The sequence below is a fragment of the Oncorhynchus nerka genome, linkage group LG11, assembly GCF_034236695.1.
Source record: "Oncorhynchus nerka isolate Pitt River linkage group LG11, Oner_Uvic_2.0, whole genome shotgun sequence".
Taxonomy (NCBI): Eukaryota; Metazoa; Chordata; class Actinopteri; order Salmoniformes; family Salmonidae; genus Oncorhynchus; species Oncorhynchus nerka.
In genome coordinates this window covers 41,722,784-41,824,729 of record NC_088406.1, presented here as the reverse complement: position 1 = coordinate 41,824,729, position 101,946 = coordinate 41,722,784, and the positions used below count along the sequence as shown (strand labels likewise).

Here is a 101,946-nt window from a genome sequence, read left to right as displayed (position 1 = left end):
CTCCGATGCACTGACATGTCACCAACAGAACAACTGGCCCTTGTCCACTCCACAGGGGGGAGGGGAGGGAGACAAATCTGTGACTGACATGACATTTCACCAGTTGAAGAGGGTCAGGGCCTGGCAGCTTACGTTTGGGATCATTTATTTAAGCCCTGTTTAGTGATTATTGTTGGCTGCAAAGGTCCATAGTGATACCATGATGTGGAATATTCCAATCTATAACTGATGGTCACAAATCTTGAACATAGTTTTCTCAGTGCATTGACATCCGGTATTCAAATAAACAGTGATAGTAATTTGGAAAGAGATTAATTACTTATTCACTAGAAAATAACATTAAGTCAGAGAAAGAGGGAGGAATTAACTTCTTCAACAAGCAGGTCTTTCTCTGACAGCACAGAAACCAAACACGCGAGACCTCTAGTGGTAGCCTTGAGCATGACGAAGGAAGAAGAGCTTGTCTGGATTCCAAATGGTGCCCTATACTCTAAAAAGGCAAACAAAAAAGCCAAGGGCACAGTTACTGTGAACAGTTAAGTGAGCCGCAGAGGGAGCCTTTCTGACTGCAGAAAACATGACACTCCGTGGTGTCACTGCTCTGTCTGAGCTGCCCTCAGAATTTGGACTGGTGTATGGCAGCTCACTTTAGTACGTCTTAGCTACTTAAGAGAGGAGCGGACTTTCTTTTTAGAGCAGAGCGAGTGAAAGAGCGTGAGAGAAAGAAAGAGAGCAGTCTGGTACAGTGCATCATCATTGGGCGCTGTTTTAAAAGCATCTGTAGCCTACACAACAAATATACTTGGATTCATCCGAGCACAGCATGTCTGGGTCCGCTGTCTGTGGTTGACCAGGACGAGTCAGATCTGAAAATAAACACAACCAGACGAGTTTAGTCAGAGAAATAAGAGACAGGAGACAGAGCAAACAATTCTAACAGCGCTTCCCGACAGGGTATTTTTGTTGAGGGAGACAGGCCTGTTGGTTACGCTTTGGGCAATATATGATAATGTCCCTGTCAGGATTTAATGCCCTGTACTATATCAGTGTTGTTTGAAGTCTCAAGATTATTAACTGTTTTGGGGCATTTATTTTGGCAAGGTCAGAGGGTTCTTTTCAGGTGAAACACACAAAAAAGATCTGGTGCAAAGGAATGAAAGAGATTAAAGATGAGGCCATACAATAACTTTTGCCTCTGGGGGCGCTCTTGAGCCAAAAGGGGTCGCCTAAGTGGACAAAATCATTTTTCTAGAAATACCTCATTGGACAGAAAGGAGCACACCTTCTTATGATATAAATATGATGTATGTGATAATGTGCTGTATATGAACCATACAGCCAACAGTCAAGTCAACATTTAACAAACAATTAGGGAAAAGGGATACCTAGTCAGTTGCACAACTGAATGCATTCAACCGAAATGTGTCTTCCGCATTTAACCCAACCTCCCTGTAAGCAGAGAGGAATTCAACTTCCATAGTGTCTTTAAGTCTTACAATATTTATGAAGTTTGACCTGCTGTTGATATACTGAAAGCATGACACATAGAAGTGTAAAGAGCCTCTTGCTAATGACCTTGTTGAAATAAACTTAGTAAAATCATGAACAGCACTATTTAAGTATACAATTACTTTCCCCCCAAAATCAATCTGTACACTTGATTAAAGTGGCACTTAAACGTGGATTAAAAACACAAAGACATTACTCTCTTTTGCTCTGCTTATCGTGTTGTTTTATATTTCATATTTCTATTCCATTGATTACTATACTTTGTACCTTCAAAACGTCCAGCTTGACAGGCTACTCTTCTGAGAAGCACACCTGCCTCTACTTAATCATAGAGCTGTCTGGGGAATTCTGTAGCCTGCATAAAAGTTGCAATGACCTCACTGATTGTTTCTCCCCCTCCGTCTCTTTCCCAGAAGTTCCCCTGAGAGTGTGGACAATGCCCTTCACTCAACAGTCATAAAACCCTATGAGCGTCAGTGGAGCTGTGGTCGTTCTGCATGACTGGAGGAAGGAGGGAGGATGAAAAGGCCAGGAGATTTTGGCCGGCCCCAGAATGTTTTGGGTGCAAAGAGGAGACGCGAGTCAAAAACCACAGTGAGAGTGGCCTGATTAAAGACTGATCCCAGTTCATCTCCAGGACATCCGTACTCTAAAGCCTCTACAGACACACCCTTCACCTCACTGTTTACATGTACTCCTTCCTGTCTCGCGCTGCCAAATACTGTAGGACTTACTCATAGCATTATGTGGTTAACCAAGGCCATGAGTTTGCCTTCACTTTGTTAAGGGCCTTTGAGGAGACTCTGTGCCACTGTGTGTGATCGATGGGAGATTTATTTATTTCTATCAAAAACATTTGTAAGTTGGAAGGACATTGACTAAAGACAGCAAAGTAAACTACAAATAATTCAATAAACATTTTAGAAAGCAGAGATCTTCAGTGTTGTTGCTTTTGTCTATCCATCCTCTCTGCGAAAGAAGAGGAAAACGAGGCTTTGCCACATTTCCAGTGAGTTTATTTCAGTAGAAGTGGTTTTAAAAACACTTCACACTGTACCTCAAACATCTCACGTCCTTGAGACCCCCATAAGCAAGCAAGATCAACATATTCAAATATGGCGGTGTCCAACATTATATTCTGTGCAAAAACTTTAAGCATACTATTTTACAGAAGAAAACAAACAAACAAAAAGTCTACATTGGGAGGGGGTAGGGATTGAAACAGTCACACAATAATCAAGAATGATATTTTGCACAATTGTCAAAAGTTGGGACTACATGAGATAAAATCCATCAGGGGGCTTTAGATATGTGCCTTGTTTAAACAGCCAATGCAGACAGGAGTAGTGACCTGTGTAGAACAACAACAAACGACTTCTACTGCTCTCTCTTCAGTACAGATCATTCTCTTTAGCATTGTGTAAGGGTATTGTGAGTGTGGGTGTGCACTTGTGTCATCATAAATACAGTACATACATACGAACGCAACGTGTTTTCTAATAAGGCATATGTGGCAAATCGAAGTCCACCGAAAAGAAACAGTATTAACACTATTTAAGGCCTGGAAAGCAGAAAAGGGGTGAGACAGAATCACAAGTACCTTACGGAGAAGAACGTCAAAACAATGGAGTGAAAGCAGCCCTACAGTGACCGGGAAGGAAGCTGCTGTGACGTCACCCCCACAGTGGGCCAGGGGAATGGAGGTGGGAACGTGGTCCTGGTGCCTGGGGGCACGATGTCTGCCCTGAACCAGTCTACAGTCAGACACTATCAAAAACCCATTTTCCGGTCTTTCTTCCAAGAGTATAGGAGTAAACCACAGTTTTTGGCTTTAAAAAGTGGAAGGACTGTGAATGTATCCATTTCACACGAGGGGGGGGGGGGGGGGGGAAGGGGGGGGAGGACTAGTAACGTGACCGGGTTCCACATCGCCTCAAAGCCATAAAATCACAGATATAAAATACATTCATGAACAAATGTACAAATAAACAAAAAAACAGGTCAATGATTACAAGCATCATACCTTACATCAACTTGAAATGGCTCTTTAGCAGAGACGAAAATACACGTTTCATGACTACACAATAGGATGGGAAAGGGAAAAATAAAATAACATATTCTTAAGCTTGTCACATCCTATTGACGTGAAGCATTTGGCTACACAGTGAGACAGAGCTGGACTCAGTCCCCCTCACTGTGACCTAAACATCATACTGCTATCCCAGCAAGCAAAAGTGGTGTCCATTACATCATTATGTCTTTAAATGACATTATCATCAGGTTGTAGATTAGAAGTATACATTTTTTGTTGAAGAATTACAGCAAACCACAACAACCAAAATGTGACGTCTTTCCCATGACATCTTGCTCTCGTCATGAAAAATACATCCTTTTCTTGTTGTAACAGAGACAAGTTCCTTGTAATCGGGTTTTGTAACTTCTTTCTCAACCAGAAAACCAGTTTACAACCATAAAATGACATCATTACAACATCATGCTCATCATTGCCCCTAGGGTTACTATAGTACCTCAGTGAGGGTTCCCGAGTGTTGGTCGAAAGACTCAGATGATGGTACCACGCGCCAGTGTCAGACCAGACAAAGACCCAGTTCCCTGAGAACATCAGAGACAAACGTTCCAAACACTACAAACTAACGGCAGCTAATTGGGCGTAATAATATTTACAACACGGTGGTCCTGATAAAACCAATTAAAATCAAACTATTTTCCTATAAATCCACCTACAGCATTATGGATGCAGCATTGCAAGTAGAGAAACAGCAGAATGATCGAGCTGACGTTTTGGAGTTAATAGCATGGTAAACGGGAATAACTTTTGGGTACTATTGTCACTGCTGAGTTGACTACAGCCACTCCTGTGCTGGTGATAGGAGGAACATGGATCTATAAGACACAACATGGTGCCATCGATTTGATCTAATCGCTACTCGTTGGATGGCTACTCGGACACCAATTGTTGTGTTTAGGCTAATGGACAGTTTCAAACCAAATATCAACAGATTAAAGTGATCTCATTCCAACAGAGAGCAACATATTCAGATCGATTTCAGTACGGACACTGAACAACGTACCATGAATAAATACCATGAAGAATAAGTTAATTTATGCTGTATCGAGAGCTTGAGTTCCTAACTCTTTTTATGAAGGATTTCTTTGTAAAAACATATATATATATTTTTTTACTTATACATTATTAGGTGTATATTTTCTTTCTATACGTGTGTTTATTCTGCATTGGATGTTTTTTGCTAGGTGCTTATTTTGGCTTCAAGCAATGAACAGTTCTTTATGGAGTGAGTTTGTAATTCAAAAGGGGATTTTCTCGAACACGCGACTCGCCTGACAAACTCACAATCCTTCACAGTTAGCATCAGTTCCCGCTCAACAAAGTCCTTTGACTGATATATATATATATATATATATTATGTATAAAAAAATAAGTTATTGCGCATCCAAAAAAAAGTGCATCGTATTTTTCTTTTTAAAAATATCTCTCATGCGCTTCACTTTTTCTTCCTTTGATCCTGAATCCAACAAGACTTTTTTTCTCGGAGTGGGTTGGTTGACGAAAGTGTTGGCGCACCTTCTTTCTTGACCTTTTGTCATACCACGTGGGCACCGGCATGTAGGTGACGGGTTGGGACAGGCAGGGCAGAGTGTGTAGTAGAGTGATAGGGAGGAAAAGAAGAAGACGACGTGAAGGGGTGGTCCCACTACGCTATCACCATGGGAACGTCGTCTGAGAAGCCGCTGATCATGGGGGCGTCTTCGTCATCGTCACCTTTAAGGAGGACGGGGGGAAAGGAGAGATGAACGGAGGAGGGAAGAAGGACATGATAGTTGCATCAGAACGGATCATGCAAAAATGTGGTTTGTGAGTGGGGCCAGGAGTTTCTCCGGACGATGGGACCTGACAAGGACAAAATACGGTCCCTAGTAGCACAGCCTTTAACTGGGGACCAGAGTTTTTATGGTCAGGTCACACGGTCAGGAGAAACTCCAGGCCCTAGAAATGTTTGATCAAAAGCCGTGCCAATCAGTTGGACATAGAGAGGGATGATCTATGGGTGTCAGATCAACAAATAAAGACAGCATGGTTCAAGTTCAACACAGTGTAGACTGATAACATCAACCTCCATTACAACAGTCACGGTCAACAGTAACAACAAGCGTCCTGCACAGGAGCACAAAACAAGGGAGCAACGCAACTACGGATGTGTGGGGATACTTTGATATAGAACTTAACCAAGGACTCTTACCCAGCTCGTCCCCAGAGGAGAAAATGGCCGACCCCAGGCGGGAGTTGTAGTGGCTGTTGGCGAAGGCAGTGAAGTTGTTCTGAAGGCGGCGGTGCCTCAGGTACAGGACCACCAGGCCCCCACACAGCCCCAGCAGCAGCAGGAACAGCACCGGCACCACCACTACTGCCATGTCCCCTGACTGACCCGAGCTCCGCACTGCCTCGCTGGGACCTGCAGGGAGAGGGGGGGAGGGGGTATACCTGGTGAGTGACATTCACTGACTGACATTGTGCATACAGTACATGAGGGAGCCATGATGAGAGATTCTTTATATACTTTTATCTCACAAAGTTGATTAATGAAGTAAGATTCACCCGGAAAACTATCACCATATTGATATTGATAACTCATATCCTTCTGTTGTATGAATGTCACCACACATTGTTACTGAAACCGACGTTTAGGATTGATGCATAATCTTAGTAAATGTGTCCCGTAACTTCCTATCCTCCCCCTCTCACCTTGTCCCAGCTGGTCATAGAGCAGCAGGGCGGACTCACCTTGTCCCAGCTGGTCGTAGAGCAGCAGGGCGGACTCACCTTGTCCCAGCTGGTCGTAGAGCAGCAGGGCGGACTCGCCACACAGCTGCCCGTTGAGCAGGCAGCGGGCCTGGACAGAGAAGGTGTAGTTGTGGCCCGCCAGCAGGCTGCTGATCCGGAAGAAGGTCTCCGTGGTGTTTCCCAGGAGCACGGAGGAGTTGGACAGGCTGTCGTACACGTGCACCTCGTAGCCCTGCGGAGAGACACCGAGCACGGATGTACAGACAGCCATTGATGGTGAATATCAGAGGAACTAAAAGACAGTGGGGTTGATCTGTCATCACAGGGAGAGATAGCTGTCCCTCACCCTGCTCTCATTGAAGCTCCTCTCCTTCACGGCCAAACTCTTCCAGAAGAGGAACACGTGGTCTTTCTCCGTCAGGATCTTCAGAGCCTCTGGAGCAGGCAGGGGCACTATGTCCACGCAGAGAAGAAGGAAACAACTTTGACATCATACATCCATACAATTATGTTCATGTTAAAACAATCCCCATTGGGTTTTGAATATGGTCTCCCCAGATCTGTTGACGCTCTACCTTTAACTCCTTTAATATTCAAGAAGCCCTGACTAGTCCCCAGCCACTATATAACCGATGGTGGGGGCGTTCCAGGTTGTCTATCTCTATTGCAGTCGGGCTGCACACCACAGAAGATCGCTACATCTCACTAACATGACCCCTGAGATGTTTTAACTCCTCTCCGGGCATTGTGGGAAAGCAAACTGATCGTCGACTGTGATAAAGAGGACCTGGCCGTACTTGTGTTGAGCGTGTAGCTGGCCTCCTTGCTCATGTTGCGCAGGCGGACGGAGACGCTGTAGTGTCCGCCGGGCTCCAGGCCCTTGAGGCAGTACTCCACCGTGTTGTTCTGGGTGGTCAGCTTGTAGCTGCTCTCGGTCTTACGCACCACGTCCTTCAGGTGCACCGCGTACGTCTGCACGGGACGGACACATCCAAATCAAACTTTATTGACAGTGCATTTAACAATCTCAACACAGTTTACAGTAAAATAACACAACAAAAGAACAATAAACGACAGCCGTGTTGGCATCCAAAATGGCACCCTAATGACCAGAGCCCTGGTCAAAGGTAGTGCACTTAAAAGGGAATAGGGTGTCATTTGAGATCCAGACATGGACACACAGGTTTATGGTTTGTGTGGGACAACTGTTCATGTTACTATATCAGGTGTACTGTATATTACCTGGTCAGTCAGGTTTTTAGAGGCTTTATTTAAGGGATAGTTCACTCAATTTTCAAACAGAGTTTCCTTACACTGAAAGAAGTCTATGGACAAGGAGAGACTGCAATCCACACTCTGGGTCTGTTTTGAAGTTTAAGCTTCAACTCACTTTAAAAAAAAGTTAACTATCACTTTAACCCAGGAACCAGACAAAATGCATCGGAAAGGGCTGACGCTCGAGGGTGTGTGAGGATGACCTTACCAGAGGGGCGCTTGGGGAGTCGTAGGGAGGCTGCCACTTCAACATCGCCTGGGTTTTCTCAACGCGCACCTTGTGCAGGTTACGAGGAGGAAGCCGCTCGTTGGGAATCATCTTAACCACCGCATACTCCGAGGGAGGGCCCAGGTAGGGAGAGATGGCCCGCACCTGTCACACACAAGTGAACACACGCACGCACACACACAGATATTGTTCTTTAGAAACCAAAAATGCACACATAGGTTAACTGTGAGCAGATTTTCTGAAGTCAATCATTTTACAGTTCAGTAGTTTAAAACGGAATCTTGGGTAAGATGTCAATAAAGTTATCTGATTCTGTATCTGAGGCACTGAGAGAGGAACCAGGATGAAGAGGAATAAGGGTGTGAACTCACGAGGAACAGGTACTGCTCATCACTGTCCACAGTGACGGTCCGGCTGCTATCGCTGGTGTTCACACTGTGAGGGCTGCGGTACAGGTCCAAGAAGGAGGTGGCAAAGAAGATGCCATACACCTGTACAGACAGACAACAACCATACAGTACATCACTGGCTGCACAGGGAGCTGTCCTACTCCAGCCGCGCGCCTCACAGTAGCAATGGAAAGAGCTTTGAGCATCTGGACAATCGCTTTAAACATCCCATCAATTATGACTCTATGAAATTCCTTCTTATATTTTGCTTGTGGGGACTCTCTTAATTGATCTTGCCTGGAACCAATGGAAGAGCGCAAACCCCGCCCATCAGGCACTCAAGACAGGCTCAATCAAATGCCTGAAGCATTTGAAAGTATACTACAGATACTACTTAAACCCAGGGTCATGCTCATTAGGCACCAAATAGAAGAAAACGGATAGGGACTACCTGACATTTTCTGTCCCAAAAAGTTGAATGATGTTTTCCGTTGTGTGCCCTAATGAACATGACCCATGTCTGTAATACAGTAGCTGTCATGCTGTGCCGGTGTTACCTGTGCAGGGGATCCGGTTACAGTCCAGCTGCAGTCCACAGAGCTCTGGTTAAGGGCCCGGGCCTTGAGGAGGGGAGGCTCCGGCTGGGTGCCTTTGGTCTGCTGGCGGGACAGGGCTGTGGGGCTGTCTCCTACACCGGTCTGGGCCCACACAGCCACCTCGTAGATGGTCCCCGTGGTCAGGTTGGCAGCTGCAAGTGTACAGGCAGATACAGAGACAGACAGACCGACAGAGTTGGATATTGTAAACACAGAAGTGTGTGTATGTGATGCATATGACGAAGTTATGTGTTTGAAAAACACTTGCTGTTTAATTGTCCGAAAATGTGTGGACACTAGAGGCAGACAGGGGCCTACCTTTCAGTATGCTGCCTCGCACAGTGTAGTTCCTGCTCTCCTTCACGTGAGCATCAAACACCCAGGACAGCACCACCACATACTGCCTCACCTGCACACACCCACGGAACAACGGCAGAATTATAGGGCAAGTTAGAACACATAAGCACCAACTCACACATACACACACACACCCAGACACGCCACCAACTGACCTCATATTGGGAGTTAAAGCTGAAAGATAGGCTCATCGAGTCTTCTGTGATGCTATCGGTGATAACTGAGGGGGGTGGTAGAGCTGAGAGAGAGAGAGACACAATAAGCATCAGCTCCAATACATAAGACAACTACATACTGGCGGCCAGCAGAGGGCGATAGAACACTGTAAATCTCCACAATGCAAACAGTAGAGGAAGCGCAATGAAGGATTAGGGAAAGGGGGATACCTAGTCAGTTGTACAACTGAATGCTTTCAAATGAAATGTGTCATCCGCATTTAACCCAACCCCTCTGATTCAGAAAGGTGCGGGGGGGGCTGCTTTCAATGACATCCACGTCTTCGGCGCCCGGGGAACAGTGGGTTAACTGCCTTGCTCAGGGGCAGAACAACAGATTTTTATCTTGTCAGCAGCTTGTCACCTTTCGGTTACTGGCCCAACACTCTAACCACTAAGCTTCCTGCCACAGCTCCAGACCAAAATAAGAAATCTACCATCCTCCGGTGACCCAAATCTCTACAACCCAAACGAAAAAGAAATAGCGTGTGATTATAGAAGCATTCTTATAACTTGCGACCCACCTCTCACATGCCCAGGGCCCACTTTTGGTCTTGACCCATAGTTTAAGAAACCCTGGATTAGAGAATTTGTCAAATGTATCAAAACTATCATCATGCCATATTATAAATTGTCAGGCAATGATCATGAGAGATTCTGTCATACCTTTCTTGGGGATGATGGATTTAACCTCAGTCCAGTTCCCCATACCTCGACCCGTCACTGCTGCCACCTGAAAACACACAGGTTTACAACCCATCAGACAGGCTCACGACTCAACAATTCTAAGATCTCACGTTACCTTCATGTCATGAAGTCAAATGTCACTATGAAGCTGCTCTGAAAGACAGGTCTCTTACTCTAAACTTGTACAGAGTGCTGGGCTGTAGGTTCTTGACCTCCACACCGTTGCCGGTGCTTCGCTGAGAGAACCACTCCACACCTTTTTCACTGTACTCCACCTGTCACACACACACACACACACAGACAGAGAGAGAGAGACAGAACAGGTTTGAAACATTGTTCATGTTAATAATAAACCCACATTGCAGTGTGTGGAGTCTTTCATATTTTGCTGATGAACATTAACTTTGATATCCAGCACCCGTTCAAAGCCATTGGATGGTCATATGTTTCCATCTCTTCTTACTGCTCAGGACATGACACTAAGAATGGAGAGGCGGTTATTAAGTTTACCAGAGGAAACAACAGTGTCTGGGCAGGCTAACTCACAATGTACTCCCGGATCAGTCCGTGGGCTTTGTCCGGAGCGCTCCACGAGGCCTCCACCATGCCGTCCTCTCCGTTGTCACATGACAGCTGCAGGTTTCTGGGGGGGTCGGGCACTGCAACAACCATTACGAACTGTCAATCCACCATAATATTCAATTCATAGCTTAAAACACTATTGCAGGCAGGCCACAAACTTCAAAAGTGATATAAAAGTGATAATGGGTATTTCCAAGACCCTCTCGATAGAGATCCTCCATGCCTTTCAGTCCAGGGGTAGGCTTAATCTGGGTACTGGATAATTATCCTAAATCTACATTCCTATTCCTTTTGTTACTCCTTTTGCCCGTCAGTTAGCCGAGCAACTAACAGGCAGTGCATTCAACTCGGGTGTGAAAAACAACCAACTAAAACACATGGCCAATGTGTGAAATCACGCCTTCGACAAATCCTCTGCTGTGAACAGACACAGTGAAACGATTGTGTGTCTTGCTCCCTCTTACCTTTCCCTCGCTCTCTCCCCAACACCCACCCCCCTCTCATCTCTCCCCCCCTCCTCCATTTAATGAACGGTGATCAGCGATAGCCAATGAGAGCTTGCCACAAGCAACGTTGTTCAATTCAAAATGTATCGAGTCGGTATTTCAACTCTGTGTGGCGAGCACGAATGTCTGACTGAAAATGGTACTTGAGGCTGCTTTGCGCCACAGCTTGTTCTAGCTACAGTAACAATCTAACCACATCCTTGTTTTCGCGAGACAGCGTGGTACCGAGAATCATCGCGACCAAGAGAAGAATCTCGTAGTGTGTGATCCTCCGTCTGTGTCAGCAAGACAAGAAACTACAGGACAAACGGCTGTTTGACGTGAGAGGCTCAGTGGTGTTAGGATTTGGAAAGTCGTGTGGTGTACACGGGCCAGTACTCACATCCCTCGGGCGTTCGCAGGGTCAACACATCGTTGGTCTTGTGCTGCTTGCTGAGACACTGGGTCAGAACCTTCACCTGGTACGTGGTGTCTGGCTTCAGCACCGACAGGGTGTAGCTGCTCTTGTTGCTGTGTGTGTCCATGGAGGTCCACTGTTGGGTGCCCACCAGCCTAGCACACAGAGACAGATAAACACACACACACACAGTCAGACACACAATTAGACACATAGGTGCATAAGCGACATAAGCGGTCGCTTAGGGGCCACGGGCCAAACTTGTAGTAATCATGGCCGAATATTGACAGGGCACGTGCCCAGGGCCCTGACCTCCAGGGGGCCCCCATTGATTTTGTTAGTCATTCTGACGCAGATATCATATTAATGTCAGAGTCATGGTGAAATGTGTAATATAGCAGGGAATTAGCTTTAAAACTGCATCTCCGCCTCATGGAAAACTTAGTAGAATTGCAATACAATTACAGAAAACTTGATTTAAAACTGCAACATTTTCTCTATGCCCCATGGCACTGCAGGAAATTAACTTTAAAACTTAAATTCTTCTCTGCCGTCAAGAGGGGGGGGCCACTAAAATGTTTTGCCGCAATGTTGGGGGGGGCAACCAAATCTTACTTAGGGCCCCCAAAGGCTAGAGCTGGCCCTGGACACACACACAAAACACACAGACTGACTGGCTGACCTGTAGTAGATGAGGAAGTAGCAGGAAGCCAGGGGCAGGTTCTTAGGTCTGGACCAGGTGAGGGTGATGGCGCCAGAGAAGTCTGCCGTCCACCGCAGGTTCTGGATCTTGTAGACCAGAGAGTCGGCTACAGAAAGACAGGTCAGAAACCCACCCCCAGTACAAACGTTAGAGAGGAGAGATACAAGTGAAAAGATGACTGAAGACTTTGCTTATGTAAATTGAATTGGGGGCGTGACATGATTTTCATTAAAAGTATATGACATCGTAATACACAGCAGAGCCACTTCCTGCTTACAGAAATAAAAAACAATAACATTATAATTGGCCAGGACTGCCACTATACTAGCTCTGTTTCAAGAGCCAATAGAAGCAGTCTTCCTTGGGCAGATTTGAAGTCTGTTTTTGTTGACGTCTGTAAAGCAGGATGATGTCATATTCCCGAGTCTCCCTTTAAGTGCGGAAGAAGCCTGGCTACTGAAGACTCACAGGTGCAGTTGTCCTCGTCACTGTGGTCGGAGCAGTCCATAAAGCCGTCACACTTCTCACCGTCCAGCAGACAGGCTTCCCCGTCAGCGCAGTGCGTGCCGTTAACACATGTCAGAGGCCCTCGTGTAGCTATCAGAGAGAGAGAGTGTGGGGGGGTGAGTTGGGAAGACGAGTAGGAAGGGAAAGAGAGAAAAGGGGAAGAGAAACAAGTGTGAGAACCACATCTCCTTTTCGAAGGTTTCCTTTGCACGCCGAGTGAAACGTCAACGTTCAAGTGTCTTAGTCTTGCTGTGGATCTTTGTTTCTTACAACATTTTGTGCATTTTATGAATAAACACCGTTACTGGGATGGCTACGTGTTTCACCCTTTTGGCCAGTTGGAAAGTCCCCACTCACGTCTGTGTATTGACTGACTGACATAGGCCCCATGAGGAGCATAGGTCATCCACACACTGTGTGTAACACTTACGACAGTGGGCTTCGTCCGAACCGTCCAGGCAGTGCTGGTGGCCGTCGCAGCGCTGCCAGTCGGGGATGCAGGTGGGGGCTTCCGGCAGAGGAACTGGCTCTTACTGCAGCGGCCAGGGGGCAGGGGAGGGGCGTGGGTGGGCCACGGGGCCTGTGTCGCCGTGCCGTTGGCTGTGCCGTTGGCTGTGCCTAGGAAACAAAACATAACCACAGGGCCAGTGCCAGAACAAATCAGTTGACGGGCATCTGATTTTTTGGATAAGGGGGCACGCTTTTTTTTTTTTTCATGGGACTTCCTACGTCTATTTTTTTTAATAGATTTTAAAGTAAAGACATGTAATTTAACTGCAAAAATGTATTACATTGTTATGTCGCACGAACACAACCAGTCAAGATATTTTCATCGGATTATCAAAAGAATTCCTTCACGTTCGTCCAAACTAATTCCAGCATCCGAACACCGTGCACCCGTCAACGTTCCTTCAGTGTCTGAAACTCTCTCACCGGAAAAAGCATCCGAGCGAGCCAATCAGCGCCCCTCTGTCTTACTAGTCTAATGACGAATTTCCACCATATTCTTTTCACCTGTCAAGTATTTTCCAATCACTGCAGATGAATGAAAGGAGACAAATAGCTCCAAATTGTTTTCTAGTCAAGTCACATGGTCAGTAATAACCACCCTGGCCCTACCTAGCTACATACAGCTGTATAACTAGTCCTGAGCTGTGTAGCCAAGGTGGCAAGCCCTTTGGTGTAGATGGAGACGGTGGTTCACCTGTGGGACAGCCCAGTTCATCACTGCCATCGGGACAGTCAGCGTAGCCGTCACACACCCAGGAGTTGACTATACAGGCTCCCGAGCCACAGTGGAAGCGGTTAGGGGCGCAGGACGATGGGCCTGGGGCAGGGGTGTGGGGCGTGACTCCTCCTAAGAAAACAAGAGAGAGGAAGAGGTTCAAATACACATAACACTTCAAATGGTTTGGTCATAGAGATCTGGCAGGAATAACAGAGTGAGTGAGTGAGTGAGTACCAGTGCACTGAGCCTCATCAGACCAGTCTCCGCAGTCATTCTCTCCGTCACACTTCCACCAGGAGGGCACACAGCGCCCGTTACGACACTCATACTGGAAGTCCCGTGTGCAGCCTGGCCCCTCAGTGGGGGAGCCTGAAACATACACACACTCAGGAATAATCTCATTTCTAGATACATTCATTTATAAAGTGCTGCAGTGTACATGGCTGACACGTGCACACACACATTGTGTGTACTCACCACAGTTGGCCTCATCAGAGTAGTCCCCGCAGTCGTTCATACCGTCACACTTCCACCCCAGGCTCACACACACTCCGTTGGCACACTGGAAGTTGTAGGCGTCACACGTCTTCTCAAACTCAGGGTGAGTGGCTAGAGAGACAGGTGGCAATCAGTACAACAAACGACAACAACTTACTTCGATGCCTTTCTAGTATCGATGCATTCATTTTGTTTTTCCTGAGCCGACCAAACATGTTCCTTGGTCATGGAGAAAACAGGGAGTGAAAGCAGATAAGGAATGCGTGTTCCTTTTCCGTTGCACAGTGTTTTGAAACGGATTTCATATGAACACGACCCAGGTCCGGTCACATGCACAGGAAGAAAAACCCTGGGCTTTGTAACAGTAAATGTATTTAGTGACTGTTGCAGCTGTAGTGTTTTCTGCGATAGTAGTGGTGGGGTTAGTGGAGAAGGACTCACAGCAGCCGGCGTAGGCCACGTCCTCATCGGATCCGTCCTCGCAGTGTTTGGTGCCGTCACACACCAGAGACTGGAACAGGCACTGGGCTCGGTTCTGACACACAAAATCCATGTAGCGCGTACACAGGGGATCTGCAAGGAGGACACACACACACACACATACATACACACACACACACACACACACTACTATATTACAATGGGATATACGGCTGAGATATTCTCAACCAACCTCGGGTGAATGTATTGATGACAAAAACCAGTCCATGACAAAAGCCCTCAAAACGTTTCCGTTTTTCGAAAGACCAAAGTACATCTGGGGGCGAAAAACAACATACAAAATGTTTGCAGCATAGAAAGAGATCCTATTCCCCCGGAGATACGATGTCTATAGTTTGCAGTCTAGTTTCGGAGTTAAGACTTTCCGTTGGTCACTCACCACAGTGTTGCTCGTCGGCGCCCCCTGGGCAGTCCTGTACTCCGTTGCAGTGTGCGCTGGCAGGCAGACAGGTGCCGTTGGAACACAGGAAGCCATTACAGCGATCCCCCACTGTCAACAACAACACAGCATCTGTTAGTGCCAAGCCATTCTATCGAAGACCGTGCAACAACGGAAATCTGGGTAACACTTTGCTTGAACCGTCCATAAAGGTCGACCGAACACTGTCATAGCGCTGTCGTAACAATGACATAGCATCATGGGTGTTGGCGTCAAGCAGAGAGAGCTGTGTCTATGCGCGCGCGTGTTGGGTGTGTGTGTCCTCACCGCAATGCGCTTGCTCCTCGTCAGAGCTGTCCTGACAGTCGTCATCACCGTCACACACCCAGCGCTTAGGGATACAGTGGCCCGTGAGACACTGGAACCTACTGGCCTCACAGGTGTGGTGACCCACTGAGACCGGGAGGGAGGGAGGGAGAGAGATGGAGAGACTAAGAGAGAGACGGAGGTTGTGCAACGTTCTCCTTTTGAACATGGCCCTGATCTCACCTGTACAGTTGGCTTCATCCGACCAGTCCCTGCAGTCGTTGTCTCCGTCACATCGCCAGGCCTCGCGTATACACACTCCCCGCGCACACGTGAACTCCCCTGGTCCACACTGGTGACTCTCTGGGATACACACATACACACACACACAGTCAGTAATCAGAGGCAGCATCACATAGGCTATATACAATCTCAAAAGTCATACAGGATAGAGCACACTTTGTCAGGAAAAAAACATGCTTGGAAGTGTGTGCACACACGCGACTGAATGGACGGATACAAAACATGCACACACGCACATAGACACACGCATGCGTGCACGCACACACACACACACTCTTCCTCGTACCACAGTGTTCCTCGTCACTGTTGTCCCCACAGTCGTCCTCGTGGTCACACTTGAAGGCCAGCGGGATGCAGGAGCCGGACACCACACAGCGGAACTGGATGGACGGGTCACAGGAGGTGGTGGCTGGAGGGGGAGGAACAGGGGGCAGAGGGACAGACAGAATGGCAGGGTGTTGACACTGAGCCCAGAAGGACAGAGAGAAAGAACAGCAGCAGAGACCCAAAGCAGAGTGTATTGTGACAGTAACAAACTCAAGTCTGGCTCTATTGAACATTATCTGTTGGATCCATTTTAGTCACTATTTACCTCCCCAACCAGGATTCCACACCCAACCATTTTATATTATAATAATAAAACAGAATAATCTGTGAGTGAGTGAGTTGTCCATTGTCTAGCTGTGCGTCTGAAATGGCCTGCCCAAAAGTAGTGCACTATATAGGGAATAGGGTGTAATTTCGCCTCCACTCACGGCACTCCTGCTCGTCGCTCATGTCGCCACAGTCGTTGTCGCTGTCGCACTTCCAGATGCTGCTGATACACTTGCCGTTGGAGCAGCGGTAGTGGATGGGCAGGCACGTGTGTTCTGGGGGAGTTGAATTTCATTCCATTTTGGGTTACAAATAAAACACACATCATCAAGAAGTGTATCTGAATCCTAAAGGATCTCCTCTAGTGGTCCTAGGAGAACAACAAACAGAGTCAGACGGACAGTCAGGGAGAGAGGGAGAGGAGGACAGTGGTTCTCTACATTCACCGAGGCAGGGATCTTCAATACCGATTCCTGGCGACGGGCCCAACGCAGGCTGTGCAGGGTTTTGTTTCAGCCTAGTACGAACACGCCTGATTCAACTCATCGCTTGGTGATTAGTTGAACTAGGTGACACGGGTGTTAGTGCTAGGATGGAACAAAAGCCTGCACCATTGTGGATCTGTTGTAGTGTGATAGGGTCGTCTGAAGGACGACGTTGAGAACCTCAACACATGATCATGCATCTGTTTATCATCTATGCATAGTCACTTTACATGTACATATTACCTCAATTACCTCGACTACCCCGTACCCCTGCACATTGACTCGGTACCGGTACCCCCTGTATATAGCCTCATTATTGCTATTTTATTGTGTTACTATTTTCCTTTAGTTTATTTAACACCTTCGTCATACTTTTTCAAACTCTGAATTGTTGGTTAAGTGCTTGTAAGTAAGCATTTCACTGTAAGGTCTACCTACGCCTGTTGTTTTCGGTGCATGTGACAAATAACATTTGATTTGATCAGTAGTATTTTGTACCCGGCGAGACCATTGGGTGTGTGTGTGTGTGTGTGTGTGTGTTTGTGTGCACGTGTGTCTGTCAGAGAGAGTGTGTGCACGTATGTGAGTGTGCCAGGTCTCACCTGTCTTGACGCAGGTGCTGTTGTGGAGCTGGTAGCCGGTGGGACACTGGCACTGGAGCTGTCCGTCGGGTCGGGTGGTGGTGGGCGTGCCGTCGGGGCATACACAGGTGTGGCGGTGCCCGGGCTGGGGCAGACACAGTAGGCTGCAGGGTTGGTCTGCACAGGCATTATGGCCTGGAGAAGAGTGGACACACACACACAAAGGTTTGTCATGAGCTCTGCTGACGTAGTGGGGGTGTCCAAAAAAAGCTTCCACTATTGTCGCTTCCAGAGTAACATTCTGACTACCCATAATAACTCTTTAACGGTGACCGTCAAAGTGGAAGGCTTACTTAGAATGGGCATTGATTCTTAGATATGGTTTCACTGCTTGTCTCTCACCTCTGGTCTTGCCCTTGTAGAAGATTTTGAGGTCCATGACCCCGGTCAGTCTACCCACTATCAGCTCATTGTCCTTGGAACCTGCCTTGGAAGCCTTGAAGATGCCCCTCCTTGACCAGTCATCCCAGTACAGGTCATTCTGAAAAGTGTGAATGTAAATGAAAAGCGGGATGCAGGAGCCGGACACCACCAAATGAAAAGCACACACAAGCCAATGAGGATTTGCCCAGTAACTGGGAGATTATATGAAAACAAACATAGATATACTTCTACAATGGGACTGTGCTCCCCAGTGTTGCACACTCAATAACCTTAAAAAGGTCGAATCTCTACGATATGACATCATCATACACAGAGGGCCGACTTTTTGCGTCCAGACATCAGTAACATTCTTATTGGACAAGACTGCCTCTATTGGATAACTCCAAAGACACATTTATACTGACTCTACACACACGCCCACTCACACTCGGTTTATCTTATATCCTGTTGCCTAGTCCCCTTACCCCTATACATATCTACCTCCATCACTCCAGTACCCCTGTAACCTTACCCCTATACATATCTACCTCCATCACTCCAGTACCCCTGTCACCTTACCCCTATGCATATCTACCTCCATCACTCCAGTACCCCTGTCACCTTACACCTATACATATCTACCTCCATCACTCCAGTACCCCTGTCACCTTACCCCTATACATATCTACCTCCATCACTCCAGTACCTCTGTCACCTTACACCTATACATATCTACCTCCATCACTCCAGTACCCCTGTCACCTTACACCTATACATATCTACCTCCATCACTCCAGTACCCCTGTCACCTTACACATATACATATCTACCTCCATCACTCAAATACCCGTCACCTTACACCTATACATATCTACCTCCATCACTCAAATACCCCTGTTACCTTACCCCTATACATATCTACCTCCATCACTCCAGTACCCCTGTCACCTTACACATATACATATCTACCTCCATCACTCAAATACCCGTCACCTTACACCTATACATATCTACCTCCATCACTCAAATACCCCTGTAACCTTACCCCTATACATATCTACCTCCATCACTCAAATACCCCTGTCACCTTACACCTATACATATCTACCTCCATCACTCAAATACCCCTATCACCTTACCCCTATACATATCTACCTCCATCACTCCAGTACCCGTCACCTTACCCCTATACATATCTACCTCCATCACTCAAATACCCCTATCACCTTACCCCTATACATATCTACCTCCATCACTCCAGTACCGTCACCTACCCCAATACATATCTACCTCCATCACTCAAATACCCCTGTCACCTTACACCTATACATATCTACCTCCATCACTCAAATACCCTGTCACCTTACCCCTATACATATCTACCTCCATCACTCAAATACCCCTATCAAATACATATCCCTCCATCACCAAATTCACCTTACACCTATACATATCTACCTCCATCACTCATAACCTTACCCCTATACATATCTACCTCCATCACTCCAGTACCCGTCACCTTACCCCTATACATATCTACCTCCATCACTCAAATACCCCTGTCACCTTACACCTATACATATCTACCTCCATCACTCCAGTACCCCTGTCACCTTACCCCTATACATATCTACCTCCATCACTCAAATACCCCTATCACCTTACCCCTATACATATCTACCTCCATCACTCCAGTACCCGTCACCTTACCCCTATACATATCTACCTCCATCACTCAAATACCCCTGTAACCTTACCCCTATACATATCTACCTCCATCACTCCAGTACCCCTGTAACCTTACCCCTATACATATCTACCTCCATCACTCAAATACCCCTGTAACCTTACCCCTATACATATCTACCTCCATCACTCCAGTACCCGTCACCTTACCCCTATACATATCTACCTCCATCACTCAAATACCCCTGTAACCTTACCCCTATACATATCTACCTCCATCACTCCAGTACCCGTCACCTTACCCCTATACATATCTACCTCCATCACTCCAGTACCCGTCACCTTACCCCTATACATATCTACCTCCATCACTCAAATACCCCTGTAACCTTACCCCTATACATATCTACCTCCATCACTCCAGTACCCGTCACCTTACACCTATACATATCTACCTCCATCACTCCAGTACCCCTGTAACCTTACCCCTATACATATCTACCTCCATCACTCCAGTACCCCTGTCACCTTACCCCTATACATATCTACCTCCATCACTCAAATACCCCTATCACCTTACCCCTATACATATCTACCTCCATCACTCCAGTACCCGTCACCTTACCCCTATACATATCTACCTCCATCACTCAAATACCCCTGTAACCTTACCCCTATACATATCTACCTCCATCACTCCAGTACCCGTCACCTTACACCTATACATATCTACCTCCATCACTCCAGTACCCCTGTAACCTTACCCCTATACATATCTACCTCCATCACTCCAGTACCCGTCACCTTACCCCTATACATATCTACCTCCATCACTCCAGTACCCCTGTAACCTTACCCCTATACATATCTACCTCCATCACTCCAGTACCCGTCACCTTACCCCTATACATATCTACCTCCATCACTCCAGTACCCCTGCACATTGTAAATATGATATTGAAACTGACCAAGTATAGGGTATGCTTACTTAATGTGCTATTCATATTTATTATTATTTCCCATGTGTTTGTTCTAGTATTACATTGTAATTAATAACTGCATTGTTGGGTTTTGAGTTTGAAAGAAAGGCATTTCATTGTACTTGTGCACGCGACATTAAATACTTTAACAATGTTGACATGCCGCAAGGGAGGAGACAAATTTGCAAGAGCCAATAGTGACAGTCCTAGGCCATTTTGAGTTCTGCTGTTGACGACATCTGCAAGCAGGAAGTTGACCGGCTGTGCATGAAGAGGTCATATTGCAGAGTCTACCTTTAAAGACGTTAGACAAACAAACTAAGCTTGTAGGCATTTACAAGTGATATTCTTCAAGAATCAATGGGTTTACATCTTTCATTTAAATGATCGAAAACAGATGTAAATATCACAAAGTGGGCCTTAATACTCCACAAGTGCATCAACCGTTCTAAAATAACCTTGAAAACAGCAATGGCATAGGGGTGAGGCAGGCCCTCCATGACCACGCTGCGCTGCCCGCCGGCGAAGTCGGCCCGCTCGATGCGGTCGCCGTAGGCCTCGGTCCAGTACAGCCATTGGTCGTCTGCCGTGATGCCGTTGGGCCAGCGGACGCCCTCGGACACGATGCATGACACGTTGGAGCCGTCCATGTAGCCGCGGTACACGCCGGCCGCGCGGTCGCCCCAGTCCGTCCAGAACATCAGGCTGGTAGGAGACGAGTCACAGATTAGGCAAGTATATCAGACATATATTAACACTGATGTTATTTATGTTAAAGGGCCAATCCGCAGTTCAGCTAAAGTCTAAAATGGCTGTAGCAATCACAGATCGCCCATTTAACAGTCGGTCATCTGGGAGCCCCTTTTTGTGATTTAAAAGCTTCATAAATGCATTTGGCAGATATTCAAGGTAATTAGACTGTGCTACCTCTCTCCTGGCATGAGGACCAGAGCTCTGGGATGCTCCAGCACTGAGGAGTTGAGCAGAGTGTGACGTAGGTCCCCATCAGGGTTAGACACCTACACAACACATACACAGAGTGGGTCTCCATCATCACACACTGTATTGCCTGATACTATACAGTAGCATGTGATCTACCAGGTGAGGATATAAATATAAATCAAACAAGGCTTCAATACGATGGAGAGAAAAGGATACAGTGCATTCCAAAAGTATTCAGAGCCCCTGACGTTTCCCACATTTTGTTAGGTTACAGCCTTATTCTAAAAAATGTATTAAAAATGGTGTTTGTTCCTCATCAAAGAAAACAAATCTACAGACAATAACCCATAATGACAAATAAATGAGGTTTTTCAATTTTGTATTAAAAATTAAAAAATTAAATATCACATTTACATACAGTGGGGCAAAAAAGGATTTAGTCAGCCACCAATTGTGCAAGTTCTCCCACTTAAAAAGATGAGAGAGGCCTGTAATTTTCATCATAGGTACACTTCAACTATGACAGACAACATGAGAAAAATCCAGAAAATCACATTGTAGGATTTTTAATGAATTTATTTGCAAGTCTGGGCTCTGGCTGGGCCACTCAAGGACATTCAGACTTGTCCCGAAGCCACTCCTGCGTTGTTTTGGCTGTGTGCTTAGGGTCGTTGTCCTTTTGGAAAGTGAACCTTCGCCCCCGCCTGAGGTCCTGAGCACTCTGGAGCAGGTTTTCAAGGATTTCTCTGTACTTTGTTCTGGTTCATTTTTCCCTCTATCCTGACCAGTCTCCAAGTCCCTGCCACTTAAAAAAACATACCCACAGCATGATGCTGCCACCACCATGCGTCACCATAGGCCTGATCGGTGGAGCGCTGCAGAAGTTCTCCCATCTCCACAGAGGAACTCTGGAGCTCTGTCAGAGTGACCATCGGGTTCTTGGTTACCTCCTGACTAAGGCCCTTCCCCGATTGCTCAGTTTGGCCGGGTGGCCAGCTCTAGGAAGACTCTTGGCTGGTTCCAAACTTCTTCCATTTAAGAATGATGGAGGCCACTGTGTTCTTGGGGACCTTCAATGCTGCAGAAATGCTGTGCCTCGACACAATCCTGTCGCGTAACTCTACGGATAATTCCTTCGACCTCATGGCTTGGTTTTTGTTCTGACATGCATTGTAAACTGTGGGACCTTATATAGACAGGTGTGTGTCTTTCCAAATCATGTCCAATCAATTGAATGTACCACAGGTGGACTCCAATCAAGTTATAGAAACATCTCAAGGATGATCAATGGGAACAGGAAGCACCTGAGCTCAATTTTGAGTCTCATAGCAAAAGGGTTTAAATACTTATGAAAAAATTATCTGTTTTTAATACATTTGCAAAAATGTCACAAAACCTATTTTAGCTTGTTATTATGGGGTATTGTGTGTAGATAGATTTTTTTTTTTTACATCAATTTTAGAATAAGTCTGTAATGTAAGCAAGTGTGGAAATGGGAAGGGGTCGGAATACTTTCCAAATGCATTGAACAAAAATATAAACGCAACATGTGAAGTGTTGGTCCCATTTTTCATGAACTGAAATACAATGGGGAGAACAAGTATTTGATACACTGCCAATTTTGAAGGTTTTCCTACCTACAAAGCATGTAGAGGTCTGTAATATTTATCATAGGTACACTTCAACTTTGAGAGACGGAATCTAAAACAAAAATCACATTGTATGATTTTTAAGTAATTAATTAGCTTTTTATTGCATGACATAAGTATTTGATTACCTACCAACCAGTAAGAATTCCGTCTCTCACAGACCTGTTTGTTTTTCTTTAAGAAGCCCTCTTGTTCTCCACTCATTACCTGTATTAACTGCACCTGTTTGAACTCGTTACCTGTATAAAAGACACCTGTCCACACACTCAATCAAACAGACTCCAACCTCTCCACAATGGCCAAGACCAGAGTGCTGTGTAAGGACATCAGGGATAAATTGTAGACCTGTACAAGGCTGGGATGGGCTACAGGACAATAGGCAAGCAGCTTGGTGAGAAGGCAACAACTGTTGATGCATTTATTCGAAAATGGAAGAAGTTCAAGATGACGGTCAATCACCCTCGGTCTGGGGCTCCATGCAAGATCTCACCTCGTGGGGCATTAATGATCATGAGGTTGGTGAGGGAACAGCCCAGAACTACACGGCAGGACCTGGTCAATGACCTGAAGAGAGCTGGGACCACAGTCTCAAAGAAACCCATTAGTAACACACAACGCCGTCATGGATTCAAATCCTGCAGCGCACGCAAGGTCCCCCTGCTCAAGCCAGCCCATGTCCAGGCCCGTCTGAAGTTTGCCAATGACCATCTGGATGATCCAGAGGAGGAATGGGAGAAGGTCATATGGTCTGATGAGACAAAAATAGAGCTTTTTGGTCTGAACTCCACTCGCCATTTTTGGAGGAAGAAGGATGAGTACAACCCCAAGAACACCATCCCAACCATGCTACTTCCGGGTTGGAGCGAGCGGTCGCATCTGCACTCGGTCCGCAGGTAGTATTACATTTCATTACATTTCATTATAGTACAACGGTTTGATTTGTCTAATCTTAGCAATTTCTTCTTAGCTAGCTACATAGCCGTCTTTGTATCATAGATAATTGCGTAATTATCGTATTTCGTCGTCCTAACGCAGTCTACACTGCCCTGCAGCTAGCCAGCTAGCTAACGTCCACCGTTAGCTAGTCCACCGTCTACCGATTAGCAGCACAACTATTACACTCAACTGAACGACTTGATTAGTGTAGTGTTAGCTAGCTACATAGTTGTCTTTGCTGTCTTCGTATCCAAGATAATTGTGTAGTTTAGAGTGTGTAGTTTTAGAGTGATTATCTTAATTTACCGAGGTTAGCTAGCCAGCTATTTGTCGTCCTTAACGTAGGAGACACTGCTAGCTAGCCAACAGCTAGCCAACGTCTACCGAACAGAACTTCCGCACTCAACAATCCGGTCGCATTTCGCTTCGCTCCACAGGTAGTATCACATTTTTCATTTCATTTCATTACAGTACAACGGCTTGATTTGTTTGATCGTAGCTAGCTACATAGCTAGCTACATAGCCGTCTTTGTATCAAAGATAATTGTGTAGTCCTGAGCGATTTCCTAGGTTAGCTAGCCAGCTATTGTCGTTCTTTTAACGCAACATAACGTAATCAACACTGCTAGCTAGCCAGCTAGCCCCGAATAGCAGCACAGTAGCACAGTAGAAACTATTACACTCAACGGAACGACTTGATTAGTGTAGTGTCAACAACGCAGACACTGCCAGCTAGCCTACATAGTCAACAACGCAGCCTCTGCCAGCTAGCCTACTTCAGCAGTACTGTATCATTTTAATCATTTTAGTCAATAAGATTCTTGCTACGTAAGCTTAACTTTCTGAACACTCGAGACGTGTAGTCCACTTGTCATTCCAATCTCCTTTGCATTAGCGTAGCCTCTTGTGTAGCCTGTCAACTATGTGTCTGTCTATCCCTGTTCTCTCCTCTCTGCACAGACCATACAAACGCTCCACACCGCGTGGCCGCGGCCACCCTAATCTGGTGGTCCCAGCGCGCACGACCCACGTGGAGTTCCAGGTCTCCGGTAGCCTCTGGAACTGCCGATCTGCGGCCAACAAGGCAGAGTTCATCTCAGCCTATGCCTCCCTCCAGTCCCTCGACTTCTTGGCACTGACGGAAACATGGATCACCACAGACAACACTGCTACTCCTACTGCTCTCTCTTCGTCTGCCCACGTGTTCTCGCACACCCGAGAGCTTCTGGTCAGCGGGGTGGTGGCACCGGGATCCTCATCTCTCCCAAGTGGTCATTCTCTCTTTCTCCCCTTACCCATCTGTCTATCGCCTCCTTTGAATTTCATGCTGTCACAGTTACCAGCCCTTTCAAGCTTAACATCCTTATCATTTATCGCCCTCCAGGTTCCTCGGAGAGTTCATCAATGAGCTTGATGCCTTGATAAGCTCCTTTCCTGAGGACGGCTCACCTCTCACAGTTCTGGGCGACTTTAACCTCCCCACGTCTACCTTTGACTCATTCCTCTCTGCCTCCTTCTTTCCACTCCTCTCCTCTTTTGACCTCACCCTCTCACCTTCCCCCTACTCACAAGGCAGGAAATACGCTCGACCTCATCTTTACTAGATGCTGTTCTTCCACTAACCTCATTGCAACTCCCCTCCAAGTCTCCGACCACTACCTTGTATCCTTTTCCCTCTCGCTCTCATCCAACACTTCCCACACTGCCCCTACTCGGATGGTATCGCGCCGTCCCAACCTTCGCTCTCTCTCCCCGCTACTCTCTCCTCTTCCATCCTATCATCTCTTCCCTCTGCTCAAACCTTCTCCAACCTATCTCCTGATTCTGCCTCCTCAACCCTCCTCTCCTCCCTTTCTGCATCCTTTGACTCTCTATGTCCCCTATCCTCCAGGCCGGCTCGGTCCTCCCCTCCCGCTCCGTGGCTCGACGACTCATTGCGAGCTCACAGAACAGGGCTCCGGGCAGCCGAGCGGAAATGGAGGAAAACTCGCCTCCCTGCGGACCTGACATCCTTTCACTCCCTCCTCTCTACATTTTCCTCTTCTCTCTCTGCTGCTAAAGCCACTTTCTACCACTCTAAATTCCAAGCATCTGCCTCTAACCCTAGGAAGCTCTTTGCAACCTTCTCCTCCCTCCTGAATCCTCCTCCCCCTCCCCCCTCTCTGCAGATGACTTCGTCAACCATTTTGAAAAGAAGGTCGACGACATCCGATCCTCGTTTGCTAAGTCAAACGACACCGCTGGTTCTGCTCACACTGCCCTACCCTGTGCTCTGACCTCTTTCTCCCCTCTCTCTCCAGATGAAATCTCGCGTCTTGTGACGGCCGGCCGCCCAACAACCTGCCCGCTTGACCCTATCCCCTCCTCTCTTCTCCAGACCATTTCCGGAGACCTCCCTTACCTCACCTCGCTCATCAACTCATCCCTGACCGCTGGCTACGTCCCTTCCGTCTTCAAGAGAGCGAGAGTTGCACCCCTTCTGAAAAAACCTACACTCGATCCCTCCGATGTCAACAACTACAGACCAGTATCCCTTCTTTCTTTTCTCTCAAACTCTTGAACGTGCCGTCCTTGGCCAGCTCTCCCGCTATCTCTCTCAGAATGACCTTCTTGATCCAAATCAGTCAGGTTTCAAGACTAGTCATTCAACTGAGACTGCTCTTCTCTGTATCACGGAGGCGCTCCGCACTGCTAAAGCTAACTCTCTCTCCTCTGCTCTCATCCTTCTAGACCTATCGGCTGCCTTCGATACTGTGAACCATCAGATCCTCCTCTCCACCCTCTCCGAGTTGGGCATCTCCGGCGCGGCCCACGCTTGATTGCGTCCTACCTGACAGGTCGCTCCTACCAGGTGGCGTGGCGAGAATCCGTCTCCACACCACGTGCTCTCACCACTGGTGTCCCCAGGGCTCTGTTCTAGGCCCTCTCCTATTCTCGCTTACACCAAGTCACTTGGCTCTGTCATAACCTCACATGGTCTCTCCTATCATTGCTATGCAGACGACACACAATTAATCTTCTCCTTTCCCCCTTCTGATGACCAGGTGGCGAATCGCATCTCTGCATGTCTGGCAGACATATCAGTGTGGATGACGGATCACCACCTCAAGCTGAACCTCGGCAAGACGGAGCTGCTCTTCCTCCCGGGGAAGGACTGCCCGTTCCATGATCTCGCCATCACGGTTGACAACTTCATTGTGTCCTCCTCCCAGAGCGCTAAGAACCTTGGCGTGATCCTGGACAACACCCTGTCGTTCTCAACTAACATCAAGGCGGTGGCCCGTTCCTGTAGGTTCATGCTCTACAACATCCGCAGAGTACGACCCTGCCTCACACAGGAAGCGGCGCAGGTCCTAATCCAGGCACTTGTCATCTCCCGTCTGGATTACTGCAACTCGCTGTTGGCTGGGCTCCCTGCCTGTGCCATTAAACCCCTACAACTCATCCAGAACGGCGCAGCCCGTCTGGTGTTCAACCTTCCCAAGTTCTCTCACGTCACCCCGCTCCTCCGCTCTCTCCACTGGCTTCCAGTTGAAGCTCGCATCCGCTACAAGACCATGGTGCTTGCCTACAGAGCTGTGAGGGGAACGGCACCTCAGTACCTCCAGGCTCTGATCAGGCCCTACACCCAAACAAGGGCACTGCGTTCATCCACCTCTGGCCTGCTCGCCTCCCTACCACTGAGGAAGTACAGTTCCCGCTCAGCCCAGTCAAAACTGTTCGCTGCTCTGGCCCCCCAATGGTGGAACAAACTCCCTCACGACGCCAGGACAGCAGAGTCAATCACCACCTTCCGGAGACACCTGAAACCCCACCTCTTTAAGGAATACCTAGGATAGGATAAAGTAATCCCTCTCACCCCCCTTAAAAGATTTAGATGCACTACTGTTCCACTGGATGTCATAAGGTGAATGCACCAATTTGTAAGTCGCTCTGGATAAGAGCGTCTGCTAAATGACTTAAATGTAAATGTAAATGTAAGCATGGAGGTGGAAACATCATTCTTTGGGGATGCTTTTCTGCAAAGGGGACAGGACGACTGCACTGTATTGAGGGGAGGATGGATGGGGCCATGTATCGCGATATATTGGCCAACAACCTCCTTCCCTCAGTAAGAGCATTGAAGATGGGTCGTGGCTGGGTCTTCCAGCATGACAACGACCCAAAACACACAGCCAGGGCAACTAAGGAGTGGCTCCGTAAGAAGCATCTCAAGGTCCTGGAGTGGCCTAGCCAGTCTCCAGACCTGAACCCAATAGAAAATCTTTGGAGGGAGCTGAAAGTCCGTATTGCCCAGCGACAGCCCCGAAACCTGAAGGATCTGGAGAAGGTCTGTATGGAGGAGTGGGCCAAAATCCCTGCTGCAGTGTGTGTAAACCTGGTCAAGAACTACAGGAAATGTATGATCTCTGTGATTGTAAACAAAGGTTTCTGTACCAAATATTAAGTTCTACTTTTCTGATGTATCAAATACTTATGTCATGCAATAAAATGCAAATTAACTACTTAAAAATCATACAATGTGATTTTCTGGATTTTTGTTTTAGATTCCGTCTCTCACAGTTGAAGTGTACCTATGATAAAAAATTACAGACCTCTACATGCTTTTTAAGTAGGAAAACCTGCAAAATCGGCAGTGTATCAAATACTTGTTCTCCCCACTGTAAAAGATCCCAGAAATGTTCCATACACACAAAAAGATTATTACTCTAACATTTTGTGCACAAATGTGTTTACATCCCTGTTAAATCAAATCAAATTGTATGTCACATGCACGGAATACAATGTGTAGACGTTACCGTGAAATGCTTACTTTATAAGCCCTTAACCAACCATGCAGTTCAAGAAATAGAGTTAAGAAAATATTGACTAAATACACTAAAGTAAAAAACAAAAACTATCACAAAATGACGTAACAATAACAAGGCTATATACAGGGAGTACCAGTACCAAGTCATTTGCGGGGACAATGGGTACTTTGTACATGTAGGGAAACCTAGTCAGTTGTCCAACAATGTATTCAACTGAAATGTGTCTTCCCGCATTTAACACAGCCACTCTGAATCAGAGAGGTGTGGGGGAGCTGCCTTAATCCACATCCACGTCTTCAGCGCCCGGGGAACAGTTGGTTAACGGTCTTGCTCAGGGGCAGAACGACATATTTTTACCTTGTCAGCTCAGGGATTTGATCCAGTTACCGGCCCAACGCTCTAACCACTAGGCTACGGGTAAAGTTACTAAAGTGACTACCGGTATGCATAGATAATAAACAGTGAGTAGCAGCAGTTTAAAGACTAAGAGTGGAGGTCAATGTAAATAGTTTGATTAATTGTTCAGCAGTCTTATGGCTTGGGGGCAGAAGCTGTTAAGGAGCCTTTTGGACCCAGACTTGACGCTCCGGTACAGCTTGCCGTGCAGTAGCTGAGAGAACAGTCTACGGACTTGGGTGACTGGAGTATTTGACAATACTTTGGGCCTTCCTTTGACACCGCCTTTTAAATAGGTCCTGGATGGCAGGAAGCTTTACCTGAGGGATCATCTTAGACCAGCCACCTGGACAGTTGATGAAACTGAGGTGTATTTCTGTCTGTAATAAAGCCCTTTTGTGGGGAACAACTCATTCTGATTGGCTGTGCCTGCCTTCCTAATGGGTGCAGCCTGGAAGGGCATAGGCCCACCCATTTGGGAGCCAGGCCCACCCATGGCTGCACCCTGCCCAGTCATGTGAAATCCATAGATTTGGGCCTAATGAATGTAGTAGCTGATGTCCTTATATGAACAGTAACTCAGTCAAATTGTTGCATGCTGCATTTATATTTTTGTTCAGTATCTATCAAATATTGGACAAATCCCTGTTCCTCATGTTTACCTCAATCCTCTGCGCTCCGGCATCCACCCAGTAAAGCAGCCTGCTGATGGGGTCAAAGGTGAGGGCCTCCACATTCTGCAGGTCTTTCCTCACGATCACTTCCTGTCCCGTACTGCCGTTCAGACAAAGCCTCTGGAGGGGGAGGACAGGGAGGGAGTGTGTACATACTTTTCACTAATCACGATACACAATGTACTTTTGGTCTCAGAAGTGTGTACAGGACAGATTTTGTCTTAAATGGTACTTTTTTCCCTGTATAGTACACAAGCAGTGTACTTATATAGGGAATAGGGTAAGTCATGGCTACATCGGAGTGCCTTCTGTGAAGGCCCTGACCTGTATGGTGTCCAGCGAGATGTCGGCCCAGTAGAGGCAGTTCCTTTCGTAGTCAAAGTCCAGGGCCACGGCCTCGCGGAGACCAGAGAGGGGCAGGGCCTGGTCGGTCCCTGTGGCCAGGTCATAGCGGTGGATGGAGTTCCTCACAGCGTACAGGATGAACTCATTACTCTCTGGAGAAGACCAGATGGGAAAAAAACACTTAATACAATTCATTCTAATCTATAGCCATGTGAAGAGTAACAACTGGTAAGAAAAACGCAACAAATTGCATTTGATTTTGTATCCAGCTGTGTATACGACAGTATTTATTTTGTATCCAGCTGTGTATACGACAGTATTTATTTTGTATCCAGCTGTGTATACGACAGTATTTATTTTGTATCCAGCTGTGTATACGACAGTATTTATTTTGTATCCAGCTGTGTATACGACAGTATTTATTTTGTATCCAGCTGTGTATACGACAGTATTTATTTTGTATCCAGCTGTGTATACGACAGAATTTATTTTGTATCCAGCTGTGTATACGACAGAATTTATTTTGTATCCAGCTGTGTATACGACAGTATTTATTTTGTATCCAGCTGTGTATACGACAGAATTTATTTTGTATCCAGCTGTGTATACGACAGTATTTATTTTGTATCCAGCAGAATTTATTTTGTATCCAGCTGTGTATACGACAGTATTTATTTTGTATCCAGCTGTGTATACGACAGTATTTATTTTGCATACAGCAGTAATGCATGTCTAAAACAATTTCCCCTCAGGGAAATTAAAGTTCACCCAACCATATGCTTTTATGTATAAAATGTGAGTAATTTCACTTTTCATGAATTCACAAATACTTATTTGTTTATTTGCTTTTTGGATCCCTTACAACCAGTCACAGCAGCTATTGTTCCCGAGGTCTAACTTACGTGTGTTGTTGCTATAGCCGATGATCTACTGCTGGGACTAACCTTTATATCTTTAACTAAATTCACCCCATAATATGTGACTAAAAGTATATTTTGCCTCAAATAAGGTCTAGCAAAAAAGTTACAACTGTGTGGCCCATACCAAATAAACCCGTCATGACCCACGACCCAAAGGTAACATATGGAATTGTTTTAAAATAGTAATTCAATGGATCATTTAGCTATTTGATTATGATTTTTAGGCCCTTTAGGTATCCCTCCCCAAAATCATTGGATAAAATACTGAATTTGGCCTTTACTACTAAAGCCCATAGAAATGCAGTGAATAACACATTCATAAAAAGGCAAAAAATTAATCCTAAGGAATAATACTGTTTTGAAGTGTCTGTCCTGTATCTAAGAGATAAGAAAGCTCAGGAAATATACATCTTTTTTGGACACATTTAACCCCTTGTTTCTGTTACCACAAAAGGACCTCCACATGGAGTAAACAATTAACAAGTCAATAACACAGTAGAAAAGAAAAAAAGGGGGGCATTTACAAGGTAAAGTATTTGTGAACCCAGTATATCAAGAATCTCAGAGTATCTCTCATTCATTCATTCATTCATTTAGGTGTCTCTTATTCATTCATTCATTCATTCAGGGGTCTCTTATTCATTCATTCAGGGGTCTCTCATTCATTCATTCATTCATTTAGGTGTCTCTTATTCATTCATTCATTTAGGTGTCTCTTATTCATTCATTCATTCATTCAGGGGTCTCTTATTCATTCATTCAGGGGTCTCTTATTCATTCATTCAGGGGTCTCTTATTCATTCATTCAGGGGTCTCTTATTCATTCATTCAGGGGTCTCTTATTCATTCATTCAGGGGTCTCTTATTCATTCATTCAGGGGTCTCTTATTCATTCATTCAGGGGTCGCTTATTCATTCATTCAGGGGTCTCTTATTCATTGTGATCTAAAAGGCTAAACGTTTCTAATAATGGTTTCTTAATTGAAGGAGAGGGGAGACTTACCTCCTACAGGACAGGGGAGCATCTCTCCATCCAGTCTGGCTTCTACATCGCCTCCACTACAGCTGTCCCCAGACACCTTCCTGTACCTGAGAGAGACACACGAACAACATGGACAGACAAACACACACCACCCAATATCACAACAAGAGTATGTGTACAACAAATGGTGTAATACAGTGCATCTTATGTGTAGTTGTGTAAACGAGAAGAACAACATGTTTACATGTTGCCCATTACATATACACTGAGTGTACAAAACATTAGGAACACCTGCTCTGACTGACCAGGTGAAAGCTATGATCCCTTATCGATGTCCCTTGTTAAATCCACTTCAATCAGAGTAGATGGAGGGGGGAGACGGGTTTGGTAGTAGAGGCCTTTGAAGGGGGTATGGTAGTAGAGGCCTTTGAAGGGGGTATGGTAGTAGGGGCTTTTGAAGGGGGTATGGTAGTAGGGGCTTTTGAAGGGGGTATGGTAGTAGGGGCTTTTGAAGGGGGTATGGTAGTAGGGGCTTTTGAAGTGGGTATGGTAGTAGGGGCTTTTGAAGTGGGTATGGTAGTAGGGGCTTTTGAAGTGGGTATGGTAGTAGAGGCCTTTGAAGGGGTATGGTAGTAGGGGCTTTTGAAGGGGTATGGTAGTAGGGGCTTTTGAAGGGGTATGGTAGTAGGGGCCTTTGAAGTGGGTATGGTAGTAGGGGCCTTTGAAGGGGGTATGGTAGTAGGGGCCTTTGAAGGGGTATGGTAGTAGGGGCCTTTGAAGGGGGTATGGTAGTAGGGCTTTTGAAGTTGGTATGGTAGTAGAGGCTTTTGAAGTGGGTATGGTAGTAGGGGCTTTTGAAGGGGTATGGTTGTAGGGGCTTTTGAAGGGGTATGGTAGTAGGGGCTTTTGAAGTGGGTATGGTAGTAGGGGAATTTGAAGGGGGTATGGTAGTAGGGGCCTTTGAAGGGGGTATGGTAGTAGGGGCTTTTGAAGGGGTATGGTAGTAGGGGCTTTTGAAGGGTATGGTAGTAGGGAATTTGAAGGGGTATGGTAGTAGGGGCTTTTGAAGTGGGTATGGTAGTAGGGGCCTTTGAAGGGGGTATGGTAGTAGGGGCTTTTGAAGGGGGTATGGTAGTAGGGGCTTTTGAAGTTGGTATGGTAGTAGGGGCTTTTGAAGTTGGTATGGTAGTAGGGGCTTTTGAAGTTGGTATGGTAGTAGGGGCTTTTGAAGGGGGTATGGTAGTAGGGGCTTTTGAAGGGGGTATGGTAGTAGGGGCGAAGCGCAGCGGTTTGTGTCAAGAACTGCAACGCTCCTGGGTTTTTCACGCTCAACAGTTTCCTGTGTGTATCAACAATGGTCCACCACCCAAAGGACATTCAGCCAACTTGACACAACAGGGAATAATTGGAGTCAACATGGGCCAACATCTCCGTGGGAAGCTTTTGACACCTTGTAGAGTCCCTGCCCCGACGAATTGAGGCTGTTCTGAGGGCAAAGGGGGGGTTGCAACTCAATATCAGGAAAGTGTTCTAAATGATTTGTACACGCAGTGTTTGTCAAGATTTTACTGGGACATTTCTCTCCTTATGACACTAGGTGGGGCTGTTCTCCATGATAAGTGAGGGCTATATAATAGAATGACGCCACTCCTTTCTCTTCCCAATAGCACAAAAGAAGAACAAAGACAGTTCCCCTCATGACCATAAAGGATGCCATTTGCATAGTGTGTATATCCTATTCATCATTAATCATGCTGATATTTAATGGTCGTCTCCTTGCGGCAGTAAAACAAATCATATAAGATTGAGGTGAAGACTGACAGACTAGGTAATGCCATTTGTTTTTATAAGCCATATGTGACTGTCAGTCAAGGACAAGTGTATCTCAACCTTTGTGATTATGTCCCAAATGGTACCCTATTCCCTTTAAAGTGCACTAATTTTGACCGGGGCCCATTTGGGACACTGTGAAGTCAGCTCGAAACCCCGAAACCCTTCAGCTCAGCTAGGTCATATAATCCTGACCCATCCACATTGCAAGGCCTTGACCCTCAATGTGTGGAGTCACCTTAACAAAAGGAAAAAGCCTATCATTATGAGAAGGGCAAAGCCTGGTTTCTGATGAAGTGACAATATGTTAATACCAAAGGGATATTGACTTACCCCGTACTGCGACGGTAGGTAGTTCCAACGGGGCAGGGCACGGGAGGGGCGTAGAGGTTCCCCGAGAACTCGGGGTCGGGCAGGCACACCTGGAGGGACAGGTCCTCGCTCAGCTTGAAGCCATAGTCACTGAGAGAGATAAAAGGAGAGAGAGGAGTGTGATAGAGAGCGAGAGAGATTAGATGGGGAGAGAGAGAGAGAGAGAGAGAGACACCCAATGTTAGCCTACCTGACTATCAAACTATGAACAGCTAGAGATGAGTGGAAAAAGACTGTTGCCTAATTCCAATCAACCCCTTGCCCCTACTCTGAAAGGATAGCAGAGGTGTAAGTAAGGGAGAAACATTCCACCTATTCCTAGCTTAACAGAAGGTGGAGCTGTTACCTTTCGAGATAGCAGCTATCCAATCCTTTCAGATCGATATGAGGTGCTTAGGGGTAGATGGTTTTAGGGGTAGAGGCAAAGGGCGGATATGGGATTGGACACGGGCTGGGAAAGGAGAGTCTCACCACTCGTAGTCCTGGCGTGTGCAGGAGCAGTTGGATACGGTGACGGGCCGGTCGAAGTCTTCCCCGTTGAAGCAGGTGGCGTGGGGCGTGCGGCGCTTGTACACCATCTCACTACCCAGAAGGCAGTCGTTTCCCCGCTCGTCTGACGGGGACCAGCGCTTGTAGTCTCCCTCGGCGCACGGCACGCCTGAAGAGACACACACACACTTGAAATACTTCATTTGGAATTGGATCATATTCTATTACAGTAGCATGGGGACATAAGCGGACACACACACACGAATACACAAACACACACCCCTCAGTGAGACTCTGGCCTAATAGATGGTGCTTCTTATTGGCATTGTGAAAATGGACGAGACAGACAGACAGACGCAAAAGCACCCGGGCTGAGGATAATTCAGTCATGACTTCTGCCCAGTGTAGTAATATCGTGAGAGTCCCCTCACCGAGCACGTCGCTGGCGTTGACCTGCAGGATGAGCCAGCTGTGTCTCTGGTCGGCGTAGGAGCCGAAGACGGTAAAGATGGTGCTCTTCTCCCCCGGCTCCGTCAGCAGCTGGTAGACATACACCTCCCTGTCAGAGAAACGGAAGTCTGTCCACGTCTCCCCCTCATTGGTACTGAACCTGAGACACAGAGAGATAGTAGGTAAGTAGCCTTTCATTTGTATTTTTTTATGACCCTTTATTTAACTAGGCAAGTCAGTTGAGAACAAATTCTTATTTACAATGACGGCCTACCGGGGAACAGTGGGTTAACTGCCTTGTTCAGGGGCAGAATGGCGTTTCGGTTACTGGCCCAACACTAACCACTAGGCTTTCTGCCGCCTTGTTCGAGTCAGAATGGCAAATCTACTGATTCTGTAGCGTGAGGCAGCAAGTACACCACCTGAAAAGGATGCTAGTCTATAGCAGGGCCAACAGAGACAGTATGGAGATCAACACTAGCATGGTTACAATATTTATACGCTTTTTACACTACTGAGCCAAGCCAGGCTGTAGTACATTGGCCTGGTTACATATCCCACTGTACTATAGTAGCTGGAACCGAGCTGGAAAGGACAAATGAGCCAGCACAGTACTGATTGGGTTGGCAGTGACACAGTGGGTTGAAAAGGGTACAATTCATTGAACCTTTATTTGAGGAGGTAAGCAGACTGAAAGTCAACGACTCAGGGCAGAGCTGCAGTGGGGGGTAGAGGGGTGTAATGAGGGGGAGATACACTGTGTTGTTCTAACATGGGAGATATGGGTGTTATTTAGGACAGTTGTGAGACTCACTTGAGGTGTGTGGTGGAGCCCCCCTGGGCAATGGCCATGAGGATACCGCCGTGGTCACCCCACGTGTAGAAGTGAGGACCGGCCAGCGCCTTGAGAAGGGGAAATGTGAAGAACACTCATTAAAGCCGCAGTCTGTAAGATTGCTGGTCAATTTATATAGCTACAATAATAGACTAGTACAACTGTCAGGCCGTATTATTACCAAAAATATTTTGCTCGTCAAGACACTTAAATGAGGTAATACTATGTTCAGATTAAAAGTATGTTTAAAAAAAGAATAATTAAAAGTCTAATACTGCTCTCGTGGAATGTCACACCATAGGCATCAAGAGCATGTGAAAATGTTCCGGGTGCTTCTGCTCCATTGTTTATGTCTTAGAGGGCTCCCCAGTCTTGGAATTGTACTCACGTCTTACAGAGCGTGGCTCTAAATAACTGCAGCACCATGTTTGTGGTTGATGAGTAATATACTGTGGAGGAAAGTGTCCTACGCTGGGCATTCAGCATTGTGGCTAAGATCTCCACAGAAACCCTCTGGTATGAGTGGGTAGCAGAGGCAGGAACCATCCAACAATAACCAATGTCATGATTTATAGCTCATCATGTGCATAGTTACATTTATGGCGCACACACACACACACACACACACACACAAACAAAGCACACACACACATACACAAAAACAAAGCACACACACACATACACAAAAACAAAGCACACACACACACTGACCTCTCTCCATCTGGCCCCAGCACTGCTGGACACATACACGTTGGGCTTGTTGGCCAGGTTCTTGCCCACAGAACCTGCAGAGGAGACAGACACGGGATGATCAGTGGAACGGCTGTGTGAGAGGAGGTTATGAATTAAACTATTCACACAGAGGGGGATCCAGTAGGAACACTACTGCAGCTTCAGGTGGTCTCCAGTCCCAGCAGTATCCCAGGCTTGGTTCCAAATAGCACCCTATTCACTACATAGGGCACTGATTTTGACCAAAAGCCCTATGGGCCTTGGTCAAAAGTAGTGCAGTAGATGCATAGGGAATAAGGTACCGTGCAATGTGGGACACAACCAAGCACAGTGGCCAGCCCAGAGCACACAAAGCCGACAACAGAGCAGAAGTAGCTCACTATACAGGGAACAGGGTGCCATTTGAGGCGCAGCCATAGAGAAAAGGGCGACTGTAGCATATAGCTGGGCGGCTCTATATAGGGAGAGAGTCCATCCAGGGTTGTGAAGCAGATGCTTGAGCTCAGAGAAGTTCAAACAAACTCCGCATGCCGCAGCCTACGCTCCAGTATGCTTAATTGTCAACATCAATACTCCTTACCATGTGATGAACCTATAAGAATGGTTCAAATCAGTCTGTAGTCATTCTAGGGGGAAGGCCCCAAGGAGTGTAACGTCACATATCTATTTATCATATGTGGATGTAGACGGCCATGTTGCACCGAACGGTGTGGCGTTATGTAGTTGTGTACGGCTCTCTCGGTGTGTCTGACACTCATCCTGAGTGCTGTTTAATGAGGCCGCCGCTCTCCTCCCCGGCACCACCACTAACGACTGTTGTTCTTGGAGGCCATATCAACGGTGCTTTTTACAAATGAAGAAATGTCACAGGAACAAGTCACAAAACAAACGCCTCCCCCTGACAGGCCGCGAGGGAATGTTCCCCCTGACAGGCCGCGTGGGAATGTTCCCCCTGACAGGCCACGAGGGAATGTTCCCCCTGACAGGCCGAGTGGGAATGTTCCCCCTGACAGGCCGCGAGGGAATGTTCCCCCTGACAGGCCGCGTGGGAATGTTACCCCTGACAGGCCGCGAGGGAATGTTCCCCCTGACAGGCCGCGAGGGAATGTTCCCCCTGACAGGCCGCGAGGGAATGTTCCCCCTGACAGGCCGCGAGGGAATGTTCCCCCTGACAGGCCGCGAGGGAATGTTCCCCCTGACAGGCCGCGAGGGAATGTTCCCCCTGACAGGCCGCGAGGGAATGTTCCCCCTGACAGGCCGCGAGGGAATGTTCCCCCTGACAGGCCGCGTGGGAATGTTCCCCCTGACAGGCCGCGAGGGAATGTTCCCCCTGACAGGCCGCGTGGGAATGTTCCCCCTGACAGGCCGCGAGGGAATGTTTCCCCTGACAGGCCGCGAGGGAATGTTCCCCCTGACAGGCCGCGAGGGAATGTTCCCCCTGAGTACACACAGTTACTAACACGCATGCACACATTCCCAAACCATGAACACACGCACTCAGGAAAATTCAAACACACACACACACACGCTGTAAATAAGAATTTGCTCTCAACTGAATTGCCTGAATGAATAATGGTTCAAAAAATTAATAAAACAGACACAGACAAAGGAGCAGGAAGGAGAGACTCTGCAGCTTCTCTAGACACTCTAAGTGTGTGATTGACTGATGGAGGAAGTGGTCCTCTCCATCAGACCAGGCAATAGCAGGCGTTGCACCACCACAAGGGAAGTCATGTGTTCGCCACAGAAATAGTCATTCTGTGGCCTGGCGAGTGGTAATGGCGAAGCCCTCTGGCACACATCGTCAGTATGGGTTCCCTTTGACACAACCTTTCTCTTTCTTTCCCCACAGTCATCCTCTCTCTCTCTCTCTGTTCAATGAAATCAGAAAATATCTGAGAAAAATAAATACATCTATATAATGTTTTTATTGTAAATAAACAGTCACTGTAGTTGTATGATGCTAGCCTCCCCACCTGTGGCCATGATGAGCCCTGGTGCTGACTCCTTGGACAGTACGGGCATCCTGCGCAGCTGAATGTTGAGAAGCTGGCTCCAGCGCTGGGCCAGGTGGAGGGAGCAGCCCTTTGAGAGCTACAGAGAGAGGGAGGGACAGGATGAGGGAGAGGATGAGGGAGAGGATGAGGGATAGAGGGAGAGGATGAGGGAGAGAGGGAGAGGATGAGGGAGAGAGGGAGAGGATGAGGGATAGAGGGAGAGGATGGGGGATAGAGGGAGAGGATGAGGGATAGAGGGACAGGATGAAAGATAGATGGAGAGGATGAGGGATAGAGGGAGAGGATGGAGGGAGAGGGGGAGAGGATGAGGGAAAGGGGGAGAGGATGGAGGGAAAGGGGGACAGGATGGAGGGATAGAGGGAGAGGGGAGAGGATGAGGGATAGAGGGCGAGGATGGAGGGAGAGAGGATGGAGGGAGGATGAGGGATAGGGGGAGAGGATGGAGGGAGAGGATGAGGGAAAGGGGGAGAGGATGAGCGAGAGAGGGAGAGGATGAGGGAGAGGATGAGGGATAGAGGGAGAGGATGGGGAGAGGGAGGGACAGGATGAGAGATAGATGGAGAGGATGAGGGATAGAAGGAGAGGGTGAGGGAGAGGATGAGGGATAGAGGGAGAGGATGAGGGATAGAGGGAGAGGATGGGGAGAGGATGAGGACAGGATGAGAGATAGATGGAGAGGATGAGGGATAGAGGGAGAGGATGAGGTATAGAGGGAGAGGGAGGGACAAGATGAGATATAGAGGGAGAGGATGAGGGATAGAGGGAGAGGGAGGGACAGGATGAGAGATAGATGGAGAGGATGAGGGATAGAGGGAGAGGATGAGGGAGAGGATGGAGGGAGAGGGGGAAAGGATGGAGGGAGGATGAGGGATAGGGGGAGAGGATGGAGGAGAGGATGAGGGAAGGGGAGAGGATGAGCGAGAGAGGGAGAGGATGAGGGAGAGGATGAGGGATAGAGGGAGAGGATGAGGGATAGAGGGAGAGGATGGGGGAGAGGGAGGGACAGGATGAGAGATAGATGGAGAGGATGAGGATAGAGGGAGAGGGGTGAGGGAGAGGGTGAGGGATAGAGGGAGAGGATGAGGGATAGAGGGAGAGGATGGGGAGAGGATGAGGGACAGGATGAGAGATAGATGGAGAGGATGAGGGATAGAGGGAGAGGATGAGGGATAGAGGGAGAGGGAGGGATAGGATGAGATATAGAGGGAGAGGATGAGGGATAGAGGGAGAGGATGAGATATAGAGGGAGAGGATGAGGGATAGAGGGAGAGGGAGGGACAGGATGAGATATAGAGGGAGAGGATGAGGGATAGAGGGAGAGGGAGGGACAGGATGAGAGATAGATGGAGAGGATGAGGGATAGAGGGAGAGGATGAGGGAGAGGATGGAGGAGAGGGGGAGAGGATGGAGGGAGGATGAGGGATAAGGGGAGAGGATGGAGGGAGAGGATGAGGGAAAGGGGGAGAGGATGAGCGAGAGAGGGAGAGGATGAGGGAAAGGGGGAGAGGATGAGCGAGAGAGGGAGAGAGGATGAGGGAGAGGATGAGGGATAGAGGGAGAGGATGAGGGATAGAGGGAGAGGATGGGGAGAGGGAGGGACAGGATGAGAGATAGATGGAGAGGATGAGGGATAGAGGGAGAGGGTGAGGGAGAGGATGAGGGATAGAGGGGAGAGGAGGGATAGAGGGAGAGGGTGAGGGAGAGGATGAGGGATAGAGGGAGAGGGATGAGGGATAGAGGAGAGGATGGGGAGAGGATGAGGGACAGGATGAGAGATAGATGGAGAGGATGAGGGATAGAGGGAGAGGATGAGGGATAGAGGGAGAGGGAGGGACAGGATGAGATATAGAGGGAGAGGATGAGGATAGAGGGAGAGGGAGGGACAGGATGAGAGATAGATGGAGAGGATGAGGAGAGGATGAGGGAGAGGGGGAGAGGATGGAGAGAGAGGGGGAGAGGATGGGGAAAGGGGGAGAGGATGGAGGGATAGAGGGAGAGGATGAGGGATAGAGGGAGAGGATGAGGGATAGAGGGAGAGGATGAGGGATAGAGGGAGAGGAGGGATAGAGGGAGAGGGTGAGGAGAGGATGAGGGATAGAGGGAGAGTAAGGAGGGATAGAGGGAGAGGATGGGGAGAGGATGAGGGACAGGATGAGAGATAGATGGAGAGGATGAGGGACAGGATGAGATATAGAGGGAGAGGATGAGGGATAGAGGGAGGGACAGGATGAGATATAGAGGGAGAGAATGAGGGATAGAGGGAGAGGGAGGGACAGGATGAGATATAGAGGGAGAGGATGAGGGATAGAGGGAGAGGTTGAGGGAGGAGAGGATGGAGGGAGAGGATGAGGGAGAGGATGGAGGAGAGGGGGAGAGGATGGGGGAAAGGGGGGAGAGGATGGGGGAAAGGGGGAGAGGATGGAGGGATAGAGGGAGAGGATGGAGGATAGAGGGAGAGGATGGAGGGATAGAGGGAGAGGATGGAGGGATAGAGGGAGAGGATGGAGGGATAGAGGGAGAGGATGGAGGGATAGAGGGAGAGGATGGAGGGATAGAGGGAGAGGATGGAGGAGAGGATGGAGGGAAAGGGGGAGAGGATGGAGGGATAGAGGATGGAGGGATAGAGGGAGAGGGAGTGAGAGAGGGTGAGGATGGGGGAGAGGGGGAGAGGATGGAGGGATAGAGGGAGAGGATGGAGGGATAGAGGGAGAGGATGGAGGGATAGAGGGAGAGGATGGAGGGAGAGGGGGAGAGGATGAGGGAAAGGGGGAGAGGATGGAGGGATAGAGGAGATGGAGGGATAGAGGATGGAGGGAGGATGAGGGATAGGGGAGAGGATGGAGGGATAGGGGAGAGGATGGAGGGAGAGGGGGAATGGGAGAGGATGAGGGAAAGGGGGAGAGGATGAGGGATAGAGGGAGAGGGTGAGGGAGAGGATGAGGGATAGAGGGGAGGATGAGGGATAGAGGGAGAGGATGGGGAGAGGATGAGGGACAGGATGAGAGATAGATGGAGAGGATGAGGGATAGAGGGAGAGGATGAGGGATAGAGGGAGAGGGAGGGACAGGATGAGATATAGAGGGAGAGGATGAGGGATAGAGGGAGAGGGAGGGACAGGATGAGAGATAGATGGAGAGGATGGAGGGATAGAGGGAGAGGATGAGGGAGAGGGGGAGAGGATGGAGGGAGAGGGGAGAGGATGGGGAAAGGGGGAGAGGATGGAGGGATAGAGGGAGAGGATGAGGGATAGAGGGAGAGGAGGGATAGAGGGAGAGGGTGAGGGAGAGGATGAGGGATAGAGGGAGAGTATGAGGGATAGAGGGAGAGGATGAGGGATAGAGGGAGAGGATGGGGAGAGGATGAGGGACAGGATGAGAGATAGATGGAGAGGATGAGGGATAGAGGGAGAGGATGAGGGATAGAGGGAGAGGGAGGGACAGGAAGAGATATAGAGGGAGAGGATGAGGGATAGAGGGAGAGGGGAGGGACAGGATGAGATATAGAGGGAGAGGATGAGGATAGAGGGAGAGGGAGGGACAGGATGAGATATAGAGGGAGAGGATGAGGGATAGAGGAGAGGTTGAGGGAGAGGATGGAGGGAGAGGATGAGGGAGAGGATGGAGGGAGAGGGGGAGAGGATGGGGGAAAGGGGAGAGGATGGAGGGATAGAGGGAGAGGATGGAGGGATAGAGGGAGAGGATGGAGGGATAGAGGAGAGGATGGAGGGATAAAGGGAGAGGATGGAGGGAAAGGGGAGAGGATGGAGGGATAGAGGATGGAGGGATAGAGAGAGGGAGTGAGAGGGCGAGATGGGGGAGAGGGGGAGAGGATGGAGGGATAGAGGGAGAGGATGGAGGGATAGAGGGAGAGGATGGAGGGAGAGGGGATGGAGGGAGGATGAGGGATAGGGAGAGGATGGAGGGATAGAGGGAGAGGATGGAGGAGAGGGGAGAGGATGAGGGAAAAGGGGAGAGGATGGAGGAATAGAGGGAGATGATGGAGGGATAGAGGATGGAGGGAGGATGAGGGATAGAGAGGATGGAGGGAGAGGGGGAGAGGATGGTGGGAGAGGGGGAGAGGATGAGGGAGAGGGGAGAGGATGGAGGGATAGAGGAGAGGATGAAGGGAGAGGGGGAGAGGATGAGGGAAAGGGGAGAGGATGGAGGGATAGAGGGATAGAGGGAGAGGATGGAGGGATAGAGGGCAAGGATGGAGGGAGAGAGGATGGAGAGAGGATGAGGGATAGGGGAGAGGATGGAGGGAGAGGGGGAGAGGATGAGGGATAGATGGGGATAAAGGAGAGGATGGAGTGAGAGGATGAGGGATAGATGGAGAGGGTGAGGGATAGAGGGAAGGGGATGAGGGATAGATGAGGGATAGATGGGGGGATAGAGGGAGAGGATGGAGGGAGAGAGGTGAGGGATAGATGGGGGATAGAGGGAGAGGATGGAGGGAGAGGGTGAGGGATAGAGGGAGAGGATGGGGGATAGATGGGGATAGAGGGAGAGGATGGAGGGAGAGGTGAGGGATAGAGGGAGAGGATGGGGGATAGAGGGAGAGGATGGGGATAGAGGGAGAGGATGGGGGAGGATGGGGATAGAGGGGAGGATGGGGGATAGAGGGAGAGGATGGGGGATAGAGGGAGAGGATGAGGGATAGATGGAGAGGGTGAGTGATAGAGAGGGAGGGTGAGGGATAGAGGAAGGGGATGAGGGATAGATGGGGATAGAGGGAGAGGATGGAGGAGAGGGTGAGGGATAGAGGGAGAGGATGGGGATAGGGGAGAGTATGAGGGATAGGGGGAGAGGATGGGGGATAGAGGGAGAGTATGAGGGATAGGGGGGAGAGGATGGGGGATAGAGGAGAGGATGGGGATAGGGAGAGGATGGGGGATAGAGGGAGAGGATGGGGGATAGATGGAGAGGGATGGGGATAGAGGGAGAGGATGGGGGATAGAGGGAGAGGATGGGGATAGAGGAGAGGTTGGGGGATAGAGGGAGAGGATGGGGGATAGGGAGAGTATGAGGGATAGAGGGAGAGGATGAGGATAGAGGGAGAGGGATGAGGGATAGAGGGAGAGGATGGGGAGAGAGGGAGAGGATGGGGGGAGAGAGGGAGAGGATGGGGGAGAGAGGGAGAGGATGGGGGATAGAGGGAGAGGATGGGGGATAGAGGGAGAGGATGGGGATAGAGGGAGAGGGAGGGACAGGATGAGATATAGAGGGAGAGGATGAGGGATAGAGGGAGAGGGAGGGACAGGATGAGATATAGAGGGAGAGGATGAGGGATAGAGGGAGAGGATGAGGGATAGAGGGAGAGGATGAGGGATAGAGGGAGAGGATGGAGGGATAGAGGGAGAGGATGGAGGATAGAGGGAGAGGATGGAGGGATAGAGGGAGAGGATGGAGGGAGAGGGTGAGGATAGAGGAGAGGATGGAGGAGAGGTGAGGGATAGAGGAGAGGATGGGGGATGGAGGGAGAGGATGAGGGAGAGGATGGAGGGAGAGGGAGAGAGATGGGGAAAGGGGGAGAGGATGGAGGGATAGAGGAGAGGGGGAGAGGATAGAGGGAGAGGATGGAGGGATAGAGAGGGAGAGATGGAGGATAGAGGGAGAGGATGGAGGGATAGAGGAGAGGATGGAGGGAGAGGGTGAGGATAGAGGGAGAGGATGGAGGAGAGGGTGAGGGATAGAGGGAGAGGATGGGGATAGAGGGAGAGGATGGGGGATAGAGGGAGAGGATGGGGATAGAGGGAGAGGATGGGGGATAGGGGAGAGTATGAGGGATAGAGGGAGAGGATGGGATAGAGGGAGAGGATGGGGGAGAGAGGGAGAGGATGGGGAGAGAGGGAGAGGATGGGGATAGAGGGAGAGGATGGGGAGAGAGGGAGAGGATGGGGAGAGAGGGAGAGGATGGGGAGAGAGGAGAGGATGGGGATAGAGGGAGAGGATGGGGATAGAGGGAGAGGATGGGGGATAGAGGGAGAGGATGGGGATAGAGGGAGAGGATGGGGGATAGAGGGAGAGAGGATGGAGGGATAGAGGGAGAGGATGGAGGGAAAGGGGGGGGATGGAGAGGATAGAGGATGGAGGGATAGAGGGAGAGGGAGTGAGAGAGGGCGAGGATGGGGGAGAGGGGGAGAGGATGGAGGGATAGAGATGAGAGGATGGAGGGATAGAGGAGAGGATGGAGGGAGAGGGATGGAGGGAGGATGAGGGATAGGGGGAGAGGATGGAGGGATAGAGGGAGAGGATGGAGGGATAGAGGGAGAGGATGGAGGGAGAGGGAGAGGATGAGGAAAGGGGAGAGGATGGAGGATAGAGGGAGATGATGGAGGGATAGAGGATGAGGGATAGGGGAGAGGATGGAGGGAGAGGGGGAGAGGATGGAGGGAGAGGGGAGAGGATGAGGGAAAGGGGAGAGGATGAGGGAGAGAGGGAGAGGATGAGGGAGAGGATGAGAGAGAGGATGAGAGAGAGGGAGAGGATGGAGGGATAGAGGAGAGGATGGAGGGATAGAGGGCAAGGATGGAGGGAGAAGGAAGAATGGAGGGAGAGGGGGAGAGGATGAGGGAAAGGGGGAGAGGATGGAGGGATAGAGGGCAAGGATGGAGGGCAAGGATGGAGGGAGAGGGGAGAGGATGAGGGATAGAGGGCGAGGATGGAGGGAGAGAGGATGGAGAGAGGATGAGGGATAGGGGGAGAGGATGGAGGGAGAGGGAGAGGATGAGGGATAGATGGGGGATAAAGGGAGAGGATGGAGGGAGAGGATGAGGGATAGATGGAGATGGTGAGGGATAGAGGGAGAGGGTGAGGATAGAGGAAGGGGATGAGGGATAGATGGGGGATAGAGGGAGAGGATGGAGGGAGAGGGTGAGGGATAGATGGGGGATAGAGGGAGAGGATGGAGGGAGAGGGTGAGGATAGAGGGAGAGGATGGGGGATAGATGGGGGATAGAGGAGAGGATGGAGGAGAGGGTGAGGGATAGAGGGAGAGGATGGGGGATAGATGGGGATAGAGGGAGAGGGTGAGGGATAGAGGGAGAGGATGGGGGGATAGAGGGAGAGGATGGGGGATAGAGGGAGAGGATGGGGGATAGAGGGAGAGGATGGGGGATAGAGGGAGAGGATGAGGGATAGAGGGGAGAGGATGAGGGATAGATGGAGAGGGTGAGGATAGAGGAGAGGGTGAGGATAGAGGAAGGGGATGAGGGATAGATGGGGGATAGAGGGAGAGGATGGAGGGAGAGGGTGAGGGATAGAGGGAGAGGATGGAGGGAGAGGGTGAGGGATAGAGGAGAGGATGGGGATAGAGGGGAGAGGATGGGGGATAGAGGGAGGATGGGGGATAGAGAGGAGAGGATGGGGGATAGGGGGAGAGTAAGGAGGGATAGGAGAGGATGAGGGATAGAGGAGAGGATGGGGAGATAGAGGAGAGGATGGGGGAGAGAGGGAGAGGATGGGGATAGAGGGAGAGGATGGGGGATAGAGGAGAGGATGGGGGATAGGGGAGAGTATGAGGGATAGGGGAGAGGATGGGGGATAGAGGGAGAGTATGAGGGATAGGGGAGAGGATGGGGGATAGAGGGAGAGGATGGGGGATAGAGGAGAGGATGGGGGATAGAGGGAGAGGATGGGGATAGAGGGAGAGGTTGGGGGATAGAGGGAGAGGATGGGGGATAGGGGAGAGTATGAGGGATAGAGGGAGAGGATGAGGGATAGAGGGAGAGGATGAGGGATAGAGGGAGAGGATGGGGATAGGAGGAGAGGATGGGGGAGAGAGGGAGAGGATGGGGGAGAGAGGGAGAGGATGGGGGAGAGAGGGAGAGGATGGGGGAAAGGGATAGAGAGAGAGGATGGGGGATAGAGGGAGAGGATGGGGGATAGAGGAGAGAGATGAGGGATAGGGGGAGAGGATGGGGGATAGAGGGAGAGGATGGGGGGATAGGGGGAGAGGATGGGGATAGAGGGAGAGGATGGGGGATAGATGGAGAGGATGGGGATAGAGGGAGAGGATGGGGATAGAGGGAGAGGATGGGGGATAGAGGGAGAGGTTGGGGGATAGAGGGAGAGGATGGGGGATAGGGGAGAGTATGAGGGATAGAGGGAGAGGATGAGGGATAGAGGGAGAGGATGAGGGATAGAGGGAGAGGATGGGGGATAGAGGGAGAGGATGGGGGATAGAGGGAGAGGATGGGGGATAGAGGGAGAGGTTGGGGGATAGAGGGAGAGGATGGGGGATAGGGGGAGAGTATGAGGGATAGAGGGAGAGGATGAGGGATAGAGGGAGAGGATGAGGGATAGAGGGAGAGGATGGGGATAGAGGGAGAGGATGGGGAGAGAGGGAGAGGATGGGGGAGAGAGGGAGAGGATGGGGGAGAGAGGGAGAGGATGGGGGATAGAGGGAGAGAGGATGGGGATAGAGGGAGAGGATGGGGGATAGAGAGGAGAGGGAGGGACAGGATGAGATATAGAGGGAGAGGATGAGGGATAGAGGGAGAGGGAGGGACAGGATGAGATATAGAGGGAGAGGGATGAGGATAGAGGGAGAGGTTGAGGGAGAGGATGGAGGGAGAGGATGAGGGAGAGGATGGAGGGAGAGGGGAGAGGATGGGGGAAAGGGGAGAGGATGGAGGGATAGAGGGAGAGGATGGAGGGATAGAGGGAGAGGATGGAGGATAGAGGGAGAGGATGGAGGGAGAGGGTGAGGGATAGAGGGAGAGGATGGAGGGAGAGGGTGAGGGATAGAGGGAGAGGATGGGGGATAGAGGGAGAGGATGGGGGATAGAGGGAGAGGATGGGGGATAGAGGGAGAGGATGGGGATAGAGGGAGAGGATGGGGGATAGGGGAGAGTATGAGGATAGAGGGAGAGGATGGGGATAGAGGGAGAGGATGGGGGAGAGAGGGAGAGGATGGGGGGAGAGGGAGAGGATGGGGGAGAGAGGGAGAGGATGGGGGATAGAGGGAGAGGATGGGGGATAGAGGGAGAGGATGGGGATAGAGGGAGAGGATGGAGGGATAGAGGAGAGGATGGAGGGATAGAGGGAGAGGATGGAGGAAAGGGGGAGAGGATGGAGGGATAGAGGATGGAGGGATAGAGGGAGAGGAGAGTGAGAGAGGGCGAGGATGGGGAGAGGGGAGAGGATGGAGGGATAGAGGGAGGATGGAGGGATAGAGGGAGAGGATGGAGGGAGAGGGATGGAGGGAGGATGAGGGATAGGGAGAGGATGGAGGGATAGAGGGAGAGGATGGAGGGATAGAGGGAGAGGATGGAGGGAGAGGGGGAGAGGATGAGGGAAAGGGGGAGAGGATGGAGGGATAGAGGAGATGATGGAGGGATAGAGGATGGAGGGAGGATGAGGGATAGGGGGAGAGGATGGAGGGAGAGGGGGAGAGGATGGAGGAGAGGGGAGAGGATGAGGGAAAGGGGGAGAGGATGAGGGAAAGGGGGAGAGGATGAGGGAGAGAGGGAGAGGATGAGGGAGAGGATGAGAGAGAGGATGAGCGAGAGAGGGAGAGGATGGAGGGATAGAGGGAGAGGATGGAGGGATAGAGGGCAAGGATGGAGGGAGAAGGCAAGAATGGAGGGAGAGGGGAGAGGATGGAGGGAGAGGGGGAGAGGATGAGGGAAAGGGGGAGAGGATGGAGGGATAGAGGGCAAGGATGGAGGGCAAGGATGGAGGGAGAGGGGGAGAGGATGAGGGATAGAGGGCGAGGATGGAGGGAGAGAGGATGGAGAGAGGATGAGGGATAGGGGGAGAGGATGGAGGAGAGGGGGAGAGGATGAGGGATAGATGGGGGATAAAGGGAGAGGATGGAGGAGAGGATGAGGGATAGATGGAGATGGTGAGGGATAGAGGGAGATGGTGAGGGATAGAGGAAGGGGATGAGGGATAGATGGGGGATAGAGGGAGAGGATGGAGGAGAGGGTGAGGGATAGATGGGGGATAGAGGGAGAGGATGGAGGGAGAGGGTGAGGGATAGAGGGAGAGGATGGGGGATAGATGGGGATAGAGGGAGAGGGTGAGGGATAGAGGGAGAGGATGGGGGATATAGAGGGAGAGGATGGGGGATAGAGGGAGAGGATGGGGGATAGAGGGAGAGGATGGGGGATAGAGGGAGAGGATGAGGGATAGAGGGAGAGGATGAGGGATAGATGGAGAGGTGAGGGATAGAGGGAGAGGGTGAGGGATAGAGGAAGGGGATGAGGATAGATGGGGGTAGAGGGAGAGGATGGAGGGAGAGGGTGAGGGATAGAGGGAGAGGATGGAGGGAGAGAGGTGAGGGATAGAGGGAGAGGATGGAGGGAGAGGGTGAGGGATAGAGGGAGAGGATGGGGGATAGAGGGAGAGGATGGGGGATAGAGGGAGAGGATGGGGGGGATAGGGGGAGAGTATGAGGGATAGAGGGAGAGGATGAGGGATAGAGGGAGAGGATGGGGATAGAGGGAGAGGATGGGGGAGAGAGGGAGAGGATGGGGGAGAGAGGGAGAGGATGGGGGATAGAGGGAGAGGATGGGGGATAGAGGGAGAGGATGAGGGATAGAGGGAGAGGATGGGGATAGAGGGAGAGGATGAGGGATAGAGGATGAGGGATAGAGGGAGAGGATGGGGATAGAGGGAGAGGATGGGGGAGAGAGGGAGAGGATGGGGATATAGGGAGAGGATGGGGATAGAGGGAGAGCGAGAGAGGCAAAGAAGGAGAGGATGGGGGATAGAGAAATACGCAGAGGGTATAGAAGAGCGATGGATGGAGGGAGGATTAGAGAGAAGAGGGGGGATGGAGAGGCGTTGTGGAGGGAGAGATGGAGTGAGAGAGAGAAATGTTAGATCAATGGAGACAGCAATCACTCTGACAAAACGTCAATAAATAAATCAAAAATATAATACTATTTTCTAAGAAGTGAAGCTACATTTAAAATATAGTAATTTAGACCTTCTTATCCAGAGCGAATAACAGTTGTGAGTGCATACATTTTCGTGCAAGGGACACGGCCACTTTCTAAAACCAAACAAAACAACTGTTTACACCCAAACCCACTTCCCCTTTAGAATGCAAACACACACTGTGTGGCCTCATGGCTGTTGTTCCTAATCCCTAATGTAGGTTCATATTACCCAGCCGCCAATCCCTTCCTCAAAGGACCCAGAGCCTCAGAGACTCAATGACAGCATAAAACACAAAAGGGCAACTTCCTGCTTACAGACATCAACAACAACAGAATTCAATTCTGCTAAGACATCTGCTTTATTGGCTCTTCCCCTCCCGTCAGACATGCCTACATTAACAAGAGCGAACAGTGGGAATCTTGGGCAGATCTTAATTAGGGCCGTGACGATGCCAATATCACGACACTCGCTAGTACCGCGGAAAGGAAACAAAACACAAAGCACATTTCAATTATTTAGGAAAACAGCCTTAATGTTGGAAACAAACATCATTATGTTGTCATCCAGAGTCACCTGGATTTATTTTCTAAGCTACAGCACCCAATATTTTACATCCAGCAGGTTTTTAAAGGACCAAAGAGTTTGGTCTGCCTCGTGTTTTCATTTTTGCCATGGAACAGCCCTAATCTTAATCCTGTTGTTGATGTCCGTAAGCAGGATGTCGCCCTTGCTGAAGCTGACAGCAGTATCCTGTATCAGTGGTGAGGGGAAACCCACCGGGGTGTAGGTGGACGTTTTCTCTAACCACTGACACCGGGTCAGATGTTATTGTAACAGCTAGCTAGCTACCTGGCAGTCCAGTGTTCCTCCCAGGCTGTCGGCAGAGGGGGCCTGCAGCAGTTCCCAGGTGCCTCCCTTGTCGAAGGTGATTACAGAGCGCATGTTGTCCTCGCTGAGCGAGCCGTTGATGAGCGTGGCCACGAAGACGCCGCGCAGACCCTCCACGCGGTGCAGGTCAGCAAAGGGCTCGCTGGCAAAGTACCTGGGATGAAAGACACACACAGGCGCACACACACAGACAGGCGGAGGTACACACACACAGACAGGCGGAGGTACACACACACAGACAGGCGGAGGTACACACACACAGACAGGCGGAGGTACACACACACAGACAGGCAGAGGTACACACACACACAGACAGGCGGAGGTACACACACACAGACAGGCGGAGGTACACACACACAGACAGGCGGAGGTACACACACACAGACAGGCGGAGGTACACACACACAGACAGGCGGAGGTACACACACACAGACAGGCGGAGGTACACACACACAGACAGGCGGAGGTACACACACACAGACAGACAGGCGGAGGTACACACACACACAGACAGACAGGCGGAGGTACACACACACAGACAGACAGGCGGAGGTACACACACAGACAGACAGGCGGAGGTACACACACACAGACAGACAGGCGGAGGTACACACACACACAGACAGGCGGAGGTACACACACACAGACAGGCGGAGGTACACACACACAGACAGGCGGAGGTACACACACACAGACAGGCGGAGGTACACACACACAGACAGGCAGAGGTACACACACACACAGACAGGCGGAGGTACACACACACAGACAGGCGGAGGTACACACACACAGACAGGCGGAGGTACACACACACAGACAGGTGGAGGTACACACACACAGACAGGCGGAGGTACACACACACAGACAGGCGGAGGTACACACACACAGACAGGCGGAGGTACACACACACAGACAGGCGGAGGTACACACACACAGACAGGCGGAGGTACACACACAGACAGACAGGCGGAGGTACACGCACACAGACAGGCGGAGGTACACGCACACAGACAGGCGGAGGTACACACACACAGACAGACAGGCGGAGGTACACACACACAGACAGGCGGAGGTACACACACACAGACAGACAGGCGGAGGTACACACACACAGACAGACAGGCGGAGGTACACACACAGACAGGCGGAGGTACACACAGACAGGCGGAGGTACACACACACAGACAGGCGGAGGTACACACACACAGACAGGCGGAGGTACACACACACAGACAGACAGGCGGAGGTACACACACACACAGACAGACAGGCGGAGGTACACACACACAGACAGACAGGCGGAGGTACACACACACAGACAGACAGGCGGAGGTACACACACACAGACAGACAGGCGGAGGTACACACACACAGACAGGCGGAGGTACACACACACAGACAGGCGGAGGTACACACACACAGACAGGCGGAGGTACACACACACAGACAGGCGGAGGTACACACACACAGACAGGCAGAGGTACACACACACACAGACAGGCGGAGGTACACACACACAGACAGGCGGAGGTACACACACACAGACAGGCGGAGGTACACACACACAGACAGGTGGAGGTACACACACACAGACAGGCGGAGGTACACACACACAGACAGGCGGAGGTACACACACACAGACAGGCGGAGGTACACACACACAGACAGGCGGAGGTACACACACACAGACAGGCGGAGGTACACACACACAGACAGACAGGCGGAGGTACACACACACAGACAGACAGGCGGAGGTACACACACACAGACAGACAGGCGGAGGTACACACACACAGACAGGCGGAGTACACACACACAGACAGGCGGAGGTACACACACAGACAGGCGGAGGTACACACACAGACAGGCGGAGGTACACACACACAGACAGGCGGAGGTACACACACAGACAGACAGGCGGAGGTACACGCACACAGACAGGCGGAGGTACACGCACACAGACAGGCGGAGGTACACACACACAGACAGACAGGCGGAGGTACACACACACAGACAGACAGGCGGAGGTACACACACACAGACAGACAGGCGGAGGTACACACACACAGACAGACAGGCGGAGGTACACACACACAGACAGGCGGAGGTACACACACACAGACAGGCGGAGGTACACACACACAGACAGGCGGAGGTACACACACACAGACAGGCGGAGGTACACACACACAGACAGGCAGAGGTACACACACAGACAGGCGGAGGTACACACACACAGACAGGCGGAGGTACACACACACAGACAGGCGGAGGTACACACACACAGACAGGGCGGAGGTACACACACACACAGACAGGCGGAGGTACACACACACAGACAGGCGGAGGTACACACACACAGACAGGCGGAGGTACACACACACAGACAGACAGGCGGAGGTACACACACACAGACAGACAGGCGGAGGTACACACACACAGACAGACAGGCGGAGGTACACACACACAGACAGGCGGAGGTACACACACACAGACAGGCGGAGGTACACACACACAGACAGGCGGAGGTACACACACACAGACAGGCGGAGGTACACACACACAGACAGGCGGAGGTACACACACAGACAGACAGGCGGAGGTACACGCACACAGACAGGCGGAGGTACACGCACACAGACAGGCGGAGGTACACACACACAGACAGGCGGAGGTACACACACACAGACAGACAGGCGGAGGTACACACACACAGACAGACAGGCGGAGGTACACACACACAGACAGACAGGCGGAGGTACACACACACAGACAGACAGGCGGAGGTACACACACACACACAGACAGACAGGCGGAGGTACACACACACACACAGACAGACAGGCGGAGGTACACACACACAGACAGACAGGCGGAGGTACACACACACAGACAGACAGGCGGAGGTACACACACACAGACAGACAGGCGGAGGTACACACACACAGACAGGCGGAGGTACACACAGACAGACAGGCGGAGGTACACACACACAGACAGGCGGAGGTACACACACACAGACAGACAGGCGGAGGTACACACACACAGACAGGCGGAGGTACACACACACAGACAGGCGGAGGTACACACACACAGACAGGCGGAGGTACACACACACAGACAGGTGGAGGTACACACACAGACAGGTGCGCGCGCGCACACACACAGACACACGATTAGCATAAAAAACAACACAGTATCATGTTCAGTGTTGTGGCTATGTTGGCCAAAGGAAACCCGTGGTCAGCTCGTGTCGTGAGGTCGCCTCACTATCAAGCTGCTCTCATCACATCTCCTGGCAGCTCGAGACGTGTTGGGAACTCCGTCATTTGAATAATTACAGGCCCTGGACGCACTACGCTACACTGCAGCGCCATGACAACAGGGACTCAAACATCCAGGATCCAGGTCACTGGGATGTAAACACACGCAAAGGACCTGCTGTTGTTTACCAACACGGAGGAGAAGACAGCCACTCGAGCGGACTCGAGCGTGGTCACGAGGAATGCACACCAGGAGGTCCCTGATCAGATGTAGCTCTGGTCGAACAGCCTCCTCTCATCTCTCCTTCAAAATGGGTGGGTGCGCTTGATCAAAGTGGCTATACTTGATCAAAGGGCGTGTGTATTTGATCAAGGAAGGTTTGGTTGATCAAAGTGAGTTCTGTTACGTTTGTTCCAAGCAAGACACTACATATCTCTGAAGGCAGCCTAATAATTAGGATGCCTTAATGGTTAATCGCGTCAACAAATATTTTAGACTTGGGTTCAAATAGTTTTTAAAAAATGTGATACATTTTAAATGCTTTGGCCGATTGATTGTGCCTGCCTGGAGTGTCACATGGGCAGGGTTTGCACTTTTGGGACTTTTCTTTTGATTATGTTTTATTGGTATCTTTCAAATACTATCTGAACCCAGATCTCGCATCCAGAACACTGCCGTTTCCAAATCTATTCCTGGGGGACACACCAAAGGGGTGCACATTTTGGTTCTAGCCCAGCACTAACACGCCACTAACCATGGTGATAAGTCGATTAAGAAGAATCTAATGGGTTAGCGCTGGGCTGAAACAAAAATGTGCAACCCATGATTAGTTAATAGATCAAGCAGGTGGGTTAGCGCTGGGCCGGCCTGACACGACACAAAATGGTGCAATCGAAAATTGGTTGACTAGGAACACCGTGCCAACCTGATCAGGGTGTGGCTGCCCGAACCCTCTGGGCTGTAGTACAACACATTCTCCAGGGACAGGGAGAAGGACAGGCCCTGGGTGTCTGAGATGTACAGGTGGGTGACGTTGTTGACGTGGTTGACGCAAACAAACACCTGGTCCTCCGAAGCGTCAGCGATGTAGTACTCCTGCAGGAGAAAAAGAGAGGCGCAGTTTTCCTTATTTGTGTAGGGCATTATTAAGAACAATAGGGGTGATTCTCTCACAACTAAAAGCTGATGATTAGAATTAAACTTTTATTAGACAATTACATTTGTAAGATAAATAGTGTCATGGAATTGACAGCTTTTTACTGTGAGTGGAGTAGCCTAGTGGGGGGCGGCAGGGTAGCCTAGTGGTTAGAGCGCTGGACTAGTAACCGGAAGGTTGCAAGTTCAAACCCCGGAGCTGACATCTGTCGTTCTGCCCCTGAACAGGCAGTTAACCCACTGTTCCTAGACCGTCATTGAAAATAAGAATTTGTTCTTAATTAACTGACTTGCCTAGTTAAATAAAGGTACAATTTTAAAAAATTTAAAAATCTAGGCTTACAGTAATTTCTGTGATTGGTCTTGTGATTTCTGACTCATGTTGAGCTGTCAACGACATATTAGCTACATAGCATAGCATTTCCTTACAAATACATTTCCCCAGTTTCATCAACGATACAGTAACATGTTTGTTCTCTGGACTAGGAGTCTACTGGGAGCCACAGAGAAGATGTTCTGGTGTGGCGAAGCAGGCCTGGAGACTCACTGTGATTGGGTGGCGGGTCATGAACTGTGCGGCTTTCATTGGCTGACGGTTGTAGGATACCCACAGCTGGACGGACGACGGCTCATGGCTCCCCAACAAAGTCTGGAACCAACAGATGTACAATTAATAAATCAATCAATCAATAAGAGACACGAGCCATGGAGACGGCTTAATGCCTACCTCATAATTACGAATAATGGGACTCGGTTATTATAGAATTTGCTAAGGATGTGCATGTTTAGGTTACACCTTTGAAGAATGACGAAAGCTGCGTATACCTATTCACGAAGTGGGTGTGGGAATTTCCACGTGAAGTTGATAAACATTAGCAAAAAGGGCACTGAACACTGTCAGCGAAGCTAGCTAGCATGCTAACCTCATCTGGCTAGCTAATGTTCTGTTGCCATTTTTCTTTTACTAGGCCTATTCCATATTCAAAAGATTAGCCAGCTATGGCTGGTTTGGAGTTGGATTTGTCATACAGTGCATTCGGAAAGTATTCCGACCCTTTGACTTTTTCCACATTCTGTTACGTTACAGCCTTATTCTAAATTTGATTAAATAGTTTTTCCACCCTCATCAATCTACACACAATAACCCATAATGACAAAGCAGAAACTTTTTTGTTGTTGTAATTTTTTGCAATATCACAATTACGTAAGTATTCAGACCCTTTACTCAGTACTTTGTTGAAGCACGTTTGCCAGTGAAAACAGCCTCGAGTCTTCTTGGCTATGACGCTACAAGATTGGCACACCTGTATTTGAGGATGTTATCCCATTCTTCTCTCCAGATCCTCTCAAGCTCTGTCAGGTTGGATGGGGAGCGTCGCTGCACAGCTATTTTCAGGTCTCTAACAGAGATGTTTGATGTCTGAAGGAAATCTGGCACCATCCCTACGGTGAAGCATGGTGGCAGCATCATGCTGTGGGGATATTTTTCAGCGGCAGGGACTGGGAGACAAGTCAGGATCGAGGGAAAGATGAATGGAGCAAAGTAGAGAGAGCTCCTTGATGAAAACCTGCTCCAGAGCGCTCAGGATCTCAGATGGGGGCGAAGGATCACCTTCCAACAGGACAACGACCCTAAGCACACAACCAAGACAACGCAGGAGTGGCTTCGGGACAAATTTCTGAATGTCCTTGAGTGGCCCAGCCAGAGCCCGGACTTGAACCCGATCTAACATTTCTGGAGAGACATGAAAATAGTTGTGCAGCGACGCGCCACATCCAACCTGACAGAGCTTGAGAGGATCTGGAGAGAAGAATGAAAAAAAATCCCCAAATATAGGGGATTGTAAATAAAAAAATCTAATCAAATTTATTTGTCACATACACATGGTTAGAAGATGTTAATGCAGGTGTAGCGAAATGCGTCATACACAAGAAGACTCAAGGCTTTAATCGCTGCCAAAGGTGCTTCAACAAAGTACTGAGTAAAGGGTCTGAATACTTATGTAAATGTTATATTTCATTTTTAAAATTATTATTATAGATTTGCAACAAAAAATATTTAACCTGTTTTTGCTTTGTCATTATGGGGTTGTGTGTGTAGATTGATTACCAAAAAAATGATGCAATCAAATTTAGGATAAGGCTAGGCTGTAACGTAACAAAATGTGGAAAATGTCAAGGGGTCTGAATACTTTCTGAATGCACTGTATGTCATACTCTGACTAAAACTATGATTTATTAACTTAAATCGTTATGCAACATTATGGGTAATATTTGGCCATCGCCTTTCAGCTCAAAAAAAGTGGATTTCTTCTGATGTGGCCTGTGGGTGTTTAAAGACTAACGTGATTAATCTATATGTACTGTCGGGCAGATTGTAAACTCAGTGGGCCAATGAGAACAATCAATGGCCAAATCTCATTGTTATGACAGAGAGACCACTTTGTTCAAGGAAGGAGAAGAAGGGGGTGTAATCTTTAATGAATTACAAGCAGGAAGACCAAGGTGCCGGGACTCGCCGCCCGTCGTCCTCCGGAACCCCAGAGAGACCTGAGACACTGGCTGCCTCCCAAATGGCTCCCTATTCTCTAGAAACCATTGGAGCCTGGTCAAATGTAGTGCACTATATAGGGAATAGGGTTCCATTTGAGCCGCTGTTGTGATGAGTCTCCTCTTACGTGTCAGTCTGGCAACATAGGCACCCTGTGATCTGCCTCCCAGGGATTGGCTAGGCTCACATCAGCAGAATTGGGACGACTAACTGACTGTCTGGCCTTCTCATAACAACTATAATATGAATATTCTCTTCATTAAAAGCTGCAGGCAATAAATGTCAAGCGTGTACACTCTTTACTACATAGGCCGAATACACAGCCTAATATGATTCTATTTGTACACACACACACACACACACCTTTGCCAAGCTGGGGCAAAACAATATCATAGAATATGAGTAAAGGACAGCGTTTACATCAAAGAGCAGCCAACAAAAAAGAGATGTGTCACACAGACATGGAAATCCCACAACGATGCTAACAATGAAGAGGACAGATGGCTTCGGTAATGCACTGAAATAATGCTGATGGGCCACACAGATAACCACACGCAGGCACACTAGCGGTGCACAGTTGGAAAGCAGGCAGCCAATAAGAGTGCTAGAGCACTACAGGCAGACTCATTCACTTCATAGGATGGCAATCAGGTTTATGGCTTCATCTTGGATTAACTGAGAGCGTCCTCAAGGCAGCCAAGATAATAAATAAAAACAAACAAAACATGCACACACACAGTTTGCACAGTTCCCCCACTGATGAATCTAGGCAAGCATTCCTGTCAAGTAGTCTGTCTTTTTCCTGATGACCCAGCAGGCGCAAAACAGTGACTCCCTCTTCCCTGAGACTCAATGTGTCTGCCTGCGTGTGTGAGTCCGTATGTCCGTCTGCCTCACCTCCCCTGTGAACGCCTGGGTCCTCACAGCACTATTCAACCTATTCATTTATCTAATGCTGCTGGTAACGCTCTGTCTCCGCGACCCAGCGTGTTCTGAAAGCCAAGCAGCCACAACAACACAATGTGGGCATGGAGAATACCAAGGGGAGAGAAACTTAGTCTCGGAAAAGACAACTGCTTCAATGCTTCAATGACAGCTGGCCTGGGGGGGGGGGGGGGGTCGTTTCAACCACAGTAGCTGGGCTGGCTTCCATGGCTGAAAAGTAGTCTGACTATCTGTGGAAAATGGATTCTATCCACCAGGGATTAAAATCTTGCTTTAACAAATGTATGGTATCTTAACGATCCATTAAACTATCATGAAATGATTATTAATTCATTTTGAAGTGTCATTCCATTCATATAAATACCAGGCACAGCTACTGAGCATCATGAGTAGCATTCTTATTGAATTGATTCACCTGTACATATTCATAGCAAGTATATACCTTCAGCAGTCTAGCTGCTCAGAACAGAGGCACTGTGCTTCCAATGCAAATGATGATATGTGAATACTCCCCCCCCCCCCCCTTTCCACGTTCTATATCTAAACCAATAAACTAGAAGAACAGTTGTGGGGAGCACATGAAACCCTGTCGTCTCCAGTCCCCCTGCAGAGCCTGTGGGAGCTGTCGATGTGGTTCTAATGTTTGTTTATCCAGCCAGAAGGTAGCTGTTCATCTGAGAGACGGAGCCATTTCCCAGACCTCCCATTGCTTTAAAGCGACACATTTATCTCCTCCTTCCCCCTCTCCCACTGGACACGTCACATGTTTTTTACGGGCGAAGTGCCATTTTTTGTGTGTGTGTGTGTGTGTGTGTGTGTGTGTGTGTGTGTGTGTGATGCATCACATATTGCAGTGGGAGCTTGGGAAATGTGGGATTTGGCGTCACACGTTAAGGAAGAAAGGACCACTACAGTGTTGAGGGCGTCGCGACCAATATGGCTGCTGAGGTGTTGCAACACGTAAATCTCTTTTTTTTTATGGGGAAAACAGAGGTCCAAACAGCAGCTTAACTACGCATTGCAATTTCACATTCACTGTTGTTGGTTTGCCGTTACGGTACACGAAACACTTTGGGGGTATTGACGCATCAGGGAAAGCACAGGCAGCCATTCCATAAGGAAGTCCTTGATCTTGTTACCCCCTCGTCTCCACTGAGACACCTTGCAAATAAGAAGGAAATGTGTCAAAAAGCTCTCTGTTAAGAAACCTCTTATTGACGTTCATTTATATTAAGCCAGTTCTTTGGAGTTAAGAGAAGGAGTAGAGGTCTTCAGTTCTGATTATCAATCATTACCCAGGGATCTATATTGTCAGGCCTGGGATAAAACTTGGTGTTTCTGGGGCTTTAATTAGCCTAAGCAGCTCGGTGCTGTCAAAAGCTCGTGATATTCATTACGGTAATCCTATTAGCTCCAGCCGAAGATATTAGTAGGGGCTGGGTAGTGGGTTTGACTAGAGAGAAGGGTGAGAGTGAGTGAGTGACGAGTAAGCGTTGACCGGGCTGCTAATGGTCTGGAGAACTGGGCTGCGTCGTTGAGATCTTCACATGCTCACTGCTCAACCGTATCCCGGGAGGTTGGGCTGCTCTGTGGGTTGGGTCAGACTGAGCATCTCAAGCTAATGCTGCAAGGATATGACAACAGAGGCTCTTAGATAGGAACTAACATAGCCTTATTTTTACTATTTATTAAATGTAAGGCTCTGGTGACTAATTTAACCACATTTACTGAGTGTACAAAATATTAGGAACACCTGCTCTTTCCATGACAGACTGACCAGGTGAATCCAGGTGAAACTATAAGGGATTATTGATGTCCCTTGTTAAATCCACTTCAAACAATTTAGATGAATGAGAGGAAATAGGTTAAATAATTTTAAAGCCTTGAGACAATTGAGACATGGATTGTGTATGTGTGCCAGAGGGTGGGTGGGCAAGACAAAATATGTAAGTGCCTTTGAAGGGGGTATGGTAGTAGGTGTCAGGCGCACCAGTCTGAGTGCATCAAGAACTGCAACTCTGCTGGGTTTTTCACGCTCAACAGTTTCCTGTGTGTATCAGCAATGATCCACCACCCGAAGGACATCCAGCCAACTTGACACAACAAATCATTGGAGTCAACATTGTCACGGAGCCGTGACAATGTTGACTCAATGGGGTGGTTCCAATGGGGGGGATTCCTCCTGCAGGCAAAGGAGGAGCCGTGACAACATGTACCAGCATCCCTGTGGAATGCTTTTGACACCTTGTAGAGTCCATACCCCAACAAATTGAGGCTGTTCAGAGGGCAAAAGGGGGTGCAACTCAATATCAGGAAGGTGCTCCTAATGTTTTGTACACTCAGTGTAGATTATCCATATCGTTTTTTAAATTCGCCTATTTTTGATTCATGTGAATGGTGTTGATTAACATTACATTTACATTTACATTTAAGTCATTTAGCAGACGCTCTTATCCAGAGCGACTTACAAATTACAGTCCAACCATAAACTACAGTCCAACCATTTGTTTGTGTTTAGCCTCATTACCATTTATAAAAACAATCCAAATCTACAATGAAAGTGGGAATATTACTTTCTACGAGTAGAAGTGTGAAATGATATAGCTTGGAGTAACAATGCTAGCCAGAAAGAAAACACACACCGTACTATCCTTTGGCAATGGAACATATCAGCCCATTGGGAATAGCAACAGTACTTGAGACGTCTGCACTCGGCAACAGAGTCCTGATGAATGTGTGCCTGAGCGGTTATTGACACCCCTGGGACACCAAGCCACAACTTCATTAACAGCACATAGATCGGTCATTTCTGACAAGCTGCACTCTCTGGCCCTGACCAACAGGTTGGTTGGGTCACCCAGCAGACGATAAAACATAAACCATGTCGCTGTTCTGACAATCTGAGCGACCCACCTTAGGATGGGGCGGCAGCGTAGCCTAGTGGTTAGAGCGTTGGACTAGTAACCGAAAGGTTGCAAGATCGAATCCCCGAGCTGACAAGGTACAAATCTGTCGTTCTGCCCCTGAACAAGGCAGTTAACCCACTGTTCCTAGGCTGTCATTGAAAATAAGAATGTGTTCTTAACTGACTTGCCTAGTAAAATATATACTTTGTAAAAGGATATGCTTGCCTCAATGGAGACCGTCATAGTGGCGCGTTACATGGAGTTGTTCGCCTTGCCCAGAGAGAGCAGGGATGACTTTATGAAGTACGCATGTAACTGTGAATGTTGAGTCAATTGATTTGTAAGAGACTGATATGAATAAAGATATGGTAGTTACAATGTAGAAAAATATTCACAATACACAATGGGCATATTTACAGGGGTTGAAGAATGCATCAGCATTGAAGAATGCATATTTACAGGAGTTGAAGAATGCATATTTACAGGAGTTGAAGAATGCATATTTACAGGGGTTGAATAATGCATATTTACAGGGGTTGAAGAATGCATCAGCATTGAAGAATGCATATTTACAGGAGTTGAAGAATGCATATTTACAGGAGTTGAAGAATGCATATTTACAGGGGTTGAATAATGCATATTTACAGGGGTTGAAGAATGCATATTTACAGGGGTTGAAGAATGCATATTTACAGGGGTTGAAGAATGCATATTTACAGGGGTTGAAGAATGCATATTTACAGGAGTTGAAGAATGCATATTTACAGGAGTTGAAGAATGCATATTTACAGGGGTTGAATAATGCATATTTACAGGGGTTGAAGAATGCATCAGCATTGAAGAATGCATATTTACAGGAGTTGAAGAATGCATATTTACAGGAGTTGAAGAATGCATATTTACAGGGGTTGAATAATGCATATTTACAGGGGTTGAAGAATGCATATTTACAGGGGTTGAAGAATGCATATTTACAGGGGTTGAAGAATGCATATTTACAGGGGTTGAAGAATGCATATTTACAGGGGTTGAAGAATGCATATTTACAGGGGTTGAAGAATGCATATTTACAGGGGTTGAAGAATCCATATGTCGTCAACATTGGACAAGCTAAGCTAATAGAACCTTGCCTCTCCACTGCCCCAACCAGCCCTCTGTCATTTTATTTTCAGTCTCTCCCTTTCCCCATTCCACTACCATTATTCCATGCTCACTCAAAAGGCAGTTGTGTGTTTGGGCAGTAATGCCAGGATTCAGATACAAGCATGTGTATCTGGCCATGCCTGTTCAACAACACAGGGCTGAACTGCAGCGAGTCTGTGTGGTCCTTCAGTGCAAGGCCCGAGTTTGCATAGACAAAAATCATTAACCGTAATTGGCTCAGAATAGTCTCATATTTCAGCCATGTTTTGATGGGATTGTGTGTGTCAGACCACATTAACCCGGTGTTCCACAGTACACGACACGGCACGGTCTCTTCAGTCTCCACATTCAGAAAAAGGAGGGGTCAATGGTTAAGTTCCTCTTTCATTGTATAATGCTTTATTGGGCCGCATGTGGCCACGCATGCTGGATATTTGTGACACAGATTCACAGCCAAAGAAGGAGCCCGGGATCAAACCGTCCCCATCCGTTTCAAAGAGCAGCAGTTGTACGCATGTGGCTTCCATATGACAAACAATGTGTACGACTGTATCACAACCAGACACTGCTGGGGTCATCTGAGGCCAAACCTTCAGATAGGGATAAGAGATACTCCCTTTAGAACGATTCACCCTCTATGCATGTGGTGGACTTATCCGGTATTTAAGCCTACCACTTGAATATGATGGGTTTGACTAATGACTTATAGTGCCTTCAGAAAGGATTCATACACTTTTTTAAATTGATATAAAATATATATATATTTAACTAGACAATGTCAGTAAGGAACAAATTCTTATTTACAATGATGGCCTACCGGGGAATAGTGAGTTAACTGCCTTGTTCAGGGGCAGAACAGCAGCAACCTTCGGTTACTGGCCCAACACTCTAACCACTGCCGCCCCATTAACTTACTACACATTTTGCTATTACAGCGTGATTTTTTATTAGTTTTCTTTTTTTACACACACAATACCCCATGACAAAGTGAAAACATGTACTTAGAAACTTTTGCAAATGTATTGAAAATGAAATACTGAAATATCTGATTTACATGAGTATTCACACCCCTGAATCCATGTTAGAAGCACCTTTGGCAGTGATTACAGCTGTGAGTCTTTCTGGGTAAGTCTCCAAGAGCTTTGCACACCTGGATTGTACAAGATTTTATTACATTTTATTATTCAAGCTCTGTCAAGTTGGTTGTTGATCAATGCTAGACAGACTATTTTCAAACCTTGCCATATATTTTCAAGACAATTTAAGTCAGAACTGTAACTAGGCCACTCAGGAACATTCAGTATTGTCTTGGTAAGCAACCAGAGTGGCCTTGTGTTTTAGGTTATTGTCCTGCTGAAAGGTGAATTTGTCTCCCAGAGTCTGTTGGAAAGCAGACGGAACAAGGTTTTCCTCTAGGAATTTGCTTGTGCTTAGCTCTACTCCGTTTCTTTCTATCCTAAAAACATCCCTAGTCCTTGCCGATGACAAGCATACCCATAACATGATGCAGCCACCATGATGCTTGAAAATATGAAGAGTGATACTCAGTGATGTGTTGTGTTGGATTCGCCCCAAATATAACACTTTGTTTTCAGCACAAAGTTAATTTCTTGGTAAATTGTTGGCAGTTTTACTGTAGTACCTTATTGCATACAGGATGCATGTTTTGAAATATTTTATTCTGTACAGGCTTCCTTTTTTTCACTCTGTCAATTATTTTAGTATAGTGGAGTAACTACAATGTTGTTGATCCATCCTCAGTTTTCTTCTATCACAGCCATTAAACTCTGTAACTGTTTGTTTTAAAGTCACCATTGGCCTCATGGTGAAATCCCTGAGTGGTTTCATTCCTCTCCGGCAACTGAGTTAGGAAGGACGCCTGTATCTTTGCAGTGCCTCCGTGTATTGATACACCATCCAAAAGTATAATGAATAACTTCACCATGCTCAAAGGGATATCAAATTTATTTTTACCCATCTACCAATAGGTGCACTTCGTTGCGAGATTGGAAAACCTACCGGGTCTTTGTGGTTGAATCTGTGGTTGAAATTCACTGCTCGACTGAGGGACCTTTCGGATAATTTTATGCGTGGGGTACAGAGATAAGGTAGTCATTCAAAAAATCAAGTTAAAACACTATTATTACACCCTTTAATCCATTTTCAATTCAGGTTTTAACAACAAAATGTGGGAAAAGTGGGGGTGAATACTTTCTGAAGGCACTGTATTAGAAGATAGTTATGGCTGGATCACCCAATTCGTGTTCAAATAATCAATGTGGGTATCCCTCTCCATAATAACATGAGCATTCTCAACAACGCAAGAGCAACAGATCACCTGACATGTATAATCCCCTTGCAGGCCAACGTCACTTACTGTGGAAGTAGTGGCGAACATGTACTTGTCCCGGAGCTGGAAGTTGTCCACTCTCTCCAGGATGACTCGGCGGTTCTGCTCGCTCTGGAAGAAGTCGGTGCTGCTGAGGATGCTGGACACCCCCTGGGGCTCGTGCCTCTGGACCAGCACCGTGGTGGGGGAATCATACGGCTCCACACCCCTAGAAAGATGCAGAAATTAGCGCCTGTCTGTGGGACATAGGTAGGGCCAAGAGTTTCTCTCTGACCATGTGGCCCGACCAAGACAAACTCAAAGCCCTTGACCGTGAGTTTATATTTATTGACCATGTGAACTGAACAGGAAGGACTTAAGGGCCTTGGAGGTCTTCCCGTTCAGATAACATGGTCTGGGAAAACTCTGGGCCCAACTTAGTCATACCATACAGATGGACATAGAGTTATGGTTACACACACTCACTGACAGACTCTGAAAAACCGAGAAATGTTTTACGGATTACTGACAATCCTAGTATCGTGGAACGGCCTACGTGTTCCTGTGAACACATTCGAAACTCAGAATCCATTTACCACACACATTGATGTATTTATAGTTTCCCAACTGCACATTTCCAGTAGAAGTTCTGTGTGTGGACATTTTAAGCTGTGAACTTACGGTAAGCTCCAGCAGAACTGAAAGAGGTTTACAGTAGTTTATGATCATCTCCCATAAGGCATTCCAGATTCACACAGAGTGTTCTCACTAACAATGGAGCCAAACAGAGAGAGCCTAGGGTCTAGACTGGCCTATAGCGTGACATTTTAGAGGGGGTCGTGTTTTTATGGGAGCAGGCTGTCCATGTAGAGAGGATAAGAAAGACCCCAGTCAGACAAACTTGGGACCTTGTCTGTCTAATGTTAGTTTGGGGACTTTGCATACAGCCGGGAAAATGCCAATATTAGAGTTTGGGGCAGAGTTTCAGGCCTTGCCGAAATTAGAGTGTGTTGCATTGCTTTTGGGACTTGTCTATATCAACATTTGGGGACCTTGTCCATCTAGCAGAGTTTGGGGGCCTTGCCCATAGCAGACTTTGGGGGCCTTGCCCATAGCAGACTTTGGGGGCCTTGCCCATAGCAGACTTTGGGGGCCTTGCCCATAGCAGACTTTGGGGGCCTTGCCCATAGCAGACTTTGAGGGCCTTGCCCATAGCAGACTTTGGGGGCCCTTGCCCATAGCAGACTTTGGGGCCTTGTCCATAGCAGACTTTGGGGGCAGGTCTAAGTAGCAGAGTTTGGGGTCTTGTCTGTCTATCTAGCAGAATTTGGGGCTGTTTGGAACTTTGCCTATATGGCCTATCCTATCAATGTAACGCTGGCAGGGCAGTGGGTTAAAGTTAGCCTATCTAATCCACAGTGCGAAACAAGGGCGTCTTTATTCTTTTTATTCATTACCTCGATCCTCCTACCAAACAGGATCAAATGTTTAGGACAAAAAGGAAAACAAATACATACAATTTGCTAGTTGGTTAAACACGTCCAACAGTGGGATGTGAACCAGACAAAACCCCAGGGCGTACAGCCTTCTTAGCCTGATCTGCAGCGCAGGCCCTTTTCTCTGTGGCATCCACAAACGGATTAGACATGGAAAGCCCATAATCGGCAAAGAACTGGACACACATGGTTAAAAAGGAAAACTGGCCATAGAGGCCGAGGAGGAAGAAGCACCAGACAAAGATCTCAATGCAGCTGGTGATGCAGAAGCAGTTAGACACAGCGGAGTCAGTAGCTGCGTCCAGATTTAAAAGGAAAATGACTGGTGGAAAAAATATAGCGGAGAAAAATAAAAAACTCTTTCTAGCCAATGCTTACACCAATCCAATGCTTATACCAATCCAATGCTTACACCAATCCAATGCTTACACCAATCCAATGCTTACACCAATCCAATGCTTACACCAATCCAATGCTTACACCAATCCAATGCTTACACCAATCCAATGCTTACACCAATCCAATGCTTACACCAATCCAATCTTTACACCAATCCAATCCTTACACCAATCCAATCCTTACACCAATCCAATGCTTTGAAATATTTGGGGAGGAGTGCAGCAGTACACACTTCTGGAGCTGCTTTCCTCCTCAGAAGTCCGCAAAGACTTTCAAGCTTTGTGCGTATAGTTACTGCTTTGGGATGAAATGGTTTGTTCATGTTCGTTGTTGGGTTGTATGGGTATTTGTAGTCAAAATCTTCCCTCTGCAACGGTCTCCTGAGACTCTGAGGCTCAGAAGTGTGATCTAAGAGGATCTCCAACGTTCACACTTGGTGGGGGGGAGGGGCGTCATCTCCCAAACACAAGAAAGAGCCCGGGGGGGAGAGACTGCAGCGGTAGCTGCGATGTTATCTGCAGCGCTGCCTGGTATTACTGACTACATTATGCCACTTGTACAGACAGAGTTAAGTGGGGCCCTGGCAGACAATCACTTATTCATCAGAAAGAAGGCAGTCTGTTCGATGCCCCTCAAAGTCGCCACATATACGACCACCTCCACCGTCAGAGAACGCAGGAGGGTGAGAAAAATCAAAGGGAGAAGGGCTATGTGTCTCTCTCTGACACCAGAAGATGTGTGTACAAATAGTCTGGGGAGATTAAAATGCTTTCAATGAGGTGAAAATGTTCCGAACGATACAGATAGAAATACACTGAAAAGAACGGACGTGATTCCTAATACTACTTAACAGGCAAGCTTAACGTTCTACACAATACATTTCAAATCGGAACGCTCTGAAATGTTGCACCCCCCTGAACAGACCCCTGCTGTAGCTGACAAGCAGCATTACATATTTGCAGTGGAGAATGAGAGCCTCTTGTTGTCACCTATTAAAAGGCAGAGATCCTGAATGAAAGTGATGTCTAACCGGAACTAACCCTCCGCATCCACGCCTTTAAATCATTAACAGATCGGTCAAATCCTTTTATGGATGGGATTTGAAAGTAAAACATATTTTTTTCAGTTTGAGTGCGCCACTCTCCTGCCTAGGCCTACATTACGTGGTGAGAGACACATGGCTGATCTCTTTCACAAGGCACTGAATGTGTTGTTGACACTCAACAGCGACAATTAATTATACTGATGACTGTACATTCTGCCTCTCCTCACACAATCATCACCTTTGTATACAGAGGCATTGATCTTACCAGAAATATGCCTTCACGTGCTCTTGGATCAACACCCATGTCTCTCCAAAATCGTCAGATTTCCATAGCTGCAAAAATAACAGAGGCGGGGGTGGGGAGTAAATTAAGGTCACATGTTGACTCCAGGCTGTATGTAACTGGCAGAATGTTTGAGAGTCGACCGTTTTCCATCATTTCAGTTGAGCTGAAATGTGAATAATTAGTCAGGGGAAAATTCCACAAAATGTCCTCCGTATTGTATTTTTCAGAGAGACAGTTTAGTAGATGCAGCTGTGACATTTAACCAGTATTTAAATATGCACCATTCTATTTGCAATTATGCAACTGTCCTACATTCAGAAATATCGGCTTTGTTTCTCTAGAACAGTCACGCTGTAATATAAATCAAATGCTGTGGGGCTATGGTACGGTAATCCAGCATATGGAGTAGAGCCATTTGTCCACATAGGCATCTAACCCCGAACCTACTGGGGGCCACAGAGCTACTGGCAAAGGAGGAGCCTGATGTACTATAGCCCTGATCATTATAATAGACTCCTCCTACACAAAGATCTCCATCATGATAAGACGGTTGATCTCAAGGGACTTCCCGGTTAAACATTTTTTATAAAAACATGCTTACCTCTGCATGTTGTTAATTGTCTACGTTTCTGTCCGAGACCTTTTTCAAGAGAGTGAAGCAGCATTTCTATAGCAGTCAGTTGACTACCTGTTTGTTGGGGTGGGAGGCGTCATAGCCCAGGACCAGGTTGGCTCTCTTGCTGTGCAGCAGCAGATCTGTGGGCTTGAAGGGGATGGAGAACCCCTGGATGGTCTTGCAGAAGTCAAAGGAGTTCCAGAGGTAGCTGTTGGTGCTGTCTGCAAAGAGGTACTGGAACGAGAGAAGGACAAGACGGGCCAAGGTTAGGCTAAATACCCACTGGGGTCTGTTCATGACTGTAACAGAATGTTAAGCTAGAAATACACTGCTCAAAAAAATAAAGGGAACACTAAAATTACACATCCTAGATCTGAATTAATGAAATATTCTTATTAAATACTTTTTTCTTTACATAGTTGAATGTGATGACAACAAAATCACACAAAAATGATCAATGGAAATCAAATTTATCAACCCATGGAGGTCTGGATTTGGAGTCACACTCAAAATTAAAGTGGAAAACCACACTACAGGCTGATCCAACTTTGATGTCGACGTTATCTACCCGAAGGAGATCCGGCTGGCTCCTCCGTCGCGACGTTACCTGAATGCCCATCTGCGGCCTGCTAACCGTTAGCTGTCTTACCGGATGCTCTCAGAATAGACAATCGGACAATTTATTTATTTTTATTATTAACATGTTTCTTCTTGGGCCTCTATAACTATATCTATTGTTTTTATTTTTTTGTTGTTGTGTGATTTGGACTAATCCCCTCTACAACACGGAACTCCACTAATCTACTGACGGAACGCAAGAGGTGGCTAACAACAGACCTCCATCCTATGCTAGCTTGCTACCGATGTCCTGGCTAGCTGTCTAAATCGCCGTGACCCCCAAACCAACCTCTCCACTCCCTGGACCCTTTTGATCACTCGACTAAGGATGCCTCTCCTTAATGTCAATATGTCTTGTCCATTGCTGTTCTGGTTAGTGTTTATTGGCTTATTTCACTGTAGAGCCTCTAGTCCTGCTCACTATACCTTATCCAACTTATTAGTTCCACCACCCACACATGCAATGACATCTCCTGGTTTCAATGATGTTTCTAGAGACAATATCTCTCTCTTCATCACTCAATACCTAGGTTTACCTCCACTGTACTCACATCCTACCATACCTTTGTCTGTACATTATACCTTGATGCTATTTTATCGCCCCCAGAAACCTCCTTTTACTCTCTGTTCCAGACGTTCTAGACGACCAATTCTTATTGCTTTTAGCCGTACCCTTATTCTTCTCCTCCTATGTTCCTCTGGCGATGTAGAGGTGAATCCAGGCCCTGCAGTGCCTAGCTCCACTCCTATTCCCCAGGCGCTCTCTTTTGATGACTTCTGTAACCGTAATAGCCTTGGTTTCATGGATGTTAACATTAGAAGCCTCCTCCCTAAGTTTGTTCTTTTCACTGCTTTAGCACACTCTGCCAACCCGGATGTTCTAGCTGTGTCTGAATCCTGGCTTAGGAAGACCACCAAAAATTCAGACATTTTAATTCCAAACTACAACATTTTCAGACAAGATAGAACTGCTAAAGGGGGCGGTGTTGCAATCTACTGCAAAGATAGCCTGCAGAGTTCTGTCCTACTATCCAGGTCTGTACCCAAACAATTTGAACTTCTACTTTTAAAAATCCACCTCTCTAAAAACAAGTCTCTCACCGTTGCCGCCTGCTATAGACCACCCTCTGCTCCCAGCTGTGCTCTGGACACCATATGTGAACTGATTGCCCCCATCTATCTTCAGAGCTCGTGCTGCTAGGCGACCTAAACTGGAACATGCTTAACACCCCAGCCATCCTACAATCTAAACTTGATGCCCTCAATCTCACACAAATTATCAATGAACCTACCAGGTACCCCCCCAAAGCCTTAAATACGGGCACCCTCATAGATATCATCCTAACCAACTTCCCCTCTAAATACACCTCTGCTGTCTTCAACCAAGATCTCAGCGATCACTGCCTCATTGCCTGCATCCGTAATGGGTCAGCGGTCAAACGACCTCCACTCATCACTGTAAAACGCTCCCTGAAACACTTCAGCGAGCAGGCCTTTCTAATCGACCTGGCCGGGGTGTCCTGGAAGGATATTGATCTCATCCCGTCAGTAGAGGATGCCTGGATATTTTTAAAAATGCCTTCCTAACAATGTTAAATAAACATGCCCCATTCAAGAAAATTAGAACCAGGAACAGATATAGCCCTTGGTTCTCCCCAGACCTGACTGCCCTTAACCAACACAAAAACATCCTATGGCGTTCTGCATTAGCATCGAACAGCCCCGTGATATGCAGCTGTTCAGGGAAGCTAGAAACCGTTATACACAGGCAGTTAGAAAAGCCAAGGCTAGCTTTTTCAAGCAGAAATTTGCTTCCTGCAACACTAACTCTAAAAAGTTCTGGGACACTGTAAAGTCCATGGAGAATAAGAACACCTCCTCCCAGCTGCCCACTGCACTGAAGATAGGAAACACTGTCACCACTGATAAATCCACCATAATTGAGAATTTCAATAAGCATTTTTCTACGGCTGGCCATGCTTTCCACCTGGCAACTCCTACCCGGTCAACAGCACTGCACCCCAACAGCAACTCGCCCAAGCCTTCCCCATTTCTCCTTCTCCCAAATCCATTCAGCTGAAGTTCTGAAAGAGCTGAAAAATCTGGACCCCTACAAATCAGCCGGGCTAGACAATCTGGACCCTTTCTTTCTAAAATTATCTGCCGAAATTGTTGCCACCCCTATTACTAGCCTGTTCAACCTCTCTTTCGTGTCATCTGAGATTCCCAAAGATTGGAAAGCAGCTGCGGTCATCCCCCTCTTCAAAGGGGGGACACTCTTGACCCAAACTGCTACAGACCTATATCTATCCTACCATGCCTTTCTAAGGTCTTCGAAAGCCAAGTCAACAAACAGATTACCGACCATTTCGAATCTCACCATACCTTCTCTGCTATGCAATCTGGTTTCAGAGCTGGTCATGGGTGCACCTCAGCCACGCTCAAGGTCCTAAACGATATCTTAACCGCCATCGATAAGAAACATTACTGTGCAGCCGTATTCATTGATCTGGCCAAGGCTTTCGACTCTGTCAACCACCACATCCTTATCGGCAGACTCGACAGCCTTGGTTTCTCAAATGATTGCCTCGCCTGGTTCACCAACTACTTCTCTGATAGAGTTCAGTGTGTCAAATCGGAGGGTCTGCTGTCCGGACCTCTGGCAGTCTCTATGGGGTGCCACAGGGTTCAATTCTTGGACCGACTCTCTTCTCTGTATACATCAATGAGGTCGCTCTTGCTGCTGGTGAGTCTCTGATCCACCTCTACGCAGACGACACCATTCTGTATACTTCCGGCCCTTCTTTGGACACTGTGTTAACAACCCTCCAGGCAAGCTTCAATGCCATACAACTCTCCTTCCGTGGCCTCCAATTGCTCTTAAATACAAGTAAAACTAAATGCATGCTCTTCAACCGATCGCTACCTGCACCTACCCGCCTGTCCAACATCACTACTCTGGACGGCTCTGACTTAGAATACTTGGACAACTACAAATACTTAGGTGTCTGGTTAGACTGTAAACTCTCCTTCCAGACCCATATCAAACATCTCCAATCCAAAGTTAAATCTAGAATTGGCTTCCTATTTCGCAACAAAGCATCCTTCACTCATGCTGCCAAACATACCCTTGTAAAATTGACCATCCTACCAATCCTCGACTTTGGCGATGTCATTTACAAAATAGCCTCCAATACCCTACTCAACAAATTGGATGCAGTCTATCACAGTGCTATCCGTTTTGTCACCAAAGCCCCATATACTACCCACCATTGCGACCTGTACGCTCTCGTTGGCTGGCCCTCGCTTCATACTCGTCGCCAAACCCACTGGCTCCATGTCATCTACAAGACCCTGCTAGGTAAAGTCCCCCTTATCTCAGCTCGCTGGTCACCATAGCATCTCCCACCTGTAGCACACGCTCCAGCAGGTATATCTCTCTAGTCACCCCCAAAACCAATTCTTTCTTTGGCCGCCTCTCCTTCCAGTTCTCTGCTGCCAATGACTGGAACGAACTACAAAAATCTCTTAAATTGGAAACACTTATCTCCCTCACTAGCTTTAAGCACCAACTGTCAGAGCATCTTACAGATTACTGCACCTGTACATAGCCCACCTATAATTTAGCCCAAACAACTACCTCTTTCCCAACTGTATTTAATTTATTTATTTATTTTGCTCCTTTGCACCCCATTATTTTTATTTCTACTTTGCACATTCTTCCATTGCAATACTACCATTCCAGTGTTTTACTTGCTATATTGTATTTACTTTGCCACCATGGCCTTTTTTGCCTTTACCTCCTTCTCACCTAATTTGCTCACATTGTATATAGACTTGTTTTTTTTTTTGTTTTTTTTTTTTTTTTTACTGTATTATTGACTGTATGTTTGTTTTACTCCATGTGTAACTCTGTGTCGTTGTATGTGTCGAACTGCTTTGCTTTATCTTGGCCAGGTCGCAATTGTAAATGAGAACTTGTTCTCAACTTGCTTACCTGGTTAAATAAAGGTGAAATAAAAATAAATAAAAAATGTCCTTAAAACAAGTCAAAATGAGGCTCAGTAGTGTGTGTGGCCTCCACGTGCCTGTATGACCTCCCTACAACACCTGGGCATGCTCCTGATGAGGTGGCGGATGGTCTCCTCCCAGACCTGAACTAAAGCATCCGCCAACTCCTGGACAGTCTGTGGTGCAACGTGGCGTTGGTGGATGGAGCGAGACATGATGTCCCAGATGTGCTCAATTGGATTCAGGTCTGGGGAACGGGCGGGCCAGTCCATAGCATCAATGCCTTCCTCTTGCAGGAACTGCTGACACACTCCAGCCACATGAGGTCTAGCATTGTCTTGCATTAGGAGGAACCCAGGGCCAACAGCACCAGCATATGGTCTCACAAGGGGTCTGAGGATCTCATCTCGGTACCTAATGGCAGTCAGGCTACCTCTGGCGAGCACATGGAGGGGTGCGGCCCCCCAAAGAAATGCCACCCCCCACCATGACTGACCCACCGCCAAACCGGTCATGCTGGAGGATTTTGCAGGCAGCAGAACGTTCTCCACGGCGTCTCCAGACTGTCACGTCTGTCACATGTGCTCAGTGTGAACCTGCTTTCATCTGTGAAGAGCACAGTGCGCCAGTGGCGAATTTGCCAATCTTGGTGTTCTCTGGAAAATGCCAAACGTCCTGCACGGTGTTGGGCTGTAAGCACAACCCCCACCTGTGGACGTCGGGCCCTCATACCACCCTCATTGAGTCTGTTTCTGACCGTTTGAGCAGACACATGCACATTTGTGGCCTGCTGACGGTCATTTTGCAGGGCTCTGGCAGTGCTCCTCCTGCTCCTCCTTGCACAAAGGCGGAGGTAGCGGTCCTGCTGCTGGGTTGTTTCCCTCCTGCGGCCTCCTCCACGTCTCCTGATGTACTGGCCTGTTTCCTGGTAGCGCCTCCATGCTCTGGACACTACGCTGACAGACACAGCAAACCTTCTTGCCACAGCTCGCATTGATGTGCCATCCTGGATGAGCTCCACTACCTGAGCCACTTGTGTGGGTTGTAGACTCCGTCTCATGCTACCACTAGAGTGAAAGCACCGCCAGCATTCAAAAGTGACCAAAACAGCAGCCAGGAAGCACAGGAACTGAGAAGTGGTCTGTGGTCACCACCTGCAAAACCACTCCTTTATTGGGGGTGTCTTGCTAATTGCCTATAATTTCAATCTGTTGTCTATTCCATTTGCACAACAGCATGTGACATTTATTGTCAATCAGTGTTGCTTTCTAAGTGGACAGTTTGATTTCACAGAAGTGTGATTGACTTGGGAGTTACATTGTGTTGTTTAAGTGTTCCCTTTATTTTTTTGAGCAGTGTATATTGTGTAGAATAGATAGTAGAACAGGGATTCATTATTGCTCTATACATAACATTTCTATTTGCACCTGCATCTTTCCGAAGTGAATAAACCTCTGATGTGGCAAAACGTCAAGCCTGACTGATTTCAACAAACTAGAATAGCAAGAACTGGCCTAATATCTCAATTCCAGATATCTCTAGTCTCGCTAATTCAAAAGAGTTTGCAAACATCCCTACCCCCAAAATCTAAAAATATTAACAGAACTAGTCAAGAGATATTTAATTTGAAATGCCTAATTAGAAATTCAGATTACGCAATTATACAGAGCTATAATCCCATTTTGTCAGTCCTTCCTTTGATCTATTTTTTAGCTGCCTTCCCAATAACTCCTCTATTCTCAATGGCCTCCATTTGGAAACGGGACAGAGCCCCTGTGAGAACAAAAGCTCTGTAGCGCAAGGCACCGAGCGGGAGGTAGTGAAATAGATGGATGCTATGAGATGACGATCCAAAGCTGAAATGATGTCTCATACTGTAGATGAGTCACGACTAGGACATAGTAGGTCCCACATGTACAGCACATCATAGAGAGAAACATCAGGGACTTACTCCACTGTTATATCACCAGATTCAGTGCCTTCAGAAAGTATCCACACCTCTTGACATTCTACACATTTTTGTTGTGTTACAGCCTGAATTTCATATTCACTAAATTGAGATGTTGTGTCACTGCCTGCACACAATACAGCATAATGTCAAAGTGTGTGTGGGGGGGGGGGGGGGGGGGGGGGTAGAAACCTGACAAATTAATATTACAAATATATATAATTATTCAACCCCTTTGTTATTGCAAGCCTAAATAAGTTCAGGAGTAAAAATGTGCTTAACAAGTCACATAATAAGTTGCAGGGACTCACTCTGTGTGCAATAGTGTTTAACATAATTTATTAATGACTACCTCATCTCTGTACCTCACACATACAGATAATTGTAAGGTCCCTCAGTCGATTAGCGAATTTCAAACACAGATTCAAGCACAAAGACCAGGGAGGTTTTCCAATGCCTTGCAAAGAAGGACACTTATTGGTAGATGGGTAAAATAAAAGCAGATATTGAATATCCCTTTGAGCATGGTGAAGTTATGAATTGCACTTTGGATGGTGTATCAATACACTCAGTCCCTACAAAGTTACAGACATCCTTACTAACTCAGTTGCCAGAGATGAAGGAAACCACTCAGGGATTTCACCATGAGGCCAAGGTGAATTTAAACATCTAGAGTTTAATGGCTGTGATAGGAGAAAACTGAGGAAAGATCAACAACATTGTAGCTACTCCACAATACTAACCTAAAAGACAAAGAAGGAAGTCTGTACAGAATAAATTATTCCAAAACATGCATCCTGTTTGCAACAAGGCACTAAAGTAAAACTGCAAAACATGTGGCCTGACGCGTTTTATTTGGGGAAAATCCAACACAACACATCACTCTTCATATTTTAAGCATGGTGGTGGCTGCATCATGTTACGTGTATGCTTGTCATCAGCAAGGACTAGGGAGTTTTTTAGGATAAAAATAAACTGAATAGAGCTAAGCACAGGCAAAATTCTAGAGAAAAACCTGGGAGACAAATTCACCTTTCAGCAGGACAATAACCTGAAAGACAAGGCCAAATATACACTGGAGTTGCTTACCAAGATGAAATTGAATGGTCACGAGTGGCCTAGTTGAAAAATATATGGCAAGGCATGAAAATGTGTTACGTTCGTTGAATGGAGGAGACCAAGGCACAGCATGATGTGAATACTTTGTTCTGTTTATTAACAAAGAAACACTAAACAAACTATACAAAACAACAAAACGAACGTGACGCTATATACAAACAAGTGCAGACACAGGCAACTAACCATAGACAATAACCCACAAAATACCCAAGGAATATGGCTGCCTAAATATGGTTCCCAATCAGAGACAATGATAAACAGCTGCCTCTAATTGAGAACCAATCTAGGCAACCATAGACATACATAACACCTAGACTAGTCAAACACCCATAGACATACAAAACCCCTAGACAGGGACAAAAACACATACATCACCCATGTCACACCCTGACCTAACCAAAATAATAAAGAAAACAAAGAATACTAAGGTCAGGGCGTGACAAAATGGCTGTCTAGCGAAGATCAACAACCAACTTGACAGAGAATAATATTGTGCAAATATTGAACAATCCAGGTGTGCAAAGCTCTTAGAAACTTACACAGAAAGACTCACAGCTGCAATTGCTGCCAGAGGTGATTGTAACATGTATTGACTCAGGGGGTTGAGTACTTATACACATGAAAACATGAAATGACCCCGGGAATAGATAGAAGATCGCTCAGACATGCACAACAATTATGTAACATCAAAACGGGTGAATCTTTCTTTGAAGTAGATGTTATAAATAGGCAGATCCATAACCAGTCAGACTTGGTGTAAAAGGATAGGGCCGACATGTAATGTTAGACAGCGGGTTATGCTATAGGCTAACCATTCATTATCTCAGATCCCGCTTCATTCATAAATCACTACCTAAAGTGATCACTGCAATTTAGCTCTCAGACACTTCATCATATGCTTTCTATAAAGGGGAGGCTAGACGGACCCATATTTATCAAGTGTCTAGAGAAGGAGATTTAGGATCAGTTTTTTACCTTTTAAATCATAATGAATCCGCTTATTATGGACAGAGATGAATTGATCCTAGATCTGTACTCATACTCTGAAGAGGCTTGCTAAATACGGGCCCGGAATTCACAGCTCAGCCTGCACATGAGAAGCAACCACTAATTTCCCATGGTAATCATCTCCATGATGTTGGGAGCATGTTGCAGACTAAGACGGTGAAATCCTCTTGCTGTTATACCAGGCAGCCCTGCCTCTCTCTCTCTCTCCTGTCTGCAGATGGATGGCCCCAGCCTGCAGCCTCTACACTGTAGAGTCTACAGAGACTGACAAACTGCGTTTCCCATGCACCTGGAAATAACCTCCACTGGGCTGATTGCCAGGTGGAATGGGGGCGGGGGCCAGGGCTATGACTCACCGGCACACAGTGAGACATAATCGAACACGTCACCGCACCAAACCTCACGGCACTGCATCGAACAATCTCGAGCTCAAGAGTGATATGTACACAAGCACACACCCACAGACACTGTATACACCTAAATCAACCCTTAGAAACCACAAGCTCAATAACGTTATGTGCCTTCTGCTGGTTTTGAGGAGATGGGAGAACATATGAAAAAGAGCTATACACTCACACTTTGAAAACATAATAAAACCCCTCTGTATCAGGGCAGTTTGCAATATAGAGACAGGCCTTTTATCATCATACTGCACAGTGGGTGTACAAAACATTAGGAACACCTGCCCTTTCCATGACATAGACTACCCAGGTGAATCCAGGTGAAAGATAAGATACATTATTGATCAACATGGCAGCAACACAACATGACAACAACATGGTAGCAACACAACATGGCAGCAGAACAACATGGTAGCAGCACAAAATGGTAGCAGCACAAAACAGGGTACAAACATTATTGGGCACAGACAACAGCAGAAAGGGCAAGAAGGTAGAGACAACAATACACACAAGTGTCAGTAAGAGTGCCCATGAGTGAGTCTTTGAATGAAGAGATTGAGATAAAACTGTCCAGTTTGAGTGTTTGTTGCAGCTCGTTCCAGTCGCTAGCTGCAGCGAACTGAAAAGAGGAGCAACCCAGGGATGTGTGTCCTTTGGGGACCTTTAACAGAATGTGACTGGCAGAACAGGTGTTGTATGTGGAGGATGAGTGCTGCAGTAGATTTCTCAGATAGAGGGGAGTGAGGCCTAAGAGGGGAGTGAGGCCTAAGAGGGTTTAATAAATAAGCATCAACCAGTGGGTCTTGCGACGGGTATACAGAGACGACCAATTTACAGAAGAGTATAGAGTGCAGTGATGTGTCCTATTAGGAGCATTGGTGGCAAATCTGATGGCTGAGTGGTAAAGAACATCTAGCCGCTCGAGAGCACCCTTACATGCCGATTTATAATTTACGTCTCCGTAATCTAGCATTGGAAGGATGGTCAAATGAATCAGGGTTAGTTTGGCAGCTGGTGTGAAAGAGGAGCGATTACGACAGAGGAAACCAAGTCTAGATTTAACTTTAGCCTGCAGATTTGATATGTGCTGAGAGAAGGACAGTGTACCGTACTTGTATGAGGTGACTACCTCAAGCTCTGAACCTTCAGAGGTAGTAATCATACTTGTGGGGAGAGGGACATTGTTACGAATCCCTTTTGGCCCGACAGTCTAGGGGGGATGGTAATGAGACCCGTAACAAAACTCATGCAAATTATTATTGTGACAAAGTAAAAGTGTGCACAAAATAACCACGACAACAGAAATCTACCGTCAAACTCTAGGTTTATTTATAAACACACGGTAATGGGGGGAGCAGGAAAAGGGGCTGAGCTGGACCCAAGAAAAGAAACAATAAGTATTCAAAAACACCCCTAAGCTAGACTAGCCTACTTTAACAACAGCTAACTAACTAACCAAAAATACAGTGGGTGGTCCGCCCAGTTCTAACTAGTGTATTTAACAAAGTTCACCTACGGGTAGTGTATGCCCATGGGCGACTTGTCTTGGTTTCCCCTTTTCCCACCAGCAACAAACAAACACCATAACCAAAAACAATACTCACAGGTGATGACAAAGTGCTATGAGGTGCTTAAACAAAAGAGAGGTTAAGACACAAAGCGAGAGTGAAACACAGAGACCTACAGACATGGCATTTACAGAGAGATTGAGCTCTAGAGATTGAGCTCTAGAGCAAACAAATGATGGGGTTTTTAAACCATGGGGAAGGAACTGTGATAGGGTAGGAAATAGGAGGAGGTGTGTCTTCTGATTGATGATTGATTGTTGACTGATTGGGGAGTGATGGTTTTCACCTGTGAGGGGAGAAGGAGAGAAAAGAAACACACACACAGGATACACACACACACAGGATAACTGTATCCGTAACAGACATTCTTCTTTCCAAACCATATGACCTTTGTTTTAGAGTTGTTCTGAACAAGGTTAAGGGCAGAGAAAGCTTGTTGGACACTAAGAAAGCTTAACACAAAATCCGGGGAGTGGCCAGCTGAGTATAACACTGTATCATCTGCATATACAGTTAAAGTCGGAAGTTTACATACACCTTAGCCAAATACATTTAAACTCCGTTTTTCACAATTCCTGACATTTAATCCTAGTAAATATTCCCTGTCTTAGGTCAGTAAGGATCACCATTTTATTTTAAGAATGTGAAATGTCAGAATAATAGTAGAGAGAATTGTTTATTTCAGCTTTTATTTCTTTCATCACATTCCCAGTGGGTCAGAAGTTTACAAACACTCAATTAGTATTTGGTAGCATTGCCTTTAAATTGTTTAACTTGGGTCAAAAGTTTTAGGTAGCCTTCCACAAGCTTCCCACAAGAAGTTGGGTGAATTTTGGCCCATTCCTCCTGACAGAGCTGGTGTAACTGAGTCAGGATTGTAGGCCTCCTTGCTCGCACATGCTTTTTCAGTTGTGCCCACAAATTTTCTATACGATTGAGGTCAGGGGTTTGTGATGGCCACTCCAATACCTTGACTTTGTTGTCCGTAAGCCATTTTGCCACAACTTTGGAAGTATGTTTGAGCTCATTGTCCATTTGGAAGACCCATTTGCGACCAAGCTTTAACTTCCTGACTGATGTCTTTAGATGTTGCTTCAACATATCCACGTAATTTTCCCTTCCTCATGATGCCATCTATTTTGTGAAGTGCACCAGTCCCTCCTGCAGCAAAGCACCCCCACAACATGATGCTGCCACCCCCGTGCTTCACAGTTGGGTCATTATGGCCAAACAGTTATATTTTTGTTTCGTCAGACCAGAGGACATTTCTCCAAAAAGTACAATCTTTGTCCCCATGTGCAGTTGCAAACCGTAGTCTGGCTTTTTTTATGGCGGTTTTAACGTGCAGAAAACCCAGGCTTTTACTAGAGCAGAAATCAGTGCAACAGATAGAGCACAAGTCAGAATTTGGGCTAGCAACAGTAGATGGGCCATGGTATACATGCACATTTCCAGATATCAAGAGTAATACAATCAAGGCACAGCAGAGGACAGGGAGAGCACTGCAGTGTTGATTTATGACATTTGAATGTGCATTAAATAGCAACATGATCATGTAATACAGCAATTTCATCAGGTAACATGAATACAAAGCCGGAGGGAGGTCAAAAGTCTGTGTAACCAAAAGAGAGTCAGAATCCCGAATGTGGGAACAAGCATAGTCTCCCCCACGGTTGGGTAAACAAGAAAGTTCATAGTCAACAAAGCATGCAGACGTCATGAGGGAAATAGCAAAATGCACAAGAAAAAAATATATATAAAAAAATATATATATAACAACTTGGGGCTAGCCATTGTAAGTTCAGAGTCACTTGCTCCAACAGTGCCTGTATGCTGGAGGTGAGTGAAAGCTCTGGAGAGAGGGGGGAGTGTGGTGGGGGTACCAGTACCCGTGGATGGTCTCTGAACAGCAGGAGTTGGCTTCAAGGCCTCTGGATTTGGGTGGGGTAGCCTGCCATTTGTTGGGCTCAAAGGCTTCGACACCTCTCACTTCACACCTCAGTGCTAAATGAAGTTGTATTCCAGGTTGGATGGTGTATTAATCTTTCCAGGTAATCTTGTCCACAATCAGGTTATAGGTTTGGAGTTTTGATCTGGAGTGAGGGTATCATCCTGTATATGTCCCTGCCTAAATCAATTTTTTTTGTAAAAACATGCTGAAAAATGCAGGAGCTCATCTGCTCATGACCTCTCTCTCCAGCAGCCAGGGAACATTACTGTATATAAACATTGGGTTGTTATTTTACCTGAAATGCACAAGGTCCTCTTACTCCAACAATTAATCCACAGATAAAACGGTAAACCGAATTAGTTTCTCGTTATCTCTCCTCCTTCCTTAAGGCTTATTTTTCTTCTTTGGACTTTATATGGCGGCTGGAAACCAACTTCACAGCATTACTACAACCTACCGGAGTGTGGACCTACGTTCATCTTCCAATCACCCACGTGGGTATATGCTTCTAAAAACCAATGAGGAGATTTGAGAGGCAGGACTTGCAACGGGTTGAGCGTCACAAATAGAAGCAACTTCTATTTTAGCGCCTGGCCAGGCAGACGCTCGCTGTCATGCGCAAGCAGTGTGGGTGCAATGATGAATAACATGTATTTGTACATTTATTTTGGACGCGAGCAGGTTGGGCAGCATGTAAAGCACTGCATCATAGTGCTAGAGGCGTTACTATAGAACCGGGATCATTCCCGGGCTGTGCCTCAACCGGCCGTGGCCGAGAGTCCCATAGGACAGCGCACAATTGGCCCAGCATCGTCCGGGTTTGGCCGGGCGGGCTTTACTTGGCTCATCGCGCCCTAGTGACTCCTTGTGGCGGGCTGACCTCGGTCGCCAGTTGAATGGTGTTTCCTCCAACATATTGGTGTGGCTGGCTTCCGGGTTAAGCTGACGGGTGTTAAGGAGCGCGGTTAGGCAAGTCATGTTTTGGAGGAAGCATGACTCCACCTTTCACCTCTCTCGAGCCCGTTGGAGAGTTGCAACGATGTAACAAGTTCGAAATTGGGGAGAAAAGGGGGGGGGGATATTTAAAAAATGGTCTATCAACAAAATGACAATCAGCCACCTTGACACAACTGTGGGAAGCATTGGAGTCAACATGGGCCAACATCCCTGCGGAACGCTTTAAACACCTTATAAAGTTCATGCCCAGACCAATTGAGGCTATTCTGAGGGCAAAAAGAGGATGCAACTCAATATTAGGAAGGTGTTCCTAATGCTTTGTACACTCAGTGTCAGTACCTCTTTGGTCTTCAGCCACTTACCCTCTTATTGTCAGCGGGGCTGTGGTAGAACTGGGAGATGACCTGCTTGTTCCCCTCTTTCTCCTTCTCCCCACTCAGCTGAAACCTCTCTGAGATGGGGGAGAAACTGGTTCCATAGTCGTAAGACACATACACCTACCATGTGACAGAGGAGAGAGGAACGAGGTGAGAACATGGAAGTGATGGTACACGGTAACAAGTGAAATCCGCTAGCACAGTACTTTTGGATGTGATGCTTTATGGACAGGAAAAATTTGGCGTTGTCAAGTTCGATTTTTTGAATGCTTCTTGATGGACACATTTATAGTAGAGGACAAAATGATTTTAGAATGGTGTATTGGGAGGGAGGCCATTAACTGACTCTGTAAAAGGAATCAAAGCATTTAGGCAGTAGCTGGACTTTCCATCTACGGAGAGAAACACAATACTTAGGAAAAAGCTTTGTCTATGCTAACTGACTACAAAGTGGAACTGTAGTTCCTTTAAGAGAGAACTCCAATCCAGAATGTTAAGAGGTGTTCAGTGTTCCATGCTGTTCTGTTCTGTCCTGCAGACTCTACCCGAGACAATACATGAGTGAGGTCAGAGCTCTCAGATTCCCATCAGAGTGCCAGAGACCAAGGAGCTCAGACCACAGAGAATAGCACACAAAGCCCACAACACCGACTGGAAGTTATGTCGAGGAACGTACTGAACTGGGAGTGGATAGAGACACAAAAAGAACAATTCTTGTTCAAACAAACTGTCCTTCACCAGTGGTATCTCTGCGGTTTAGCATAAACAACTTGTTTTTCAAAGGGCATCACATCTCAAGTTAACCCCTTGAGAACAGGAGGTCTTTCTTACACTGTGTACAAAAGCAGTGGGGGTTGGGTTGGGTTACTGTAGGCTGAGCATCAGTATCAGACAGCATAGGGAGCTGATATCATCAAAAGCAGAAAGAGTAGAGAGAGAGATGTAACAGATGGAGGGATTCATCCATGGCTCAGTGAATCTGATCGAGGGGAGGAGTGGAAGCACACGGCTGGCAGGCAGGCCATCTCATTAGCACAGTGGAACAGGTCTGGGCCTCGCAGCACTGACATCATGTGGCCTGTCACTGACCAATGGGCTCCCATGCGCACACACAATAACATGCACGCACACAAACACACATGGATACACAAACACTGCATTACACAACCAAACTGTGGGTAAACCAGTATTGTCATTTCTACCATGGTACCTTGAACAAAGGAGTCTTCATTTGAATGGGGGGGGGGGAATCTGAAATATACAGTCCATAGTAAGATTGAAAAGAGGGCAATGTGAACTGAGAGGGAAGGAGAAGATTCAAAGTGTCCGAAAACAGCACGGCTGTAAAGCAACATGCAGGTGTTATCCTATGTAGTGGTGGATAGGTTCATGGATATGTTTGTTTCGCGTGATTGTGGATCCCCATTCCCGCACACAAGGTGTGTTAATGTACTTACAGGAAATGTAGGCTTCTACATTAGTATACTCACAGGAAGTGTACTACTGTGTACTCACCGAGCTAGTCTTGGGACCTGTGGCTCCGACACTGTCTCTGGCCAGCGCCACGATGACATTGCTCTTCTCCCCAGCCCAGTGCACCACCATCTGGTTGTGGGAATCGTTCAGGTTGGCCTGCAAAGAAAAGAACAGTCTCTCAACTGACCGGATGTATTTTTGTTCTGCTTCATCAAAATGCAGCTCAACACGAGGCCAATGAAGTAGGTAACTATCTGATAGATTACAGTCACTTTTATCTCCGATAAACGTCCTTGGACCATAATAGCATTTCATAACAAATTTGATATCAGCTAGACATTGTAATGATTTTTCTGGGTTTCCGGCATCTTCTTAGCTGGTAGAAATCCCTCCGTGAAAGGTTGCGGTACCTTGCCTGGCTGTGTCTGGTGTATTGAACAGAGCTGTCGTGCTTTTCTTTATACATGATTTTATCTGGGTAAGCTTACTGATGCACATTACTATGGCAACGCACTTCGTGGATTTATTGTTATGACCTTGCGAGGAGCACCTTGCTAAAGGCTCCTCTCCCTCTCTCTTTGTGTGTGTGTGTGTGTGTGTGTGTGTGTGTGTGTGTGTGTGTGTGAGAGAGAGACAGTGAAAACAAGCAGTGACCAGCTTTACATCACATTGCCCACCGTTAGAGGCCTTCACTGTGTCTATTGAAACAACACAATGCTGCTATACTAAGTGCTTGTGGTAGATGTAGTAGTGTAAAAGCAGAAGGCACAGGTCAATTAAACGCCAACGCTCCATTGGTGCAGCTCTGAAAATAAGTCTGAAGTGTGAATCCCCAAAAAGTATGTCATTTTAAATCCCACTGCCTTTACCTCTCATCCGAGCACTCCCCTCTCTCATACTTAATTTATCATTCTGCAGGGGGCTGTGAGTCTTTAAAAAGCTCAGTTTTCTCCCTATACTACAGTATTTCTTCAGACTTGGACAACACAAAGACTTTCATTTCTGTATAAATGATAAACAAACGTTCCTCTACTTTCAGTGGTAACTTTACACCAAATCAAATCAAATTTTATTTGTCACATACACATGGTTAGCAGATGTTAATGCGAGTGTAGCGAAATGCTTGTGCTTCTAGTTCCGACAATGCAGTAATAACCAACAAGTAATCTAACTAACAATTCCAAAACTACTGTCTTATACACAGTGTAAGGGGATAAAGAATATGTACATAAGGATATATGAATGAGTGATGGTACAGAGCAGCATAGGCAAGATACAGTAGATGGTATCGAGTACAGTATATACATATGAGATGAGTATGTAAACAAAGTGGCATAGTTAAAGTGGCTAGTGATACATGTATTACATAAGGACGCAGTCGATGATATAGAGTACAGTATATACGTATGCATATGAGATGAATAATGTAGGGTAAGTAACATTATATAAGGTAGCATTGTTTAAAGTGGCTAGTGATATATTTACATCATTTCCCATCAATTCCCATTATTAAAGTGGCTGGAGTTGAGTCAGTGTCAGTGTCAGTGTGTTGGCAGCAGCCACTCAATGTTAGTGGTGGCTGTTTAACAGTCTGATGGCCTTGAGATAGAAGCTGTTTTTCAGTCTCTCAGTCCCTGCTTTGATGCACCTGTACTGACCTCACCTTCTGGATGATAGCGGGGTGAACAGGCAGTGGCTCGGGTGGTTGATGTCCTTGATGATCTTTATGGCCTTCCTGTAACATCGGGTGGTGTAGGTGTCCTGGAGGGCAGGTAGTCTGCCTCCGGTGATGCGTTGTGCAGACCTCACTACCCTCTGGAGAGCCTTACGGTTGAGGGCGGAGCAGTTGCCGTACCAGGCGGTGATACAGCCCGCCAGGATGCTCTCGATTGTGCATCTGTAGAAGTTTGTGAGTGCTTTTGGTGACAAGCCGAATTTCTTCAGCCTCCTGAGGTTGAAGAGGCGCTGCTGCGCCTTCTTCACGATGCTGTCTGTGTGAGTGGACCAATTCAGTTTGTCTGTGATGTGTATGCCGAGGAACTTAAAACTTGCTACCCTCTCCACTACTGTTCCATCGATGTGGATAGGGGGGTGTTACATCTGCTGTTTCCTGAAGTCCACAATCATCTCCTTAGTTTAGTTGACGTTGAGTGTGAGGTTATTTTCCTGACACCACACTCCGAGGGCCCTCACCTCCTCCCTGTAGGCCATCTCGTCGTTGTTGGAAATCAAGCCTACCACTGTTGTGTCGTCCGCAAACTTGATGATTGAGTTGGAGGCGTGCGTGGCCACGCAGTCGTGGGTGAACAGGGAGTACAGGAGAGGGCTCAGAACGCACCCTTGTGGGGCCCCAGTGTTGAGGATCAGCGGGGAGATGTTGTTGCCTACCCTCACCACCTGGGGGCGGCCCGTCAGGAAATCCAGTGCCCAGTTGCACAGGGCGGGGTCGAGACCCAGGGTCTCGAGCTTGATGACGAGCATGGAGGGTACTATGGTGTTGAATGCCGAGCTGTAGTCGATGAACAGCATTCTCACATAGGTATTCCTCTTGTCCAGATGGGTTAGGGCAGTGTGCAGTGTGGTTGAGATTACATCGTCTGTGGACCTATTTGGGCGGTAAGCAAATTGGAGTGGGTCTAGGGTGTCAGGTAGGGTGGAGGTGATATGGTCCTTGACTAGTCTCTCAAAGCACTTCATGATGACGGAAGTGAGTGCTACGGGGCGGTAGTCGTTTAGCTCAGTTACCTTAGCTTTCTTGGGAACAGGAACAATGGTGGCCCTCTTGAAGCATGTGGGAACAGCAGACTGGTATAGGGATTGATTGAATATGTCCGTAAACACACCGGCCAGCTGGTCTGCGCATGCTCTGAGGGCGCGGCTGGGGATGCCGTCTGGGCCTGCAGCCTTGCGAGGGTTAACACGTTTAAATGTCTTACTCACCTCGGCTGCAGTGAAGGAGAGTCCGCATGTTTTCGTTGCAGGCAGTGTCAGTGGCACTGTATTGTCCTCAAAGCGGGCAAAGAAGTTATTTAGTCTGCCTGGGAGCAAGACATCCTGGTCCGTGACTGGGCTGGATTTCTTCTTGTAGTCCGTGATTGACTGTAGACCCCGCCACATGCCTCGTGTCTGAGCCGTTGAATTGAGATTCTACTTTGTCTCTGTACTGACGCTTAGCTTGTTTGATAGCCTTGCGGAGGGAATAGCTGCACTGTTTGTATTCAGTCATGTTACCAGTCACCTTGCCCTGATTAAAAGCAGTGGTTCGCGCTTTCAGTTTCACGCGAATGCTGCCATCAATCCACGGTTTCTGGTTAGGGAATGTTTTAATCGTTGCTATGGGAACGACATCTTCAACGCACGTTCTAATGAACTCGCACACCGAATCAGCGTATTGGTCAATATTGTTATCTGACGCAATACGAAACATATCCCAGTCCACGTGATGGAAGCAGTCTTGGAGTGTGGAGTCAGCTTGGTCGGACCAGCGTTGGACAGACCTCAGCGTGGGAGCCTCTTGTTTTAGTTTCTGTCTGTAGGCAGGGATCAACAAAATGGAGTCGTGGTCAGCTTTTCCGAAAGGGGGCGGGGCAGGGCCTTATATGCGTCGCGGAATTTAGAGTAACAATGATCCAAGGTTTTTCCACCCCTGGTTGCGCAATCGATATGCTGATAAAATTTAGGGAGTCTTGTTTTCAGATTAGCCTTGTTAAAATCCCCAGCTACAATGAATGCAGCCTCCGGATAAATGGATTCCAGTTTGCAAAGAGTCAAATCAAGTTTGTTCAGAGCCATCGATGTGTCTGCTTGGGGGGGGGGATATATACGGCTGTGATTATAATCGAAGAGAATTCTCTTGGTAGATAATGCGGTCTACATTTGATTGTGAGGAATTCTAAATCAGGTGAACAGAAGGATTTGAGTTCCTGTATTTTTCTTTCATCACACCATGTCTCGTTAGCCATAAGGCATACGCCCCCGCCCCTCTTCTTACCAGAAAGATGTTTGTTCCTGTCGGCGCGATGCGTGGAGAAACCCGCTGGCTGCACCGCCTCCGATAGCGTCTCTCCAGTGAGCCATGTTTCCGTGAAGCAAAGAACGTTACAGTCTCTGATGTCCCTCTGGAATGCTACCCTTGCTCGGATTTCATCAACCTTGTTGTCAAGAGACTGGACATTGGCGAGAAGAATGCTAGGGAGTGGTGCGCGATGTGCCCGTCTCCGGAGTCTGACCAGAAGACCGCCTCGTTTCCCTCTTTTTTGGAGTCGTTTTTTTGGGTCGCTGCATGGGATCCATTCCGTTGTCCTGTTTGAAAGGCAGAACGCATGATCCGCGTCGCGAAAAACATATTCTTGGTCGTACTGATGGTGAGTTGACTCTGATCTTATATTCAGTAGTTCTTCTCGACTGTATGTAATGAAACCTAAGATGACCTGGGGTACTAATGTAAGAAATAACACGTAAAAAAACAAAAAACTGCATAGTTTCCTAGGAACGCGAAGCGAGGCGGCCATCTCTGTCGGCGCCAACTATTGGTACTATGGCTTATAGACTTTCTGCTGCAAATTGCTACAAAATAGCCTACAAGAATTTGTTGTGTGTATAAGCATGATTTCAGCATGAACATTGTAATAAGGTAACTCATTCCATGTCATTTAACATTCTCATTGCCTGAGAAACAGAGTCGAACACTTCTACTAACTGGACTTGTCTAATACGAAACGCTCATTCAGAAGGTTTTAAAACATTTCGCTATGGTGGGCCCTACTGAACACATCCCAGGAGGTCAGCTGAGTCAAAGGCAAGGCCGTCTTCGAGGCTGAGATGACTCTGCGGTAAATCTCAGAGCCGTTTAAGCTTCGTTGCCCACGGACCATGTAAAAGGGTGCCGGTGTGGTCCTCCTGACACAGCTGAATCAGGAGAGTGATGGCACTGGTAAACTGCTGCAAATGGCAGCATGAGACACAATCTATTCCTCTGGCCGAGCTCGACAACAAAATCGGCCATTAAAATCAGGTAATGACATGAGCCTCACTCCAACTAGCTCCAGTTACGTGAAGCATTGTACTATGCTTGGGGTTAGGGCCTCACACGCTCACTGTCGTCCGTTGGTTCCCAAAAGGTCTGGCTACCTTTAGCCATATCTCATAATACAGCTTTTAGAGTAGATGGGACTGACTAACTGCATTCTATTTGGATTTGTGATCAAAGGAATAATAGGTCTAATCATTGTGTGGAGACATTTTGAGCTTTGAGCACAATGACATCTCCTATTGCTTGTGGTCTTGCAAGTGATTGACGATACTACCAAAAACAGTACAGCATGAAGATAGGCTAAAACAGCTTCTCCAATAGAAATCCCCGATCACACTTGTAGGTGATGTCATGGCGAAGTTGGCTAGCTAAGCTCATGCGTAGAAACACGTCGTAGGGTCTAACGGTCGTCTCGCGCCGAACTGGGCATGTGCAGGCCGTAAAATCAAAGGCCCTCCTTCGACATAAAGTTGTTTTCGCTCCCAGAAGTCTTGCGACGTTGCACCTCCAATTGAGGCCTTGAAAATGTAAATGCCAGGCCTGAAAATGTGCCTAACGTTGATAATAGCGATAAAGAATCCTGTTTAGCTCTGCCAAACGGTTTTTAGCATAGATAGTCAAGATTCCAGATGTTGAGTCTGCTAGTGTGATAGTTAAAAGTGGCAAAGAAAGAAGTGACTCAGTACATCGGTTTCTTAGGCAGCATGTTGGTCACTGGGGCATTAGGACGGGTGGTCATACAAAAGCAACCATCGGTCTTTACCAAGCAAGTGCCAGGGATTCTAACACTACTCATTCCTTTGCACTAATGCATTGACATAAGCTCTGGAAGCATCTAACAAGCCCCAAATTATTCAACATTATCTCTGACAAACCTTGAAACTCACCAGTGAGGAACAGTAAATTAATCTGTCCATAGCTCACGGCTCATGATCCTTTGCACTATCTGGACGAAGCTAGATTGATGTCAGTTGAAAAACCCCATCGGAATGGAAAAGGAAGTACACAAACCATGCCTTACAAAAAAGCCATTGCAGAGTGTCTGAAGGAGACTGGTCAATGCTGATTCCATCAGTCCAAACTGAAAAGCACAAATCAACTGGGGCATATCAGTCACATCAATCTGGACTCTCCTCAAAATTGTTTTCATTGGTAATCCAGGAGACGCTTTTGTGGTGCCACAAAAATATATTTTTCTCTTTTTCTCCCCTCATGTACCCTCCCTTCTTTGAGAAGCATGGGTGTGTTCAGTAGAGAAATTGTTTTGAAACTAGTGAAACAGGGAGGTAGGCTAATACCTGAACTTGTCCAAGAAACACTCATTTTCGTTTCCAGTGGCAAAATGGTTTTGTGCACAACTAAACACAACCTTGGTGCCTCTACGTCAATCTGTTTCCTCAACAACAACAACAAGCAAAGAATAACTCCTGTGAAATAGGGAGAGTATTTACATCTCCCCACCATGTTCTCCTTCATTATTCAAGAGAGCAGAATGAACCACTGCTGAAAGAGTGTCACCGTTGGAGCGGAGCTGAACCGACGATGACATCATCCGCCTGCTGCAGAACTGGCATTCATTACATTTGCATTTTCAATCTACCAGTGTGTATTTTTGGTTGGATGCAGCCCAATTGCACCACTGTCTGTGACAGTCATGCCGCACAATAGTTATTTTTTTCTGTTATATACACTGAATGATGACCAACTAGCTGCGACAGGCCCTGATATCAATGTGTTATAGGCTAGTTTATCTCCCCATGGTGAAGTCTGGGCTCGGCTATGTTATATAAAGGTCTGCTCTGCTCTGTGGAATCTCTGAAGTAGCCTCCTTGACAGAGACTAGAGTCCTTCTTCACAAGGCTGAATGATAAGTGGGTTAACATGGCATATCATGCTGAATGTCTCGATGCTGTTGCCAGCTGAAGAGTAGCTAGACAGCAAAACATTAGTGAGTGCCTGGCACATTCTTTTGGGGTCAAATGTGAGAAACAAGCTTGAAGAGAGACTTCAGGTGAGCTTTTTTTTGTGTGTGTGTGTGTGTGTGTGTGTGTGTGTGTGTGTACACATTTTACTATACTTGTGAGTACCAGAAGTCCTCACAAGAATAGCAAACCAACAAAAATTCAGAGAAGTGAGGACATTTTGCCAGTCCACAATTTTAGGCTTAGGGGTTAGGTTTAAGGTTAGAATAGGGTTAAGGTCAGGGAAAATACGATTTTGAACGCAAATCAATTGTTGGTCCCCAAAAAGGCCTAACAAGCATAGTTAGACATACCTCTGTGTGTGTGCGTGTGTGTGTTCTTCAGGAGGTTAAGTTAGTGCTGCACAAACACATTCATTCATTCAGGTGATTTAGTACGTCTATCATCTGGCCTTGAGACGAGTCAGCTGAAATGCAACTCACAAACACACGAATGAGGAAAATGAGTACAGCCAAGAATTCCCCAAGCCAAATATCACCATGGCACATGACACTTGTATTGTGGTCTTATCCACAAACCCTGTTGGATCTGTTTACATTGGGTCATGTGGCAGGGAACCAGATCCTGCTTGCTACACAACTTCAGAGTGTGCTATGTTATTTCCCTGGATATGTTTGTGAACTGTGGGAAACGGTTGACGGGATAGATTGAGCGACTTCAGGGGTGTTTTGAGTAGGGCACGCACTAGCAAAACAATTTGCAAAGCAACACAAAACCACCAAGTTCAGGTATGACCTCTGCATTTCAAGATGTTCTGTCTCTGCTGAACAGGGCCGAGGCCTGGCTCTCTTGTTTGTTTTGAGTGAGAATCTCGACTGGCAGATGCTCAAGGCAGGTTTCAGTCACACTCCCTGCTTGAATTTCCCAATACAGCCCCCTCCGTGACTGCCTCCACCGAATGACTCAGGGGTTTTACTGGAAGCCATGTCTCAGAGTTGTTTTTTTCTACTTATCAGGAATGATGGCTATATATTTGGTCAATTAGCTGGAACTCTAAAGCCACATTCCTAGTTCTTAAACTAAGAAATTGATTAACTGTAATCCACATTTCACACACACTGACCACATCCGATACAGGTTTGTACAACAATTCAATTTAAAAGGGAGAAATATATCTGGATCTATATAGCTCAGTATGGTTAGGGACGGGGGACTGGAAGCTTACTTGAACTTAAATGCCAAAATAACAGCCCTACAGTTGCTACAAAAAGCCTACCTTATTTATAAACAAAGTATGTACCTTTCTGTGAATTTTCACTGGAGCACCTTTAGAATCTTCTAGGCTAAATCCCATGGGTGCCCTATCTAATGAAAAAAAGCAATTTAATCCCTGAAGAAATTGGCTTTCATAGTTAGGGGAATGGGTGTGTGAGGAGACTGTCAGTGTTTATTTTCTGTTCTGTGCAAAGAAGTGCATGCTATTTGGGGATATTTCTGAAAGGGGGGGGCTAAACAACAGCTTACTCTCATTCCAAGAAGACATAACCTTGCCTGCAGTTAACCTAAATACACATCCGATTCAATGAACACCCTCCAGAACAAAACATGACACCTGACCAGCAGAGGAATTCCAAACTTGATCACATAAGCAACCATTTCTGTTCCAATTTGAGGATGTGTAAAATGCAGTGAATACTGAAGAGCAGACTACCGTGATAAATAAGAAATCACATTATAGAGAAACTCAGCAAAGAGCCTTCGACGTCTTACAAAAATCAACCATGTCACAAATCAAATACGCAAAGACTGCCACTATTGGCTCTTCACAACATTTGCAGCCTCCACTAAGGCATGCATCTCCACATTGGGAAGACTCTATTGTGTCAGTCTTGGCTAATTATAATTATATTGTTGATGTCTGTCACCCAGCTATGATGGTGTGTGTTACTGCTAAATTTATGTATACTGTAATTTGGATTTTCCAGACAAAACTGTGTGATTGTGGTGACATGCTATGATCACCAGGTTTCAGGAAAAACTGGTCAGATAAAATAAAATACTGTATTAGGTTGGTCAAGAAGATAATTCAAAGACTAGGTAGACTTTAAAACGGAGGGTTTGTTTACTAGATAGAGTAACGTAATTGAATAGGTTATGCCATTGAATAGGTTACATTGGGAAGAAAGAGCTCGCCATGGCATCGTATGCTGAAAGGGGACAGTCTGTTCTAAAAAAAAGTCTAGTAGCTACCTAGCTACAGTGGTACTGAATATCACACACTTGGCAAGAAGCTAGACTGACTTCGACAGCTTGGCTTTGGTTATTTGCGCTTCACCTCTCCTCGTCAAGGGTCGCATGAAATGAGAAAGCCATATAGGCTGCTGAGGTCCGTTACTAAACTAGCTAGCTGCTAAAACTAACTAGCTACTGTAGCTAACTTAGGATAGCCTTCCGATCGTGACGTGAGACGTGCTTTCAGTAGAAGTGTAGTTACTGCTGGAGAAGTAATGCATTACCTGTCCATACACCTTTGGCACGGGTGGTTGGACTGCACTCCGCCGATTGCGATGCTGATACATGCCCGAAGCTATGTCTTCCCTTGAACTACGTGCCGCTCGTCGCTTCGCATCCGCGCCTATTCCATGGATAAATTCTTCCTTTGCGTTAACCGTAGAAAAACCCCTGTCCTGCGGTAGCAAGAAACGCTGGTCTCGATGCATACGAAGGGTGGAAGAAAATGTCCCGGGAGAAAATAAAAATAACAAATATATTGTAAACCTAAGAGGAGACAGCATCTTGAGTGTCTGTCTTGTCGCCATGTTTGTGTATGTTTCGTTTAGGTAACGAGAAGAGCTTATTCGAGTGGCGATTGGAGTAAGCGTAGGAGGCACGTCCCCCATCACCCACCTCCTTAAGCAAATTCTGCTAGTGGCATTGGTCGAGTTCGTTTTGCATGGCCCAGAGCTTCGGGTTGGTGGACATTTTGGTTAAGGACCAATGGAATGTATAAATAACATTTAACTCCGCTCACACCGGGCACCAGGCAATGGAAAATGAATTCGCCCATTTTTAGCGAATTCTTTGTATCTTGAATGAGTGGATGTACTTGAAAAATATCCAACATGATATACAACCAATGCTGTTTATCTAAATTATGAAAAATAAGTGGGATGCATGCCAGCAAAGCCACTACACAACATTAAACAATACATTAATTGCACAATACCACTGCTACAAATGGCTATCAGACAGAGTATTGTCTGGCAGCGAAACAGTTCATTCAGCCTCATTTACTGCCTTTAAAAAACATAGCTTATATGGCTGACTTGGTTTAACAAAAGTGGTTTCTACTGACAATTGAGATGTACAAACTATGGCATAAGGGGACGACGAGCAGATAAAAGGCCATTTCGATTAAGACATTAATGAGTGAGCTAGGATGGACGTAGTCAATGTAACTATTTGTTGAGCACTTTTGAAATGTACAGCGACAGAATTCAGAACATGTGCCGTTCTTAGATTTTTTTTATAAAGGCACACATAGCTTAACATGTCAATGCTTACACAGAAACTATCTAGGTCAAATAGGGGAGAGGCGTTGTGCCGCGAGGTGTTGCTTTATCTGTTATTTGATACCAGATTTGCTGTTTATTTGAGCAATATGAGATAGAAAGAAGTTCCATGCAATAAGGGCTCTATATAATACTGTACGCTTTCTTGAATTTGTTCTGGATTTGAGGACTGTGAAAAGATCCCTGGTGGCATGTCTGGTGGGATAAGTGTGTGTGTCAGAGCTGTGTGTAAGTTGACTATGCAAACAATTAATTTGAATGTTTCTTATAAAAAGAAGTGATGCAGTCAGTCTCTCCTCAACTCTTAGCCAAGAGAGACTGGCATGCATAGTATTTATATCAGCCCTCTGATTACAATTAAGAGCAAAACATTCAGCTCTGTTTTAGGCCAGCTGCAGCTTAACTAGGTCTTTCCTTGCAGCACTGGACAACACGACCGGACAATAATCAAGATGAGTCAAAACTAGAAACTGCCGAATTTGCTTTTTGAATATGGTGTCAAAAAAGCAGAGCATCTCTTTATTACGGCTAGACCTCTCCCCATCTTTACAACCATTGAATCTATATGTTTTGACCATGACAGTTTACAATCTAACTCCAAGTAATTTAGTCTCCTCAACATGTTCAACAGCCACAACATTCATTACCAGATTCAGCTGAGGTCTAGCACTTAAGGAATGATTTGAACCAAATACAAAGCTCTTAGTTTTAGAGATGTTCAGGACCAGTTTATTACTGGTCTTTGTTATTACTGGCCCTTAACTCTTTGTTAAGGGTTTCAGAGACTTCCTTAGCTGTGGTTGCTGATGCGTAATATGGTTGAATCATCAGCATACATATACACACATGCTTTGTTTAATGCCAGTTGCAGGTCATTGGTAATAATAGAAAAGAGTAGAGGGCCTAGAGAGTTGCCCAGCGGTATACCACACTTTACATGTTTGACATTAGAGAAGCGCCCATTAAAGAAAACCCTTTGAGTTCTATTAGATAGATAGCTCTGAATCCACATTATGGCAGAGGTTGAAAAGGCATAGCACATAAGTTGTTTCTATAACAGGTTATGGTCAATAATATAAAAGGCTGCACTGAAATCTAAAAGTAAAGCTCCCACAATCTTCTTATTAACGATTTCTTTCAACCAATCATCAGTAATTTGTGTCAGTGCAGTACATGTTGAGTGCCCTTCTCTATAAGCATGCTGAAAGTCTATTGTTAATTTGTTTACAGAAAATAGCATTGTATTTGGTCAAACACAATGTTTTCCAACAGTTTGCTAAGAGCTGGCAGCAAACTTATCGGTCTGCTGTTAGAACCAGTAAAGGTTGCTTTACCACTCTTGGGTGGCGGAATTATTTTGGCTTCCCTCCAGGCCGGAGGACAAAGACTCTAGGCTCAGATTAAAAATATGACAGATATGAGTGGCTATAGAGTCAGCTACCATCCTCAGTAGCTTTCCATCTAAATAGTCAACGGCAGGAGGTTTGTCATTAGTGATCGATAACAATGTTTTTTCCACCTCTCCCACACTAACTTTCCAAAATTTAAACTTGCAATGCTTTTCTTTCATTATTTGTTTTTTTTTATGCATGAATACAATTGCTCACTGTTCATTGTTGGCATTTCCTGCCTAAGTTTGCCCATTTTGCCAATGAAATAATCATTAAAATAATTGGCAACATCAAATGGTTTTGTGATGAATAAGCCATCTTGATTCGATGAAAGAGGGAGCTGAATTTGTCTTTATGCCCATAATATCATTTAAAGGCTTCATGATAAAGTTTCTTCTTTTTGTTGAGTTTAGTCACATAATTTCTCAATTTGCAGTAGGTCAGCCAGTCAGATGTGCAGCCTGACTTATTAGCCACTCCTTTTGCCCCATCTCTTTCAACCATACAGTTTTACAATTCCTCATCAATCCATGGAGCCTTAACAGTTCTAACAGTCAGTTTCTTAACAGTTGCATTAACAGTTGCGTAAATTCATCAAGTGCAGTGTCTGGATGCTCCTCATTAATCACATCCAACCAACAAATATTTTTAACATCATCCACATAAGAGTCACAGCAAAATCTTTTGTATGATCTCTTATATACTATTTTAAGCCCAGCTGTTGGAACTTTGGCTTTCCTGGATCTAGCCACTATATTGTGATCACTGCATCCAATGGGGATGGATACAGCTTTAGAACAAAGTTCTACAGTATTAGTAAAAATGGGATCGATACATGTGGATGATCTTGTTCCTGTCGTGCTTGTAAACACCCTGGTAGGTTGATTAATAACCTGAACCAGATTACAGGCACTGGTTAGAGTAAGAAGCTTCCTCTTGAGCGGACAGCTTGAAGAAAACCAGTCAATATTCAGGTCGCCAAGAAAGTAGATCTCTCTGTTTATATCACATACACTATCAAGCATTTCACATATATTATTTAGATACTGACTGTTAGCACCTGGTGGCCTATAGCTACGCCCCAAAAGAAAAGTCTTTAGATGTGCCAAGTGAACCTGCAACCACAACACTTCAATAACACTTGACATAAGATATTCTCTAAGCATTACAGGGATATGGCTCTGAATATATACAGCAACACCTCCCCCATAAGCATGTATGTATCGTCTATAATGTTATATCCTTGTATTGCTACTGATGTATCATCAAATTAATTATCTGAGTCTCAGAAATGTCTAATGTCTGAATTTTAGCTTATGTTAGAGCAAGTTATTGATTTCATGAACCTTATTTCTCAGGCTACATATATTAATATGGGCTACTTTCAGCCCTTTCCTGGGTAGCTTATCAGAGATAGACATAATACTGAAAAGAGCAAACAAAGCAAGATAAAAAATATATATACATTCAGCAGACCATTAATCAATTGGTGTGTGTGTGTGTGTGCTGCGGGGTTAAAGCCTTGATTGTCCCTCTAGATAGTCTGATTTATCTGTCATTGTTATCATAGATTCACACACAGAACTGATGTCCTCTCTTAAAGAAAGTATAATTGTTTCAACTAACGTTACTTGGTCATCTATTTTATTCCTTATACGGTTTCCTCCCTATTGATGAGATGTATTTGAGATGAATTTTGTTTTGTTTTGATGTATTTTCAAGACAACCAGAATGGAAATACGTTGGACACGTTTTTGTGTTATCCTCTATGCTTTTAATGGCATTGTACTGTATCCACATGTGTGGTGTTTTGTGTTTAAAGTTGTCAACAAATATAAGCTAAGCAAAGAACATGGGAAATTGCATTCAATTCACAACTGTCTTATTTATTTAGTTTATGGGCAAAATGCTTAAAAACTACATAGGCTTAAAATAGTGGCTTGGATTATCATGTCCCCAGAAAGCAAAGCTTTTCCTTGTATATGATTCACCATTATCATCATTATCCTCAAGGGGAATAGAATAGATCAGAATGGAATAGAGCAGCTATGTTCACACAAACAAGTATCTTAGGTCTCACTCCTACCACTGGACAATAGGCAGACATGACAAATCACACAACATAACCTACTGTACTGAAAATGCACAAAAACACAACCTGCGCTTATATCACATGCAGAGTTAACATGACAGTTGTCTCCAACTGAGTATATTAACAACACAATTTGCTTACTGTTTTTTAGGTATTTTCTTAAAACTGCATTGTTGGTTAAGGACTTGTAAGTAAGCATTTCACTGTAGTGTACACCTGTAGTATTCGGTGTGTGCGACAAATAAATTTGGATTTGATGTGAGTACATTAACAACACGATTGTATATGATGTAAAGTGGATATGGGGGCTTTTTCATTGTGTTTATTCATTGATTCGATGATACACTTTCACAACAGATTATGAAGTAAATGTGTCTTAGAGACAACAGGCTACATATGGGTTATTATTATAAAAACAGAAGTGAGTTGGTTGTAGGTACACCTTTGGAATAATCTGAATTGATCTTGAGGTCACCAGTAATTCCTGTGTGAGATTTTTGACTTGAAAAAAGGCTAGCCACTTGCAATAATTTACTCACAATTAGATCCTTACACTTACAGATTGTTCTACTACACATTGCTCATTATTTCCCCACAGGCAGAGAGGTGTGGAAAGGAACATATATGTTGCCATGGGAAGAAAAAAACATTTCACCTTTATTTAACCAGGTAGGCCAGTTGAGAACACCTTTATTTAACCAGGTAGGCCAGTTGAGAACAAGTTCTCATTTACAACTGCGACCTGGCCAAGATAAAGCAAAGCAGTGCGACAAAAAACAACAACACAGAGTTACACATGGGATAAACAAAAGTACAGTCAATAACACAATAGAAAAATCTATATACAGTGTGTGCAAATGGAGTAAGGAGATAAGGCAATAAATAGGCCATAGTAGCGAAGTAATTACAATTTAGCAAATTAATACTGGAGTGACAGATGTGCAGATGATGATGTGCAAGTAGAGATACTGGTGTGCAAAAAGAGCAAAAAAGTAAATAAAAACAATATGGGGATGACGTAGGTAGTTGGATGGGCTATTTACAGATGGACTATGTACAGCTGCAGCGATCGGTAAGCTGCTCAGATAGCTGATGCTTAAAGTTAGTGAGGGAGATATAAGTCTCCAACTTCAGAAATGTTTGCAAATTCATTCCAGTCAATGGCAGCAGAGAACTGGAAGGAAAGGCAGCCAATGGAGGTGTTGGCTTTGGGGATGACCAGTGAGATATACCTGCTGGAGCGCGTGCTATGGGCGAGTGTTGTTATTGTGACCAGTAAGCTGAGATAAGGCTGAGCTTTACCTAGCAAAGACTTGATGACCTGGAGCCAGTGGGACTGGCGACGAGAGCATACAGGTCGCAGTGGTGGGTGGTATATGGGGCTTTGGTGACAAAACGGATGGCACTGTGATAGACTGCATCCAGTTTGCTGAGTAGAGTGTTGGAGGCTATTTTGTAAATGACATCGCCAAAGTCGAGGATCGGTAGGATAGTCAGTTTTACGAGGGTATGTTTGGCAGCGTGAGTGAAGGAGGCTTTGTTGCGAAATAGGAAGCTGATTCTAGATTTGATTTTGGATTGGAGATGCTTAATATGAGTCTGGAAGGAGAGTTTACAGTCTAGCCAGACACCTAGGTATTTGTAGTTGTCCACATATTCAGAACCGTCCAGAGTAGTGATGTGTGTGCGTGCGGGCAGCGATCGGTTGAAGAGCATGCACTTAGTTTTACTAGCATTTAAGAGCAGTTGGAGGCCACGGAAGGAGTGTTGTATGGCATTGAAGCTTGTTTGTAGGTTTGTTAACACAGTGTCCAAAAAAGGGCCAGATGTATACAGAATGGTGTCGTCTGCGAAGAGGTGGATCAAGGAATCACCCGCAGCAATAGCTATATCATTGATATATACAGAGAAAATAGTCGGCCTGAGAATTGAACCCTGTGGTACCCCCAGAGAGACTTCCAGAGGTCTGGACAACAGACCCTCCGATTTGACACACTGAACTTGTCTGCGAAGTTGTTGGTGAACCAGGCCTGCACATATACCAGGCCTGCCCCTAGATCCCTAGGGGCCTGCACATAAATCTTGCAAGGGGAGGAAATCTTCAGTAGTTATGTCAAATATTGTTATAACTAGCTCTGGCTGGGTTGGTCTTTAACAGCTCATTGTTCTATCTGTGGTTCTGTGCCATTGAGGATGAAGGGAGTTGCAGCTACCCTATACCAATTGTGCTGACCAGGCACAGGTTTTTCAGAAACAGCCATATCAGGAGGGTCGTTGTTGTGTTCATACATCAGACACACATTTTTAAAGGCAATTCATTTTCTCATATAAACACACTTATCTTCAAATACAGATGTAGTTAAATACATTAACAGGTAACATGGGGGAATTCAGACTGCCTTTATTAGACAAGACAGCCAGGCAGCACATGTATTGAAAACGCAGAAGGATAAACATCAACCAATTCAGTACTTACTGTATATAAAGTACCAGAGGTTAATTGCATAGTCAGAGCTATCATTAAGATATTTGAATATTTGGGGTATATGATTTAGGATTTGTCTGTAATATTCTTCACTGTCTAGACAGTAGGTGGCGTAGATCATAATAGTCATTTTTTGTATTTTAATCATTTATTTTTTCATTCAGCAATAATAACAATATTACACATCAATACAGGGACATTCCTGTGAATACAATGAAAACAATAAAACACCAAGAGAACCCCCCTCTCCAAAAATATAAATAATTCAGGACGTTATTGTTTAACAGACATTCAGAGACACACGACTTCTAATATGTTTTCCAACTTTTTAAGTTTCACAAGTTTGAGGGATTTATAAAATAATAAGGAACAGTAGGTTCGTAAAATGTATGAAACTTTCGGATTGGCTCGCGCAAAACAATCGGAATTCGAATTTGGCAAACCAAACGGATAGGTAAAAGTAAGTCTACTTTTCTAATGTTTTAGGTCGCTAGCTACTCAATTTTACATAACGCATTTTTGTTAATGACCTTGAAATCAATTAAGGATGTGTTTAAGCAAAACATTGTAGCTAACTAACGATAAGACCCTGCCAGCTACCGTTGGCTAACCAAACGTTAGCTAGTTTAGATAGCAGGGTTTGTTAGTTGAGGGCAGCTACGCTGATTCTGCAGCTGATAGCTTGTTGTTCGCTAGCTGGAATTGTTCCGTTAGACATGCGAAGAAACATTAGCTAACGTGAGTATGTTACACGGTGTTAAAATGCAGTCTCTCATCAACCATTGTAGCTAACCGCAGATATCTCTACACGTAACGTTTTAGCAAGCAGTGAGTGTGAAAAACGTTTCAGTGACCAATGCCAGGCAGAGTGATGCCACCGACAGGGAGGGGAATGGACAACAAAGGCCCAAAACAAAAATTGTCACAAGAGGTCAGGAAATGCTGCAGTTTTGATGCCATCTGCTGGAAAAGTACATAAACTTCTCA

At 46.7% G+C, this 101,946-nt stretch overlaps 1 protein-coding gene across 1 annotated transcript; it reads right to left on the bottom strand.

Annotated features, from left to right (window-relative positions):
• Nucleotides 1-2,325: 2,325 nt before the first annotated feature.
• On the bottom strand, nt 2,326-94,319 carry LOC115136865 (sortilin-related receptor-like). Its single transcript, XM_065024529.1, is given in 49 exon segments — nt 2,326-5,311; nt 5,790-6,002; nt 6,371-6,563; nt 6,678-6,784; nt 7,129-7,303; nt 7,815-7,979; nt 8,207-8,326; nt 8,782-8,972; nt 9,139-9,229; nt 9,333-9,415; nt 10,059-10,125; nt 10,253-10,354; nt 10,626-10,738; nt 11,550-11,719; nt 12,247-12,373; nt 12,736-12,864; nt 13,205-13,282; nt 13,285-13,392; nt 13,979-14,131; nt 14,237-14,371; nt 14,480-14,611; nt 14,942-15,073; nt 15,381-15,491; nt 15,708-15,833; nt 15,930-16,049; nt 16,276-16,398; nt 16,745-16,858; nt 17,671-17,844; nt 18,052-18,190; nt 21,197-21,443; nt 21,666-21,757; nt 30,135-30,266; nt 30,471-30,643; nt 32,415-32,500; nt 34,557-34,685; nt 35,067-35,253; nt 35,516-35,694; nt 36,349-36,437; nt 37,081-37,154; nt 39,078-39,195; nt 50,858-51,050; nt 55,086-55,255; nt 55,863-55,964; nt 65,238-65,418; nt 68,395-68,462; nt 69,104-69,265; nt 82,975-83,109; nt 84,505-84,621; nt 93,936-94,319. Coding segments are annotated over 49 exon segments (6,777 nt in total). The 3' UTR covers nt 2,326-5,243.
• Between the last annotated feature and the right edge of the window lie 7,627 nt (nt 94,320-101,946).